General features: G+C 44.7%; 3 protein-coding genes and 1 pseudogene across 4 annotated transcripts in view; 3 read left to right on the top strand and 1 right to left on the bottom strand.

The window, feature by feature from the left end:
- Positions 1–5121: 5121 nt before the first annotated feature.
- Positions 5122–74305, top strand: LRRC74B (leucine rich repeat containing 74B). 2 transcript variants are annotated; one of them, XM_088465555.1, is made up of 14 exons: positions 5122–5135; positions 5247–5537; positions 19217–19400; positions 27098–27240; positions 34584–34716; positions 36421–36627; positions 40494–40603; positions 41395–41510; positions 55949–56027; positions 57304–57399; positions 63040–63156; positions 67247–67372; positions 71601–71686; positions 73965–74305. In XM_088465555.1, the coding sequence occupies exons 2-14, from the start codon at positions 5367–5369 to the stop codon at positions 73990–73992; spliced, it is 1596 nt and encodes a 531-aa protein (XP_088321681.1). In that variant the 5' UTR covers positions 5122–5135; positions 5247–5366; the 3' UTR covers positions 73993–74305. The 2 variants fall into 2 exon arrangements, with proteins under 2 accessions (XP_088321681.1, XP_088321678.1); XM_088465552.1 differs by lacking the exon at positions 5122–5135 and having other exon boundaries at positions 5162–5537.
- Positions 42654–45436, top strand: LOC148534898 (lamina-associated polypeptide 2, isoforms alpha/zeta-like). The gene is made up of 2 exons (XM_088465363.1): positions 42654–42677; positions 44423–45436. The coding sequence occupies exons 1-2, from the start codon at positions 42654–42656 to the stop codon at positions 45434–45436; spliced, it is 1038 nt and encodes a 345-aa protein (XP_088321489.1).
- On the top strand, positions 46211–55749 carry LOC148534897 (uncharacterized; annotated as a pseudogene).
- Positions 74306–97019: 22714 nt separating the features above from the next.
- The window catches only part of SLC7A4 (solute carrier family 7 member 4), a 31209-nt gene continuing 17478 nt past the window's right edge, over positions 97020–110750 (bottom strand). Inside the window, exons 2-5 of the mRNA XM_088465540.1 lie at positions 108581–109641; positions 103635–104329; positions 101889–101997; positions 97020–99259 (exon numbers count right to left, since the gene is read on the bottom strand). Coding sequence (XP_088321666.1) covers positions 99063–99259; positions 101889–101997; positions 103635–104329; positions 108581–109562 — 1983 coding nt within the window. The 5' untranslated portion in view covers positions 109563–109641 and the 3' untranslated portion in view covers positions 97020–99062. The remainder of the gene's footprint in view (positions 99260–101888; positions 101998–103634; positions 104330–108580; positions 109642–110750) is intronic.

The raw sequence follows: 110750 nt of genomic DNA, 5'->3' as shown, positions 1-110750 counted from the left end.
ATAGGTGATGCCAATGCATCAATGTTTCTATAGGCCCGTCCAAGCGCATTTCATCACAAATAGTCTGTCAGTGGGTGTGTCTTGGTCATGCACTTATGTTGTTTATGTTGTCAATTAGCATGATTGGCTAATTCATGCATTCAATTCTGAAAAGAATAATAGGATTTTAAATATGGCATAATTCCTATACTATTTACCGATTATTACATTTAAGTTGCAGAACAAAAAAAAACAACAATATAGTGTTATCTTTCATAACTTTGTATAGATAAAAAAACACTGGGAGGGTAAACTTTTTATTATTCTTTTAATACAAACAAGATATCTGCTACTATTTGAAAAGAAAAGGTCATATCCAGCACAAGAGAAACACGCACAAACCTGCCTCTTTAACCCCTTGGGACTTTTTGGGAAGTCCCTTATTCTCCTAGACTGCAGGACACTACTCCCAGCCCTTTTATATTTATTTATTGTATTCAGTATGATTTGGGTGGCACCAGTCAGAACATTTGTCTATACATGCCACAGGTCATACCTGGATATGACAATGTTGCACACATGACAGGATCACCGTTTGCGCATGCACAGTGTACTACTCTCAATGGAACACTATCTTGTATATTTGCCCATTATGACTGGTCACCATTATGTATTGTTTCATCTATGATGACAGTATCTCTATACTTTACCTGCTAACATTTTGACCGTGTTAACCTTTTATCCAGTCTAGACTATGCCAATGTCTACGTTATGGCCATTGACATTTTGATTGTCTACATCTTGATTGTCAACATATAGTCCATATCAACATTTTGGGTGTCTACATAATGTACCTATTGACATGTTGTCTATATTTTGATTATCTACATTTTGACACTCTAAATAATAAACCACACCCACTTATCAGGCAGTGTGTCTACCTCTGCCTCCTGCTCCCTCGCAGACTACAGGCAACAGTCCCAGGTGGGATCCCTTTATACTCCTAGCAGTGAGCACACTTTCCTTCGTGCTCTGAGCTTTGGCTTTTGCCCTCCAGCCATTTTCATGACTACTCTCTGTCCTCTTACAGTATTATTAATCTACCTAGCAACAGCCTAGGGTTGCTGCCTTACTATCCATATTATTGAAGGGGTTAATACTAGCTTAGTTATCCTGCATCCGCAGGACATACCACAATAGAGTATACCCCATATTTTTCAGGGAATCGCACCAGACACATGCCCCTTTAACAGATTTCTGCAGATGCTCCATTTATGACTTCAGATTGTTCCACATGCCCCTTTATGCCACCAGACAACCCTGCCCCCTCCTTAAGTTGGCTTTAAAATAATGAATACAGTTCCTGACAGTGGTTGTATCTTTGCATTCATTCATTAACCTATAATTAAGTCAATCCAGTGGTAAGAGCATAGATAGTAGATTTTTTTCCTACAATGGCATGTACTGTATTTCACCTTTTTTAGACCTAGTGCAGCGCTCATTGAGGTTTATACACTGACTGGAGTCCCTATCACATGTACAATGCATTAATGTAGTATATATAAGCAGGATCACCATCATCTGCTTAATTATTATACATGTGTTACATTATATAGACTCATATGATGTCGTCCGGTTTGATGTGCTGCACATCAAACCTGACGAAATCCCTAGCAGCTCCATGCATGTTAATGAAGGATGGAACGCGGGATTGTTCCGACATTCATTACATCGCTCTAATGTGTACCAGTGGGACAATACGACGGCCCCACATATCGTCCGGGTACACGTCGTCCAGTGTGTACCCAACTTAACTGTCACATTTTTAAACATGTGGTGCATTCATTTCTGACACATTCTATAGATCCACAGGGGGTCTGCAAAACATGAACTGTTAGGGGTCCTTGAGGACCGGTTTGGCCACCCCTGCTCTAATGGTCAGCCAAGCCTCTGTGGTGGCTGGCCACACCCCTCAAACATGGACCGCTACCACTGCATTCCGCTGGAGGGCTCTTCATGCCTCAATCCGACACTGTGTATGTAACAGTCACAAAGACAACTGAGCTTCACCTACCCAATTGAGTCCCCTGACTGCTCTTATGTGACTTTACTGGCGCAGTGATCCTCCAAGATCTACTACCAGGCACAGGTTTATTCTGCAGCTGCAGTGTTTGTCATCATCCATAACCACATATGACTTGTGAGGTGACAAGTCATCGTGCTGACCTCCTGCTGCTGTGTGAAATATCTGATGCCTGCTGGCCACCTCCTACTAGCTCCTGCGCTGTATGATGGCCTGGGATTCAGGAGAAGTGTTGCAGAAAGCAGGGCATCACGAATAATGAGGGCATTACATCGCACTCGGTGGGCATGCCTACAGAAGTTTCTCAAAGCACTTCTGACTGCCCGCTTGTTAAATTGCTCCCGCTGACTCCTCAGTAAAGCAAGCTACACACTATACATCTATTGGGTAGAATTGCCAATAATCTGGTAATTGACCTAATTTATTGAATAGTGTGTATGAATGATCGTTATAGCGTTTCACCATAAAAACGGTTAGAAAACATTCACATATGCATTCCTTCGATAATCCGATCTGTTGGTCAAGACCGATAATCTCGGCCTCAATTTCCCGGTATTGTGCAGTGTGTCTGCATTCTCGATAATCTCATATTTCTTATGATTTTTCTTGATTAACTCATCATCCTTGTGGGCGTACATATGCAAATGAACTGTGAAATTTGCCAGGTGTTTAATTTAAATTGTATATTGTGTAGCACATATATTAGAACCGTGATTTTGCGGAAAAATCATCCCAATTATCGGTTTAATCAAAAAAATTGCACGTAGCCAGCTTTAGACATCAGAGACTTGCAGTTTGCTGCGACCTGTCCTTCCCTAAATCTGCCACTGGGTGGCACCCACCTATGTTTGGCTCTCCAAGCAGCCACAGGGCCAGTCTATGCCTAAACGGCACTGGCTGTATAGTACCACCTAGACTTGCAGGATGTACAATAGGTTGAGAACCCGGGTGAGGAATTCATGTAGGTAAGGCATGGAGCTAGATTGTCTAAGTGGTTGCTTTTGCAAGCCAACGCTTTTTTGTGGGTTTGACCAGCACTAACATAAAATAAATATATATTCAAATGTTAATAAATATTAAGTGTAATACATGCCGCAAACTTATTGTGCTATATACTTACAGACCCATAGATAAGGCAGTGCAATATGTGCCACCACCAACGATGACTACTATACTTTACCAAAAAGAAAGGGGTTGGGGAGCCAATGTTTTATCTAACCGTCTAGTTACAGCTCTGGGGTGGGATGCATGACTCATCACATTTTGCATAAGATGCATCCTGCCACTCATCGCATGTATACTGGTGTAAATAACGCTGGTAATCATGAGTAAAATTTCAAAGGACAGGTCTCCCAGTAAGAGCTGTCCTTTGCGATACAACTTCCAGGTTTATGACCCAGAAGTCCTTCTGCGCATGTGTCGAGTGATGTATGCACTCTGGGTGTGCTGGAAGGGATCTGATTGGATTCCTCTCAGGGGAGTTGCGAATGGGAGCCCATAGACTTCTATTGGGAAACCCCATCCAAAGATGGTTGGTGCATATGCCGTAAGCAACCAAACCTCTGAGAATGTCATTTTCTGAGGTTTGACCGCAAAATCCGCATTGATGTCTATCGCCACTGGAGTTACTATAGTGGTGAAGGGGAAATCTGTTACAGCATACCAACCTGCTATTCTGATTTTAGCAGAGGAGAGCAAAACGTGTTAATACAGAATGGAGAAGGTAATGTTATTACAGATGGTGGGACGATAGGTGTTACTGGAGAGGAGACTATTATCTTTTATTTGTAAAGCACCACAAGGTGTATGTAGGATGTCTTATTGCAGAATTGAAGAATCAAATGTCTTACAGGGTGGTGCATGGTTCTCTTACTTTTATGTTGAAATGTTGACCATCGTCTATCGATTGTTTGCCAAGGATGTTCGATGGGCATACGATTGATGGTGAGGGGCCCGGTTACCAATTTGTATTCTTTTCTTTTTTGCGCATACGTGGCAGCTACCCCTTTCCTCTGCGCAGGTGTGGTTGTGAACCACGTTAGTTTAGGAACCCCATATTTAATTACAATATTTATTTAATTGAAAAAGAATTGTTTTTCTTTTAATCATTTTTTTTGCAATTTTTTCAAGGTGCCCTCAAATTACCCCCAAATCACTTTTTTTTTCATTTCTCGTTTCATTTGTTTGAGATTAAACGAAAAAAGTTAGTTTTATCATTTTCTTGCATTAAAAAAACCCAACACAAATCAGCCCTTTGACATAATTTAAAAACCTACAGTACCTTCCTAATGCCCACAAACAGCCTTCTATAGGGTCCGGCTAACAAAATTATCCTTTTTGGGTGGTCCAGGATGAGCTCCCCACTTTTCATGCACTTCTCTCAAATCTCATTTGGCAGTCAATTCGCACCCCTCCGCTGCAAGTAGTGCAAATAGGGATTTTTAATTGGATTGGAGAATTCCTGGGAGCGCACTTCAATGCGAAGTCTGAGAGTTTCAAGAAACAAACAAGCTACACACAATTTGCACCTAATTGGATTGACCCCATAGTATCACTGCAGGTCCTCTAGTAAATGATTCTACATATTTTACATGTTTAAGCAACTTACATTTAATTGTGAAAAGAGTATTGTCTCTAAAGGTGGCCAAGGGACCAAAATTCATACTTATTATTAAGGGGGAGGGTTCAAATGTAGTTTTGCTAACACCGAAAGGATAGTTCTAATACCGAGTTAATAAATATAATTGAGTAAATCCTTTAAATTGGCTCTTCTCTAAAGGAAAACATACATTCTTCAAGAGCACAGTGTTTTCCATTGCAAAATTTTACAGTAGCACAAACTGCTGAGTGCACTGTGTGTGTATTTATATACACAGCTGAGAATCACTGCTAAGCACTAAATGAGGCTGTGAGTTACTATTTCTATGACAACGGTACAACAAGCCCTGATGCATCCTGCATGAACGTTAAGTCCCGCCCGTCATTGTTATTGGCTGAAACCAATACTCAGCTATTTTAATTGGTCTACAGTGATGTCGCTCACAATGAAAAAAAAAAGAAGCTTATCCAGCAGGTTAGCGTATTCACAGCACAATTAACACAAACTTGAAGTTGTAATTAGTTTCTCTTGTATTTTAGCCACTGTTAAAATAGTATAAACTGTATATATTTGTTTGTTTTGTAGGTAAAGAAATGTTTTTACTAGAGAAGCTGTAGTGCATGCAGTGAGTTCAGTGTCAGCCAGATTACGTTTTTCCCACCATAGACATAACTCGTGTAGTGACAACTCAGAGATCACTTTAATATGGTGTTAAGCAAGAGGTTTTCCATGGACGTCAACTCAATGCTTCCTTCAGTGGAGGAAGCAAAGGATGCTGAGGAGGAGGAGGTCACTCAGTACAGCTTAGGGGGGATCACAAGCAGACCCCCTAGCCGACCACTGCCTAGCCTGAGCAGAGGAAGTGTTGACGAAAAAGTAAGTCATGTATAGGCGATGTTAAGTTTTAGATGATGTTATTGGAATATTTCCTTTACATATATCATGTTTTATTATGAATACATCCTCAAAGGCACAATATTATCAACATAACTTGTTTATTGTGGTTATTGATAACATTAAATATTTAGAAAGTTGTCACATTTTCGTTGTGCAAGTAGTAGGATAAACAAGTCAGAATAGCAGCATGTCATAAAGCTAACATGCAAATATGAAGTTTAACCCACATAAATACACACAAAGGGTTCCATCCTATTAGCCGCGAGGATCTCGCCGATACGAGCCACTTTACGGCAGCCTGGATTAGCAGAATTTTAGTTCGCAGCCCCATAGGGCTGCGGGCAAAATGCTGCGAATTCGGGCTCAGAGCGGGCCACGAATGGTGCAAGGTGCCGGTCCGTTGCCAGCGTTTAACGCCGTTACCACGGCAACACACACCCTTCGCGGGTAATTGGATTGACCCCAAAGCATAGCTTATTATGAAGATTTGGACAAAACACTATTTGGGACATTGTATTATTATTATTATTATTATCCTTTATTTATATGGCGCCACAAGGGTTCCGCAGCGCCTTACACAGTACAGAAACAAATGAGCACACAAGACAACAGTTATTAACAGTACAGACAATGCAGGACAAGTACATGATTTATAAACAATGCTGCATAACACCTAAATAAGCAGCAGGGTTTCAGTAACCAAGTTTTAGGTTCCATTGTAAATGAAAGTAAAAGTAAGGCAAGAAGAATCACGTGAGGGAAAAGGGCCCTGCTCGCGAGAGCTTACACTCTAAAGGGGAGGGTCAGACAAACAGGGGTGACACAGATGGGCGAGATAGTGAGGAAGGAGCATAGAGTAGTGGGTTAGGATGAGCGCTGGAAAGCAATATAATACTCAAGTGATACATCATTTATTATTAATTATTTAGGCTTATTGGCAGGGTTGGATTTAAGACTGCCATCTATGGTGGGCCACCGATACCACATCATTGGCGGAGGTAGCCTGATACTGAGGAACATTGGCACTGGTGACCCAATGGTCTAGGTATGCGCATGTGCAGCATTCAACCATCGATGGTTTTCTGCAGGTGGTTTGAGCCATCGATTGCCATCACTTCCCAAAATCCATTGGGCAATGTTGCAATTGTTTACAAAAGTCATAGTAGAAGTGTAAAAGTGACTCATCGTGACTGATTAACATCCTTATCATCCACTATTCCACCCTGCGCCCCTTCTTTGCATTTCCCTGTTATCTGATGGATTTTCTTTTCTTTCTCCCGATCTGTTCTAAGATTCCCAACTACAAATTACTCTTCTACAAATTACTCATTCTACAAATTGCTCATCGTACTTCAAAGTAGCCTATGAAGAGCGCCCAAGATAGCTGCCTCACCTAGTTACACTCGTGCGTAGGATGAACAAGACATGGTTCTGATGATTTTGTAAGGATCGTGTATCTTGCTTTTGTATTCTGTAGCTCTCCCATTAAGGGCCAGATTCAATTAGGTGCGAAATCGGACGATTTTATCACCAGCAATAAAATCGGGCGATTTCCCCTGCAAAATCGGCCTATTTTCATCAAAAAACAGGCTAAAACGGGTAGGTGTGAAAAAATCATGGCTGACCTACATCGGAAATTAATTTAGAAGTATATTATTGGCCGTAATAAAAGTATTTAGGGTACTTAAATTGCGTAGCTTGGTGGTATTTGCATATCTGAAAACGTGTTAAAAAATTCTAGAAAGCAATTTTTTTTCCAGGTAATTACTGTTCCACGTAAATTGCGGGTATGTTAAAATGGGTGCCAGTATATTTTCGTGTCGTAAAAGCGCACTTTTAAAAACTGTTAAAAAAGCACCTGCTGCAGCCACGTGCAATGTTTAAAACACTTTTTTTTCACCCAAAATTTGACCGGTCGTTTTTTGCCAAATTACGAAAAACTTTTGGGATAATTTATCATTAGGGGGTGGTGTCCAAATGGTTCTGAAAGAAATCCCCACATTTTTAGGCAAAAATAGGGATTTTGTATTTTTTTTTTTCATCTGGTCTGAGATGGTGAAAACTTTTTGCCTGTTTGTCACTAATTATAGTGGGTGCGATAATTTGTTGCAAAATCGTCCGATATCACCGGTGAAATCGGCCAATTATATCGCCAGCGATAAAATTGTTCGATTTCGCACCTAATTGAATCCGGCCTAGTGTCATCTCTTCTAGCCATTGCCTTTTTCTCCCAGTGTAACATATGTCATGTGCCCAAGATGGCTACCTCGTCTGGTACCTTCGTGGGTAGGAAGAATAATTTTTGGAACTGATGCCCAAAAAGGCTGCCTCACTTCTGTATTATGGGCCTGATTCAGAGCCGCTCGCAAGCGGCTCGATGTTTATAATTGCGCATGCGCCGCGTCCGGCGTGCACATGCGCGAGCCCCGTCGAGCTACTGAAGTTCAGTCGCTACGGGACTCGCTACAAGACGAGGCGGCTGTCGATGGTGAATGACAGCTCACCCCGTTGTGTAGGGGGGGTGGTTGGCCAAACGCAGGCGTTCCCTTATGAACACCTGGCGTTTCAGGGAGGACCTACTGACATCACAACTGATGTCAGTAATGGACTTCCTGCTCTAGTAGAGCAGGAAGTCCACTCGGCCTTCAGGCAGCCGAGACCCTACCACAGGGTCTCATTGCAAGGCCAGTGGTTGCGATTATCACGACAGGCTCCAGGCCGCTCGCACAGGCTGTGGGTGGTCTCCCACAGCTTTGCGAGCGGCCGGAGAAAAAAAAAACACGCCCACAGACCTCGCAAGCGGCTGCGAGCTGGTCTGAATCAGGTACTATGTTCATGGTTTCTGTATTTTCTGCAAATCTAAACCTTGTATTATGTTAATGATTTCTGTAAAGCGCCTTGAGTCCTTTTGGAGAAATTAGCTATATGAATAATATAATTATTATTATGCCAGGAATTACCTTACATATATGTCAGGCAAACAATGTCATTATCATATTGTTAATCACCCACCCTAAGTAGCAGTAGCAGTGTTCATACACCTACTTGCCGACACGGAGGGCCGCCATCAGGGGGGGACTGCTGGGACTGCAGTCCTGGGCTGGGAGAGAGAAGGGGCCTAGGTGGCAGGCTGGCCGCGGAGCAGAATGCACCAGGCGGCAGCCAGGGAGAAGAAAGAGCTTCGGTCGCGAGCCAATCATGCCGCCGATGCTTATTCTGCTCCTTGGCGTTCCGCACCGCTACCACCTGGGCCCGTAAATACTGCGGGCAGAAGAAACCAGGTATGCAGACCCTGTCCTGCGCCCCCCCTCTTTTCTAGGCTGCCTTCCCTGCACTGTCCCTCCTCCAGTTCAGCCAGCCTTCTCTCCGCCCCCCACCCAGGCAGCCAGCCTGCCTTCAACGCCCTGCCACCCCCCGTCTAGCCAGCCTTTCTGCGCCCCCCCCATTCCATCCAGCAAGACTCCCTTCCCTGCCCTGCCAACCGTAGTCCAGCCAGCCTTCCCTGCCGCTCCCTAGTCCAGCTAGTCAGCCTGCCTTAGCTGCCCTGCCCTCCCCCCAGTCCAGCCGGCATTCCCTGCCCTTTGCCTCTAGACCAACCACTGACCTCTGCCCCATACCCCCGGGGGCCTTGCCTATTTTGTCTGTACTGGGTCCCACAATTTCTGATGGCAGCCCTGCTGACACCGGCGTGGACATGGATCAGCACTAGTCAAGCTGCACTGCAATCCCTATAGAGTAGAATGTAGAATGCTGCAGCACACACTGGGTGTGGATCGACAGCAGAGGCTGATGGGAAATGTAGTCCAGTGGACTGCATGGAGGCTGCGACCCTCTGCTGTGCTTACTGTTTGCCGATAAGATGCAGCAGCTGGTGGCTCGCTCCAATGCAAACTCTGGCTGGACCTGAGGAAAAGGTTCCCTAAGTGTGCTCTTCCAACTACTTGTGCTCTCCTGCTTACTAATGATGGTAGGAGCCCTAGGCTGCATCCTACTCAGCCTACCCTTAAATACGGCCCTGCTTATTGGAGGATTACCAACCCAGGGCAAAATTTCTTAGTGACATGTTATAGAAAATATAGACAATTTTTAAAGACACAATTGTTTTTATTATGTTAAAACGTATTTGAAAAATCAGTTGAATCAACGCAACAATGGTATAGACCTGGAAATGATGATAATGGGCTGATGTTTTTAGTGAAGAGTATAAGCCAGGGCTATTCAACATGCAACTCTCCAGTTGCCCTGCCAGAGCTTTGTTATTAGGGCATGCTAAACCTGTAGCAGGGCATACTGAGGATGTGTAGTTCCACAGCAGTTGGAGGGTCTCGTCTCAGCACTTTAGGATATTTTTATCCTTAATACAAAAACAAGAAGTTTGTTTCTTTGTTGGCGAACATCTTCCACAGCTCTCAAGATAAAGCTTCCAAATCTTACATAGTTATTTTGTATCAAAACAGTAAGCTATTAGACCACATAACGAAAATGCGACAAAGCGACAGAGTGGCAAATCACATATATAAAATTAAATGGTTTATTTGTTTGTCTGTCCAGTTATGCATTCAGACATCCCTTGCACCATTTGGGATAAAACCAATGCGAAGTGGTCCAGTTGGATCCTGGCCAGGTTTTTGGAGGGTTAGTGTACCGGTCGGACCTTCTGTTGGTGCATGCTGGGCAGAACTTTGACCCAGAGAACCTGTTCTGTGCCTTCCATTAGATGGATTTGGAGGAAAACTTCACAGAGGGGTAGCAATTGGTCTGGAGTGGAGTGGTCCCGGTCGGATCTCACGGTGGAGTGCGCCGGGAGGAACTTTGACACAGGGAGCCTGTTCTTGGCCTTCCACGGGATCGATTTGGACGCATCACATAATAATACTTAATAACTTCAAGATTTAAACCTGGGCAACGCCGAGTACTTCAGCTAATATATAAATTTCTACTTCAGGGTCTATAGGGTATCCACAGGATACCTTGGGGTATAGGTGTGATGTCAGTCATCGGGCACCATAGAGTTAAGCTTTCAGCCTCCCAGGATGCACTAGGGTCCCCCTCCTATACCCCGCCCCCGAGCCAAGGCATCTCAGTTTAGTTCGGTGCCCGGCCGGAGTCGGAGGCACCTGTTAGAGGGGGGCATGAAGAGCCCCTGAAGTTTTCGTTTTGCAGCTGTGGCTGCACATCTGGAAGTACAGCATGGACAGTCAGTTTTGACGTCCATGCTGTCTTCCCTACACCCCCGCCGGTACCAGAACGCCGGTACCGATCCGGGGATGCTGGTGAGCATCTGGGGTCACAGCTAGCGGTGACCCCAGATGTTTAGGACCATGGCCGGATTCAAGGGGGGCAGCAAGGTAAGCAGTGGGGTCCCGCGGTGGGTCCCCGCTGACCAATGGTCCAAAAGTCCCCAGGCAGGGGGCTCCCTGGGGACTGGCAGCAGCGTGGAGCCAGGTACTAACCTGCGCTTCCACTACCCCCCTGGGACTGCAGGACCGCGGGAGAGCGGTAGCGCTGCGGTGTCCCAGGGGTTAAATGCATGCCAGGGGAGCGCGCCTTCCCTGTCTCACAGCCGGCGCTTCCCCCGCTGCACACAGCCCTCTCTGCAACACGCCAACTGGCCCTGTGGCAGCGCTCCTCCCCCTGGCCAGCCTCCTCTCTGCTCCTCGGCGGCCATCTTCAAGAACGCATGGTGAATGCTGCTGGAAGTCTGGACGGAGGCATCGTGGTCTGGGTCCCCCCGCATACCTCTCCTCCGCTGTGGTCAGGTCTGTGTATGCAGCGCTGTGTCCTACCAGACTCTGTGTCTGTGTAGTTGATTTATCAGCGCTGTTAGTGCAGGAATTGAGTTTCTTTGCATTGTATGTGACTGTGCTAGCGCTGCTGCCTGTACTTTCCATTTCTGACTGTCAGCCTTATTACTGTCCCTGTTCTTTCTGCTAAAGCCCTTCCGGTGCGGTGCTGCAGGGTGGTCTCTCGCCTTTTTAAAAAAATTGGTGATGGGTCACATACTTTCTACCATCATGTCTGAAAGTGACTTTCCTCTCCGGCTGCAGTGTACTACGTGTAAAGTACCTTTAGCGGAGGGGGAGGGTAGCGCGGAGGGCCTCTGCCGGCAGTGTTTGTCGTTGGCGCGGCCTATTACGGTTACAGCACCGGTACAGGAGCCGCCCTGGGCTTGTTTCGCTCAGGCGCTTACAACCTTAGTGGGCCAGTTAGCTCCGCAGCCCGCATTTACGCAGATGGGTTTGTCCCAGCAATCAGTGGTGTCGTCAGCCATGCAGGGTTTCCCAAGACAATTGGTGGTACCCCACAGTCTCCCTATTTCCCCTCTCCCGGTTTCTCAGGAGCCGGCGTGGGTTAACTCCCTGACGAGTTCTGTACAGCACTTGTCGGATGTGTTGCAAGGAGAGTCTGTGATGCGGCCACATAAACGGCCGGTGGCGTCTCTGTCCGCTCCTTATGAGGATGACGAAGGGACGTCTGATGATGGGGAGATTCTGGATCCTTACGATCAGGAACCTCTCCGTACTCAGGAAGCGGACGCTAGGTCCAAGGTGTATATTCCTGGACTTATTCGAGCGGTCTGCACAGCCTTGGTGATTGAGGACGAAGTTCCCCCAGCGGCTAAATCCAAGTATGCCTTTTTTAAGGATGTGAAGGGTGACGCCACAGTCTTTCCTCTTTCGGGTCAGTTGGTGGACCATTTAGAGGAGGCGTGGAAACAGCCTGGCCAGCGATACCAGCCGCAGAGGCGTCTGGCGGTGGCTTATCCGTTCACGGATAATTATTCTGCTAAGTGGGAATCCCCTTCACAGGTGGTTCTCATGTGACACGTCTTGTCCGTAGTGCCACATTACCAATGCCATTCATGTCCTCCCTTAAGGATGCTACGGACCGCAAGGTGGAGATCTGCCTGAAGTCCGCTTATTCACTTGCGGGGGGGGCAGCACGGCCGGCTATGGCCATTTGCTGGGTTGCCAGAGCTATGGAGCGCTGGGCGGATACGTTGGAGGCGTCCTTCGATTCCGACTGTCCGGCTGAGCAGGCGGAGTTGGTAATCTCCGTGATTCGGCCACTTATATCAACGAGGCGGCCTTAGACATTAGTACCCTGGTGTCTCGGATTTCTTCGGCAGCGGTGGCTGCTCGTCGCACCTTGTGGTTGCGATCCTGGAAGGCGGACGCTGATTCCAAAAAGGTTTTGGAGGCGTTGCCCTTTAACGGAGAAGTTCTCTTCGGTCCAGATCTGGACAAGATTGTAGCCACACTGGCGGCAGCTAAATCGGCATGTCTCCCGTTGGCTGCTGTCCCTTCAGGTTCAGGGCCATCGTCCTTTCGGTCTTATAGGGCCCAGGGTAGGCCCCTAAGCCAGATGACAAGCCTGCGGCCTGACGGTTCGGGCCTCCCTTTGGGGGATCCCAAGGTGGGAGGCCGCCTGCTGCAGTTCGCCCGGTGTTGGTCGGTCACCACGACAGACACTTGGGTTCTCGAGGTGGTCTCCCACGGGTATGCCCTCTCCTTCCGGCACAGACCCCCGGCTCGATTTTTCACCATGGGTCTACCATCAGACCGGAACAAGGCCACGGAGCTGCGGAAGGTCTTGCACACTATGCTCCAGGCTGGAGTTATAGTGCCTGTTCCATTCTCCCAGAGAGGCCAGGGTTTCTATTCCAATCTCTTTTTGGTGCAGAAACCCAGTGGGTCGTATCGTCCGATTCTCAACCTCAAAGCTCTCAACAAGTCTTTGCGGGTGCCGAAGTTTCGGATGGAGACCCTACGGTCCATCATTCTGGCGCTGGAACCTGGGGACTACATGGTGTCATTGGACATACAGGACGCTTACCTGCATGTCCCTATTCTTTTGCGCCATCAACAGTTCCTCAGGTTTTCAATCCGCAGCGACCACTTTCAGTTTCGGGCGTTACCTTTTGGCCTGGCGACAGCACCGCGCGTGTTCACCAAGGTGATGGCGGTTATGGCGGCTTCTCTGCGGCTGCAGGGAGTCCGCATGTTGCCGTACTTGGACGACCTTCTCTTAGTGGCAGTATCGCCGGAGCTCCTTCTGCGTCACCTCGACCTGACCATTGCCTTACTGCACAGGCATGGCTGGTTGATAAACTGGCAGAAGTCCACTCTAATCCCGTCTCAGCGGATTCTGCACCTCGGAGCCTTATTGGACTCGGGACAGCAAAGGATCTTTGTTACGGGGGAAAAGATCTCTGCCTTACAGTCGAGGGTGCGCAGTTGTCTGCACAGCCGCCGGGTGTCTCTACACTCGGCGATGAGGTTACTGGGCTCCATGGTGTCGGTGTTCGACATGGTGGAATATGCCCAGTTTCACTCCAGACCTCTGCAGCACCTAATCCTGTCCAAATGGAATGGACTGCCTCAGTCTTTAAAATCCCAGACGATAGTGCTCACCCCAGAGATTCGTCTGTCCCTTGCCTGGTGGTTGCAGACGACCCATCTCAACAAGGGTCATTCGTTCTGGGTACCGAATTGGGTCCTGTTGACAACGGACGCCAGTCTTCGGGGCTGGGGAGCAGTTTCGGGTCCACACTTGTTCCAGGGCAGGTGGACTCCGACAGAAGCAGAGCTTCCAATAAATATCTTGGAACTCCGAGCGGTCTTCAATGCTCTCCAGCAGGCACATCGGGTTCTCCAGGGTCGCCCAGTGCAGGTCCAGTCGGACAACGCTACCACCGTGGCCTACATAAACCGGCAAGGAGGAACCCGAAGTCGGGCGGCTCTCGTAGAGGTGTCTCGGATCCTGGTATGGGCGGAGCGCAATCTTCCGGCCATATCAGCTGTCTTCATCCCGGGAGTGCTAAATTGGGAGGCGGACTTTCTCAGTCGCTAGGACGTTCATCCAGGGGAATGGTCCCTTCACCCGGACGTTTTTCAACTGCTGGTGGACAAGTGGGGTCTTCCAGAGATCGACCTCATGGCGTCCCGGCACAACAACAAGTTGCCGGTGTACGGGTCTCGCACAAGAGACGAAAAGGCGTCTCTGGTGGATGCTCTGTCCGTCCAGTGGACGTTCCGGTTCGCTTACCTGTTTCCTCTGGTTTCCCTTCTTCCACGGGTAATCCGGAAATTCAAACAGGAAGGAGGGACGCTCCTGTTGATAGCTCCCGCGTGGCCCAGACCGCACTGGTTCTCAGACCTTCAGGGTCTGTCCGTGGACAGTCCTCTGCGGTTGCCGCTACGACCGGACCTTCTGTCGCAGGGTCCTTGTCTTCACCCGGACCTGACTCGGCTGTCTTTGACGGCGTGGCTGTTGAGACAGCCATGTTAAGGTCCAGGGGGTTTTCCAGCTCTGTAGTGCGTACCATGTTACGAGCTCGGAAACCGTCTTCCGCGAGGATATACCATCGCGTGTGGCATACGTTCTTCCAGTGGTGTCGACCGAGAGGTTATGCACCGCGGGAGTTTCGTCTCCTCGTTTCCTACAAGCGGGACTAGATCATGGGCTTCGCCTTGCTTCTTTGAAGGTACAGGTTTCGGCCCTGTCTGTCTGGTTTCACCGTAGGATTGCTACAATCCTGGATGTGCGCACCTTTATGCAAGGTGTTCTACGCATTCAGCCACCCTTTGTTCCACCTGTGGCGCCTTGGGATTTGGCTGTGGTCCTGAGGGCTCTCCAGGGACCGCCGTTTGAACCACTGGGCTCAGTGGATCTTAAATGGCTAACAGCTAAGACTGTTTTCCTTCTGGCCATAGCTTCGGCCAGACGTGTTTCTGATTTAGGGGCTCTTTCTTGTAGACCCCCTTTCTTGATTTTTCATGGGAACAGGGCAGTGCTACGCACTCGTCCTGAATTTCTTCCCAAAGTTGTTTCCCAGTTTCATGTTAACGAGGAAATAGTTGTTCCGGCCTTTAACTTACCTGGCCTTTCAGTGGGTGAGGCCACTTTGGATGTTGTGCAGGCCTTAAGGACTTATGTTGACCGCACTTCTTCGTTTAGGAAGTCGGACGCCTTGTTTGTCCTCTATGGCTTCCGTAAAAAGGGTTGGCCTGCTTCAAAGCAAACTTTGGCAGCCTGGATCAGTATGGCTATTTCTGAAGCTTATCTTCATGAAGGTCTGCCGGTTCCTCCTTCTCTGAAGGCTCATTCCACTAGGTCTGTGGGTCCTTCTTGGGCAGCTCAACGTGGTGCCTCTGCAGTCCAGATCTGCAAGGCTGCTACGTGGTCCTCTGTCCATACCTTTGTGAGGTATTACAGGTTTGACACCTTCGCCTCTCAGGATGCTTCCTTCGGGTGGCGGATTCTCCTTTCAGCACAGGAGCGTCCCCACCCTTAAAGGATACTGCTTTGGGACATCCCCAAGGTATCCTGTGGATACCCTATGGACCCTGAAGTAGAAAATATGAGATATGGTAAGAACTTACCTTTGTTATCTCTATTTCTACGAAGTCCATAGGGTTCCACAGGACTCCCGCCCTGTCGCACCTGTGCTGCAGATGGGCTTTACTCTGGTCACCGGTTTTTCCGTCTCCCTCTGGTGAGAATGTGATTCTTGTGTGTATCCAGATCTTTTTTCTCTCTCTTCCTTCTCCTCCTCCGGCCTATGGCTTGGTACAAAACTGAGATGCTTTGGCTCGGGGGCGAGGTATAGGAGGGGGACCCTAGTGCATCCTGGGAGGCTGAAAGCTTAACTCTATGGTGCCCGATGACTGACATCACACCTATACCCCAAGGTATCCTGTGGAACCCTATGGACTTCGTAGAAATAGAGATAACAAAGGTAAGTTCTTACCATATCTCATATTATATATATATATATATATATATCAGTGTTCTCCCCAGGCTGTTTTCTGCAGGCGCATCGCCCGGCTGAAACAGTCTACCGCCTGGCACTTTACCCCGCCGACCCCTGCTGTGGAACGCTGGCCTCTGAAGTGACCAGAGGCTAAAGAAGCCTCCGATTGCTTTAGAGGCAATCGTTCCCAGTGATGCAGTGCGCAAGTGACGTCATGACGTCACCCGCGACGTGAGGAGCCTGCCCCGTGCGCCTGCTGGATCTACTTAGATCCAGTCAGAGCGAGGCAGCGAGAGTGGGAGCGCGAGCGGCAAGCAAGTTAAGTTGTGGGCTGGGACCAGGAACAGTCTGGGGGCACTGCCTAAGGGGCACTATTTAAGCCTGGGGTCACTGCATAAGGGACACTATTTAAGCCTAGGGGCACTGCATAAGGGGCAGTCTGGGGGCTCTATTTAAGCCTGGGGGCACTACATAAGGGACCAGTCTGGGGGCACTACATAGGGGGACTACTTCAGTCTGGGGGCACTGCATAAGGACAAGGCAAAACTACAGGGGGTAATGCATAAAGGGGAAAACTACAGGGGGCACTGTATAAAGGGGAAAACTACAGGGGAAATGTATAAAGGGCACAAATACAGGGGGCACTGCATAATGGGCACTTTTGACTGAGAGCCTGTGGGGGAGCAGCCTGAGACCTGTCGGGCTGGAATGATTGCAAAGGCCCCCACCTGGCTACTTCTTGATGCCACCCGGCTGGAAAAAATTTCTGGGGACAACACTGTATATAATATATATTGTAACAAGATCGGGGTAGGAGGTCCCTCACCTTGGGTAGTTGGACACCTATTTACACACAGCAGCCAGGAAACAGCACACCAGACCAGGGTTTTCATACAAGCTAGCCGGAGCTAGTTTTTATTGTGCAATATAAAAACTAAATAATAAAAATAAATCCTAGCCCATGTGGGCACTAACTATACAAACAGGTTCCTTCTCTCAACGTGGCAGGGCCTACTGCCCTCACCACAACATAAGCATATACTTACAAAGGGTACATTACAGTGTCTCTTCAAAAAGCCTGACTGCTTGATCTCCCCATGTAATGAGACTTCGCTGTAGCCCTTACACAGCTTATATGAGCCTCTTCTAGGTGCCATCACTAGTCAGCCTGCGCCCGGGCTGAAAGGCTCAAACACCTGAAACGGCCCTGTGGATGGAGCCCTCCCTTCTCTCTCACATCCACACCCGCCGGGCCCATCATTCGGCTTTTACTCAAAGCCCAAATCTCACAAGCACAGACATTTCCTGGGAGTTTTAAAACACATATGTCAGAAATCTGGGACACACATAATATATGCCATCCAGCACTTTTCCATTGATTCTATCACAATATACAGAATATATACATTGTGAACTGGAGTGCTGTATCAGTACACCCAGAGTAGGAGATCTTACTGGGGCACAGTGAATAGTAATAAATCAAAGCTGAGATTAAGAACTGTGGAACACTGAGGCAGGACAAAACCGCCAGTAAGTAAAACACAAAGACAATATACTTATTAATTCCAGTTTATTTAAAAGATACAAAGATGTAATTTTAACATCAAGCTATTTCATCTCTGCATTTGTCTTGGTCGCTGGAGTACACTGATGGCCTGTAGCAGTGGTGTACGCTTAGTGCAAGCAATGCCGATGGTTACGTAGGGGAGCGATTATTTGCTAATGCACATGCACCTTTTGACTTTACAGAGAATATTTGTCCATTCACATCAATCCCTGCCCCAGTGGAGCTTACCATCTATGTTCAATATCACATACACACTAGGGTTCATTTAGTTGGGAGCCAATTCACCTACCAGTATATTGTTGGAGTAGTCACATTGCAGTAATTAAATGCAAAGCTTTCATACATGTTGATCTTCTCCCGCAGTGACACATAAAAGAAAATTGGATACACTGCTCCCCTGTCATATAACAGCATTTCAGGACTGATGATGTTGCTTTTCATATGTGGACATGTGAGAGGGTTTCATAAATGTGTACCTCTAAACAACATAGACTTAAAAGATTTTGGGTTAGAAGATGGTCACTATTGACCTGTATGTACTGCACCAACATGCTGCACTGAAGTGGGAAGTGATCTGGCCCATCGATCTCAGGGCCTAATTCAGCCGTGCACGCTAATGCACTGCCAAACGCAGATTCCCTATGTTTGGGAATCTGCGCAGGCGCCATACCCGTTCTGTGCATGTGCAGAACGGGTCTGCGAGCCCGTACGTAAACTGGCAGCAGACTGTCAGGTCAGGGATTGACAGTCTGCTGCCGTTTGGGGGCGGGGAGGGGGCGGCGATGCCCTCCATTTCCGGAAATGGAGGCATGTCGCCGCCATTGCGGGTGAGGGAAGAAGCCAGGATCTCCATTTGCTGATGAAGATTTCCTGGCCTCCTCCTCTAAACTGCGGTGGCCGGCTGAGGGACCCCATGGGTCACCGCAACCGGCTGATGATACGCAGATTGTCCGATGCTGCGTTGGACAACGCAGCTTGGATAAGTAATGCACAGGAGCCATGATGCCTCCTGCTGTATTGCCATATCTGCAAGGGTCGCAATGACAAAGCTACCTGCATGCACTACACTCTACAGTATATGCCTGCACGCAGCTTTGCAATTACGATCTTTGCAGAATCAGGCCCTCAGACATGTGTGCCCAAGTCATACGCACTTGCCTACTCTCCCTGAATTGGGATTCTGCAGCACCAAGGATTGCTATGCAAATGTTTTTTTCAAATACAGCAATGGAGAGGCTTATTAGCACTTTATGCATTGAGGACAATAATAAGGAAACAGGTATTACAAATCAGGAATTAAATCAGGAATTAAATCATAACTTTTTTTTCTTTTAGGTTGTACCAAGGTCAGCTAGAACAAAGCATGTGGTTGAAAAAGATGGGCATCATGAACCTGCTGATGTTTTAGAGTCAGACTCAATAGAAGAAAAAGAGGATGTGACCCCAGATAAGCCCCCTCAGGAAATTGTCAGTTCGAAGGAAAATCTGGACAGCTGGGATACAGATTTAGAAATAGAAGGTTTGTCATTGATACAGGGCCTGATTCTGCTTGGATCGCAGTTGCTAATATGTACGCAATCGGGCAATTTTTGCGTACTGTGCATGCGTATGCATCACAGTGCGCATGCGCAAACCGGCCACTGCGATCGGGACTGCGATTGCAGTGACCACGCAGACCAATCACAGAGTGATTGATAGGAAGTGCTGTTTGTGGGTGGTGACGGGGTGGTGGGGAAACGCAGGTGTGCCAGTGCGTTGGAACGCCATTGCAGGCGTGCATTAATTATCCACTGCAATGCATTCAGCCTGAGGACACACAGCGTACGCTGAATTAGCAATTTGTGAGTAAGGTCAGAGCTTGTGCAAGTGGGCGTGAGGCTGCCATGGTACTCGATTGTACCGATGTTTTCGCAGTCTTGATAAACATTACGGATGTGTGTAAGTTAAAGTGAGCTTCCTTATGTAATACTGTGGTGGCATAGCGATCGCTATGAGTTAGCATACTATCGCAGTTGGACTGCGTTTATAATTAATCGATTTTGCAATCACAGTTGCGATCGGTAGTGAATCAAGCCCATAGACTTCTCTGTGAGATATCAACCATATGGAAACTTTACAAAACTTTGGAGAACTTTTTGAAAGCTACATCTTACAAAAAAAAAATCCCCTCCAGTTTAATCTGTTTGGTTATTTGTAATACCTGAGAGGATTCACTTTCACATCCACAAAGGCCTATGAATTCAGTCATTAAAATATGCAGAAAATGGCTGGACCTACACCTGTTGCCCATTTCAAACTATTTCGCCGTACAAATGCCCAGCTAGGTTCAAACCTGAAAGTTTAATAATAATGTTACCAATCACTTTGTGAATGGCCGTTGATCAATTACCCTGAAAACATATTCCACATCAAAAACAACCAATATAACAGTATTTTGTTAAAGATGCTTCACTGAGTTTGGTTGTCCATATAGACACGGATAGCATGGCTAAGGACTGACTCTATCTAGACTGCATGAGTTGCATATAGGCACCTATTTGTGGAAAGGCCATGTAAACCCTTGCCTGGGGCACCAGGAGTACACCAGGGCACCAGGAGTCTGCTCACTTTTTCTTTTAATGTATATAATTTGTTATGCTGTACATTAATAATTGACCTTTTCCAGATTATCAGTTTTGTTGTAAGGCATATTGTATATCTGCACTCATCTATAAAAAATAATTTCTACTTCAGGGTCCATAGGGTATCCACAGGATACCTTGGGGTATAGGCGATGGCGGCAGACATCGGGCACCTCTTAATTTTTCTGCCTCCCAGGATGCACTGGGGTCCCTCTCCTATACCCCACCCCCGAGCCAAGACAAATCAGTTTCGTAGGTGCCCGGCTCGGAGTCGGATCATCTCTTCAAAGGGGGGCTGTTGGACAGCCCCTGAAGTTTCTTCCAGCAGCTTTTGCTGCGATGATATGAGTGGGCAGCATGGACAAGCTAATTAGAGGTCCATGCTGCCGCTCATTCGCCCCGCCGGGCCAGAACGCCGGTACTGATCCAGGGATGCTGGCGGGTACCAGGGTTTCAGCTAGCGGGGACCCCGGTATTCCAGACTGTGGCCGGATTCACGCGGATTCAGGTAAGCGGCAGGAACCCGCGGTGGGTTACCGCTGATTCACAGTCTTATTTGTCCCTAGGCAGGGGGCTCCCTGGGGACAGGCTGCGGGTGGAGCAAGGTACTGATCCTCCGCTTCCACTAGACCACCAGGGACAGCGGGCTGCAGCAGTATGGAAAATGCTCCAGCATCCCAGGGGTTAATAGCATGCCAGGGGTGTGTGCTTTCCCGTCTCACAGGCAGCGCCTCCCCCACTGCACAGTGCCTTTCCACAGCGGTCTGGCGGGCTGTGGCGGCGTTCTTCCCCCGGCCTGTCTCCTATCAGCTCCTCGGCGGCCATTTTATAAAAGGGGCGAACGCTGCTGGATTCTGATGACAGGGGTCATCGCGGTCCGGGTCCCCCGCATACCTCTCCTCCGCTGAGGTTAGTGTATGCAGCACTGTTTCCTACCAGGCTCTATGTCTGCGTAATTGATCATGGTGCTTGTAGTGCAGGTGATTTATTTCTGCATTGTATGTGACTATATGCTAGCGCTGTCTGACTGTAATTAACTTCTGACTGTCAGCCATTTTACTATCCCTGACTTTCTCTCCCTTGCGGTGCGGTGCTGCAGGGTGCTTATTGCCTCACAGTTTAAATGAAAAGTGTTTTTCTGTGTGGTGCATCACATACTGTACACATGGTTTACACTCATCCTGTCGGAGAGTGAACGTGATTTTTCTCCTCAGCTAAAACCTACCACATGCTCAGTACTGTTAGCGGAGCGTGATGTGAACACTGTGGGTTTCTCACATTTATATAAAATATGTATTTGTGAGACTTGGTATTGCACTCTGCCATATATATGCAGTAAGTTCCTGCGGCTTGACAAGCATCAGACAGGACTAGTATTTTGCTTTACTACTATAATGTGAATATATGTATGTATATGCTATGTGGTCGCATTATACCCAGTGCATGCTGTGTGCTATTACCATGCGGTTGTGCCTGCAGGTATGACATACACCCTGCTGCTCCACTCTACCTGTTACGAGACAGGTACATGAGGAGAAACAGCTAATTCTCCCTCCCTGGTAGTTCACGCAGTGTTCACAGTAGTGTTTCTCTCTCTACTTTTGTACAGAGACTGGCTACTACCTCCAGTCCATGTTGCAGGGATTTCCCTTAAGCCAACATGGGGCACGCTTTAGGCGGAATCCGCATATTGCGCCCTTTCGCCTACTCTTTGCTTCGGCGATGAAGTTTTGCGTGTATGCCACGCTAGGTAGGCAGTCTTGGATTATCCTGTGCAATTCTTTTTCGCCTGTGCAATACTTTTTCGCCAAAGTGAGACCTTTTCGCAAATGCGAGGTTTCGCGGGCGCAAAACTTTTAGGTGTAAAGTGTATTCTGCAGAATTCCCTTCGTCAGTGATATCACAGGAATGTTAACTGCAGGTTATCCATTTCCTATAGTTCATTACATGCCTAGCGAGTACTGCAACCTTGCCTATGTTCTCTCGAATGCTACGTATTGCAAAGTGGGACTTTGTTGGAAGTCCATTTACTCCCTTACAGGGGGGGCTTCCAGACCAGCTATGACTAAGCTGGGTAGCCAGAGAATGGAACAGGGGGCAGATGCCTTGGATCCATATATGTTAATGAGGCAGCCTTGGTTATAGGTCTCCTCACTTCTAGAATTTCCTTGGCAGCAGTGGCGGTGCGCCGCTCCCTGTGGTGGCGCTCATGGAGAGCTGATGCAGACTCCAAGAAAGGGTTGGAATGCTTACCCTTTACTGGATAGGTCCTCTTTGGCCCTGATCTGGGAAAAAAATAAATTGTAAGCACTTTGGCAGCAGCTAAATCCACATGTCTGCCATCGGCCCAAGTTCCTTGAGGGTCTTGGATGTCCTTTTGGCCCTGTTGGGCCCAGGGTAAGTCCAGAGAACAGTCCTGATGGGACGGGCCTCCCCCTGGGGGACCCCAAGGTGGGAGGCCGACTTCTTCAGTTCGCCCAGTGCTGGTATCAGACTACTACAGACACTTGGGTAGGAGAAGTGGTCTCTCACGGGTATGCCCTCTCCTTACGCAGAAGGTCTAACAGACGGTTTTTCACCAAAGGCCTTCAGTCAGTTCAAGACATGGCCCTGGAATTCCAGAAAGTAGGGCACTCTATGCTCCAAGCAGGGGTTATAGTGCCTGTTTCGTTGCCTCTAAGAGGAACAGGGTTTTACATCCATCCCCTTTCTGGTTCTGACACCCAATGGGTCTTAACGGCCTATTCTCAACCTCAAGTCCCTCAACAAGTCTTTGAGGGTGCCCTGGTTCAGGATGGAGACCCTGCGTTCCATCATATTGGCTATGGAGACTGGGGATTTTATGATTGTCCTTAGACATTCAGAATGTCTACCTGCATGTCCCAGTTGCTTTAGCTCACCAGTGGTTTCTCAGGTTTGCAGTGGTCAATCAACATTTCCAGTTTCAGGTACAGCCCTTTGGCCTTTCCACGGCACCTTGGGTGATTACCAAGGTCATGGCAGTTATGGCAGCCCACCTGCGGATGCAGGGAGTCCGCCTGTTACCCTATCTGGACGACCTTCTGCTATTAGCAGGGTATATGGGGGTACTTCAGGGCCATCTGCAACGGTCAATATCTGTGCTGCAGAATCACAGCTGGCTGATAAACTGGAAGTGGTTCCTCACAGACAACGAGGGGTCTTTGTGACAGAGGAAAAGATCTCTGCGTTACAGGCAAAGATTCATATTTGTCTTCAGAGTCGCCGAGTGTCCCTTTACTCGGCAATGAGGTTACTGGGATCCATAGTGTCGAAGTTCACCATGGTAGAATATGCCCAGTTTTCACTCCAGACCTCTGCAGAAGTTGATCTTCTCCAGATGGAATGGGTTGCCCCATCAGATAAAGACACTGACAATGGTGCTTTCTCCAGAGGTACGGCTGTCTCTGGCCTGGTGGCTACAGACGTCCCACCTCAACAAGGGACGCCCCTTTTGGATTTTGGACTGGGTCCTCCTGACAACGGACGCCAGTCTCCAAGGTTGGGGGGCTGTGACAGGTCCACACCTCTTTAAGGAAGGTGACCGACAGCAGAATCTGCTCTTCCAATCAACATATTGGTACTTTGAGCGGTATTCAGAGCTCTTCAGCAAGCTAGACTAGTTCTCCACGGAAATCCTGTGCAAGTCCAGTCAGACTACGCCACTACAGTGGCTTACATACACCGCCAAGGAGGAACCAGAAGTCAGGTTACCCTGACACAGGTGACCCGCATTCTGGCTTGGGCGTAAGGGAATCTCCCAGCCGTCTCGGCAGTGTTCATACCAGGAGTCCTCAACTGGGAAGCAGACTTCCTCACCCATCAGGACGTGCATCCAGGGGAATGGTCTCTTCACCAGAAGGTGTTTTAATTCCTAGTGAACAAGTGGGGCCTTCCAGAGATAAACCTCATGGTCTCCTGACTGTGTACGGGTCAACAACAAGAGATGAGGAGGCTCTTCTAGTAGACGCTCTGTCAGTCCGGTGAACCTTCCAGTTTGAGTACCTCTTCCCTCCGTTCTCCCTTCTTCCTCGAGTACTTCGGAAGTTCAAGCAAGAATGAGACACGCTCCAGTGTGGCCCAGACATCACTGGTACTCAGATCTTCGGATTCTCTCCATAGACACTCCGATGCTGTTGCCTCAACATCCTGACCTATTATCTCAAGGGCCTTGCCTTTACCCGAACCTGGGTCATCTGTCTCTGACGGTGTGGCTGTTGAGACAGCCCTTTTAAGGTTCAGGGGTTTTTCTAGCTCTGTAGTTAACACCATGCTCAGAGCTCGGAAGCCTGCTTCTGCAAGAATTTACCACCGAGTGTGGCATACTTTCTTTGAATGATGTCGTCCTAGAGGCTATGATCCTCAGGTGTTTGGGATATCCAGGGTTTTGGCTTTCCTACAGGCGGGTTTAGATCACGGTCTTCGTCTTGCTTCCATGAATGTGCAAGTTTCTGCCCTATCAGTGTGGTTTCAGCGTAGGATTGCTACTCTTCCCGATGTCCGCACCTTTATGCAAGGTGTACTTCATATTCAGCCTCCCTTTGTTCCACCAGTGGCTCCTTGGGATTGGCTGTGGTCAAGAGGGCTCTCCAAGGACCGCCATTTGAACCACTGGGCTCAGTGGATTTCAGATGGCTTACAGCTAAGACTGTGTTTCTTCTGACCATTGCTTCGGCCAGAAGGGTGTCAGATTTGAGGGCGCTCTCATGTCACCCTACCTTTCTAATTTTTCATAGGGACAGGGCGGTGCTTCGCACTTGTCCTGGTTTCCTACCTAAGGTGGTATCTAGTTTCCACATTAATGAGGAAATTACAGTGCCGGCCTTTAATTCCCCAGACCTCTCAGCTGGTGAGGCCTCCTTGGATGTGGTACATGCTCTAAGGATTTATGTTGACTGTACCAAATCATTTCGGGGGTCAGACTCTTTGTTTGTCCTCTATGGTTTCCGTAAGAAGGGTTGCCCTGCCACTATGCAGACTTTGGCAGGGTGGATTCGCATGGCGATTTCTGAGGCTTACATTCATGATGGCCTTCCTGTACCATCCTGTTTAAAGCTCATTCTACTCGGTCTGTGGGTCCTTCGTGGGCAGCTCGTCGTGGTGCCTCTGCTGTTCAGCTCTGCAAGCCAGCCACATGGTCTTCTGTCCATACCTTTTTGAGGTATTATGCATTTGATACCTTCGCCTCTCAGGATGCTCAGATTCTCTTTTCAGCACAGGAGCGTCCCCACCCTTAAAGGATACTGCTTTGAGACATCCCCAAGGTATCCTGTGGATACCCTATGGACCCTGAAGTAGAAAATATGAGATATGGTAAGAACTTACCCTTGTTATCTCTATTTCTACAAAGTCCATAGTGTTCCACAGTACTCCCACCCTGTCGCACCTGTACTGTAGTTGGGCTTTGTTCTGATCACCGGTTCTTCTGTCTCCTTCTGGTGAGAATGTGATTCTTGTGTGTTCCAGATTTTCTTCTCTCTCTTTCTTCTCCTCCTCTGGCCTATGGCTTGTTACGTAACTGATTTGCCTTGGCTCGGGGGCGGGGTATAGGAGAGGGACCCAAGTGCATCCTGGGAGACTGAAAAATGAACTCTGAGTTGCCCGATGCCTGCCGCCATCGCCTTTACCCCAAGGTATTCTGTGGAACCCTATGGACTTCGTAGAACTAGAGATAACAAGGGTAAGTTCTTACCATATCTCATATTTTCCAATTCTATGTGTTAAAACCAAAAAATTAATGTTTCATTTCAATTACAAAAGTCACAGGAGAAGATACCACAAATCATAAAATTCCCTGTTATAGTGATTGGTCCACAGTCATCATAAAAGTGTAGTGGGAGGCAACACAACTATACACCAAAGTGACATAACTCTGTTCTGTCATGCCACTGTATATTTTCTTTACAGTTAATCTCATGCTGCTTAGTTAGAGGTCAGTACAATTATCTTTCGCCATATCGCTAGCAGTTGTGACCCCACCCCCACCCCCCAACCCATTCTTTCTCTCTATCCCCACCAACTGTTCTTCTCTCTCTCTCTGTCTCTCTCTCTCTCTCTCTCTCTCCCTCCCCCCCCCCCTCCCCATGATGGCAGCCCCAATTACATCCAATGAGAAAGAGCTGCTGGGCTCCAAGCAACATACACGACCGTCTGTCTGCCTCCCTGCCCCCTAGCTGTCACTGCGAATCCGACAGACACTTAGAAGCGTTATATAATAGATGCTAGTTCGGAAGGACTGCACACAACTCTGAGTCTGGGCACCTAAAACTAATCTTCCTTCTGTATTTTATACATATATGAAACAAAATGCTCTAGCTTATAGTATTATATTTGTGAAATAATTTGCCAGTAAGAAATACACTGAGTACTGCCACCACCTTTTTTTTCAGCTAAGTTCTGGATATATCATATATACTAGTCTGCAGTTTAAAGACAAAGGCATTAAGCAATATACAGTAATTATAAACATGTTTATAGAGCTGACTATGACATGTCATAAATATTAATGTTATGTATTCATACTATACATTTATATCACACATGCATACTTTTAATTAATCAAGTCATCTATTTGCAGAGGTCAAGCCATCTTATGATCCTTCTGGCAAAGCCAGATACCTTTCAGCATGCCAGTTATTCGGTGTAGTGCCAGTTTCATACTTCTTGCGACACATGGGAGACTCTGAACTCATCATGAGGCATCATGGGCTTGGTGCACAGGTGAGTATATATATATAAACCTTTCAAAGGCATGGCTAGGTGCAACTACTGGACTAATCTCACTATTTAAGTGTATCTACACACAGGGTTGCATTTTCAGTTTCTTCTAAATCAAGATATAATCATCTGTTTGCTTGTGTTTGGGACCTCATCACTTGTACATTGACCAATTTGTCCCAGATAACGCATGAAATAAAGATTGGTGTATGGTGTCATCTTTCAGAACCTCGTACCAGGTAGAGTATGCTTGATTGTCTGTGTTGGTGGTTTATTGACAAAATATAATGGTTTCGGAAATGGAAATGGCGGTTTCTTCCCTAATGATGTTCTCCTAAGTTTTTTCTTCAATATTGTTCAATTACATCCAATGAAAGAACAAATATACATAGTGCAACACAATCAATATGTCAAAAAGTACCTTGTTAGGCAAAATCAACCAGAAGTGAAGTGACTAGAGATATCCCTATATATCCAGACAAACATCTCTACCACCATAGAATCCTCTTTGCGTATCTGCTTACATCAATGATAATGAATGATTGCCTTGTATCAGATCTGTGTACTAGGTGTTTTCTTCTTATTCAACGGCACATATACCAATAACAGAAAGAAGATCATAGTATTTCTTTGCTAGACACCATTTGACATAACAATGGACACTTACAATAGAACTATTAAAATGGCACATAAATCATAAAAAACTCTTATGGATAATGTGGAACTCCTACCAGAGGTATGTTGTACAATGGCACATCATATAAATCTAAAGTGAGTCTCGGGTTTAAGTCTCAACCGTTACGTTGACAAAGGGGATGGTAAGCCACACATCTAGATCAGCTCCCACAGCCCATATAAGTCCAGCAAAAGCAACACATTGCGTTTCGAGGTTCTCCTCTTTATCAAGTGCATGTCCTTTTGCCGTGCTAGTTCTCCTATTTATACCAACAACAATCCGACCATGGTGGTTTAATTACAGGAAATAGATACAACTTCTGCCAGAAGTGATGTCATCTAAGAAAGCCATGCATTCCACCATGTGTTCCAATCATACACAATATTGTGGAACATGGCCATGCTTTCCAACTATAGAGAACAATGTGGAAACATGGCTGTGTGCTCCACTGGGCGTTCTAGCCTCATGAACTGGCGTTTATCATACAAATAGAAGGAATGGAACTTGTTAAAACCACATAACAATATTATATTACAAAATATATATATAAAACCACTAATTGCAATTCTTACACAAAGCAAAATATTATAAGCATAAAATTATTAACCACAAACAAACACCAGACATTAATGGGTATTAACTATCAAGGAACCATTTGAATCGATGGTTTATCGATGGTGGTTTTAAGCAGTTTCCTTTTTCTTGAATATATATAAACCCAAGATAAAGAAATAGCCACACATACATCAGTATATAATATGCATACTTTTAATACTTATAAACGATTGCTTAACTCCTTTTGTGCTCTTTGGTATTCTAGCCTGCTCTGAAATTGGAGTGCGCATGGGTAATAGTGTAAAGTGATCGAAATCAATAGACCCAACGCGTTTCTTCCTTTAAGGACTTTATCAGATGGAGATTCTCCATCACAATTTTAGGAGCAGGTTTGAAAACAATAGAGTACTAAAGCAGGTAAGCAATAATTTTTCTTAGATTAAATGTATGCATATTAAACCCTTTGTTTAGTAATATTGCTCTGAAGTAACATGAATTTTGTATTATGATTATGCTGCAGCATTTACTGTACATTTGTATTCTTTCTGTTGCAGCGATACTCTCAAGCAACATCTAAATGTCTGCTCGTATAGCAATTAGCTGTTACAGAAGATCCAGAATTCACAATTAGGTGAAAATATATATAAATAAAGGAAGACAAAAAAACAATGTTGGCCGTTAAAAAATGGTATCACACTATTAGGGAGAGATTTATCAATGCTTGGAGAGAGATAAAGTGGAGAGACATAAAGTACTAACCAATCAGCTTCTTACTGTCATTTTACAGGCAGTGTTTGAAAAATGACAGTAAGAAGCTGATTGGTTGATACTTTATCTCTCTCCAAGCTTTGATAAATCTCTCCCTATGTACAGTATGAATGTATTTTTACTTAACTTGGGTTTATATTCATTTGTGAAAGAGCAAATTTCTTAAAAATGCCATTGATAAACCATTAGTACAGACATGAAAGCGTACGCTATCTGGTATGAGGTCAGTTTTTTTTTAAACATAATGGCTAATTAAATATTTTTTCTGAAAGATGATTGGCAGCCACCAGGACTGATTTTACCTATCACATTGACCACAAATAATTTGATTTAATCCTGGACCACCAATCTGTGGCACCCCTGCAAGTGCTCCGTGGCACCTCAGGCTGCCACAGCACCCCTGCCATACACCAATCTTTTCAATTCATGTATTATCTGATGAGCATATCTTGATTTATTCTCTGGTTGAAGGCCGCTTGTTTTCTCAATGTGTAATTGAACTGTCACATTTACAGCAACGGAGGGTGCCATCTTTTCACCGCTATGTTCATTAAACGTGGAGTACAGTCAGGTTCTTCCGAGAGACTGGCAGTCACTGAAGCACTGAACTCATTATAAAAAAGTTTTCACTGTTGTTTTATATTGAAAAATTATGTATTGAATACATTTTATATGTATATGCAATGATCGCTGGATCACACAGTAAGAAACATGCTGACAGCGTTTTTAATATGCTCCAACGTTTCAAAACCTTTGTTCTTTTTCCATGGATAGTCTCCTTGAAAAAAGAACATAAAGGTTCTGAAATGTCGGAGCACTGTCAGTGTGTTTTTTACTGCAGTGATTAGGGGATGCAGTCAGGATACCGGCGGGCGCTATCCCGCCCGACGATATCCAGACACTGACATGCCGACATGGGACTAAAGATAGGCGTTGAAATCCCGACATGGGACTAAAGATAGGCGTTGAAATCCTGACATGGGACTAAAGATAGGTGTTGAAATCCCAAAGCCATTCAGTAGCCCCACTACCAAATCCCGACATCCGGCTTACCGAACTAAGGTAAGCAGGGTGTCTTAGCGTTTAACCGTGAGGGTAGGGGGGAGGGTTTGGTTTAGGGACTCCCAGGGGGAACTTAGGGTTAGGCACCCCACCCAGGAGTGTTAGGGTGGGCAAAGGGGGGGATTAGGGTTGGGTACCCCCCGGGAGGGTTAGGGTGCGGGTAAGGGGGGTTAGGTTTAGGCACTAACTGGCAGAGCTTAGGGTTAGGCACTAGGGGGGGAGGTTAGGGTTAGGCACCACTGAGGGAAGGTAGGGAGATGAGAGGGTTAGGATAATTACCTGCTGCAGTCGGGATTTTGATCCGTTGGGCTGCCGCTGTCGGTATATGATCCGGCGGCTATTTTACATTCCGATTCCTTGATAAGACCTACAGTATGAGTGCCACCAGTATTATTGGATATTGAACTTGTTTGCAAGTGTGGAGGGCACCTGGGCACTGTATTATTCAATTTGGAGAGTGCCAGTCAGTATGGTTTATTATTATTATTTTGGTGTGCCCAATGTATTAGGTACTTCTTCACAAAATGATATTCATTACTGTAATTGTTACACTAGATGGCACTTTTTTCTTACATCTCATCTTATTCTTTCTGGTGTTCTTTTACCAGACATTGTACAATACAAGATAATCTTCGGCACTGGCTTTAGTGTATATAAATGTAACTTTGAGTAAATGTGGATAAATAATACCCTGTATGACCAGTACTTTGTCTGTCCAATGAACAACCTCCTCCTTTACTCACTTTACATGAGCTGTGTGCACAAGAAAAGGAGAATTGTCCACTACAATAGTTTAGGTGTGAAAGAAATGTATTTTATTTACAGTATATAATACAGTGAAACTCAGGGCCTGATTCAGCAAGGAATGCAAGTGCACAGACGCACGCACCCGGCCGATGTTTGCGTTCTGTGCATGCGTATAAGTCGCAGTGCGCAAGCGCGAAAAAACGCAATGAGTACTCAGTCTTCCCAGAAAGAGATTGACAGAAAGTGGCGTTTGTGGGTGGTGAGGGGGGGGTTGTTAGAGAAACACAGGCGTGCCTGTGCGTTTGAACGCCGTTACAGGGGCGTCCATAATTAAGCTCCTGCGTCGGAAGACGCAGCTTGAGTACTAGATGCACACAGGAGGCGGCCAAAATCCAGAGTGAGATCAGGTCAACCACTATTATGCTAATTGTTAGATGGTTCTCGATGTTACCGATGTTTATGTAGTATAGCGTGGTATTGTGGATGTGAGTAAAGGTAAGGAGGCGGCATTATGTAGTGCTGGGCGTCTGCATATTGTGCAGTGGCAGCATTGTGATTGCATTCATTAGCATATTTTCTCAGTGGCCGGGTGCGTGCGTATGCAGACTTGTGTTCCGTGCTGAATCAGGCCCCCAGTTCCTAGAACAGACAATGACTAATTTAATAAAACAACATTTAACTTGGCTGTTGGCATTAAAAAGCCAGATGATAAATACACACCTTAAAATGTGAATAAATTAAAAGACAAAAGAAAACATAAAATAATAAAAACAGAATGAGTCTCACTTATTTGGAATCTTCGACATGTTTCACGGCTCAGCCGTTTCCGTAATGTAATTAATAAAGCAAAAGCGTAATTTTATCTCTTCAAAGGACTTACTAAGACCTATGATAATTCCCCTTTCTAGTCTCATTCTGCCTTGTGTGCATTCTCAATAAATCAAAAGATTTCTCTACACAAATATCTACCTGTCTGCCTTGGCAGAATATGCGCACTGCTACTGCTACAGTGGTGGCCAAAATTGCGGACACTTTTTGAAATATGAATGTTTTTCAACTTTGAATGCTTATAAAAACTGTTACACTTCATGCAGTGCAATGATTCATATATCAAATGAAAGGAAATGAAATGCTGAATTCAACACACTAAACAGAGGTCAAACATTTGCATTACAAGGGAAGTTATGCAGTGAAAACAACACTTAGGGTGAATATTCAGGTGTACTTTTGATGTTACTGTCCTATCAGTATTTCGTTGGGTATCCTTTATTTTTCAAGACAGCAGCACAGCGATGTGGCATTGAGCCAACCAATGTTTGAAGCTCTTCCTTTTTTATTATGTGGTGCCATGAGACAATTATAGCCTCTATTAAGTGTCTTTTATTGGATGGACGCCTCAGATGTACCAGTTTTTTCAAACGGAACCATAAAAGTTCTATAGGGTCAGGTCTGGGCGGTTTCCTGGCCATCCCAGCACCTGTATGTCATTCTCCGTGAACCACTGTTTGCATGTCCGTGCAGTGTGGCAAGGAGCTGAATCCTGCTGGAAAAAAATGGGGCATTATCTGAAAAAAGATCCCTGATAGAAGGTAGAAGTTTTGGTTGTAGGATGGTGTCAGAGTACGTTCTGATGTTCAGTGTGCCATTTATGACATAAAGGCGGCCTACAGCATCTGCTGTCATACATGCCAAGATCATAACACTTGTAGGATTCTTTGTTGTCGCTTGAATGCAATCTGGACGCACCTCTTCCCCGATGCGACGTCTCACATGTTTTCTCCCATCACTACCAAATATCAATATCTTAGTTTCGTCACTCCATATCACTTGTTTCCACTGACCTTCTGTCCATGCAATGTGTTCTTTTGCCCACTGTATTCATTTCTGCTGCTACTTTTATTCAGCAATGGCTTTTTTTCGGGGAACCCTACCTTTTAGGCCAACCTCCGTTAGTCTTCTCTGTACCGTTCTTGCACTGACAAAAACACCAGTTGCACTCAGCTTACTCCTAATGGCCGCATATTACATCCATCTGTCCCTGACGCAAATTAGTTTTATTCTACTATCATCAACAGCTGTTGTGCACTTTTTCCGGCCTTTTCCTTCTTTGTTTTGTATAGATAGTTTTGTTTACGTGATCAGGAAACACATTCGTAGTCCTGATGTTGTCACATGCCCACCAACTTCTCTCGCAATTGCTGCATACGAAAGACCATTTTCACGTAACACCACAATCCTGGATCTCTTCCTGGATGACCAGTCACCACTTTGCCTGGACGACATTGTTGTATTTATTTTTTACACCGTCATTAGCACTAACAATACACACAAACATCCAACCGTAATTGCACTTCAGTAACCAACTTTATTCTGCCAAATGAAACAGCCAAACTGACCTTTCCCACCTTTCAACATGACCTTGCACCTGCTCATAAACGACAGCTGATTGGTCCTCAGAATGACGATTCCAATTGGCTGGTAGTAGCTGTTACTACAATCCGCTTCTTGAATCTCACGCGTTTGTGCTTCTTTGTCTGCATTACAAGGGAAGTTATGCTACTTTCAGTCACATATTTGACCTCTGTTTATTATGTTGAATTCAGCATTAAATTTCCTTTCATTTGATATATGAATCATTGCACTGCGTGAAGTGAAACAGTTTTTATAAGCATTCAAAGTTGAAAAACATTCAAATTTCAAAATGTGTCCGCAATTTTGGCCACCAGGGTATAAGGAATTGTACAGTTACGGCACACACAGCAATTTGATGGCACTAAGAGAAAAATATTCAATTCATCCAATCTGAATACTATACGATCTGAATATATACTGTTGATTGGATGTGATTATATGCCGCCCACATGCTGAAAGATTTTTATACAATGCAATCAAAATAAATTAAACAATATTACTAATACTGGGTACACAGTAGACGATGTGCAAACGATGCGATGGTCATTCCGATCTCCCTTCATCACCAGTACAAACGATATGGTGCGTACACACTATGCAATCCTCCAAATGACGGAACAATATATCTTGCATTGTTCGGTCGTTAGACTGATAACAATATATTGTTTGTTTTTTTAAACACTATACGACCATCTTAATGATTTCATGTGATGAGACGACTGTAGGACGAGAAAATGGAGGATACGGGAGTGGCTGCGGTGATGTCTTCAGATCCCAGATTGGAGCGGCAAATTGCCTTGCCGTCCGGTTGGGCATACACTGTCCAGTGTGCTCAACATCGTTAAAGATATCTTCCCATCTGCCTTGCAGTATAGCAGATGAGAAGATGCGATGAACGGCGCACGGGAGCAGCAAAAGTACGTACACACTAGACGATGTAAATGATGTCATTACAAATCGTCTCAAAATGACAAATCGTCCAATATATCGCCTAGTATGTACCCATCTTAAATCCTTAATCTCTGACCTTGACTTGACTTAAAACTGTTATTATTTTAACTGCAATATATACTTCTATTCAATTTGGCAGCACTTTAATAAACGTTCATCTGTCGCTTTATTTTAGGCTGTAAGAGCCATTGCTTTCTCTTTGGTGACCAACACTTCAATTGTCAATTTAAATCTCAGCGATAACTGGATGGAAGGAGATGGGGCCGCAGCAATTGCAGATATGCTGAAAGAAAACTGCTACATTGCAGGTGTGCCTGTAGAGCATCATTTCCATTGACATTACACTTTATATATTATACTTCTGCTATGTGCTGAAAATAATTAAAAGATAGTGTTTAAAGTTTTAATATGTGCACGATAAATACATCAAAATAAACTAGTATTTATTGAATACATTAGGGGTCATTTACAAACTGTAAATATTGCGAAGCCACACTCCTTTTTATGTACAAGTTCGTCTACATGTACTATTAGCCTATGTAGTTGCACCTAACTCTCCGGGGTAAATGTACTAAGAATCATGTTTTGGTGAGATTAAACATGACCTGTTTTGCATGAACACACTCGAGTTTGTCCAGAGCAAACTTGCACATTTACCAATCGTGTTTCACTAAATTGTGTTTTCCGATGGTGTATGCATTCGTGTTTTTCGTGTGAGTTTTGTCCAAAACACGGGAGAGACAAAACACGCATGAACATGAAGCCTGCACAGATCAGTGAGATCCGTGCAGTTCTTCGGTGTGTGTTTGTGTAAAATATGTTAAAAATAGCAAAAAAAAAAACAGTGTGTGGTACCCCTAAACATAACCAGCACCTGGGTTTTTGAACTGGTGCTGGGTCAGGAAATACGTGGGGGAAAATGGCGTTGTGGTCCCTCGTATTTCCTCCAGCCAGCACCAGGCTCTTGAGCCGGTCCTGGTTGTAAAAATGAGGAAAAAAGACGTAGGGATCCCCCAGATTTTACTCAACCAGCACCGGGCTCTTTCTACTGGGGGTATAATCCTGCAGCCAGGGGACCCGCTTCACGGGGTTCCCCTGCCGAAGCATTCTCACTCCACATTAATCATACCAGGCTGGGGATCCCTGGGGAGATGAGGACCCCCAACAATCTGGGCCTGGGCTTAAACCCGGGGCTATCCCTCGCATAACAGGGTGGTGGATGCGGGGTTGATAGTGTTAATTTATTGTATAAAAGCAATGTTGTCTTTTACGGGGAGACTAGAGGTCCCAGCAAGCCTCCCCCGCATACCGGTACTTGTGTAACTACAAGTACCAGCATACATCCCCTATAAAAGAAATATTAAAATAAACACAGTACGCACACACTGTAGAGAGTAAAAGTTTATTACATACACTCTCACTATACTCACTTTGCCCCCAGTGTTCGGTCCTCTTCTCCAGTTGAACCCCGCTGTTTGGATAAAAAATTTATTAAAAAATACTCACCTAACCCTTGCGCAGGTCGGCCCTCTTGTCCATTAGCATCCCAGCCATAAAAAACAAAAAAACTCCATCTACAAAGCCATAACGGATATTGAAGGGCTGTATTTGTATACACATAAAGCTCTTCCCTGCAAGTGACAGGATTCACAAGGTTTTCTGCACTTGTAGGACTGCCAGCCAGTCAGTGGTCGCTACTATAGTAAACGGCAGCTGATTGGCTAATAAACAGGTCAATCAGCGGCATGACTGTTGATTGACAGCCAGGGCACTCACAGCCAATCAGCAGCTGCTTACTATCCTAGTGCCCGCTGTTTGGCTGGCAGCCCTGGTTTCTGTATTTGCCACAATAAGCATTACAAAATCAATCATCCTTTTTGAAACATTTTATGGGACTGACGTGAATATGTAAATATTCTTTTCAAAACACTGCATAGTGCCATATAATTAGAGGATCATAAAGAAAGTTGTTGGCGATGACTTTGAGACGGATTCCTGGCTCTTTTTTTTAGAGCTACACTTGTGTGATAACAAACTTGGACTGAAAGGTGCGAAAGCCCTGTCACTCATGCTCAAGGAGAACATAACACTTCAGAAGGTGAACCTGTCAGGTAATGAGCTTGGCGACCAGGCATCTCACTGCTTTTCTGATGCCATAATGAACAACCAGAAGGTGGAATTAATGAATCTCAGCCATAACATGTTTGGAGATGGATCAGGTATTGTCATATTTTAATTGTTGATGAAAGTAATAATTATGTTTACTTACCTTCATTCTTTTTACTGTTTGCGTATATACTAATGTAGGAAGCGTACAGTCAAGGTGTCTTCGCGCAGTTACATACAGATACAGACTGACACATATAGAACTGGCTGTAATGTCTCCTGGTACATACCGCAGTTTATTACCACGGTATGTACCTAGAATATCGCAAAGGACAGCTCTCCCGATAAATGCTGTCCTTTGTGATGGCTCCGGACAGAGGGACTTCCAGGTTTAACACCCACAAGTCCCTCTGGCGTCCTTCTGTGCATGCGGACAAGGCCGCCGGCCTCGGCTAGTGATGGGAGGGATCCAACTAGATCACTCCCAAGGGGGAGTGTCCCAATAAGAAGTCCATAGGCTTCTATTGGGTAACGCCACCTGAAGATGGCGTTACCCATTGGGATGAAGCATTCCAGTGCTTTGTACATATGAAGAATGCATTTTCCCCTTTAGTATAACCCGTCCATAGTCAGGGCAGGTTCTAGACTAAGCCGAACCCAGGGCTAAAATTTCCTTTGGACCTCTGACCTTTACCTTTTTTTACCCAGATTGTGTACTTTTTCCTGTACTTTGCATCTGAATTGAATAATAGTGTACTAAGGGCCTGATTCAGAGGAGGATGCCGTCCGGGTGACTCTGTGTCTTTGGTAGCAGTGGCTCTGAGAACTTATGCTAATGCTGCGTCTTCTGTAACAAGAAGCCCACTGCCGGCTTCTCAGATCCGCTGCCTGCATCTGAAGACGCAGCATGGATCACTATCACCATCATGTGGACCATCAGACATCTCAGCAACCCATAGGCATACTTCACTGGATTATTTTGTTCATTAATGCCTAACAGCAAATGGATATTTTGCAAGCAAAACAAATATAAAAACATGGGCAAAAATATATATACTGTATGCCTGGCATTGATCGGCCACTTATGCCACTGGTGCCAACCTGCGGCATCTAATTTGCAACCCTCTCTGCACCTGCCATATGTATTTATGCTGGTCTTCTGTGCAAAAAAACAAATATAGCATAAAGTATGCATAAAGACACTCCTCAATTTATGAGTGGCAGCTCTCTACAGTGAAATGTGTATAGGTGAAACACACATATAAAAATTGGTAAACAAAGGTAAAAGAGTGCCTACTGGTGTAAAACAATCATAAAGTGCCAAATAAAGTGCATAAGAATACGAGGGGATCCAAAACTTATCTTTAAAACAGGAGTAATCTTCAGTCACCTGACCATCAAGTAAGCACAGTATATTTAAAGATCGTTGTGGTTTTTTTTTTATATATATATATATATATATATATATATATATATATATATATATATATACTGAACTAAAAGTTGTTATTATCTTTTTTTTTTTTTTTATTTGTTATCTACCTTTTGAAAATTAAAGAGATTAAAAAAAAAAGATAAGTTTAGGGTCCTCTGGTATTCTTATGTACTTTATTTGGCACTTTATGAGCAGACACTCTTTTACCTTTATTTACTGTATGTATGTGTGTATATGTGTATATACAGTCAGGTCCATAAATATTGGGACATTGACAGAATTTTCAGATTTTGGCCTCTATTCACCACCACAATGGTTTTGAAATGAAACAAACAAGATGTGCTTTAACTGCAGACTTTCAGATTTAATTTGAGGGTAATTACATCCAAATCGGGTGAACGGTGTAGGAATTACAACAGTTTCAATATGTGCCTCCCACTTTTTAAGGGGCCAAAAGTAATGGGACTATCAACTCAAAAGCTATTTCATGGACAGGTGTGGGCTATTCCCTCGTTATTTCATTATCAATTAAGCAGGTAAAAGGTCTGGAGTTGATTCTAGGTGTGACATTTGCATTTGGAATCAGTTGCTGTCGACTCTCAATATGAGATCCAAAGAGCTGTCACTATCAGTGAAGCAAGCCATCATTAGGCTGAAAAATCAAAACAAACCCATCAGAGAGATAGCAAAAACATTAGGTGTGGCCAAATCAACTGTTTGGAACATTCTTAAAAAGAAAGAATGCACCGGAGAGGCTCAGCAACACCAGAAGACCCGGAAGACCACGGAAAACAAAAGAATTATTTCCCTGGTGAAGAAAAACACCTTCACAACAGTTGGCCAAATCAAGAACACTCTTCAGGAGGTAGATGTATATGTGTCAAAGTCAACAATCAAGAGAAGACTTCACAAGAGTGAATATAGAGGGTTCACCACAAGATGCAAACCATTGGTGAGCCACAAAAACAGGAAGACCAGATTACAGTTTGCCAAACAACATCTAAAAAAGCCATTACAGTTTTGGAACAACATCCTATGGACAGATGAGACAAAGATCAACTTGTACCAGAGTGATGGGAAGAGAAGAGAAGGAAAGGAACTGCTCATGATCCAAAACATACCACCTCATCAGTGAAGCATGGTGGTGGTAGTGTCATGGCGTGGGCATGTATGGCTGCCAATGGAACTGGTTCCCTTGTATTTATTGATGATGTGACTGTTGACAAAAGCAGCAGAATGAATTCTGAAGTGTTTTGGGCAGTATTATATGCTCATATTCAGTCAAATGCTTCAGAACTCATTGGACGGCGCTTCACAGTGCAGATGGACAATGACCCGAAGCATACTGCAAAAGCAACCAAAGAGTTTTTTAAGGCTAAAAAGTGGAATGTTATGCAATGGCCAAGTCAATCCCCTGACCTGAATCCGATTGAGCATGCATTTCACTTGATGAAGACAAAACTGAAGGGAAAATGCCCCAAGAACAAGCAGGAACTGAAGACATTTGCAGTAGAGGCCTGGCAGAGCATCACCAGGGATGAAACCCAGCGTCTGGAGATGTCTATGCGTTCCATACTTCAGGCTGTAATTGCCTGCAAAGGATTTGCAACAAAGTATTAAAAAGTGAAAGTTAGATTTAGGATTGTTTCGTTTGTCCCATTACTTTTGGCCCCTTAAAAAGTGGGAGGCACATATAGAAACCGTTGTAATTCCTACACCGTTCACCTGATTTAGATGTAATTGCCCTCAAATTAAATCTGAAAGTCTGTAGTTAAATCACATCTTGTTTGTTTCATTTCAAAGCCATTGTGGTGGTGAATAGAGGCCCAAATCTGAAAACTCTGTCAATGTCCCAATATTTATGGACCTGACTGTGTGTATATATATATATATATATATATATATATATATATACAGGGCCGTAACTAGGGTAGTGCGGCCGGTGCCATCGCACAGGGCACCACAGGTCGGGACGCTGTTAGGGCCTGTCAAATTTCTGTTTATTATCATTCTTGCTTGTGGGTTCCTCTTATTTCATTCCCAGGATCTCCTGACTTCTCCTATCTCTTCCCTGGCCCTTCCCCATGAAGCCATGGCCCCTTTTTTGGTTTCATTTTGTCCCTTTGAAAAATGAGGGGGGCGCCAATGCTATTTCTGGCACAGGGCACCAAAAAGGCTAGTTACGGCTCTGTGTGTGTGTGTGTGTATATATATATATCTATATATAGATATATATATACATATATATATATATATATATATATATATATATATATATATACAGTAGAAATTGTCCAGCACTCAGGACAATAAAGTCACCAGACGGGTGCCATCTAACAGGTAAGTATGTAGAGGAAGCTCCTTTTGGCTTGGGTATGCACCTAGCACGATAAAAGGAAAAGCGGCACTCCAATATGTGAATAAAGTCACACTTTATGATTGTTTTACAATAGCAGACACTCTTTTACCTTTATTTACTGTGTGTATGTATGTATATATATATATATATAAATATAATTTCATACCTGCTCCTTTCTTAATTAGGTGAGATTTTTGGAGCTGCAATTGCTGAAAACACAGGGATGTTGGAGCTGAATCTCAGCTGGAACTATTTCCGTGGAAAAGGAACTATCGCTATTGCCAAAGGCTTAGGGGTGAGTATCCAATTAATGGTTTTTAAAACTAGCAATTGCAGGAATACTGAGAACATTTCACATGTCCAATGGGTGGTTATCAATTATGTTCTTTTCAAGTAATCTAATAATACCATTTTATGTCCTCATTAGCTCTACTGAAATGAACCCAGTTAGCACATACAATGTGCTTTCATTCATCATAAGATCGGCTAGCTGTGTGCCCACTTGTGGAGATAAGACACCTAACGTATTATAAATCCAGCCTGCATCTGGAGGTCATGAAACATTCACATTAGGCATCACTGCCACAGTACTATGTGCTCATTATCCAGTTTAGTGTAATCTCTGTATTATTGCGGGAATGTGGCCTGACATATCCTTATCTCTGTGTGAATAGCTAGTGTAGGCTCAGTAATGACAGCAGGGATAGGAGAAAGCTGTAGATATGGCAGACTGAGAGGCTGTAGCAATGTTGTGGTTGCTCAGATACAGGCGACTTCTACCAAAGTGCCTGTATTTCGGTCTAACTTATTGGGCAGGTTCTTCTTGCTTGTGCAGTTATGTATATTAGCTTTCACATGATATCTATGTGTAAATATCTCCTTTAGTTTTATACTTCTTACATAGATCATACAAATATGAACCTATGAATTGAGCTCATCCATTTTTAAAATACTCTACCATAAAAGCACAGCAGCAATGGGAACAGAAGACCATATTGTTGTTTATCAGGCAATAGGCGCAAAAGTTAAAGTGAAACATAATAATAGAATGAATCATTTACATACTGTACCATTATTTCCCTGTAGGCTAATATATTTCTGAGAGTGCTGGACCTGTCATACAACGGATTTGGCAATGACGGAGCAGCTGCTTTAGGGGAAGCTCTGAAGGTTAATAACGTATTAGAAGAACTAAATGTAAGGTAAACACATATATTTTACTCCAGGGATATAATTCAAGCAACTTATAGTAATTCTTTTACCCCTAATATGATGCTAGTTTGAGCGCTATTTATGTCATAAAAAACTGATGTAAGTAATAGTCAATGATGTTATTATTACTTCAATGAAACAAATTTATATTTTGATTCTGTACATTGTGTAAATTATACTTGGGTGGAACAAAGACCATTGTAAATAGTTTGAGAAGCTCAGTTGCTGGCACCTCGGATGTGATGTAAAGATCTGTCCATGAATCATGACTAAACAGGCTCTGTGTATACCTGCGAAAATGTAGTTATTTATTGTTAGGACTGTACGTTCTAGTGGGTTCTTTTAAATGACCCAGGCAGATTGTTGCAACCAAAACACAGTTTATTCTGTAGATGGCAATACAGATATGTTGATATACTTTCACCAGAGGGATGAGATTCTTTGCAGGTACAACATACACAAGTGCAGTACAGCGCAGGAAACGCAGTTTCTAGTCACCAATCCACGAACACACCAATACAGTTAAAAACACAGGTTATATCCCTTTCATTATTCCCACAGTGTTGGAGCTAGTGGTGGTCGGAATAGGGGCTGTATCCATGTCATGATAATGGGAAAATTATAAGACTTAACTCTGTGGGGATGATTCAGTTGTTTTGTGCGCCCTCTGCTGGGCGTCTATATGAAAATGCACCCAACAGAGCAATTCAATTGTTTCTCCGTTCAGGCGCCCATTAGTATTTAACGCGCCTAAAAGCACCGGGTTTAGTCGCGCAAAGTGGCTAAATCAGTCTAAAGAAGTGGTTAGGGCACTCAAACAGCCGTTTGGGCACCCAAACCCCCATTAGGGGGCCCAAACTGCGAGAAGAAATGTGTCCCCCCTTGGGCTTTAGCAATCCGAATGGAGCAACAATTGAATTGCTCTGTGGGGCGCCTATGCGTATAGAAAAAACAATCGAATCGCCCACTGAGTGTCCTCCCCCATGGCGGTTGGTGACTGTTGGCTCCCTGTGGAGAAGGTGCCTTTATGCTTCAATTGCACCATGTGGTTTATATTATATAGCACAGAAAATATATCGAATACATCACAAATTTACATATACAGTACCTGTGGATTATAAACATAATACAACATGGGTATACACATTTTCAGTAAGGTGACATCAGGGATAAAAAGTAATTTTATCAGACTATTATGACGTGGGAAACATGGCATAACTATATTCATAGTCCACATACCTCTTGTTTCCTCACATTTATTAACAAGTTTTATATAGCACCTACATATTAGTCACTGTCCCATGGAGCTTACAATCTATACTACCCTACACTCAGAAACATAAACTAGGGTTCATTTCATGAAAGGCCAATTACCTAGCAGTGTATTTGGAGTATCCAAGACTGGGTATTAACAAATCGACAAATAAATAACTGGGCCCTACTTGCAAGTTTACAATCTATAGGATAATATGCATTTAATACATGAGGTTAAGTGCTATAAAATGCATAGTTTAATTGCAAGTGGAAAAAGTTAATAGCGGGCTATAAGATCCAGTTACACAGCAATGCTAATCTGGGTGAAGTTTTTTTGAGTATAGAAAGGGAGCCAGGGCTGTAACTAGGGCAGTGCGACCAGTGCCATAGCACAGGCCCCCGCATGGCAGGGGGCGCTGTTTGGGTCTGTCAATTTTCATGATTAATATCATTCATACTTTCTCCTTCATCCACTAGGAGACACTGGAGCCTCAGTACAATGGGGTATAGAAGTGGGTTAGCCGGGAGCTGGCACCTTTAATAAAAAAAACTTGAATGGTGGTTAGCTCCTCCCCCTCTATCCCCCCCCAGGTCAGTCTAAAGTTTGTGCCCTGGGAGCTGGACCTATGCTCTATTAAGGCACACTAAGAGCACTTTTAAAGAAATTATTTTGAGGATACAGACAGGCAGCCCACTGCCCCTGCCTGTCTGCACCGCTGGAGCTGCCGGGGAGACCTCACCGCCACTGCCTGCGGTCCGCGCTGAGGTCTCCAGCTGCAGAGGCCTCAGTCTCTGGGGAGCCCTAGACACGCTGCATGCGGCGCTCGTCGCGGGCTTCCCCCAGCATAAACCCCGCCGCCGGCAGCCATGGCAGGTTCAAGGTCAGTGCGTCCTGGCTTCCCGACTAGCGGGAGAGACAGGACTTCATTCAGGCGGGCAAACAAGCAGCAGTGCTACCGCGGTGAAGGCTCTATAGTGGAGGGGGCGGAGCTTAAGTCCGTCTTCTGCTCCTGCCTCCCAGCATCCCCAGTGCTTCTGCAGTAGACGCTGGGGGCCATTTTAGAAGAAGGGCTGCTACTGGAGACTGGACAAAAAAATCAGATTAAGGCCAGTAAAGAGGTTTTCTTTTAAAGGCTGTTTATAGCTCTATTATAGAGCTGCTAAGGGGGCATAGCAATCTCCCTCTCTGCCCCCCCTTGGTTAATGTGTAGTCTATATATCTGTCTTCTCACCTACTGTGTGTGTGTGTGGTGTGTGTGTGACAGAGTGCTGCAGCATGGCTTCTAAGGGATCTAAAGCTTTAGTCCTTCTCATGCAAAAAATGTGCAGAGAAGTTCACACAAGAACAATCTAGCTCCTCTCTGCTGTGTGACAAGTCTATGTCTCAACCGCAGGCTGCCGACACTCCATCCCAACTGTTATGGTCTGATCAAATAACTTCGGTTATGACTAGACTGATGAGCTTGAAGCAGCTCGCAGAGACAGGGAGGTGATCACACAGAGATCACCTGAACCACATTGGGCACGTTCTTTAGCCAAATCTGTGGAGGGACTTACTAAAGTTATGTCCCAGGCCCCTCCTGCTGCCTCGTTATATAATGTCCCTAATAAGAGACTTATCCAGAATCCTTTACATTGGGATGATTAGGATGATGAGGAAGCGCAGGAACCTGAGGAGGGCGAGGTTCAAGAAGAGGTTCAGTTTCCTGATGAATCGAAACCTATATCACAGGGCGTAGATGCATTAATCACTGCAGTATGCCAGGCTTTACACATAGAGGACTCAGAGGTGACTTCTAAACCGTCTATTTTTGGTAAGAGATTTAGACAGGCTGTCACTTTCCCAGCTTCAGAGGAGTTGGATGATATCCTAACCTCAGCGTGGAAACACCCTGATAAGAGGTTTCAAATCTCTAAGAAACTTTTATCCTATTATCCATTTCCGCCAGATAGTAGGAAATTATGCGAAACTCCCCCAGCTGTAGATCCCTCAGTATCCCGCCTTTCTGAAAAGACGGTGCTTCCCGTTCCGGGAGCTGTTTCCTTAAAGGAGTCCTCCGACAGAAATCTGGAAAACACGCTAAAATCCATTTATACAGTGGCAGGAGTGTCACAGCGTCCAGCACTGGTTAGCTGTTGGGTTAATAAAGCTGTCGAAGCCTGGGCTACACAGCTTGCAGAAGATCTCAGGTCAGGATCGCAGACTGAAGATCTCATTCAGCTGGCTGAGCAGATTGCAGAATCGTCCGCTTTCCTTGGGGAAGCTTCTAAGGACATATGTGGTCTTTCCGTTAGATCTTCGGCTTTAGGTATATCAGCCAGAAGAGCCCTTTGGCTGCGTCAATGGCACGCAGATGCAGAGTCCAAGAGAGCTGTAGAAGCTCTTCCTTTTACCGGAGAAGTTCTTTTCGGGACGGAGTTGGATAAGTGGATCTCACAAGCTACCGGTGGGAAATCCACTTACCTACCATATGCGGCTCCCCCTCCTAGAAAACCTTCTGCAGGACCTTCTTTTCAGTCCTTTCGTCCCCCCGGCAGGTTTAGAGGACGCTCCAGGGGAGCTCCGGCTTTCTCCCGAGGGTCTAGAGGCCGTGGTAGAACTGCGACATCAGCTTCATCCGGGTCCCAGCAGGACAAGACAACAGCAAAGCCCTCCGCATGACTCTCTCCTTTCTCAGTGGGAGATCAGAGGGTGGGAGCTCGTCTTTTACACTTCAGGGAAGTGTGGCTCAAGTCTTGCCAGGACGCCTGGGTCAGGGACATCATTACACACGGTCTGAAGTTGGACTTCAGAATAGATCTGCCTTCTCGTTTTTTCACAACCGGTTTACCACTGGCATCAGAAAAAAGAGAGGTTATTCTAGAAGCAATACAGAAGCTGCTATTGTCCCAGGTGGTAGTGGAAGTTCCGACTCATCAGAGAGGTCAGGGTTTTTATTCCAGCTTGTTTGTGGTGCCCGAGCCGGACGGCTCTATGAGACCCATTCTCAATCTCAGGAATCTAAACCCTTATCTTTGAGCCTTCAGGTTCAAGATGGAGTCTCTCCACTCTGTTATAGCAGGACTCGAGAACGACAAGTTTCTTGTGTCCCTAGACGTAAAAGATGCCTACCTCCACATCCCTATCTGGCCTCCTCATCAAGCATTTCTTCGATTTGCGGTCCTAGACTCGCATTGGCAATTTCAGGCCCTACCTTTCGGTCTTTTGTCGGCACCAAGAGTGTTCACAAAGGTCATGGCCGTCATGATGGCTCTGCTGCGATATCAGGGGGTAGTCATTGTCCCATATTTAGACGACCTACTGATCAAGGCTCCGTCAGTAACTCGATTGTTAATAGACATTCAATTAACCCAGAATCTTCTCTTGCAACACGGGTGGATCTTAAATTTCAAAAAATCCTCCTTGACTCCGACACAACGTCTGCTGTTCCTGGGCATGATATTGGACACAGCGGAACAGAAGGTATTTCTGCCCCAGGACAAGGTCTCCTCCATTCAAAGCATGGTGCGTCTGATTTTGCGGCATCACAGAGTATCAGTACATCTCTGTATCCGCCTGCTGGGAAAGATGGTGGCGACCTTCGAGGCAATTCAATATGCAAGATTTCATGCCCACCCCTTTCAGTTGGATCTTCTTTCCCAGTGGTCAGGATCCCACCTATTTCTCCACCAGCGAGTCCTCTTGTCTCCCCAGACGAGAACATCTCTAATTTGGTGGTTGAATCCTTCGCACTTGCTGACAGGACGACGGTTCGCAGTATGGGATTGGATTCTCCTCACCACAGACGCAAGTCTAAGAGGATGGGGAGCAGTGACCCGGGGAAGACATTTTCAGGGGCACTGGACTCAAAGGGAGGCAGGTCTACCCATAAATATTCTAGAGTTAAGAGCAATATTTTATGCTCTCCAACTGGCACAGCCTCTGTTGCAGGGTCAGGCAGTCCGAGTACAGTCGGACAATGCCACAGCGGTCGCCTATATCAACAGACAGGGCAGCACCAAGAGCAGAGCCGCCATGAAGGAAGTAGGCAGAATCCTGCGTTGGGCAGAGGAATTTGCAGTAGCAATCTCTGCCATCTTCATTCCAGGAGTGGAAAACTGGGAGGCCGATTATCTCAGTCGGCAAGATATTCATCCAGGGGAATGGTCGCTCAATCCTCAGGTATTTCACCAACTAACTCTCAGGTGGGGTCATCCACAGGCCGATCTCATGGCATCGAGGTTGAACCACAAATTACCAATTTCTACTTCAGGGTCCATAGGGGGTCCACAGGGTTGACCTTGGGGTATAGCTGGATCTGGATCCACGGGCACCACGCAATTAAAGCTTTGCTGCTCCCAGGATGCACTTGGGTCCGTCCTCCTCTATACCCCGCCCCCGAGCCACAGGCACCTCAGTTTTAGTTGGTGCCCAGCCGGAGTCGGGTCACCCTGCTCAGTGGGACTGCATAAGCAGCCCCTAAGCTTTATTTTTATTTTATTTTATTTTTTTTTTTTAAAAAGATTTTATTATTTTTTACTATCTTCAGAGCGGCAGCAATGGACTGTCCTTCTGGACGTCCATGCTGCCGCTCCAACAGCCCCGCTGGCGCTGCGACGCCGGTACTGATCTGGGGATCGCAGCGGGACCCCGGAGTCAGTGCTAGCGTGGCTCCGGGAGCTCCCACTGACTGCTGCCGGACACAAGGTGCCAGGTAAGCCGAAGCGCTGCGCGCGGGGGAAATGCAGTCTTTTAGCCGCCGGTCTCTGGGGACAGACCGGCGGCGCTAGTAGCGGCGGCGGGCTCCCCCCCTCTGTGGCATACCCCGCGTGTCTGCTGGCCTCCAGGGTGTAAGTACCGGCGGGGAACCGGCTTCCCTGGGGGTTTAATACTAGCAGGGGAGGCAGCCTTCCCTGCTTTAGCGCCCCTCCCCTCAGCCCAGCGCGCCTTCTCTCATGTGCGAAGGCGTCGCTGGGCTGTTATCTCCTGGCCACTGCTCCTCAGTGCTCTCTGGCGGCCATCTTCAGGCAGCATCGCAGAGCTCCCAGGCAGGCTTCCAGTGGACTGGTCCCCCTGCGTACCTCTCCCCTGATCAGGACAGTTGATTGTAGCTGAAGGTGCAGTGAGTATAACTTCTCTGCATGGTATGTGACTTTTGCTAGTACTGCTGTCTGTGCTTTTCTACTTACTGTCAGCTTTTTACCTATCCCTTTCCTTCTCCTACGGCCCGCAGGTGCGTGGGGGAGGGGTGTTCTTTCTTTGTAACCTCACTTATATAAATCTACGTATTTGTGAGGTCCGTCACATACTGCGGTGTGCTACTCAGTACCATATTGTGGGCTGTTTGTGTTGCATGCTTGGGAGTGCGTAGGTGTTATACGCCTTACCTCGTTTCGGTGATACACTTTTATTGCGAAAAGTTTGTGTCATGTCTGATGAGGAGAATGAGCGCTCTGTGGCTCCTGTGTTGTTTTCCTGCCGACGCTGTTCGGCAGGAGTTGACGGGGCGGATTTGTCTCTGGACGGTCTGTGCGGGCGGTGCCAGCTGGTACTTGGACCCTCTAAACCCCCGGTGGCGCAGGATCCTCCGTGGGCGATGTTTACGCAAGTGCTGGCGTCGATCACGGACAGGCTTGCGGTCCCGACTGCGGCCCCTTCTAGGGCGTTGCCCCAGCCTACCATTGCCCGTTCCCCAGGTGTGACGCATCTGGTGCAGTCTCTTCCCGGGTCTCAGACTGTGGATCCTTATGCGGGTTTGCCTGTATTTGTGCAATCCCCCACGGTACCGCAGCAGTCGATGGTACCTTTTCAGGGGTATCCTCAGGCGGTACCCCCTCCCTGGGTGGATGTCCTCTCCAGTTCTGTTCAGAGCCTGGCGGCTTCGTCATCGGCCTTTCAATCTATGTTGCACAGTGATTTGCCCCCTCGGGCGTCCAAGCGACCCGTTCTGGCTTCACTGGCAGCTCAGGACACGGACGTGTCTTCGGATGACGGGGAGATCCATGAGGACTCTGACTCGGATGCCGGGCCCAGGAGGTGGAGGCTAAGTCTTCCATTAATGTGCCGGCATTGGTTAGGGCGGTGCGGGCCATCCTTCACATTGAGTAGGATGTGCCGGCCCCCAGGTCAAAGTACCCAAATTTTAAGAAGGCCAAAGTAGCTTTGACGGTTTTTCCCCAGTCCGATCAGTTAACGGATCATATGGCAGGGACCTGGCAGTTGCCCAGCAAGAGGTTCCAACCGCAGAAGCGGTTGGCTTCAAACTATCCGTTTCCTGAGGCTCTTTGCAGGAAGTGGGAAACTCCGCCTGCGGTGGATTCCCACGTTACCCGCTTAATTAAAAGCGCTATGCTGCCTTTGCCGTCTATCTCCTCCCTGAAAGATCCCACGGACAGGAAAGTGGAGACTTGTTTAAAGTCTATCTACTCTCTCTCGGGGGCGGTGGCCCGTCCGTCCATGGCCATCTCTTGGGTGGCTAAGGGCATCGAGAGCTGGGCCAACGCTTTGGAGGATACCTTTCCGGAAGATGCTCCGGAGATCTAGAGAGCGTTGATAGGACAAATGAGGGATGCGGCTTCCTACATTGGGGAAGCATCGTTAGATGCAAGCCTGCTGACCTCTCGGGTGTCGGCTGCAGCTGTGTCGGCGCGTCGGTCCTTGTGGCTGAGGTCTTGGAGAGCTGACGCTGACTCCAAAAAGGGCCTAGAGGCCTTACCTTTTAATGGGGAGTTGCTTTTCGGTCCAGACTTGGACAAAATTGTGGATACTCTGGCTAAGTCTAAATCAGCCTTCCTCCCTTCGGCTTCTGCACCTACCAAGGTACGGAGCTCTGATTTTCGGTCCTTTCGGGTTCAGGGCAAGGCCAAAGGTCAGTCCTTCCCGAGGCAGTCGGCGACCAAGGCCGCTTCTAAGCCCAAGAAGCAGGCCTGGAGTGCCAGGCACCCTTCTTCCAAGCAGGAAGATAAACCTTCTGCCTGATGGGACAGGCCTCCCTCTGGGGGACCCCAGAGTGGGAGGCCAACTTCTTCTATTTGCCCAGTGCTGGCACAATACCACCACGGATGCCTGGGTTCGAGAAGTGGTCTCCCAGGGGTACGCCCTGTCTTTTCAGCACAGACCGCCCCACCAGTTTTTCTGCACGAGTCCTTCTCAGGATACGACCAAGACTTTACAGATTCAGGAAGCTATAGAGTCCTTGCTGAAAGCAGGGGTCATTGTTCCCGTTCCTCAATTACAACGAGGGACGGGGTACTATTCTTCTCTGTTTCTGGTGCAGAAACCCAATGGTTCTCATCGCCCTATCCTCAACTTGAAGTCTCTGAACAAATTTCTCAGAGTTCCCAAGTTCAGGATGGAAACGTTACGTTCCATCATTCTGGCGATGGAACCGGGGGATTACATGGTGTCCCTGGATATCCAGGACGCCTACCTCCATGTTCCGATAGCACCTTCGCACCAGCGGTATCTGAGGTTTGCTATCCGTCAACATCATTTTCAGTTCCGGGCGCTACCCTTTGGCCTCTCCACGGCACCGAGTGTGTTCATGAAGATTATGGCGGTCATGGCCGCACATCTTTGGAACCAGAATGTACGGCTGCTGCCGTATCTGGACGACCTCCTGTTGCTGGCGAGCTCCCCGGAGGTACTGCTTCAACATCTTCACCTGACGATCGCTTGCTTGCAAGCGCACGGGTGGCTGATAGTCCTCCCTGATTCCATCACAGCGGATGGTTCATTTGGGAGCCCTGCTGGATTCTCGTCAGCAACGGATCTTCCTGACTCCAGAGAAGGTCTCTTCCCTGCAGCTGCGGATACGCAGTTGCCTGAGCAGTTGCCGCCTGTCGGTCCATTCGGCTATGAGAGTTCAGGGGTCCATGGTGTCGACATTCGACATGGTGGAATTTGCCCAGTTCCATTCCCGGCCCCTGCAGAGGCTGATTCTGTCGGAATGGAACGGGTTACCTCACCGGATCCGCTCTCAGATGCTGGTGTTGTCCCCGGAGGTTCGGCAGTCTTTGGCTTGGTGGCTTCAGACAGCACATCTGGTCGAGGGGCGCCCCTTTTGGATCCCGGACAGGGTCCTACTCATGACGCATGCCAGTCTCCGGGGTTGGGGGGCAGTGTCTGGCTCATAATCGCTTCAGGGTCATTGGTCCGCGGAAGAAGCACTTCTCCCCATCAACATCCTGGAACGGCGGGCAGTATACAGGGCCCTGCAGTCGTCCGGCCCCGCTCTTCACGGAAGGGCGGTTCAGGTGCAGTCCGACAACGCCACCACGGTGGTGTACATCAACCACCAAGGAGGAGCTCGCAGTCGGGCAGCGATGTCGGAGGTGTCTCGCATTCTTGCTTGGGCGGAGTGTCACATTCCAGCGATCTCGGCAGTCTTCATTCCCGGAGTCCTCAATTGGGAGGCGGACTTCCTCAGCCGTCACGACGTGCATCCCGGGGAATGGTCACTTCACCCAGAGGTGTTTCAGCTACTCGTGGACAGGTGGGGGCTGCCGGAGCTGGACTTGATGGCCTCCCGTCACAATCACAAGTTGCCCATTTACGGGTCAAGGACAAGAGACGCAGGCGCCTGTCTGGTAGATGCGCTATTGGTGAAATGAACGTTTCACCTGGCGTATCTGTTTCCTCCGATATCCCTGCTTCCTCCGGTTCTGCGGAAATTCAAGCAGGATGGCGGCACGCTCGTGCTGGTAGCTCCGGCGTGGCCCAGACGTCCTTGGTACTCCGATCTGCAGGGCCTCTCCATCGACGCTCCGTACCTTCTCCCTCAGCGTCGGGACCTGTTGTCTCAAGGGCCCTGCCTTTACCCGGATCTGGTCGGCTGTCTTTGATGGCGTGGCTCTTGAGACAGCCGTCTTGAGGTCTAGGGGTTTCGCCAGTTCGGTCATTGGTACCATGCTTAGGGCACGCAAGCCTGCTTCCGCACGGATTTACCACAGGGTGTGGCACACTTATTTTCAGTGGTGTGAATCCAGAAACTATGACCCTCAGGTGTTCCGGGTTTCCAGAATCTTGGAGTTCCTTCAATCGGGTTTGGACCTCGGCTTACGCCTGGCCTCTCTGAAGGTTCATGTGTCTGCTTTGTCCGTGTGGTTTCCGCGACGGATTGCTACACTACCGGATGTTCACACCTTTTTCCAGGGTGTTCTCAGGATCCAGCCTCCCTTCGTGCCTCCTTGGGACTTGGCGGTGGTGCTACGGGTCTTGCAGGGTCCTCCTTTTGAGCCTCATGAGTCGGTGGACCTCAAGTGGCTGACGTTCAAGACCGTTTTTCTCCTGGCGATTGCTTCTGCCAGGAGGGTGTCCGAGTTGGGGGCGCTTTCCTGTCGCCCCCCTTTTCTGATTTTTCACCAGGACAGAGCGGTGCTCCGCACTCGTCCTGAATTTTTGCCCAAAGTGGTCTCAAAGTTCCACATTAATCAGGAGCTTGTCGTGCCAGCTTTTCAGTCACCTGATCTTTCAGCTGGTGAGGCTTCCTTAGATGTAGTCCGGGCACTTAGAATCTACGTGGACTGGACTACTTCGGTTAGGAAGTCGGATTCATTGTTTGTCCTCTTCGGTTTTAACAATAGGCGTTGGCCTGCCAACAAGCAAACGTTAGCCCGTTGGCTTCGTTCAGTTATTTGTGAGGCTTATGCACAGGAGGGTTTACCTGTGCCAGCCTCTGTTAAGGCTCATTCCACTCGTTCTGTGGGTCCCTCTTGGGCTGCTAGACGTAGCGCCTCCGCTGTTCAGCTGCCACTTGGTCTTCAATTCAAACGTTTTTGAGGTTCTATGCGTTTGACACCTTCGCCTCTCAGGATGCATCCTTCGGGCGCCGGGTGCTCCTTTCAGCACAGGAGCGTCCCCGCCCTTAGTTGAACTGCTTTGGGACATCCCCAAGGTCAACCCTGTGGTCCCCCTATGGACCCTGAAGTAGAAAACAGGAGATATGGTAAGAACTTACCTTTGTTATCTCTGTTTCTATGAAGTCCATAGGGTCCACAGGGCGCCCGCCCTGACGCACCTGGCTTCATATGGGCTGTGTGGCTGGTCACCGGTTTTCCGTCTCCCATTTCTGTGAGTATGGTTTCTTGTGTGTTCCAGTCTTCCTTCTCTCTGTTTAGTCTCCTCCTCCGGCCTTGGCTGCTTACCAACTGAGGTGCCTGTGGCTCGGGGGCGGGGTATAGAGGAGGACGGACCCAAGTGCATCCTGGGAGCAGCAAAGCTTTAACTGCGTGGTGCCCGTGGATCCAGATCCAGCTATACCCCAAGGTCAACCCTGTGGACCCTATGGACTTCGTAGAAACAGAGATAACAAAGGTAAGTTCTTACCATGTCTCCTGTTTTACTGTTCCCAGACCAGAGACCCACAGGCAGCAGCAGTGGATGCCCTGACAACACAGTGGAGGTTCCACTACGTATACTTATTCCCTCCTTTCCCGCTAATTCCTTGCTTACTTCAGAGAATCAAACGCGAGAATGTCAGAGTGCTGTTCATAGCACCAGATTGGCCCAGAAGAGCGTGGTACTCGCAGATAAGGAATCTGTTGGTAGACGAGCCGTGGCCACTTCCTCTTCAAGACGACCTTCTGCTTTAGGGGCCGTTTATTTATCAAGACTTAACGCGGCTTCGTTTGACGGCATGGCTACTGAAAGGGCTGTTCTTAGACAGAAGGGAATCCCATCAAGTGTAATTCCTACCATGATTAGGGCTCGCAAGGAGGTTACGTCTCAGCATTACTATCGCATATGGAAAGCTTATCTCACTTGGTGTGAGAGACGCAATTCTCCTCCATCAGTTTTTAAGGTATCACGTCTACTTCTTTTCCTTCAGGCTGGCTTAACGGCAGGTCTTCGTCTGGGCTCCATAAAGGTACAAATATCCGCGTTATCCATTTTCTTCCAGAGAAAATTGGCCTTATTACCGGATGTCCAGACTTTTCTCCAGAGAGTGGTCAGGCTTCAGCCTCCTTTTGTGCCTTCTACGGCACCATGGGACTTAGATTTGGTATTGGTTTTTGTCCAGTCTGAAACCTTCGAGCCGCTACAGAGGGTGGAGTTAAAGTACTTAACTTGGAAGGTGGTTCTCCTTTTGGCACTCGCCTCAGCGAGGCGGGTCTCTGAACTGGGGGCCTTATCATGCCGTCCTCCTTATCTCATTTTCCATGAAAATAGGGCAGAATTACGCACACACAAATCCTTTCTTCCAGAAGTAGTCTCTGCTTTTCATATAAATCAACCAATTGTGGTCCCTGTGTTTAAGGATGACTCTCCAGCTTCTAGATCCTTAGATGTAGTCAGAGCACTCTGGATTTATGTCGACAGGACTGCTTCGCTCCGTAAATCGGATGTTTTGTTTGTTCGGTTTGATTTGGCCCGACCAGGTTGGCCAGCTTCCAAACAAACTATTTCCAGATGGATTCGTCTGACTATTAAATAGGCTTATGTGGTGGCTTCCAGGCAACCACCGGCTTCTATTACAGCGCATTCTACGCGCTCGGTAGGACCTTCATGGGCGGCTGCTCGTGGGGTTTCTTTAAACCAGCTTTGTCGAGCAGCCACTTGGTCCGGCAAGCACACGTTTCTTAGATTCTACCGTTTTGATACTTTTGCGGCCTCCGCTTCAGAGTTTGGCCGTGCAGTTTTGCAGGTTTCTCAGCGCTCTGCCACCCGGGATGTGAGCTCTGGGACGTCCCCATTGTATTGAGGCTCCAGTGTCCCCTAGTGGATGAAGGAGAAAATAGGATTTTGGTACTTACCGATAAATCCCTTTCTCCGATTCCACAGGGGATACTGGACGCCCACCCTGCGCTGCTCTACCTGCATTTGTTACTTTTTCCACATTCCGACGGTTGTTTATGTTACTGTTGTCTGATTGGAATGTTGGTTTGTCTTTTCTTAACCTTCTTTATATATGAATGCTGTGGTTTCTCTGTTTCCTTCTCCTTCTTTTCCAGCTCCCCTCGGGCACAGTTGTTTAGACTGACCTGGGGGGGTATAGAGGGGGAGGAGCTAGCCACCATTCAAGTTTTTTTTATTAAAGATGCCAGCTCCCGGCTAACCCACTTCTATACCCCATTGTACTGAGGCTCCAGTGTCCCCTGTGGAATCGGAGAAAGGGATTTATCGGTAAGTACCAAAATCCTATTTGTAGCTTCCTAACCTTTTATACCTAGCATCCCCTGGCTGCCCCAGGAGTACCCCTATCTCTTCCCTGGCCCTTCCCCATGAAGCCATGGCCCTTTTTCAGGTGCATTATTTTATGTCCCTATTTAAAAAATGGAGGGGGGGGGGGGGGGCGCCAATGCTCTCTCTGGCACAGGACACCAAAAAGTCTAGTTACGGCTCTGAAGGGAGCACTTGTAGATTTTGTGTGAACTGTGTAGATGACGGGGGGGGGGTAATTTGTTAGAATAGAGGGTGTGAGGTAGAATAGGTTTAGTGGGAAGAGATATGATAATCTTGCCTGTGGAGGTGATTCTTTTTTGGAAATGCTGGAAAGTTTTGAGTTGAAAGTCTTCATGTTTGAGCACAGCCTGAAAAAAGTTCTGTAACAGGAAATAAGAGCAGCTAATGAGTCTGAATGTAAAACGTAGGTCTTGTGCAGGGGGATTGAGTTGGGAGACATTTTGTGACAACTGAAGAGTGAAGAGATATATGTTGGTATACTGTAGATTTTTTTGATGGCCTTGTATTATTTCACACAGGTGAAATAGAACCAATGTCCCCAGTGTAGAAAAACAGTAATGCAAACCACTGTACCACTGTGCTACCAAAATAAATCCACAAATGCGCACTTTCTGCTCCTTGACATTTATTTTTTCATTCTCTCCACGCAAATAGAAATCTGGTTTCTTCCATTTCTGCACAGAATTGTTGCCAAATAGGCACATACCAGACAGGAAGGAACAGCCTTGGTGCTATAAAATACCCCCTGTCTGAATGTATGACCATTGCATTAAAATGATGTAATAGTATTCTTATCCCCCAGATTAGTGTGAGCCACTAGTCCTTATTTCTTATCAGGGGCAAACACAATATTCCATAGTGAGTGGATCATCTGGGGTTTTCACCTTCGAATTTCATTTAGATTATCAGAGTTTCATATGTCAAACAAGTAATTTACTAGTCTGTAGAGTGATCTAGACATCTGTGTAATAAATGTTTAATAAAACATATTTTGTGCATTGTATTTTTAAGCAATAACCGTATTGCCTTACAAGGGGTGGTGCGTGTTGCGTTGTGTCTTAAAGAAAACAAGACATTGAGAGTACTAAAGGTAAGCAGTGTACGTATGTATGGGGAATCTCAGGGCTGAATGTACAAGAATGTAAATTTAGTTTATTTTGGTATTTTGCCAATATTTATTACCAGTCTATATGCAAGTAAAACAGCCTGTATACATGGAGCATATAAGAAAACATCAGAGCATACATATACTGAGCAACACAGTTCTAGCTATATCCATGCTCCGCCATATAGGTCAGCCTCTTAGCGCAGAGTTCATTGATCAGCATACAAGCCACACAATCCATTTCTGAAGAGCGACTCTCTCTGTATGCCAGTCATATATGAAAGTGCAAAGCATGCTGGTATGCAGATCTATTTTATTTGCACAAAATCGTCTACCTTGTGCTGTCATAGGTGACGCTCACATTTTAGGTTTTAGAACTGCCCTTGGAAAATCAATCTGCCCCTACTTGTGCTGAGTTGTTAAGAAGAAGGAAATTCACTTAGCCTACTACAATTTTATTCCACCCCCTTCATTCACAGCAACATTTCATTATTATACTTTAATTCTGTTTGGCTTAGCCTCATTTAGTTCATATTACTCATGAGAGTAATGGGACATAAGGACTGTCTTACATGTTGTAGCCTTTTCCATTGCACTGGATGAAAGATCCAGGTTAATACCACCTACTGCATACCTGAGAAACAAGGACCACATCCATAAATCATGTACCTTCTCCGATTATCTAGTCCCACAAAACAATCACGTTTGCATGCGTGTACTTTAATATGCTCCCAGCATGCACTCAGCACAGTGCACCCATGTTCCGCCCAGCTCCTCCCTTTATAAGATGCTACATTTTGCACACCTGCAAACATCATCATTTTGACCCCCATAGCCTTATGTTTCTCCATAACAATGGGTGAATTTGTCCATACATAGGCACGTGACATAACAGCATTAGTGTTTCAGTTTTGCATTTTAATAAATGATGCTTATTGACTCCCTGTTCAGCTGGCAGCCAGTAGCAGAGGCTGGCAGAGAGAATGGTGGGCATATTTAGTTAAGTAGCAACAACATTATTTCAGGTATTATTCAGCTCAGTAATAAACAGACTTTGATGTCCCGTGATGTTAGTTACTGGCTTAACTTGCTTTTTAAGTAATATTGCATAAAGCTAGATCACGGAAATTCTACATTTTTATATTTTGTTTACACAGTTGTGTTATTTAATTGTATTTTTTCCTTTTAAATGTACATATCATATGCAGTATTTAAGTGAAATAATCAGATCAATGTTTAATATTATTTCAACTGTTTGCAGGTGGCCAGAAATCCAATACAAAGTGAAGGCTGCTTTGCTCTGCTAAAGGCAATCCAAGCAAACTGCGAGTCCGCTATAGAGCTACTGGATTTCTCTGTAAGTGGTAAACAAAGAAACCAAGTTCATCAACCTTAGAAAATAAAATCTAGCAGTTTTATAAACACTGATGGCTACAATATTTACTGACACATAGTACTTTCTACTAACTCTTACTAACTGCTCAGTGATTGCAAGTGCTTTACAGTCCAGCTCAATCTGAAACTCATTGGTATGTGTGTACTCCTGTAGTGTTATGGTGCATACACACGGCCCAACTTGCTCAATCATCGATATCGTTGAACGATTTTTTTCTACTTTAAAAATGAACGATATCGTTGAACAATTTCATCAACGATCATGAACGATATATGACAGTATTTAAATGATGATATCGACCAAGTTGGCCTGAATGTATGGTCGACCTCAGATATCGTTATTGTCCATACGGCCACGCACATCGTTGGTCGTTCAATGCAAAAAAGTAAACGATATAATGATTGTTCATATCGTCCTGCAAAGTTGGACCGTGTGTATGCACCATTAGGATGATGACTGACTGTTACTGACCTCTAGTTTTTCTTATTGATAGGTGTGGATGTAAGCAACACCCCTGGTTATTTTATCTCTTTTGTTGTAGAGCCCTGTGTTTTTTTGTAAGTTTATTTAAATAAATATACTGTTTACTGGTTTGTAATTAATTCTTCCCTACTTGTGGTACTCTTGCTGTAAAATAATATGTCCTAGCATTGCTGCTCAGATTTCCAATCCCCATTCACAAAGTGTATCTCTTTGTTCTTGGATTGTTGTTAATTTGAATAACACTCGCCACTTGCATATCACGAAAGGGGGAATTCAGTTAACCACGATAACCAAAATTTGCGTGTAAATGTGACCTTTTTTATGGGTGAAATGAATTTCGAGCTATTCAATTAGCCTGCAAGTAAACGTGCATTAATTCTGAATAGGGTTTAACGCAACTTGTTTTTTGCATCCTCCTGAGCAGGTGAAAAGTTTGTGAAAATTCCTATTTTAAGGTACAAATCTGGGGACTTGGGGCCTGATTCAGACCAGCTCGCGAGCGCTTAACGCTCGCAAGCGGGTCAATGGTCGGCCAGTGCATGCGCAAGCCCCGGAGCGAGTGAGAACTTCACTCACTCCGGGGCTCGCTACAAAACGGGGCGGCTGTCGATGTTGATCGACAGCTCGCCCCTTTTTGTAGGTGGGGAGGGGGGGTGGCTGGACAAACAGAGGCGTTCCCGAAGGAACGCCTGCCGTTTGTGGGCGGCCCTACTGACATCATTCGTGATGTCAGTAGTGAACTTCCTGCTCTATTAGAGCAGGAAGTTCACTCGGGCTTGCGGGAACAGAGACCCAACCACAAGGGTCTTGTCGCAAGCCCGATGGTTGCAATAATTGCGACCATCGCCAGGCTGCTCACAAAAGCTGTGGGTGGTCACCCACAGCTATGCGAGCGCCCTGGAGGCGGATTTTGTTTTCAGAGCGAGCGCTCGCAAATAGCAAGTGCCTCTGATCAGGCCCTTGGTTCAGACCCGCTGGGACACCCTCTCTAATCATTAATTAGGCACTTATACAATTTTAATTAGCTTCATTTAGCCAAAAACATGTAATTTTTGGGGTGAAATTTTGCGAAATGCAGGATAATGGGTTACAAGATGTAGTACAGGTATAAGGGGTTGCTATATGAATGGGACAGGTGTTTTTAGGCTTGCAGATGGGAGTTACAGGTGTTTTTTTTAACACATTTTTAAAAGTGTCTTAAAATGACAAAAATATCTTACAGGCATTTTTATGCACCCCAAAGTTATCTAGAGAATATATTTTGCAGAAAAACACTAGCTTTCTATAATTTTTTCGCTGCTTTTGAAAAATGCATATAACAGTCATTTGACACATGTTAAGAATCCCAAATACTTTGCTTTTGGCCACTAACAGACTTGTATACTGTTATCCAATATTACTTTGCATTTTTTGGGGTATAGGCTGATTTCCCCATTTTCACCCACACTTAATGCGAGTATTACCAGCAAGACTTAACAAGCAAACATTAGAATAAGCCTATTCAAATTGAATTGCACGTTAATCGGGAGCGCGCATACACACGTTAATTGAAATTAACAGGCATTATGCACATTAATTTAACACTTTCTTTTTTTTTTTTATCACGGTTAATTAAATCCCATCCCCAATACTCTTATTATGATGTCATACCCCAATTTCTCTATAAGCTTTCTTCGTGTATGATCCTTGTAAGAATATTATTATAAATGTTTGCTAAATACAGTATAACACCACTATCATGTTTGTTTACACAAGCAAAATAAATTGAAAAGTAAACAGCCTTAAGGGGCCTATCCATTACCCGACCAGAATAGGCAGCAGGGTGGCAGAATCCAAAGGTTGGGTGCTGTTGTAGGCAGTGGGGAGTATATGGTGGTAGAAGCAAGGGAAGGGAAAGTATATGAGGGAAGAGGGCCCTGCTCGTGAGAGCTTACAGTCTTAAAGGCAGGGGGCAGATAGACAGGTAATAATAGTCAACAATGTGAGGAGCAATTCAGATTTTTGACCTGTGTAAATAGATGATTCATGTTGCTGAAGGGATCAAAGCTGTTTTATTTTCAGTATGGTTTCCTTAGGTGCTTACTACACAGTTTGTATACAGTAAAGGGAAATGTGTCAGTATGCTTCTGTAAAAGAGCTATAAAGCAAGTCAAAAGTGATCAGAAATATGTCTTTCTAACAAAAAAACATATGTATTATATAAAAAAATCTCTCAGGAAGGGCCGGTGCAAGGTTTCAAGGCACCCTAGTCTAAGCTACACAACACCACCCTTGTGATAATCCGTTACTTACAGAATACCTGACTGTGCTGTCTTGGTGCGGGTTGGGTACGGGTTCCCGGCGGTCGGGATGCCGCCGGTCAAGATATCCCGACAGCAGCATCCCGACAGTCAGAATACCGGCATGCGAAGGTAAGTATACTATCACTTACCCCTACCCTAATCCTCTCTCCCCGGTGCCTAAACCTAACCTCCCCTTCCCTGCACCCTAAACCTAACCCTCCCCCTAGTGCCTAACCCTAAACATAACCCTCCCTTAACCCCCTATACTTACCTTCGGGATGGCGGCGGTTGGGATACTGGAGCTGGGATCCTGACGCTAGTATTTAGACCGTCGGCAACCCGCACGCCGAGATGCTGACTACATCCATTTGGTGCATACACCTAATGCTGCCTTCTAGATAGGGGTTCCTTCTTTAGATAAGTTACCACCATAAAATACAGACATCATTGCAGTGACCGCCATACAGCAAATTCAGCATCCCAATAACCTTCATACTGCACAGACAGCAACCTACTAGTGACACTCATACTACACAGAAAGCATCAAGCATCCCAGTGCACACTGACTGCCATACCACAGAGACAGTATCCAAGTACTCTGGGAACATATTATATATATATATATATATATATATATATATATATTCACCAACTCATGACATGCCAGGAACTCTCAAGCTGACAAGGTATGCTGGGACTTGTAGTACCACTAATGGTGGACAGGCAAAAGTAGTTGACAACCCAGACTTGCAGATCCACAGCCTGCTCACCTCTGGATGTTGATTTTATGGAGCAGTGCTCTGTCCATGGGCCTTGTCCTGCCGAATTTATGGAGATCCACAATGGAGGCTTCACGACGCTGCGCTGGAGACCGTGTCTGCGGTCTGTGATACTTTGTGCCCCCCTCCGTGCTGGACGGTCATGGTCACATCAGTTACATTCAGTCCTACAGTGCTCACATAACATGTGGCATTGGCCACCCTGGTTAAATGTTGTAACATGTTGCCTGTCATCAGGGGAATATGAGGGATCCACACAGTTGGGGATAGGACTTGAATCCACTATGTTGATCCGCAGCATACAGAGAGTTCGCCAATGCCAGCAGTTTGTAAGAAAAACAAAAATTGCCACCAAATTGAAAGGGGTGGGAGGATCCGCCACTGATCAGGAAAGGAATAAGAGACTACTAGAGTTGGGGAGCAGAGAGCGGGTGGTGGGCGCCGCACTGGCTACCTACGTCATAGTGCACATCAGTCATGTGCCTGGGGTATCAGTGCTGCTGTTGTGGCCACCACTCGCTAGCACTGGGACCTGCACTAAGACCTTGGCTGGCAGTGTAGTGTGCTATGAGGGGTGACAGGGATAGCAACGCCTGCTAAATTCTGCAGGCTGCGGCCACCATCAGCACCAGGGGCCAGTCCTTAGGCAGTTGTCCAAAGCTGTCTAATGGTAGCACCTGCCCCCTTCTCAGGTTCTGGTGGAGAATATAAAATATTATAACTTTATATAGTTTTGTCGCACTTTTATAATAGAATAACCTTTTATTTTAGCAAAGATATTCTTTTATCATTGATTTCTGCAGCTAAAGAAACTAGTGTCTGCAGGATTACATTTAACCCACCATATAGTTGTGACTAAATCCAAATAATTCTAACTTTTAAAAAATGTGTCTTTTTAACTTAGAAATCATCATCATCATCATCATCATAATTGGATATTTGTTATAATCTACAATAATAAATCAGTGATTTGGGATGAAATATCACAGGATAAAATGGCAGTATGCAACTTCTTAATTATTTTCTAAGTAAACAAATGAGTTTTAATATTCTAGACAAGGGGCATCGAGCCATATGCAATTAGAGATGAAAAGACTTTTTCGCCTGTTTTTTTGCAAAAATTTCACCTAAAAGAAATTCGCCAAATTCATTTCCAGGACAATTTTGGAAAAAAAAGCGGAAACAATTCTCCAAAAAAGATTCTCCAATCAATAGCAGGTGAAAATAAGTGCAAAAAAACCCTTGGGACAGCGCCCCCCAAAGGACAAATCTGAAAAAAACAAAACCTAAGAACACCCCAAAACGACATGTCATTTTTGGGGTGAAAATTTAAAAAGTGGGAGGAGAAATATAAGAAGTAGCGAAATAGACTTCTTGGGGGTCCCCAAGTATGGGTCAGGTGTTTTTGGGATAGCAGGTGGATTTTTCATGTTTTTAAAAAGTTCACTTTAGAGACATAAAAACATGCTAGCACCCATTTTCAAATACCCCAAATTTGACAGGACTACTTATTTTCACCAAAATATACAGCTTTATGCCATTCTTCACCACTTTTACAAAGACGCTAATAGCAAGCAATTTACACAACTTAAGTACCCAAAATAGTCTTATTAGGGCTATTAGTACACATCTATATTGATTCCCTATGTTAATGTATCTTTTTCTGGGGTACAGACTGATTTCCCCAATTCTTTCAGTACTTTTCGCCTGTTCCGCATTCGCCTATTTCTGTTTTCCCCTGTTTTGCAATTGAATTAGGCGAAAAGCGGGGACGAGCACGGAATGAATTTGCCTCTGAAACAGGCGAATGAAGCGAAAAGTCGGACAGGCGAAAACTTTGCCTCTAATTGAATTCCCCTCATCATGTCACACTCTTTTACAACAGATCAAACTGGCGTTAACAAAAGTCCAGTAATTAGATGTTGAATGGTGGATGACACCAGTTTAATGATCAGTCTTAAACAGTGACACTATTATCACTACATAATGCTTCATTTAGTCATGCTGTATACATGCGCATACCATAGTCTTTTTTTTTTAATCTTGTATTCTTTTAGGATATTGTAGTAAATAAACAGTTTGATGATCTGTACAACACTATGAAAGCATCTATGCCAAATTTGTCTATCAAACTTGGAGGAAATTCTGAGATGTTCAAAAGACCCTTTCCAAAGGTAAGACCAGTTCCAATTGCCTCCAAGGTCTCATTATACAGTATGAACATCTCGTAGTCATTATAATTGATATACAGGTTGAGTCTCCCATATCCAAATATTCCAAAATACAGAATTTTTTTGGCATGACTGAGATAGTGAAACCTTTGCTTTTTGATGGTTCAATGTACACAAACTCTGTTTAAGGTACAAAATTATTACAACTATTGTATAAAATTACTTTCAGGCTTTATGTATAAGGTGTATATGAAACATAAATGAATGTCATATGTACACAAACTTTGTTTGAGCCACAAAAGTATTGAAATTTGTGTATAAGGTGTATATAAAACATACAGTGCATCCGGAAAGTATTCACAGCGCTTCACTTTTTCCACATTTTGTTATGTTACAGCCTTATTCCAAAATGGAATAAATACATTTTTATCCTCAAAATTCTACACACAATACCCCATAATGACAACCTGTAAAAAGTTTTTTTTTTTTACGATTTTTGCAAATTTAATTAAAAAACAACCCGAAGAAATCACACGTACATAAGTATTCACAGCCTTTGTTCAATACTTTGTTGATGCACCTTTGGCAGCAATTACAGCCTCAAGTCTTTTTGAAAATGATGCCACAAGCTTGGCACACCTATCTTTGAGCAGTTTCGCCCATTCGTTTTTGCAGCACGTCTCAAGCTCCATCAGGTTGGATGGGAAGTGTCAGTGCACAGCCATTTTCAGATCTCTCCAGAGATGTTCAATCGGATTCAAGTCTGGGCTCTGGCTGGGCCACTCAAGGACATTCACAGAGTTGTCCTGAAGCCACTCCTTTTATATCTTATCTGTGTGCTTAGGGTCGTTGTCCTGCTGAAAGATGAACCGTCGCCCCAGTCTGAGGTCAAGAGCGCTCTAGAGCAGGTTTTCATCCAGGATGTCTCTGTATATTGCTGCATTCATCTTTTCCTCTATCCTGACTAGTCTCCCAGTTCCTGCCGCTGAAAAACATCCCCACAGCATGATGCTGCCACCACCATGCTTCACTGTAGGGATGGTATTGGCCTGGTGATGAGTGGTGCCTGGTTTCCTCCAAACATAACATCTGGCAATGACGCCAAAGAGTTCAATCTTTGTCTCATCAGACCAGAGAATTTTGTTTCTCATGGTCTGAGAGTCCTTCAGGTGCATTTTGGCAAACTCCGGCAGGCTGCCACGTGCTTTTTACTAAGGAGTGGCTTCCATCTGGCCACTCTACCATACAGGCCTGATTGGTGGATTGCTGCAGAGATGCTTGTCCTTCTGGAAGGTTCTCCTCTCTCCACAGAGGAATGCTGTAGCGCTGACAGAGTGACCATCGGGTTCTTGGTCACCTCCCTGACTAGGGTCCTTCGCCCCCGATCGCTCAGTTTAGACGGACGTCCAACTCTAGGAAGAGTCCTGGTGGTTCCGAACGTCTTCCATTTACAGATGATGGAGGCCACTGTGGTCATTGGGACCTTCAAAGCAGCAGATATTTTTCTGTACCCTTCCTCAGATTTGTGCCTCGAGACAATCCTGTCTCAGAGGTCAACATACAATTCCTTGGACTTCATGCTTGTTTTGTGTTCTGACATACACTGTCAAGTGTGGGACCTTATATAGATAGGTGTATGCCTTTCAAAATCATGTCCAAACAACTGAATTTACCACAGGTAAGGTGCAGGAACATTCTCAAGGATGATCAGTGGAAACAGGATGCACCTGAGCTCAATTTTGAGCGTCACAGCAAGGGCTGTGAATACTTATGTACATGTGTTTTCTTAGTTGTTTTTTTTTATTAAATTTGCAAAAATCTCAAAAAAACTTTTTACACGTTGTCATTATGGGGTATTGTGTGTAGAATTTTGAGGGCAAAAATTAATTTATTCCATTTTGGAATAAGGCTGTAAAATAACAAAATGTGGAAAAAGTGAAGCGCTGTGAGTACTTTCCGGATACAGTGTAAATGCATTCTGTGTTTAGATTTGGGTCAAATTCCCAAGATATTTCATTATGGTATGCACATATTGCAAAATACAGAATATTCCGATATCCAAAATACTCCTGGTCCCAAGTATTTTGAATATGGGAGACTCAACCTGTACAATCTGCTACAAAAATTATTATTCTTTTTTTTTAAGGAGACAGATTTAGCACACTTTATACAGATGGTCCCCAATTTGAAATAAAAGAATAAACAAATTATTTGAATCTATTGGCTCCATATTGCACAGTGTTCTCGTTATTCAGTGGTTATGCTAAATGTTCAGATTATAAGGTGTTTAAGCACTAAATCTAGAAGATAAAAACTGCAATTGGCCAGCAAAAGAGACTGGCATCCTACATAATAATAAAATGCAACATGTAATTCATGGCAAGGCGTCTCTGCTCTGGTGGTCCTACACTATATGATAATAGCACCACTTTGGATTATACATTTATGTATTTGTAAACTGAGAGCTAACTTACCTGGATGCTCCCCAGGATCCTACAATATGACACTACAAAGATCAGCATACCCTCCATCTACTGATTCCATACATGCCTCAGAAAAGTGATACACACTATAGAAGTTGCTCAATCCATTTATTGGCCAACCACAGGTGCGTGTAAGGGAGGGGATAATCTAGACAAGGAAAAAAAAAGAAAAATTCACCCAGCACACTGTAATGGGTCAACAAAAGAGGTTGGCATCCTACATAATAATAAAATGCAAAAGACCTGCTCGCAAGCGCTATGCGCTCGCAAGCTGGTCGATGTTTGTGCATTGCGCACTCGCGGCGTGCGGAAGCCCAGTAGGGAGTGAAAGATTCACTTGCACTGGGGCTCACTACAAACGGGGCGGCTGTCGATGTTGATCGACAGCTCACCCCGTTTTGTAAGTGGGGTGGGGTGGGTGGCTGGACAAATGGAGGTGTTCCTGAAGGAACGCCTGCCGTTTGTGGGTTGCCCTATTGCCATCACCAGTGATGTCAGTAGTGAGCTTCCGGCTCTATTAGAGCCGAAAGCTCACTGGGGCTTGCGGCAGATGAGACCCTACCACAAGGGTCTCGTCGCAAGCCCGATGGTCGCAACCATCACGTGGCCACTCGCAAAAGCTGTGGGTGGTCACCCACAGCTTAGTAAGCGGCCAGGAGGCTGGCCTTTAAAAAAAAAAAAAGCGTCCACCCTCATTCAGAACGAGCGCTCGCTTTTTGCGAGCGGCTCTGAATGAGGTCCTCAGTTACATACAGTACATCTACCAACATAGGGTAGGCCACCATCTTGTCTAGATTAACCCCTCCCTTAAGCTGCATACACACACGATTTTGTTACCAACAATTTTCTGAACGATTTTTTGTCAGATTATCTGTCAGATTTTTTAAAGTGTAATGAACGATTTTTTTGAACTACATACGATTTTTGCATATTTCCTTAGTGAAAATCTTGAACGCGCATGAACGATTATCTTTCATCGTTTGACTCAGAAAGTGAACGATTTTGTTAAACGATATCGTTTAACGATAATCATTAAAAAAAATCGTTGTGTGTGTATGCAGCTTTACATGCACATGTGATGGGCCAATACATTGATTGAGCAACTTACATTCTGTGTATCAGAGGTCAAAATTGTACTGTGATTTTACATTTGATAATACACAATACACAATAATAATTAGGTCTTTTCACCTGCTATTTCTATTGGTGCATACACACACGATTTTTTGAATTATAAAGCGATAACGATATCGCTTATCGTTCAATCGTTGAAGAAATCGTTCACTTTCTGAGTTAAAACGAACGATTATTGTTCATGCGCATTCACGTTTGTAGTTTATAGTTCAGTCAGACTGACCAACTCAACGATTTTCAGTAAGGAATATGCAAAAATCGTTTGTAGTTCAAAAACATCGTTCATTACATTTAGAAAAAATGAACGAAGATCGTTTACTAAAATCGTTCATTTACTAAATCGTTGTGTGTGTATGCACCTTATGAAATAATGAACAGACTGAATAACAGGCAGTGGTAATCAGTAGACTCAGCAGCTTATCTGGCAGTTGTGCTCTGACTTTATTATTTATCACCTGTGTGCTTACTTGTTTCAGGCAGACCCAATGCATAAAGTTAAACAATACGAAAAGGAAAATAACCTGCAGCTGGCTGAATTGTTTGGGGGAAAGTATGATCCAAGTGCACTGATGACGCATGAAGACTTTGAGCGGGATTTAATGGCAAGTTCACAGTTATTTGTTCTACAGGTTACAATAGAACAATGAGATAGAGTTTTGCCTAAAGCTGTTTCTTGTAGGTTATAAAATGAAAACACCAATTGTATAACCTGTGATGGAACAAAAAACTATTAAATTCCTATTTACACATCTTCTAAACAAGTAAATATACCATATTAACATCAAGATCCACTACAAAATTGGCATTATAGGGCCTTATTTCTGAAGCACTCTGGATGCACACTACAAAACTCCTTGGTTCTGCATCAGTGTGTCTAGATGGGTTATTACCATGATGCAGTGGCGTAACTAGGGCGGGGCGAGCGGGGCACGTGCCCTGGGCCACGGTACCGGCCCGCCCTAGTTAGCCAGTGTGTGCGGTCAGCACTACACATTTACACCGGACCGGCGCTAGGCTTCCCAGCGCTGGTCCTGTGCTGCACAGCTGAGACCCTTCCCTCCCCCTGAGCGCTTGCCCAATAGTGCCAGGAGGAGAGTGGCAGGCTGGCGGGCTCAGGCTGTGCTGACACACACATCGCCGCCAGCGCTGGCGGCGATGTGTGTGTTAACCAGCAGCCAATGAGAGTCAGACGACTCTCATTGGCTGCTGCTCCTACTGCACACACATCACCACCGAGCGGCAGCGATGTGTGTGTGTGAATCAGCAGCCAATGAGGTCAGACAGACTCTCATTGGCTGCTGCTGCACACACATCACCGCCAGCGCTGGCGGCGATGTGTGTGTTACAAACAGCAGTCAATGAGCGTCAGATAGACGCTCATTGACTGCTGCAGCCGCAGCGCCCACTGCAAGAGCCGGCTCCTTCCGGCTCAGGCAGTGGGTAATGGGAGAGACGTCATGACATCATGACGTCTCTCCTATAATGCAGAGCGCGCCAGCCCGGGAGGACTGAAGTGCGGACGGCAGCTTGGATTCAGGTAAGAATTTTTACTCATTTATTGTGTCATTTCAGTGTGTATTTATCGGGGGGGAGGCTAAGGAGGGGACTACTACTGGGGGCACTGCTACAGGGGGGGGTTCCACTACTGGGGACTACTACTGGGGGAGATACTACTGGGGGCACTGCTTCGGGGGGGGGACCACTGCTGGGGTCTACTACAGGGGGAGGGACTATTACTAAAGAGGGGACTACTACTGGGGGCACTGCTTCAAGGGAGGGCACGGGACCACTACTGGGGGCTACTACTTGGGGGGGATACTACTGGGGGCACTGCATTGGGGGGGGACCACTACTGGGGTCTACTACAGGGGGCTCTGCATTAAGGGGGACTCCTGCTGGGACCACTATAAAGGGCACTGTGTAGGGGGGACTACTACTGGGGGCACTGCATTGGGAGGGACCACTACTGGGGACTACTACTGGGGGGACCACTACTATTGGGGGCACTGCATCAAGGGGGACTACTACTGGGGCACTATATAAGGGGCTTATTACTGGGGGCACTGCACAGGGGGGACCACTACAGGGGGCCCTGAAAAGGGAGAACCACTACAGGGGGCACTGCATAGGGGGAACGACTACTTGGGGACAACTACTGGGGGCACTGTATAAGGGGCACTACTAGGGGGCTGCATATGGGGGATCACTACTGGGGGCACTGTATAAGGGGAACTAATGGCAGGCTGCATAAGGGGGACTACTACAGGGGGAACTGTGTAAGGGGCACTGCATATGGGGGATCACTACTGGGGGCCTGTATAAGGTGAACTAATCGGGGGCTGCATAAGGGGACCACTACTGAGGGTACTGTATAAGGAGCATTACTGGGGGCCTGCATAAGAGGGACCACTACTGGGGGCATTGTATACTGGGGGTACTATATAAGGGGGACCACTACTAGGGTCACTGCATAGGGGGGACTGTATAAGGGGCACTGCATTAAGGTGCAAATGGAAAAATGTTCCCAGTGACAAGAAAGGGGTGTGTCATGTTGACACGCCCCATTTTTCAGTGGCCACGCACCATGTGACCACACCCATTTTTCGACGCGCGCGCACATAGTGGTGAGCGGGGGGGGGGGGAGGTTTCCATTTTCAAATTTGCCCTGGGCTCCAAATACCCTAGTTACGCCACTGCCATGATGGTGCACGTTCTCAGTCTGCCTAGGTGTGTGGAAGGTAGAAAATGCTCAAACATAACTTTCCATCTTATGTAAGAAAAACAATGTTCAGAGATGGACTGCGCTCAATTGCAGACTGTGTAAGTGTAAATGCAGGCTCAGTGCCAGTGGCCAGTATGCCTTAGGCGTGCCCTTCAGGCACAGTGCCTATCACCATCACCCTGCTTCTTATCTATGAGGGAGGAAAGGCAGCACCAGTGCTTCTTTGTCATGCAGACAGGAGGGCACATCGGCCCCCTTTTTGTTAAAATGCCCCTTCTGTTACACTGGTATGGGAAGATTGTGGTGTCAAATGCACTTCTATCTGAAATAAAATACATAAATCCATCAAAAAAAATTTTTATTTTTGCAATTTGTGGTGCACAATTGACATGAAAACACAGAGAAAACGGCTTAAGCTTTGTGCAGAGCCGATATAAATAACCCCTTATTTGTCTTCTTTTTACACTAACATTGGTTGTCAGTAACGTCAGAACACATCTATAATAAAACGCAGACAGGCAGCAACGAGCTAAAAGTGTTTTTTTTTACATTTCACTTATCTTCAAATTAAAATCTCGACAAAGAGATGTCTGAAAATAAGTTTCAGTACTTAGGGGTTTATTTACCAGCATAGTGCATATAGCAAATATTTGGTGTACCCTTTAGCAACTGATCAGGTGTCAGCTCCCAATAGTACTACATTAGCTTATCGTATTAGTAACTACAGTATTGGTTACAGCAGAACATTGCTCTGTGCACAATGGTATTAAAAGCCCATAGAGTTGTCAATGGTTGTATATCTTATTTTCAAGTTCTGTTCATATTAGAGACACAAATATCAATGTACCAGCAGAGCCTCACTAACACTATAAGAACAATAAAAAAAGCATTTGAAGCAAACCACTATCAACAAATCTTAAACCAAACCACTTTCTTTCTTACTGGAAAGCATTAAATAGTAACTTCAAATTCAGGTATCTATTTACTAAGCCTTGGATGGAGATAAAGTGGACGAAGATAAAGTACTAGCCAATCATCTAATAACTGTCATTTTTCAAACACAGCCTGTAACACGGCAGTTAGGAGCTGATTGGCTGGTACTTTATCTCCGTTTTCTTTATGTCCATCAAAGGCTTATTAAATAGACCCCTCAGTCATTTAAGATTCATTTCAATTATAATCTGGTGGGTTGTAACAAGAATAAACAGCATGCCTCTAAAGCTGGGTATACACACTGTTAGCAGACATTGCAGCCTCACACGGGATACAGTCAGGAAGCCGACGTTCGAAATGCCGAACGCGGGCTTCCCGACTGTCAAATCCAGGCAGGGGTCTAATGATAGGTGTCAAAATCCCGATGCCTATCATTATCCCTACGCCGGGAGCCTGGCACCCGGCATAACGAACAAAAGTAAGACGGGCGGCTGACGCGGATAGGGAAGGGAGGGTTAGGGGCTCCCGGGGGGGACTTAGGGCTAGGCACCCCCCCCAGGAGGGTTAGGCTAGCAGAAGGGGGGGTTAGGGTTAGGCACCCCCCGGTGGGAGGTTAGGGTTAGGCACCCCCTGGGAGGGTTAGGCTAGCGGAAGGGGAGGTTAGGGTTAGGCACCCCCCCGGTAGACTTAGGTTTAGGCTGCTGGGACAGGGGGGTTAGGCTTAGGCACTTAGAGGGGTTTAGGGTTAGGCACTAGGGGGAGGTTAGGGTTAGGCACCCCTAACAGCGGGTTAGGTTTAGGGGGGAGTAGGGTTAGTTTTACTTAGCTTAATCCCCGTCGGGATCTTCAGTCCTGCTGGTCTTCCGGAGTCGGGATTTGAACCGCCGGTCATAGGCGGTCATTCATACGGATTCCCCTCACACACAGGCTGGGAAGAGACCAGGTGAGGGGAGGGCACAGGGACTCTGGAAATTTTATTTTGTATGATAAATACTGTATATCCTGGTATTTAATTTCAAGCTTGAGAAACGATTTATTATGATTATTATTATGATTATTATTTTTATTACTAACATTTATAGTGTCAGCATACTCTATTACACTTTATTTATAACATTTTGTTTAGATTTAAGTCTTATTTATTTGCATCAAAATAATGTGTTTTACCCTTGTAGAGCACTGGTATCATGATGTCCAAGGAGGAAGTACAGGAACTAATAGATTTCCTGGACAAAGACAAAAGTGGCACGATTGATATCAGGTAACTAATGAACCTTTTCTCACTGGACAAAAGCCAGGGAATAAATGGATTCATCAATTGTTGTTTCTAAGAGGATTATAATTAGAGTTTATCAGAGAAGAGGCTTTTGTGGCATTTATTCAAAAAATACCTGAAATGTGATTCCTTAGTGCCCCAGTGAAGTGTGATGTAGGCTGTGGAGTTGGAGACCAGTGCAGGAATTGTACCATTCTGCTTCCCACATATCTCTTTGGTACTGGAAGTAGCATGGTGACGTTATTCTGAGATGAGAATCCTTCAAGTTTCACTGAGCAAAGCCGCAGTACTCTTGTAGTGGATATGCAAGCCTTCTATCTTTGGTACGTGGTCCATTAGACTTCCTTTCTCTTCTTGTCACCCACCCCCTCATTATCTAGCCCCTAGATCCCTCTCTTTCACCATCTGTTATGATTGCCATCACCCCAACTTTTTCAGGCAGTCTGACGTAACAGGAATGTATGTTAAAATCCCTTTCACAGTTGCTTGTATTCATCCTAATCTGTCTATTTAGAAGACCGTATGTGCAGCACTATATCTAGGGCAGAGTCGCAACTAGGGGCGGCTAAGAGGACACGTGACCTGGGTGCCGGACTTGAGGGGGTGCAAGGGAGAGGCTGCAGGGAGGCTAGATTGCTGCTCTTGTGGGTTTGGAGCCGCATCCCAGCCTTGAGAGACACAGAGACACCGTCAGTCTAATGTGGTGCCAGTCGCAAGCCAATCGGTGCTCGCGGACCGACAGCCAATCAGCAGAGGCTGCAGGTCTGTGAGCTCCAATTGGTTTGCGAGCGGCGCCACATTACAATGACTGCAGTACTGACAGTTCCCCAGCGTATGGCAGCCCCGTCCCGCGCCATCCTGAGCTCACCCACCACACGGCCCTGGCAGGTAAGAAAAGGCAGAAGGGGCCTTACTGTGGCTTAATGTAAAAGAGGCCTTACTGTGGCATAATGTGTAAGGAGCCTTACTGTTGCACAATGTAAAGGGGGCCTTACTGTGGCATAATGTGTAAGGGGCCTTACTGTGGCATAATGTATATGGGGCATTACTGTGGCATAATGTATATGGGGCATTACTGTGGCTTAATGTATAAGGGGCATTAGTGTGGCATAATTTGTTGTAAAGGGCATTACTGTGGCAGAATGTGTTGTAAGGGGCATTACTGTGTTGCATAATGTGTTGTAAGGGACATTACTGTGACATAATGTGTTAAAAGGGACATTACTGTGTGGCATAATGTGTTATAATGGCATTACTGTGTCACAAAACCACACACCTTTTTCGTCCTCTACAGATGTGCCCACATTTATCTATCCTTCGTGCGCTACAAGTCGCGCCACACATAACGCGGGAGCTTAGTGTGACTTGGTAGCGCTGAGAGTCTTTTCGTGCATCTTTTTACCTTCAAATGCATTTTATTTGCACAGAAATGTGACTAGATAGCACAAGCAGCTTCTGCTGATTAAAATGATATGCAGCCTATGTTCTGTGAGCGAGTGCGGGTGTATCTGCATGCTAAACACTACATTACAGTGTTACAGCACTGACACTGTAACTTAGCGTTTCGCATGCAGATACACCTGCACTTGCTCACAGAACATAGGCAATATGCTGCATATCATTTTAATCAGCAGAAGCTGCTTGTGCTATCTATTCGCATCGTTGTGTGAATAAGATGCATTTGAAGGTAAAACTACACACGAAAAGACGCTCAGCACTATAGAGTCACGCCATGGCGCGACTAGAAGGGCTGTTTAATGTGCAAGTAGGCTAGATGTATGTTGACCCATCTGTATGTTGTCGTTTTTTTTGGGGAGGCGCCAAATTATGGCCTTGCCCCGGGTGACAAAACTCCTAGATTCGGCCCTGTCTAGGGACACCTAAAAACACACTGACATAGCAATTATACAGTGATATAATTTTTTGTTTATCATAATTTCTCATACTAAGGCTCAGACATCAATCTTTATTGTGCAACTGGGTGAGATTTTATCCACAAATCAGTGAAACAATCAGTCGGGTGACTTGCTTTCTAAAATGTTACGTTACATACAGGAGACTTATAGCCCTCTATATGAGCACACAGCCTCAGTACCTGTTTGCCACAAAAGCATTATTATGGGCGCACAATCCCCTTAGGAAAGGAACACACCCTCACCTCGTCCTGTGCTATAACCGCTAGCTCCTTATATAGAGCGGAACATATCAATGTTTAATCCCAATATTTTCTTAACCCACTCCCATGTATTTTTATCTGTTACAGTGTATTTCAGAAAGTCTTATCTTCTTGATCTGGACAGTTATGAAGAAACAAAACTATTGTTCCAAACTACACAATATTCTTTGAGAGCCGCAATGTCTACTGTAATGTTTTAATTTTTAATGCATTGTTTTGATTTAGGTTAGGTGGAACCATTTGGACATTTAATTATGAATTGTTGTTTACAATATTGTTACATTTACATGACAAAGTTTTGTAGGAAATTTAAAACATTCTTCAGTGGTTCTACCAGCTGTAATGTGACAACTATTCCATACAGCAATATTTAAAATATGATATAAATGTAATGTTAATGCTGTTACTTTGTTAAAGACCATAAAACATCTTCCAGTTACTGTTTGAAAGGATTGTGAATACATTCTTTGTGTGATATGTGCAAGGCTGTATTTTAAATGGACACATGATTTTTAATGGAATGTCCAGCGTTCTCATGATGAACTATACACACGCAATGTTCTTCATTTTCATCAGCGAGAAAATACCTCTGCCTCTAATTGCAGTGCCCAATAATAATTAGTGTGCCTGTGAACACACGCTTGTATGTATGGACAGTTATTATTGTTAATATACTCAGGACCATTAAGAATAATCTTGGCCCCAGTGTATCCGCTTCTCGAGGCCTCCCCAGATTCTATATGTCTATGAGAATTGTTACTGCACGGTCCTACAGGGAGCTACAAAATGAGCAGCACATGTAATGTATGATCCTAATGGAGGTGGCGGTGGCAGTAGCTATAGTTAGCATTCCATTTTAACCTACAGTTGTCAGTTGCTACTAACTATTGAATAAGAAAACTGATCTGCATGGTAGCTGACATCTAGTAATATTGGCTATGGGAATTTAGTTTATGTGATTTTTTTTTTTTTTCATTGAAATTTTAGCTACCTATGACAGAAGAAATAGGTGTAGATTTTATGCTATTGGTGTACGTCTGTTAGATTCATGCCTTTTATACCAGTTTGAAAGCAGGTTTTTGACAGTGCCCAGATTTAAAATCACAATTTCTACTAAGACAAACCAACCTGATTTGGTTTAAATAAACATTGCCACTTTGACTACCAAAATGTACAAACCATGTTGTGATGCAATTTGGTACAAATACATTTAATTTGTTTGCATTTGGGGGTAATATAAAGCCACATGCTTTATATACCCCCATTGCAGTATAGGAGGCACCTAGTTACCAGTACCCACACATTCTCTAGCCATACTGTCAGGCCAGCACTGTGTAATTGGTGGGACCCTATGCTTTTTTTATCCAGCTACCTTTGCATCAGGGTGACAAATAGCAGCTAGTAATTAGTACAGGGGGGACAGACATTTTTCTTTGCGTCACTTCTAGAAAGCAGTTAGCCTAGCAGTGTGTAGTATGGGGGGCTGGTTAGTGTGAATGCTGATCCCCATAGTTATAGGTGATCCCAAATTAATCCCAGGTTGGTTGGATTAATGCCATTATGTTCTGGTGCATACACACGGTTAGACTTTGTAAGATGATATAAACGATAACGATATAATTTATCGTTATATCGTTCATATCGTCCGTTTTTTGGCCCCTTCCAACCCCCAAATGACGGACGATGCGCAGGCATGGATGGTCGATAACGACCATCGCCCGTGCATGCAGTCCAACATGGTCGATATCGACCAGGTTATTATAGGGACACGCGATCGTTGATCGCGGGTCCTTTAGTTGTTTGAGGGTTGGTAGTGTGCTGGATGATCGATATCGATCATCCAGCACATGCAGGACGATCAGACAACGATATCGTTATCGTTGTCTGATCTGACCGTGTGTATGCACCATAATGAGCCATTATGTAATGGGCTGTTTTTGCAGCTTTTGTCCACAATAAAAATGAGGGAGGGGATCCTTTCTGTTTCCCTAGCCATGCTGGTAACAAGGTGGCTAAGAATGGTCCATGTTTTTGGCAGTGCTGAGGGCTGGCAATACTTATTTAGGCAATTTCAGGTTGGTTTTGCCTTAGTAAAAATTGCCATTTTAAATCTGACTGCAGACTCAAAATCTGGCACTTTCAAAAACCTGCATTCAAACTAGTAAAAGTTAGAAATATAAACAGAAATACACCATTAGTATAAAAGCTTCACCTCTTTCTACTGTCAGTCTGTAGGTGACTAAAATTCCAATCCAAAATAGGTCTCAAAACTGATCACATAAAATAAATTGGTAGAAGAGTCCATCCTCTACTTTTTCTCTCCTATCTGATAAAAACAAGAAGCCCAGCTGTGATAGGGTCTGCCTAGTTTCATTAGAGGTACCGGGTATTGCAAACTGTTTACAGTCAGCACAGATTTATTTCCACATCTTCCCTTGTCAATCAGTTATGCTAGCCTCCATCAACTGCAGGGTAGCAATAAAGTTATAAAGAACCTCTGTGCTTTTAAGTAGGGGTGTGCATCGGCCACTTTTCGTGTTTTGGTTTTGGATCTGGATCTTTCTTCGTGTTTTGGATCTGGATTGGTTTTGCCAAAACCACCCTTCCGTGTTTTGGGTTCTGGGTTTTGTGTTTTGGATCTGTATTTTTTTGAAAAAAAGCATAAAAACAGCTAAAATCACAGAATTTGGAGGTTTTTCTGCTCCTAAGCTATTATTAACCTCAATAACCTTAATTTCCACTCATTTCCAGTCTATTCTGAACACCTCACAATAGTGTTTTTATGTCCAAAAGGTTGCACCGAGGTAGCTGGATGACTATGCTAAGCGACACGAGTGGGCGGCACAAACACGTGACCCATCTAGGCGTGATACTGCAGTGGCAGACAGGATGGCAGTTTGAAAAACTAGGCCCCAAACTGTACATAATGCAAAGAAAAAAAAAGAGGTGCAAGATGGAATTGTCCTTGGGCCCTCCCACCCACCCTTATGTTGTATAAACAGGACATGCACACTTTAACAAACCAATCATTTCAGCGCCAGGGTCTGCCACACGACTGTGGCTGAAATGATTGGTTCGTTTGGGCCCCCACAAAACAAGCTGGCAATTAATCTGTCCCTGCACAAACTGGCTCTACGGAGGCAAGATGTCATCCTCATCCTCCTCATCCACCGATTCCTCACCCTCTTCAGTGTGTACATCCTCATCCTCACAAAGTATTAACTCGTCCCCACTTGAATCCACCACCACAGGTCCCTCTGTACGTTCTGGAGGCTGGTCTCCCTGGAAGAGCTGATAATTCATTTTGATGAACATCATCTTCTCCACATTCTGTGGAAGCAACCTCCTACGCCTTTCGCTGACAAGGTTCCCGGCTGCACTAAACACTCTTTCGGAGTACACACTGGAGGGGGGGCAACTCAGGTAAAATAGAGCCAGTTTGTACAGGGGCCTCCAAATTGCCTCTTTTTCCTGCCAGTACAGGTATGGACTGTCTGACATGCCTACTTGGATGCTGTCACCGATGTAATCCTCCACCATTCTGTCAATGGTGACAGTATCATATGCAGTGACAGTAGACATGTCAGAAATTGTTGCCAGGTCCTTCAGTCCGGACCAGATGTCCAAACTTGGTCCTGCCTGCCCTGCATCACCGCCAGCGGGTTGCTTAGGATACCTAAGTTTTTTCCTGGCAGCCCCAATTGCGGGAGAAAATGAAGAAGGAGCTGTTGACGTGTCACGTGTCACGTTCCGCTTCAGCTGACAGTGTGTTCACCAGCAGGTCTTTGCTTGTGTCGGCCGGAAAGAGAGACACCACATAGGCTTTTAATCTAGGATCGAGCACGGTGGCCAAAATGTAGTGGTCTGATTTCAACAGATTGACCACCCTGGAATCCTGGCAAAGCGAATGAAGGGCTTCATCCACAAGTCCCACATGCCGAGCGGAATCGCTCCGTCTTAGCTCCTCCTTCACTTTCTCCAGCTGCTTCTGCAAAAGCCTGATGAGGGGAATGACCTGACTCAAGCTGGCAGTGTCTGAACTGACTTCACGTGTGGCAAGTTCGAAGGGCTGGAGAACCTTGCACAACACGGAAATCATTCTCCACTGCGCTTGAGTCAGGTGCATACCCCCTCCTTTGCCTATGTCATAGGTGGATGTATAGGCTTGAATGGCCTTTTGCTGCTCCTCCATCCTCTGAAGCATATAGAGGGTTGAGTTCCACCGCGTCACAACCTCTTGCTTCAGGTGATGGCGGGGCAGGTGTTTGCTGGCGCTCCAGTCTTCGGCACGCAGTCGCTGAATGGCGAAAGTGGGCAGAAATTTTTCGGGCCACCCAAAGCGTCTCCTGCACGCCCCTGTCGCTTTTCAGAAAATTCTGCACCACCAAGTTTATTGTGTGAGCAAAACATGGGACGTGCTGGAATTTGCCCAGATGTAATGCCCGCACAATATTGGTGGCGTTGTCAGATATCACAAATCCCCAGGAGAGTCTAAGTGGGGTAAGCCACTGGGCGATGATTTCCCTCAGTTTCTCTAAGGTTGTCGGCGGTGTGCCTCTTACTGAAACCGGTGATACACAGCGTAGCCTGCCTTGGAACGAGCTGGCGTTTCTGAGATGCTGCGACTGGTGACGCTGCTGCTGTTGCTGCGTAAGGTGATACATCTACCCAGTGGGCTGTCACAGTCATATAGTCCTTAGTCTGCCCTGTTCCACTTGTCCACATGTCCGTGGTTAAGTGGACATTGGGTACAACGGCATTTTTCAGGACACTGAGGACACTTTTTCTGACGTTTCTGTACAGTCTCGGTATCGCCTGCCTAGTGAAGTGGAATCTAGACGGGATTTGGAACCGGGGACACACTACCTCCATCAATTGTCTAAATCCCACTGCACTAATGGCAGATACCGGACGCACGTCTAACACCAACATAGCAGTCAAGGCCTCAGTTATATGTTTTGCTTCAGGATGACTGCTGTCGTACTTCATCCTCCTCGCTAAGGACTGTTGGAGGGTCAATTGTTTAGTAAAAGTAGTGGTGTTCCTACTTCCTCTCTGGGATGATGAACGACTCCCAGCAGCAGCAACAGCAGCAGGAGGCGTAGCAATGCAGGATCCTCCGAAGGAATCCCCGATAGGAGAGTCAGTCATGCCAGTGACATGGCCTGCAGGACTACTTCCGATCCTGACTAAGGAGGAAATTGACGAGGAGGGAGTTGACGGTGTGGTTTGCAGGCGCTTGGATACAACAGGACAACGGGATTTAGGTGTCCCTGGACTGCTTACGGTCTTAGCCAAAGTTTCTGAACTTGACAGTAACTTATTATGAACGCGCTGCAGGTGCCTTATAAGGGAGGATGTTCCTAGGTGGTTAACGTCCCTACCCCTACTTATTCCACCTTTACATAAGGTACATATGGCAAGACAGTTGTTGTCCGGATTTGGATAGAAATATCGCCAGACCAAAGAGGTGGAATGTTTGGTCTTCTGCCCAGGCATGACCGTGATGGGCTTTTTCATCCCACGGACAACAACTGTCTCCCCCGGAGCCTGATTTAAACCATCCACATCACCATCAGAATCCTCCTCGCCAACTTCCTCCTCAGCGCCAGCTACACCAGTATCCTCATCCTGTTGTACTTCAACAGTGACATCTTCAATTTGCATATCAGCAAGTGGACTGTGGGTGCTCCTTTCAGCACTTACAGGGGGCGTGCAAACGGTGGAAAGAGCCACCTCTTCCCGTCCAGTGCTGGGAAGGTCAGGCATCGCAACCACTACCACACTTGGACTCTCCTTGGGGATTTGTGATATCTTCTTAGAAAGCACAGTTCTTCGCTGTGCTTTTGCCAGCTTAACTCTTTTGATTTTTTTAGTGGGAGGAGGGCTTCCATCGTCATGTGAAGCTGAACCACTAGTCATGAACATACTAGGGATCGACCTTAGCCGTTCCTTGCCACTCCGTGTCGTAAATGGCATATTGGCAAGTTTACGTTTCTCTTCAGCTGATTTAAATGTTTTTTTCAAGGTAATTTTCCTGAACTTTGTCATTTGGGATTGTATGTGCCCTCTATTATGACATTGGGCATCGGCCTTGGTAGACGACGTTGATGGCATGTTATCGTCTATGTCATGACTAGTGGCAGCAGCTTCAGCACTAGGAGGAAGTGGTTCTTGATCTTTCTCTATTTTATTTTTATCGGAGAAAGTTTGGTCCTCCATTTATGTTATATCGATTTGATATATACGTGCGGCTAAACACAGAAAATATTTTTTTATTTTTGCTGGAGAGTAGTGCACTTTGTGGGTTACACCAGCCTTTAAGAAATGAGCCAGCCGGCTCTTTACTTATGGGACACAGGCGCACGCTTGGCGCTGCTCCTTTGTTGATGCACGTGCGGCTACTGCGCACACAATTCACAAACACAGAAAATAATTTTTTTTTTGGTTTGGACTGGAGTGTACTTTGGGGGTTACAGCACCCTTTAACGGTCAAGCCAGCCGGCCCTTTACTTATGACACAGGCGCACGCTTGGCACTACTTTGTTGATGCACGTGCGGCTACTGCGCACACAATTCACAAACACAGAAAATATAATTTTTTTTGGTTTGGACTGGAGTGTACTTTGGGGGTTACAGCACCCTTTAACGGTCAAGCCAGCCGGCCCTTTACTTATGACACAGGCGCACGCTTGGCACTACTTTGTTGATGCACGTGCGGCTACTGCGCACACAATTCACAAACACACAAAAAATCTTATTTTTTTAGCACTTGGGGGGAGCACCCCTGACCGACAGAGCACCCCCTGGACAACACTACAGCACCCCTTTAGGACTGGGACACTGCACAGGACTTTGGAGCCCCTATGGAGAACTGACTGCACAACACAGTCCAGCCAGCCCCTATGGACTTTGAAGTAGTGGACACAGCCCCTATTAACAACAGCAGCACAGCACAACACAGCCAGCCCCTATGGACTTTGAAGTAGTGGACAACAGCAGCACAGATCAGCACAGCACAACACTACTCTGCACTACACTACACTACACTACACTACAAAGCCCAGCCAGCCCTAACTCCCACCCTCCCTCTTCACTGTCCACAGCCGAGTGAGAAAATGGCGCCGACGCGGGTACCTTATATAGGATCCAAAACCCGCGAGACTCGGAAGGCGGGATGATGACGTTTTGCCTCGATTTCAGATCCGAGTCAGGCGGGAATAGTCGAGCCTGACTCGGATCTGCTTCGGATCGGGGGGGTTCGGATTTCAGAAATCCGAACCCGCTCACCCCTACTTTTAAGTGCCACAGACTGTTGCTTTAGTAGGGAGTGTTCGGGGATATTCTGGGCTTATTGCTACCCAATGACACACAGGGGAACTATGGAGCATGTACACTATAATTGCCACATCTTTGAGCCTCATTTGCCTTTGGTATTAAGGGAAACATGCATTCACAATCTAGTCAAGGATGGAACTCAATCAATCTTCTGCTTTGTCTTTATGTGCTTATAACATTTGTGGGTCTGTCCCGATAACATAGAATCGTGCAGTACAAAATACACACGATTAATGATGAGCTTAGCATATGAGACAATATAAACACACAGCTAGACAAAGTTATGAGATGTGGATCATGCTTTGCCAAAGCAGCTTCAGGGACTTTCATTAACTCATGCTCTCCTGGAAATAGTAAAATTAGTATCTAGTAGTTGGTTAATCACATTTACTTATTTAAAGTAATATATATATATATATATATATTACACACACACAATAATATACGAACCGAGTCATTCTGCCTGTTGCTCTGTGCCGTTCCATCCCCCATTCTGTTTGCTCTACGCTGTTCTGTCCATCCCCTGCACTGTCCCACTCCATCCCCTGTTCCATACCGTGGCTCCTTATACTTACTCATTCTTGGCGGGTCCTCCTCCTCACCGGATAATCTAGGGTCTGTCGTGCAGGTAGTGGGGGCAGTTGGAGTGGTGACATGTGCTCTGGCTCTCACTGCGCATGCATGTTGGAGATAGGACAGACCTTAGCTGATTATTATATAGATATACACAGACACATCACACACCTAGCTTATACATGTATGTAACATGCTGTAGCAAGCTACATTTTGAGTCAGCATGCTGTGAGGATTTCCTTAGGACTCCTGAGAGTCCTGCAAGATATTTGTATAATTAGCAAAATCTGTTAAATAGAAATGAAAATAGTACTCCATTTACCACATTTAAATACCGAGTCATTTTTTGTTCTGCGTTCCAGACCATCAATAATCTCAGAAACCAGTGTCAGTAAGGCCTTTCACCTCTTAGAACGTTTCCATGCCAACACCCTCTGTAGAGATGACTCATGGAAAGAAGGTCTATGTGTGTGCACAATTACACAGGTTATCTCAGAGATCGTCATACCTTGTGATGTGTCCTGTATGTTTAGATAAATAAACTATTTTATATCCATTTGTGCAGAGATTTAAAACAAAAGGTAACTGAAATACATAAAATATCAAATATATGATTTATTATAGATTGGAAAAGGTGAAATGTCTTGGTACTTATTAAAACAATTTAATTTAATTAGCACTGCTTAAAAACTTTGCGTTTTTCGGATTGAATTCAAAGTTGCCATTCATTTCAATTGGGCTTTTTATGTGTGTGATACATGTACAAGCCCAAGTGAAATGTGTGGGAGCATTGAAATGAATGTAAAGAGCTTGGTATAAACTGTTGTCTTTTACAAATGTGAAACACATTTCCTGAATAGATTTAAGATTATGAAAAGTCTTATATATTTTGAGATTTGTTTATGTACAGATGTCTCTGGCTCACACAGATTTCCCCGTTTAAGCTATCTATAGTTTTATCTAATGGTCCATATAACGTATGGATACTCTCCTTTCAAATGAGAATAAAGGTTAATAGCATAATAGGTTACTGACAAGTATTACTAGTCTACATAACCCAGCAGATGTATTACAACAACAGTTTATGCTGTAATCAGTAGTTTAAAGGCAAAATCACAGCATTTCTAAATACGCCTGACAAACAAATAGTGTTTATATTCTAAAGGTGCATACACACTAGACGATATGCTCCCTGAGCGATATCGTCTAGTGTGTCCCCGGCAGGCTGTGCTCAATGTCGTTCATGACATTGAGCACAGCCGCTGAACGATATCATTAGCGATATCGTTCAGCGCCGGGCTCTCTCACCCATTCCCTGACATGCAGCAACCTGACGAGGTCGTCAGGTTAGCCTGCATGTCAGCCCGATGAACGAGGATGACGAACGACCCGCGGGAACGCGCGTCGTCATCGTTCATCTTTTTTGTGTTAAAAATGGACGATAAAGTGGACGACTGAACGATAACGTTATCGTTCAGTCGTCCACTTTAATCGCCCAGTGTGTACGCACCATAAATGTCCCAGGCTGGAGAACCTTCTGTTACGGACACTGTTTCTACTAGTTCATTTTGGAAGAACATAGCTGTTAAATGAGATGATGTTATAAGTATTTTTAGCTTTACTTCCACTAACAAAGAAACTTATTGAAGACATCCACACCCATATCTTGCAGTTGTGATTAAAATAAAAAATTTTGTTGAACCAAATGTCCCCCTCTTTCTAAGGGATGTACATGAATGCATTCATAGCTGCGATACCGCACGCAGCTGCAATATGCTAATGCTATAGCGGCACGAAAATGCATAGACACGCCCACCAGCGGCTTCGCAGTGCGTACAAATGCACAGACGCCATCACAGATCATTCGATAATCTCTCATCTGAGTAGCCCTATGGTCACGCAGAATGGGCGCCTGAACTGAGACATCGGAAACACTTTATCTGTGTATGGGATTGCTGACGCCGGCCCACGGCATGCCACGAAAATGGCCAGGACATGCCTGCATTTTTATTCCGTTACTTCCCCCAGACGGTTCCTGACTGTCAATTACTTTGCAAAGTAATCCTCACAGTGAGCGGCATCGCAAAGGTACCTAGGTGGGTGCGCAGTGAGACCATGACGCATTCGCAGTCATAATCCCCACCTGCGTAAATACCAGAATAGTGTACATCTCGGAATCAGGCCCCAAGTGTGTTCCAATTGATGTGATACATTAGCCTATCACTTCACTCATTATGGTATTTTATATATCCACCACCTATATGTCACACAATGAGTCTGCTGCCCTGTTTTATAAAAGATGAGCAGGATTCTTTTTTCTATAATGGTTATTTTGTGTTGGTTCCATCTGATTGCATGCTGTTGCCATGGTACCATCTGTCTAGGTGATACATGAAACAACTAGCACATATTATCCTAATTGTCTTTACATAGATGATATCCTAAGCTAAGCGTACAGCACGTGCGTGTAATTTACCGTATTGTGAGGTACTGGCTCATAATCATGCTGGTTTGGGTGCCAGTTATAGGTGGACAGTAATATAAATGGACAATGATTTTAGCTGTATGCATAAAACCACAGCCATTCCCCATTATAAAACACCAGGAGATAATCTCTGGGTCTTGCTCTCAGATCAGAAAAGTAATTGCTGTTAATGCTACGTGTATTCTATACTATACTGTACTTATGGGGACTATACTGCAAGGATGTAACTAGAAATAACAAACGCCCACCAAGATTTATATAATCCCAGAAAGTACACAAATTTAAAACAACAAAAGAGAAAGTTGTTTAGACTTTATAGAACATTGGACCTGATGCAGCAAGGATTGCAGATGGCCAATTGTTGTGTACTGTGCATGCATCACATTGTGCGAAGGCACCACTGCGCTCGCAGTGACCATGCAGACCCATCGCAGAGTGATTGACAGGAAGTGACCGTTTGGGGGTGTTGACGGGAGGGGGTCAGGGAAACACAGGTGTGTCAGTGCATGTGATTGCATGCCTCCCACACACTGAAATATTGTTATACAATGCAATCAAAACAAATCAAACAATATGACTAATACTGGGTACACACTAGACCAGTGGTTCTCAAACTTGGTCCTCAGGACCCCAAACAGATCGCATTTTCCAGGTCACCTAACAGGTGCACAGATATAGTCATTACTCACTGACACATTTTAAAATATCCACAGGTGGAGCTAATGATGTCATTTGTGATTCTATGAGAAGAGCTGGAAAACATGCACTGTTTTAGGTCCTGAGGACCGAGTTTGAGCACCAGTGAACTAGAATAATTGCCAAACATGCATTTTCAGGGTACAGAGTGCAACACGATAAAAATATTCAGATAAAGGTAGGTACACATTAACGGGCTACCAATCCTCTTTCTATACCAAAAGTTTTAAAGACGTTATATGAAGAGAGGTGGCTCTGAAATCCTGGCAGGATTGCAGCACTTTTCCGGCAGAACTGTGGGCCTGATTCAGACCCGCTCGCGAGCGCTAAGCGCTCGCAAGCAGGTCGATGGTGGCCCAGTGCGCATGCGCACGACGCACCCTGCTCCGTCGTGCGCATGCGCGAGACCCGGATAGCGACGGGCAAACTGTCGCTCTGGGTCTCGTACCAAAGGGGGCGTGCTGTCGATGTTGAGTGACAGCACGCCCCCTTTGGTGGGCGGGCCAGGGGCGTGGCTGCCCAGACTGAGGCGTTCCCATGGGAACGCCTACCGTCTGGGGCCGGCCCCACTGACATCACAAGTGATGTCAGTGGGAGTGCTTTCGGCTCTGTTTGCGACAAAAGCACTTGGGCTTGCGGCCACGAGACCCTACCACAAGGGTCTCGTCGCAAGCCCGATGGTCTTGACCATCGCGACCATCATCATGGCGGCTCGCTATAGCTGTTGGTGGTCACCCACAGCTATGCGAGCAGCCAGGAGGCCGTTCTGAAAAACCAGAGGGCCGGCCCTGATTCAGAGCGAGTGCTCTGTCAGAGCGTCCGGCTCTGAATCAGGCCCTATATCCCGACAATTTATCAAACTCACAAAATGCAGAAACCAAACTTTACAACAGAAAATGATGGTTACATTTCCTCCATTAAAAGAATGACAGATTTAGAACCCTCTGTTTGCAGAGAGCCCTGCACAGATCCCTGCCATAGGAATGAATGGAAGTGATGCGTGATCACAGAATGCTCCAGTTTATTCTGTCCACTATTATCTTGTCATTTGCAAGGGCCTCCCTGTGGGAGAAGTATTTCTATGTCTACATGTTTTTTTTTGCCAAGTACCAGGACTTATTTTGGATCAAAGGGGAACTTACCCAATGGAACTATAAGTAAGTAATTAGTGAAAGTGTGGTCTTGGGATGTTTTTATTTAATAAAATGTTTTGTTTTTCCCCTAGAGCACTACCAGTGCCAGCAGGCCTAGGTACAATGACATACTGGGACTTTTTCTCCGAATGCTGACATGCCCAGGCAGATATTTTAGACATCGGGCCATGCTGGTACCTTTTGTACACTGCTACATGAGTACAACATGAGCCCTAGTGTCTCAAGTCCAATTCCAATAGGGAACCTAGCCTTGGTGCCAATTGGCCTAGGGCTGGTTGGATTAATGGTAGGGGGACTCCCACAGTGCGGGTCTGCCCTCTTTGATTCCCTCAGCCCTAGTAAAGCCTAGTATTGGTAAATGGAAAATTTCTCCTACTAATATAATAAGAATGATGTGTCTGTTTGTTCTAAGTTGGTGCAAAAACTACTGAACCAATTTTCATGAAAACTGCATAATTTTGTAGTGGAAGTGCAGTGATCGTGAATCGTATTAGGATTGGTCTTTACAAACCTATGGGAATCAACTGTGGCTTCTTTTTAGAAGGTCAGAATTACCTTTAGTAAATACTGTATTTTGCACTTAGAACTTGCCATCAATCCGCGGCAATGCCCATCGGTTTGCAAGGCCCAGCAAACTCGTGCTTAATAAATACTCCCCATAGTATGTTGTGTTTTGTCAAGCGGACAGTGTAAGTTAACACATTTATATAAAAACACGGGATGTAGTCAGCATCCCAGCTGATGGGATGCTGACAGTCTAAATACCAGCGCCGCAATTCCGACAGCAGTCGGGATCTGAGCTTCAGAATACCAACCGTCGGCATCCCAAAAGGTATCAGGGGTTAGGGGAGTGTTAAGGATAGATTAGGGTTCGGGGAAAAGGTTACATTTAGGCACTAGGGGAGGAGGTTAGGCACCAGGGAGGGAGGGAGGGGGGGGGTTAGCATATCGACCAACAAGTGTCAGTATGTTAACCCTGTCGGGATTCCAGTGTCTGGATTCTGACTGCCAGGAACCAGACTGTCAGAAACCCATGCCCACCACAGAAACACAATGCATACAGACACAGTACAGAAGACAAGCTCACAAGTCAGACAGACAAACTGACAGTACTCACTCTCTCTTCCCTGCAGATCAAGAAGCTAAAGACTACTCTCTTCCCTGAGCTGGAAGCCTCCAGAAGACATAGAGGAGAGAACAAACAATTTGTCTGTTCTGCTGCTTCCTGAACTAGTCCCTCCCCTCTGCTCACCGTACAGTAGTGATGGCCATCGAAAGTGGTTTCATCCATGGTCGATAGTTTAAACCATTGGTAGAAAACCATTGATGGTTTAGCCATCGATGGTAGAGTGCTGCACATGCGTAGAACTCAGCCATTGGACTGGTACTACCGATTGTTAATTTTTTTTTCTCTCAATATCAGTCTCCCACCATTGATGGTTGCGCAGGGGAAAAACCTCACTTGCTATGACTATAGACCATTGATGGTTATCCCTACCGTGCAATGCCCAGAGTTCCTGCATTACAGGCAAGCTGTGCATTTATTTTCAGCACCCAGAGGGGGTTTTTGAGTAAAAGGAAATAAGGGCGCCCCTGTAAAAGACTAACTAGAACTGATTGAAAGCAATGTATTAGTGTTCTCAGATTACTCAAAACAATCCAGAACATCACAGTTCTCTAAAATATGGCATCATAGTAAAGGAAATTCGACAGCTTAAGTTTCTAAGCAGCATACAAATCTAAACCAATTTTATACCCTAAGCTATGCATTCAGTGATTCATTGAAAATACATTGGGTTTATTTACACTCCTATCGGTGTGATCACATTATAAAGTATATTCAGTTGATAGAAGGAACTCAGTAAATCTTTACACGAGTCTTCATTAAGGACAAGGGTTCATAATTTACACTATGAATAAAGATGTGTATTTGCATCTGTGGGGAGTTTTTAACTCTTACATTGGTGAATGATGAAATAAAGATGTTATATTGTCAACATAATCAACGACTAGGTTTTATTCAAAGTGCTGAAAACTGTACAATAGTTTCAGCGCTGCCTCATTCTTGATTTATACTTTTCTGATGTCAATAAACAATTTGTTTCATTCCATTTTTCTAAAATCATACAAACTTTATTTGCTGCACCCTGAAATTATATTTTTTTTAATATAATAAAAAAATTATGTATTTTGTGCAAACACCCTTGAATCTTATTTTAGCTGTAAATATATTCAACAATATAGGTAATAATTAAATTTGAATACACTTGACACCAGATTTTGCATTTCTAAACATTTATTAACTGTTTTAATCATTAAGTAAATACATCACTCTACAACAAAACCAAACAGGAAAAAAAAATCTAATTAATTGTAAAATAGCATTTATAGTAAGCACTTTTTTTTTCAGATAATGCTAAAGTACATGGATACAAAAATACAAGATTTTTTTTTTTTTAAAGTTGCCATAAGCACTGATAAAACAATTAAACAGCCACATGATTTTCTAAACGTTGGCTTAAAATCACATGATCAGGAGGTCACAAGTTCCTCGTAGTGTTTCAATACCAACAGTGCTGCATAAAGTACTGTACTGTACCAGTTACAATATGTTATATGTGCAGTAAAAAGCAAACAGCAAATTAAATAAAACAAAAACATAGTTGTGTGGGATGACTACTCAAAAAGAGATATGTAAACAGGATTGGTCCCACTTTTTTAGTAACAGAGCGTAGGTACTTGATGGAGAACCCTATAAACAACGTCTACCCTATTTCTTCTGTCACTATAGAGACTGAAATAAAGGCTTAGACATATTGTTAATAAAAATCTATTTAACTGCACCTTATAATGATATGTGCTATCTGATTGCATCCAGCCATAAGAGTTGACTTACTATAAGCCTCATTAAAGTAATTTACATCCAAATAAATATTCATAATATTTACAGAATTCCAACCGGCTGGAATGTAGTCAAAAAAAAAAATTGACATAGATATTACTATGCAATGGTGCTCAACAGTGTGCAGACAAAATAATAATATCTGCATAAAAAATACTTTTTCTTCTACCTTTTGATACATTAAGCAGAGTGGTTCTTATAGATCCAGATTTGTGGTCTGGCAACATAGTTTAAGAATTCCAGATGAGTTTGGCTGCTCCATGTTTCATCATATTTGTTTTCACATATGCGCTCCAATTTAGGGGCTTATTTACTAAGCGGTGGCGTGTAAAAGTCTCTGGTTGTCGGAGTGTTTAAGCTCAGAATCTAAAACATCGTATTTTGCTATTGAAAACATTGTCGTTCTAAATTTGGGGCTTAAACATGCAGACACGCTGCGGCTTATGCACTTAGGTAATAAACCCCTTGGTGTTATGTGATCGTAATTAAAAACTGACAAATACATTTTACTAATCTTTCTTTTATATAGTGGTTACAATGTAGATGTTATAGCAAAGGACCTCAATGGTAGAAAGGATGGAAGAAGGGAGAACAGCAGTTGCAGCCTAGGCATATACTGTAACTACAGGAACTTTATTGTGCATTAAGGGAACCAGCTATTGCATCGTACAGCAGATGATGCTACTTTCTCATTGTACTCAGAGTAACAGGCAGTGGAAGCCTAGAAAATTAGGGCACCTGGCTGCAGTAAGCCTGACAAGTGCTAAGATTCCTCATTCCTTCTACTATAGTTCCTTAAGCAATAATGTCCCAGGCCGTCATACCCTTCTTTCTATAAAGCTGCATTATCATGGATGCAGTAACTTGTTCACTCCCCTCTCTGCGCCCTATAGTATGTATTTCTGGGACTGGTTCATCTCAGAGCTGATGCTACCTGTGTGTGAATGAGACAACTAATAAGAAGCTGCATTTACAAATTGAGTATTCTGATCAGTCTTCCTGCAGCTTCCCCTCACCCTCCCCTTCACAACCAAAGGGGGGAATGCAATTGTTTTATGCTGCTGCAACTCCTGTCTAAAGTGACCTGGAGCTATACAATTGTTTGTGCTGCTCCGTGCCAATTATTTCTGCTCGCCCCTCCATTGGAGGTAAACAGAAATCTGCCCAAAGCCAGGCTTTTGGGCACCCTTATTGCGACATACACAATAAGTAACAGAAGCGAGCAACACAGGACGCAGTCGGCATCCCGATGCTCAGAATCCTGACAGCAGTCTGAATCCCGGTTCCAGGATCCCGACCGCGGACATCCCAACTGTGAGCATTAGGTTTAGGCACTAGGGGATCCCGTACCCAACCCCTGCGGCGCGTCCAGGGGCACATATAATTGAATATCGCCTATCATTTTAGACAGAAGCTGCGAGCGTGAGAAAACAATTGAATTCCCCCCATAAACTGACAAACAGAAATGTTCTGTACATAACAAAATGAAGAATCATGTTTCCAAATAAGGCAGGTTAATTATAATATATATTATTAAAGCTTTTAATATCCACTTGTAGGTGAACACCACTGCATAGATGTTCTAGTGAATATTTTTTTCCAGTATAAATATTACCTCAATTTGTTATAATACATATAATGTAACATAAATAGCATTGTATCTCCAGGGCCATTTATTCTAGCAATTGACACTCCAACAATACATAAATGTAACATTACAACTTCATAATGAAACTGTTAAATGAGGGAGTGAAAAGGATCGTTAGTACTATTTTTATCTGATGCATATTTTATATATATATATATAGAAAATGAATAGCCATTTTTACAAAATAAACCAATAAATAAAGTTTATTTTTCTGGTATGGGGTATATGTATCAAACCGTGGAGAGAGATAAAGTACCAACAAATCAGCTTCTGTCATTTTAAAGGCCGTGTTTGAAAAAAATATAGTTAGAAGCGATTGGTTGGCACTTTATCTCTCTCCAAGATTTTCACATCCAAATCACTTTAATCACTATTCAGTAATTTGACTGTGGAAGTTTCAAAACTCCCAAACCATTGGCAGGGTAATTATTTTATGGCATGGTGTTGCACCAGTCATAAATGATTCCACTATAATATCATTAGTAAATATTACCTCTTTAAAATAATCTTAAAATAATATTGAGCTATTAATAAAACCATGCATAATTTGTGAAACCGCAACTTGATAAATTTCACAATTTGCATTCTGGTCACAGACAAAATTATGCCGATTTCTAATGTGGTGCTTTGTAAAAAAAAATTCTCTGGCAGTTTAAGAGCTGTTTGGTCTTTAGTATAATGTTTGAAAACCATGTTAAAAATAAATAAATAAATAAAACAATTGGTAGGTTAGTCTGTTTGTGCAGATGCTTTATCAAAGGATTAGAGAATGGCAAATGCAGTAAAAGGGAGGGGATAATATGTCCTTTCAGTCTAACATAAATAGTAAAGACATTCATGAAATAATTTCTTTAAAAACAACTACTAATGCTGGGTACACATTAGCCGATGTGTACCCAGCGGGATATCGCCAACGACAGGACCCGGCAAGTGCATACACACTTGTCGTTGCCGGGACGTTAGCGCCATCCCACATCGGCCCTGCAGTAGGGACAATGTTGCTAACGACCCACGGGAGCGTGCATATCATAGGTACACATTAGACGATGTACCCGCTATGTCGCTCCGATCCACGGAATCGGACATGTCGTCTAGTTTGTACTCACCTTTAGAGTTCGACAGACTTGGGGACAAATTTCGGTGTTGATGTTTGCAACCTGCATTTCCTGCATTTTCCTTCTGTTCTCCCAGGACAAATTAGCTTTGCGCTCAATCTGTACATTTTCCTGTTTTTTTTTTATACATTACAAAATATATATGTAGCTCTAGGGGCGCACCACCAGAACTTGTATCCTTATATTTAACTTTTCTAGAATTTTTGAGTGATTCTGGTTCATATAAATTTGTCCAGTGCTAAGGGACTCTCCCCCTCTTCTTATCTTATTATACTCACTGAGGTCCCTGACAGCCTTCATAACAGGAAAGGCTCCACATTTATTAATAGCAGCAGTAACACAAGAATAATACATGATATCTTTATAAACAATTTAAAAATTATTGCAATCACCACTTTCTTGGAAGTTGTCATTATCTGCCATTGCTCATTGTGTTAGTTGCAGACACTAAGGTGTAAAAGCAGAGGCAGACTGAAAGTACATGATGGAAGCTAACTCAGGGCCTGATTCAGCAAGTATTGCAATTGCAAAGCTACACGCAGGTCGCGATGGTGGACGGCGCCGGGTAGCTTCAGCTTACTCAGGCTGGCTGGCTTGCAAGTCCAGCAGACTGCATACGTCCACGCAGTCCCTGGGCTGGCCACTCCCGGAAAAAGGGACGGACACGCCCAGTTTCTGGGAACGCCGGGCCGCCCGTTAAATGCCTCGGCCAGGCAATCAGGCAGAGGCATTCAAGGGCTTGCGTGTGTATTAGTAGGACCCATTCTGCACACCTGCAGAATGAGTCATGTGCACGCACAGATTCCCGATAATAAAGATTCCCGGGAATCTGCTTTGAGCAGGGCACTTGTGCACACTGAAGAATCAGGCCCTCAGAATGTTTTTTCTAGAGGAAAATTTAATTGCTCTTATTGTGCAATTCTGTTTCTTCTTCTTGGAATTGAATATATATGATATAAAACCTGTGTTATAGTTCACATTGCTAGCAAGTAAAAGCAGAATTCATTGGACCCCCAGCAAAGACTTTATTACACAATCCCTCATGTAGCAAACCCTGAACTAGCTCCAGTAGGCAGCTTATGAATTATTACAGGGAGACGTAGCAAAATGCTAAATCAAGGGATGCTTTATGGCCAGGGCTGGACGAATAGGTTCAGAATTGTTACACAGCCTGTGACCAGGGCTGCAAGGGCTGATGCAAGGTCAGTGGGAAACCAGATGAAAAGCAAGAGTCAGGTAAAATGACTAGGCCAAGAAACACTTCAACACAAAAACGTCAGGTAAAAAGCAAAAGTACATTTATGCCTAAAAACTAAACTGTAATATCATCATGAAGAAATACCTGAGTTAGCAAACAAATTACTTGTGCGCCAAGCCAGGCACTTCAATCAGACTGAAGAGAGCTACGTGTGAGTACCCAGTGAGTGGAGCACCACATTCAAATTGCTGGATGTAAATACTCTAGTAGGGTTAGGTTTAGTATTTTTCTTGTTTTGCTCCTGCTGATAAATAAAGCTGACTAGTATTAAATTACCTGGCAAGCCCACTGCAAAAACAACAAAGCACTTGGGGAGTGATGAGTTGAGTTACCACAGATTGCATAGCATATTTTACACAAATTCACTGTGTGTTTGACCACAAAGAGAATGCACACATACGTGCCAACGGAGACTTTCCAGTATCTGGCACTTGCACATCTTACAACTGGAAAGGTTGAATGGGGAAGGGGAGGGCTGTGCAAAAGCAAGATGAGTACAGTAAAGATGTGCTTATGCAGACCTGCAGAGTCATGCCTAAATGCCTGTTAGGTGGTGTATCTCTAGCACCTGCTACAGGGCAGGGGAAAATGATGAGGACTTGGGGCCTGATTCAGAGCCGGACGCTCTGACCAGAGTGCTCGTTCTGAATCAGGGCCCTCCTCCATTAAAATGGAGCGTCCTCCTGGACGCTCGTATAGCTGTGGGTCACCACCCACAGCATATACGAGCGTCCAAAAAGATGGTCGCGATGGTCTTGACCATCGCGACCATCGGACTTGCGACGGAGACCCTGCGGTAGGGTCTCCCTGCCACAAGCCCTGGAGTGATTTTGGCTCTATCAGTGGGGCCGGCTTCAGACGGTAGGCGTTCCCATGGGAACGCCTCCGTCTGGCAGGCACGCCCACCAAAGGGGGCGTGCTGTCAATCAACATCGACAGCACGCCCCCTTTGGTGCGAGACCCGGAGCGACAGCTTGGCTGTCGCAGTCCGGGTCTCGCGCATGCGCACGACGGAGCTCCCTCCGTCGTGCGCATGCGCAGTGGGGAACATCGACCCACTTGCGAGCGAGTGGGTCTGAATGACCCCCTTGGTGTATTATTATTATAATTATAATTTATTTATATGGCGCCACAAGTGTTCTGCAGCGCCTTACAAAGTACATAAACAGAAGTTGACCAGTGACTTACAGTACAGGACGAGGACAAGGATAATATATATTGCTAATTAGCGACCATAACACCCACATAAGCAGCAGAGCATAAGCAACCAAGTGTTAGGTGACCTAGTGGGGAGTAAGAAGTACCGTAGATTAAAGTAATATAAGGAGAAGCACAAGAGGGTAAGAGCTTACATTCTAAAAGGGAGGGGCAGACAAACAGGTGTGACACAGATAGGGGAGGAAGGAGCATGTAGCAGCAAGTTAGGATGAGAGCTGGAAGGCTTTGGTGTAAACCCGGTGCATATGCTGCCAATCTGTAACTGGACGCATCTAGAGTGTATGACTGCTTATTGTATGGGTGGAAATGTGCTACTTTGGTGTGTACTTTTTTTTAGAAATTTACACCCGTTCTGTGACTAAATCTGCATAAGCACCTTAGTCACATATGACATGACATAATTATAAAAAAAAATGTATTTAAAATTCATGTTAGACTCAACAAATCAATTACTAAGAAAGATATCTGTACAGTAAATGTTAGCCAAAGCTTGCAAAATATGTCACACTGTCTGTCTGTGAAGAATATATTTATGTGATTAGAACAGTGGCTCTCAAACTCAGGGCCTGATTCAGACCTGCTTGCGAGCGCTGAGCGCTCGCAAGCGGGTCGATGTTGCCCAAGTGCGCATGCGCACGAGGGAGCCGGCTCCGTCGTGCACATGTGCGAGAGCCGAATAACGACGGCCAAGCCGTCGTTATGGGTCTTGCAGCAAAGGGGGCGTGCTGTCGATGGTGATTGACAATACGCCCCCTTTGGTGGGCGTGGCTGCCCAGACGGAGGCGTTCCCATGGGAACGCCTACCGTCTGGGGCCGGCCCCACTGACATCACTAGTGATGTCAGTGGGAGTGCCTTTGGCTCTGATAGAGCCAAAAGCACTCCAGGGCTTGTGGCAGCGAGACCCTACCGCAGGGTCTTGTCGCAAGCCCGATGGTTGCGATGGTCTTGACCATCGCGACCATCATTTTGGCCGCTCGCTATAGCTGTGGGTGGTTACCCACAGCTATGCGAGCGGCCAGAAGGCTGTTCCAAAAAGGAGCAGTGACGGCCCTGATTCAGAGCGAGCGCTCTGTCAGAGCGTCCGGCTCTGAATCAGGGCCTCAGTCCTCAGGATCCCACACAGTTCACATCTTCCAGGTCTCCTGGCAGGTGCACAGGTGTATTCATTACTCACCTGACATTTTAAAAAATCCACAAGTGGAGCTAATTATTTCATTTGTGATTCTGTGAGGAGACCTGGAAAACATGCACTGTTTGGTGTCCTGAAGACAGAGTTTGAGAACCTGTGGATTAGAACAATATATATTGCACTATGTATTTATAGGTTGTATCATACTTGCAGACTTTTTATTTCTCCTCTCCGGTAGAAGCCCGCAAAGGAGATGCAGCTGGCCTCTTCAGGCCCTCTTCTATGTCATTAAGTCTCACCCCCATCATGGTAAACTGCCATAGAGTGTGGTACCGCGAGGAGGGGGAGTGGGTAACTGACGCGTCTTCGCACCATTTAGCCCTGCATCCTCTATACGGAGCCCTGATTCTCGCCAATTATCTCCTTATCCTACCCAGAGGAAGTGGGTGGGATGCTGGAGATCCGGACTCTCTACTGGGGGTGCCGGTGGCTACCCGAATATTTGAGAGCCTCCCTCAACTTCCGGGAGAGTAGGTAAGTATGGGTTGTATACCTCAGAAGCCCTGATTTTGTACAGTGTACAATTCTTCACAAGGAATTCTTATAACTATAACATTATCTTAGTACAGAACACATAAATTACATTAATTGACTAACCTAGTTTCAACAATGTGCTTAGATATGCCAAGCAGACACTAACAATAGTATTTCAGGAATTGGATATATTTAATAAACATCGCGATGGTAAATGTTTACCAAGAATCTCCGTAAGTGTTTTACTGTATACTAACTATCCCTAATGTGTGCATATTTATTAAAAATACCTTCAAATATGTGTAAGTTACAGCCACCCACTTCAAATTATGAATTTACACCTTCTTTTTTAATACCTTTAATAACTAATTCATTAAGAGTCAGATTTAAGAAAATGAATTAACACTTGTATCTATAAGGTACCCTTTGGGTCACACGTACCACAGGTTGACGACAACATAAATAATAATTTATTTAAGATAGGATTTTTCTCAAACATGACTTAAGCTTCAGAAAAAAGTGCAGTAAGCCACACTGAGAGTGAATACTGGGATGAGAACTAGAATCCCCAGCACATATTTTATTAAGGGTTATTTAGTAACCACAAAACACACTGTTGTGTGTGACAAAATAGCTGCAGCTATATTGGTTTGTTATTTATGCTTATATGTGCAACAGAAATCATTAGGAGGTGGATCTCAAATTTATCAGTGAAGTTTACTTGTATTGTTATAAACAGTTGTAACATTAAGGATATAGGGCCTGATTCAGAGCCGCTCGTAAGCGGCCGCTCGTTCGCTCCGAGCGATGTTTGCCCAACTGCGCATGCGTACGGATCGTTATACGCATGCGCGAACCAGTCAGTGTGGTCGAAATTCATGTGCTCGCAAAATAGCGAATGCCTGAAAATTTGAGTGACAGGAGGAGGCGTATGTGGGTGGTAACAGGGGAAGGTGCTTGAAAACGGGGAGTGGAGATCCGAACGCAGGCGTGCTTAAAGGACAAAACGGGCGTTTTATGGGTGTGCATAATTAATACAGCAGCGTCATTGACCACGTCACTGGGTTATTTTATAGCCAGAACTGCTCGCAAGATTGTGGTAGGAAAAACCAACCACAAGAATAGCGAGCAGTTCATACCCTGGTCGATGTACTCGATTAATCTAATAAACAGCGGACATGAAGTAGGATGCGAGCGGCCAAGGGGCGTATTTTTCCAAAAAACGACCGCAAGTTTTGTTCGCTCGTTCAGACCTAGAGGCGTGAACAGACCGCAAAGAGCGAATGGTTCATTTGAATAGCCACCCCTATTTTCTGAACGAGCGAGTGCTAATTGCGTCCGGCTCTGAATCAGGCCCATAGCTCAATAGATGGATTGAACAAGAACTGTAGAACATAAATAACCTAGAAATAAGAGAAGTACAGGTAATAGAAGTTCTAACACAAACATCATATAAAAATTAAATGCTTATGAAATCCACTAAATGTTGTGCTACAATAAATATCTTTATAATTGTGCTTTCAAACATGACCTCCTATATCTACAATATTCACGATTTACATTCAAACACCGGTGATCTTCTGAGCCTGCTTACAATACAGCAAATACTCCTATTACAAACTGAATGTTTTAATTTCAGAGCAAAGGGGAGATAAAATTACCCATTTTTTTGTTTCAAAAACATTTAGAAAAAAACAAACAAACAAACAAACCAAAAAAAAGATTAAATCATTATATTAGCACTATAGGAGTTATTTAGAGTCATGGTCAAGACACTTGTTTAAAACAGGCCTGGGCTAATCTTGGCACCCACTGGGCTAAGTGGTGGATTTGCTTCTGGCTTTACAATGGTCTTTTAGTCTGGCTGGATGATGATCATATGCACTGACCAGAAGCAGAGAACTGCAGTCATCTTCTGTCTGCATTCACCAAAATGCCCACAATGACCCAATCACATTTAATTGGATCACAGTCATTTTCAGGCCACAAAAGCTGTAATACTCAGCCAATTGCCAGATATCAGCATTATGCAATGGTATTACAGTGCATAATGCTGGCATTTGATCGACTGATCAACATTAAGAAGGTTGACACCAGAAGGTCAACACATACTGAATGTCGACACACAGTCACATAGTTGACAGGATCATTAGGTCGACCACCAATATGTAGACATTCAAAAGGTTGACATTTAACATGTTCTCACAAAAATTTCGGCATATCGTTTCTTTAAGATCTTCAGGGTTAGGTAAAACAATAAAAATAAAAAGTGTTCACAATTTTGTGTCCACATATTAAACATCGACCTTTTCAATGTGTCGACCATTTAAACATGTTGAACTAAATACATGTCTACATATTGGTGGTCAATCCAATGACCCTGTCGACCGATCGATCACATCACACCCATATTGCCAGCAATATGCTCCATTCTGAATCAGCAAGATAATACCCAGATATTTTGACAGCAAATATATTTGTCCTTAAATCTGTATATTTGTTTTATTACTTAGGCAATAGTAGGGAGGGATGACAGGTACTTAGAATGTCCTTCTAGGCCAAGAACTTTTGACTGGCTTCTTTTTGAGGATCCTTGAAATTGGTAGAGTTAGATATAGAATGCTTGCTAGATATATTATATGTTCAGTATATACAGTACATACAATATTAACAGTTCTATAAAAATCCTGCACTTGCCGGTTAACTACATAAATATTTTCTATATTATTCCACTGAAAAATATGTTTTTTCCATTGACAAAAATAATTAATAATATCTCTTATTTCTGGAGGTCCAGACATGCAATAGATTTGGAGGGGTTTGTTATCATATATAAATCACAGGTAGAACGTAATTAATGCACTATATAATTCAGTGATAACAACATTCTGTATAGATAAGATGTACGTACTGTATTTATCATTGTTCCAGATATCTGGAAAAAAAAACAGAACCTGGAATTTGTGTAGTGTTTTTGCTGCATATGCTTCTCCGTGTCTTTACACTTGTGATGTTCATGTGATTTTTGTAACATTTCAGGGCAAATGGCAAATCCTTCCAGCAAAGGTAGAAGTAGAACATAAGACCTTCCTAACATATAGGATTTAATGCACCTAAATGGACCCTGTTAACTATCATCTCTTGACGATTTCTTCATCCGTCATCTCAGCCCTTCCCATGGCATCCTGAATGTTGGGCTGGATCTGCTGCACAGTCTCTTCTAGACAGCTGTTAGGGAATACTACATAACGCGCAGTAACGCCGTGGTTCTTTGGTCCACGCAAGTTCTCTTTGCTGTGCCAGATGCCATAACCAAAATAAACCACGAGACCTGAAAAGGAAAGCAAATATAATAATAGGAAATTATTCTGGAGTTTTAGACAATATTAAAAATGTGATTGTTAAAATGAATTATTACAATATATATTGCAAGGCTTCTTGACTGGGGTGGCTATGGATCATTGCAACTATGCTTCCGCTACAATTTGGTACCAACAGTAACACTATGGTTACAAAATATTACATAAAAAAACTAACGCTTAAGTGAAGGAGTATTACATCCCTGTAAGAAAGAGTCCGGTGCTGGTTATGGAAAATACAGGGGACCCCTATTAATTTTGTCCCCAGTATTTCCAAAACCAGGACCATCTCGCTGAACCCAGTGCTGGTTGTGATAAATACAGGGGACCCCTATGTCTTTTGTCCCCCGTATTTAGACAACCAGGACTGGCTCTAAAAAGTCTGGGGCTGATTGTGCTTTCAGGTGGAGGGAGGGGGGGCACGCCTCACTGATCTGTGCATGCATCTGTGTCTCATAGTACAGCCCCCTATTTAAATTTAGCAAAAAACTTTAAGATGGTCGTCAAGTGTTTTGGCAAGCAAACGATATATCATTAACGATCTAACGATATATTGTTTGGTCTTTGGTAAAATTGCACACAGTGTGTATGCACTATATTGTTAGTCCAGGAGTTCCTGGGAGGTCAGGGGAAAATGTTGATGACATTGCATCATTTGCAAGTCGTTTAATGTATACCCAGCTTTATGATGCTATAGATCCCTCCTCTATGCTAACTTTGGGCCTGATTCAGACCCACTCGCGAGCGGTGGTCCGCTCGCAAGTGGGTCGATGTTCTGGACTGAGCATGCGCACGACGGAGGGAGCTCCGTCGTGCGCATGCGCCAGACGCGACGAGCGAAGGAAAGTCCTTCGCTCGTTGTGTCTGATCAAAGGGGGCGTGCTGTCGATGTTGATTGACAGCACGCCCCCTTTGGTAGGCGTGCCGGGGGCGTGCCTCCCTGACGGGGGCGTTCCCACGGGAACGCCTCCCGTCAGAAGCCGGCCCACTGACATCACTAGTGATGTCAGTGGGAGTGATTTTGGCTCTGATAGAGCCAAAATCACTCCGGAGCTTGCGGTTGAAAACCTCAACCGCAGGCTCCGGCTCGCAGTTTCGATGGTCGCGATGGTCAAGACCATCGCGGCCATCAAACTGCACGCTCGTATAGCCTGTGGGTGGTTACCCACAGCTATACGAGCGTCCAGGAGGACGCTCCATTTTCATGGAGGCCGGCCCTCATTCAGAGCGTGCGCTCTGCTCAGAGCGTACGGCTCTGAATGAGGGCCTTTATCCCATCCGTGGGTAAAACAAATGAATAGAACATTTTCTTATTACAGCTGCCACAACAACCCTTTTAGAGACACATTGATATATTCTAAAGTACATCTTATATTTAGCAATTAGACAAAGCTCCAAAATTGGGAATATGGAAACACTTATGGACCCTCTGCATCGCTCAAGGAAGCTTTGCTCCAGCATATATCTTGTTAAAAGGAAATTAATTCTGACTAGTTACTGATTATTTGCAACTCTGATCTTAAAAAGGACTTTGTGGTATTATCAAGTGACTAAAATATCTTTTGAACTAATCTCTAAAGCCACAAACTTCACATGAATCTACTCAAAACATTTTCGTAAAAATCACAATCTTATAACAGACTTTAGGTCCCATCATTAACTTCAAATCTTTTCACATAGCCATCGCTCCTGATGACTTTCCTGCTCTGCAAGTCTCTGCCAGCATGCACCAGCTAACGCTAAGCCAGCAAGACCATATATTTTTTCCATGATTACATACTTCTGCACTATTGTCTATATTCTACAGCATATAATACCATTAAAAAGCCCTTACAGTCATACAGCAGCCCCCCTTGCCTATTACAGCATGATTCCTGTTATTATTAAGGGTTGATTATTTATCTAAAACTTTCACTTATGAAGTGTATGTTCATCCATAAGGGTAACAAAATGTATTTTTGTAGGTGAAACAATGCATAGTAAATAAGAATCTACTTACCTCGCCTCCCCTATTCCCCCCTTTCATAGGTTCCCCTAATGGGACAATTGTGAAATTCACTGGGAGGGAACCTCACAACACTGCCAGGTATGTGAAAAATACCCACGCGAGCAAGAGAGGGGATATTAAGTTATTACCCAAATGAAGTATTGGAGTAGAGGAGAGAATTCGCACTGCAGTTATTTTTGCCATGTATGACTGTGCATACACAATGACAGACATTTATAAGAACTATTGGATGGAGCTTTCCATAGCAACCAGACTCGGTTTTCAAGTGCACTTCTGAGTTTTCTGTGGCACAGTTTTCATAAAATGTCCTTGTGTTTAACTAACTGATAAATGCATCTTTATACAGCCTACACATTTGTACATTTTACCATGCTTATATAGCAATATATACCATGCATATAGAACAATATTATACAAGCATGTATGAAGAATATTGTAGTTGTGTGGAACTGGGTCTGTCTAACACTTGGAAATGAGGCAGAAACATACATCTCACAAGGTATATATTGTAAATCCAAACAAGTGAACTGAAATATACAGTATTGGTTGATTGTTGAACACAAAGCCCAGAAGTATAATGCAGAAAGGCTTACCAACAGCAAGCCATATGGAAAACCGCACCCAGGTCATGTAGTTCAGCTTGAGCATGAGATATATGTTTAGCAGCATACTCAGAGAGGGAATCAGCGGCACCAACGGGACCTACATTTTAAACATTGACAGAAGTTTTAGCTGTTTAGCAAAGTCTAAACATCACATAGATAATACGCCCCAACATAACCCGTCCTGTACCAATACATCTATTTAGCATTATTTTAACTGAGTATAGTTTTTTTTAGGATTCCAATATTAAGAAATTATGAATCAAATGGGCAGCACAGACGGTGTAATGGATAGCATTACTGCCTCACAGCACTGAGTTCATGTGTTCAATTCCCACCACGGCCCTAACTGTGTGGAGTTTGTATATTCTCCCTGTGCTTGCGTGGGTTTCCTCCCGGTACTCCGGTTTCCTCCAAAAATATACTGATAGGTTAACTGGCTCCCAACAAAAAATTAACCGTAGTGTGTATGTGTGTGTGTGCATGTGATAGGGAATATATAGAGTGTAAGCTCCACTGGGGCAGGGACTGATGTGAATGGCCAACTATAAATCGCTACGTTATATGTGTGTGCTATATAAATAACTGGTAAAAAAAAAATAGCATGTTGACTATAGGAAACAGTAATGAGAATAAGTTATTTAATAAGACATGCACTATTTATTCTTACAGTACCACCTATAATACAATTGTTTTTTTTTAAAAACTGAATTATATAGAAAATATTGGAAATAAATTAAAGTGGTTGAGGTGAAATAATTTGATGAATACTTAATATTTTCCAATGCAGTTTTCAACATTATCAAACATTAAAACAATTCCTAAGGACACGGCTGTTGGGCAGGGACAAGATGCTTTTAAACAGAACTGTGATCTCCCTCTCTTTAATACTGCTCCTCTATGAATTTGCTGGGCTTGGGAACCACACTGATACCTGAATATCATCTATGCCACAAAGCCAAATATCAGTTCAGAAGTATTGGATGGATGCGATTCAAAGCTGCTGTGAATGTGAGAGGGGGAGGAGCAGGTACAAAGGGAACAACAGTGCAGGTGAGCCATACCCATGTCCCCCCAAAATGCTGCTGCCATGTCCCAAGGTAGCGTACACCTTAGCAAGACTGTATGTGACCAGATATAACCATACTGCATCCGGTGGCCACATTCCACAGGTACCAGTGACCGTTTGATGTCTCGGAGGCCCTGTACAACCAGGCAGATGTCTAAACATTCACTCCACAACGTAAAATTCTACAGCACTGGACTGGAGGCTTTGCAAACTGGAACTGTTTAGGGGTGTGTGGGACTGAACATAGTCTGTCCTAATTCAGAAATCCCTGTAGGACATTTCAGATTAGCCTTAATATCAAATATGACAGATACTGGGAAATGTATCCAGTATCCAAGATAAAAGTAGGTCTAAGCCACTAGCTAGTATTACATTCATGAAGCACACTATGGGGGGACGATTCAATTGTTTTGTGGGCTCCCAAACGTGATGGGCACCCATCGGAGAAATTCAATTTTTCCACCCATAGGGCAAGAATGCCGAGCATGCACACCCAGAAGCACCGGGTTCAGCCGCGCAAAGTCATTCAAGCCGCGGGCGCACACAATTGGATTCCCCCCTATGAACACAAAGTCCCAATGACAAATCTTGGCACCTATGCATTAGAACATGTTTATTGCTAAGGACACTGGTCACCAAAATGTGATGTAAAAGCTTTAGAGACTTACCTGAAATGTTGTGGTTTTCTTTTGTTGTTCATGAATCCAAATTAGGAACAGACTGACTAAATACCCAAGCAGAAAAATGACAACCAGTAGATAAAAGCTCCATTTGGGGAGATGTAATTGATTATTTCCAAACACCAGGATAGAACACAAGCATGAGGCAAAGACCATCATCATCACTACCGAAATTGTGACAACTTCACCGGGATAAAAGTCACTTAAGAACTTTAGGTATGGTTCAAAGGCAGCTTTCAAGTGTCCCGTTTCTCTGCGGTCTTTGACTTTTTTCTGAGTTTCAACCAATTGAAGCTTATCAGAAAAAGACTCATATTCCTTAAGTTCCTCTCCAACAATCCTCTCTGTACTGCCCCTGGGGTCACGGTGCTGAGGGCTTGGTTCCTGATCGGCTGCATTTGAGGGTTCTGTTTTTTCTTGCTGAAATCTCAACACAATGACACTGGCTGCAACAAATGTGTAGGCCAGGAGGGTGCCAATAGACAAAAACTGTACTAATGCTTCCAGGTCAAAGATGAGTGCCAGGAGGGCCATCAAAATGCCAAATACCACAATTCCTATGACAGGTACTTTGGTAGTCGGGTTCACTTTTGAGAAAAACTGAAAGAATAGCCCATCTTCGGCCATTGCATATACAATTCTTGGCAGGGAGAAGAGGTTGCTGAGCAGCACAGTATTCATAGCTTTAATGGAAGACAAAAATGTATTTAAATCATGTAAAATAAGAGAATATCAACAAACCAGTCATGCAAGTTATGTTACTTAATGTACAGTCATTTTAATAAAGGGATAAACATAGCAGTTAGATCCACCAGGAGTTGAGCCCACAATAACACTTCTTACTGATGGAGTCCAGGCAGTAGGTGGCATAGTGGAACGTTTACATTAGTCCCCTGGCATCTGAACAATACAAAATACCCTTGTTTCAAATTGGTCTTAAAGCAAACACAAATCATTGGAGTGTTTCATGTGCCCTGAGGATATATGCAATGCTCTGCAAATAATTGGTTGTCCCTAACATTTAAGGGGCACCTGTTAAGAGGATACATATCCCAAATGTCCTGAAATTAGGACAAAAGTCCTTATTGGCAAGACAGTTCAATAAAATTGGAACAGTAGGGAGATATTATGTTTGAATACGTGTGTGACCTTATGGAGCAAGGCTACAATGTGGCTTAATAACACAAAAATTTTGTCATACCGTATATACTCGAGTATAAGCCGACCCGAATATAAGCCGAGGTACCAACTTTTACCCCAAAAAACTAGGAAAACTTATTGACTCGAGTATAAGCCTAGTGTGGGAAATGGCAGCAGCTGGTAGTGCCCCCAGTAGTAATTCCCCCTGGTTGTGCCCCCAGTAGTAATCCCTCCTGGTAGTGCCCCCAGTGGTAATCCCCCCTTTCAGTGCCTCCAGTAGTAATCCCCCCCTGGTAGTACCCCCAGTGGTAATCCCCCCTTTTAGTGCCCCCTGTAGTAATCCCCCACTGGTAGTGCCCCCTGTAGTAATCCTCCCCTGGTAGTTCCCCCAGTGGTAATCCCCCCTTTTAGTGCCCCCTGTAGTAATCACCCCCTGTAGTAATCCCCCCCTGGTAGTGCCCCCTGTAGTAATCTCCCCCTGGTAGTTCCCCCAGTGGTAATCCCTCCTTTTAGTGCCCCCTGTAGTAATCGCCCCCTGGTAGTGCCTCCTGTAGTAATTGCCCCCTGGTAGTGCCCCCTGTAGTCCCCCCCCCCTAGTAGAGAGAGACGTGATAAGAATAAAAAAAAAATAAACACTTACCTGAAACTCCCGCTCCTGGTCCCGCCGCTGTCCGCTCCTCCGGCCGCTTTACATGGGAGAGACGTCGTCATGACGACGTGTCTCCCATCACCCACTGCGGGAGCCAGAAGATGGTTCCCGCAGTGGGAGCAGCAGCAGCCGCTGAGAGTCTGACAGACTCTCAGCGGCTGCTGATTACAGCAAACACACAGCTGCCGGCTCCGGCGGCTGTGTGTTTGGCAGTGTGTAGCGCTGACCGAACTCCGTCCGGTCAGCGCTACACTTCACTCGAGTATAAGCCGAGGGAGTACTTTTTCAGCACATTTTTTGTGCTGAAAAACTCGGCTTATACTCGAGTATATACGGTAATTTATTAAACTGTGCATGGAAGTTGCAGAATTCAGTTCTTGCAATACCATAATACAGTGTTTCCCAACTCCAGTCCCAGGGAACCCCAAAAGTGCATGATTTCCATACACAGGCGTATCCTTACAGTCTGACGGAATCGGTATGATTTACTGCATGGCCGGCGGTTCAAATCCCGGCAGCGGCAGCCCGACACAGGTGGAAATCCCGAACGTTGGAAGGTAAGTATAACCTAACCTATTCTACCCCCTAACCCTCCCTTAGGGGTGCCTAACCCTAACCTCCCCCCAAGTTCCTACCCCTAATCCTCCCTCTAAGTGCCTAAATCTAACCCCCCCTTCTCCGCCGCCTGAACCCAAGTCAGTGTAAGTACCTTACACTAACCTCCCCCCGAGGGTGCCTAACCCTAACCCCCCTTCCCCTAGCCTGACCCTAACCTCCCGGGGGGTGCCTAACCCTAAGTCCAACCCGGGAACCCTAAACCTAACCATCCCCCCCCCCCGCGGGATCGGGATGCTGGGCAGCGGTCTCCCGGCATAGGTAAAATGACAGGCGTCGAGATAAACCTTGCCCGGATTTAGCAGTCGGGAAGCCGGCGGTCGACATTGCATCCGCCGGCTTCTCGACTGTTTCCCTGTCTGACACATAGTAAAAGTTATACATAGAATTTCACTTGTTAATTAGTGAGAAGACCTGGAAAACATGCACTGTAAGGGTTCTTTGGGGACTGGAGTTGGGAAACACTGCCATAACTCATACCATCCAAAGCAGTGGTTGGAGCTTAGAAAATAATTAAATACTTGATGTAATTATTGTGGGAAAAAAAGCTCAGTGCAGCCAGGATCCCAGCACTGTATACATTCATAGTCAGTCCTCAGCCTACAGAACACAGCAATAAGTTCAATCAATTCTTCTACTTGTAATAAATGCTGCATAGTACGATATGGCCACCGACATTTCCCAGCTCAGCAATGGCAGTTCTCCAGAGAGGCGAGGCCATGAGTAGTGTAGCTCAATAAATATAATGAGAAGAAAACAAGCATTTAAACTACTGATAGCATTCTAGATTGATGAATATATTGATCTACAAACATTTTGCTTATCTGTATGAAACAATCTTTAAGGGAAGATACATAAAACATAGGGCATGATTCAGCAGTACACGTAAGTACACCGCTGAAAGCAAATTCCCGATAATCCTGAATCTGCGTGTGCACATTACCCGTTCTGCACATCCTATGAGATCGCACACCGGCCCCCATATTCCTCTACCTAACTGACAGGCAGAGGCGTTTGCAGGGCAGTGCGGGGGCGGCCTGCGTTCTAAGAAAAGGGGGCGTGTTGAGTCTGTTTTCCCAGAGTGGCAAGGCCAGGACAAGCAGAACATGCATAATCCTGGCCTTGCAAGTCTGCCAGCCTGCATAAGCTAAGGCTGAGGCCGGCACCGACCAAAATTGCGACCGATGGTCGTGATGGCGATCCCAGGCTGCGACATCAGTCGGAACGCAGGGATCGCATATACAGCAGGAAGTGTCAGACACCTCCTGCTGCATTTTAATTTTAGCAAGGACGGAATTGCAAAGCTTCTTGTGTGCGGCTTTGGAATTTCGTCCTCTGCTGAATCCCCCCCCATAGATAGAACAAGGGTAACACTGAGCTGCATTTTGACTTTAGAAACTGTCCTTTCTAAAACGCTTTTACAGAGAGAGCAAAACAGACTGTACTGTTGGACAGAAAGTCAGAGAGTGCAATAAGGATCACGTGCCATAAGCCAGCACTATAAAAACAAATGAGAAACCTGATAAAGCAATGCTACAGGACAGGTTTGTGAGATGGACATTTTAAGGAATTTTAGCACCATGTATCAAGAAACTGATATTCAGGATAAAGAGAGGTTATCTGACAAGTTCACTCTGTTCTGCAACATATAAACATATTCTGCTGAAGTTATTTTCACTACAGTATAACTTTAATTAAATTGTAAGAACTTCTGCATGGAATTAAGGTGCGTACACACGGTACGATTAAAATGGACGATATGAACAATAACTATATAGATCATGTCGTTATCGTTCATATCGTGCAGTTTTTGGTGCCCAGCGACCTGCGATGCGCAGGCACGTATGGACGATAACGATATCATCCATCGACCGTGCATGCAGGCCAACCTGGTCGATATCGACCAGGTTACTATAGGGACGTTATAGTCGTTGGTGAGTTGGTGGTGTGCTGGAACCTCGATATCGATCATCCAGCACATCCAGGAGATGGAACAACTATATCGTTATCGTTGTCGATCGTCCCGTGTGTACACATCATAAGTGTTCACACAAATAACAGTTGTTAAGTTTTATTTTCAATAATTTTCTGTAATTTGAATTGATTCAAACTAGGGGTGAGCGGATTCGGTTTTACTCGGATCTTTTTATTGGCTATCGCCGAACACGTGTTTTGGATAGCGAATAAAATCGAGCCGAATTTGCGGTAAAGTGGCGATAAGAACCGAGTAAAACCGAGTAAAACCGAACCCGCTCACCCCTAATTCAAACACGTTGTACCCTGTGCTGTATTACTAATCAACATTTTCAAAACATACAGCTTTATGGTTTGTTTTAATTCACAAGAGAATTTGCAAAGGAAAATAGTGTGTGGGTAAACAAACATTTTATAAAAAGGAAAAAAGGATTATTATTATTATAAAACAGTATCTGTAAAACATAAAGGGCATATCAGGGTAGTATGAGTAGTGGGTAGGTTGCTACAAAGTGGAAAAGCCAATCATGATGACAAGCTGTGAGGCTTTACTTACCGCAAATAGAGCCAGCAGCCACAATAAATCCTGCCCAAGAATAACCTCGCCGGAAAAATGCATCAGAGAGAGCAGAGTCTGGTACTAATGTGTTCCACGGCACCATTAGAGTCAGCACAGTGGACACCAGGATGTAGGCCGCTGTTGCGAGGCCTAGAGACACAGCTGTTGCAATGGGAACAGATTTTTGAGGATTCCTCGCCTCTTCACTTGATGCTGCAATCACATCAAAGCCAACAAAGGCATAAAAGCATGTGGCAGTGCCAGACATAATGCCAGACCAACCGTATGGAGCAAAACCTCCATATTCAGCAGACCAGTTCTTTGGTTCTGCAAGGATAAACCCAAATATTAAAATAAAAAGTATGATACCCATACTAATGGCAGCAAAAATGTGATTAAGCCAGGAGGATACTCTGACCCCAAAAGATATAAATGTTGTGGCAATCAATAATATACCAGCAGCCAAGAAATCAGGGTAGTGAGCCAAAAACTGTACATTCCAAGTTCCAATATGGGTTTCAGTAAAGTTTTTGATTTTGTGGTCAAACATGGAGTCTAAATATCCACTCCAAGCTCTGGCAACTGCTGCCCCACCGATCATATATTCCAGGATGACGTTCCAGCCAATGAGAAAGGCCCATATTTCACCGACTGAAACATAAGTAAACATGTATGCAGACCCCGTCTTTGGCACCCTAGCACCAAACTCAGCATAGCAGAGAGCTGCAAGCAAAGAGGCAAAACCGGCAATAATAAATGATACAAGGACAGCTGGACCTGCTATCTCCTTGGCCACTGTGCCAGTCAGTACATAAAGGCCAGAACCCACCATTCCACCAACACCTAAGAGTGTGAGGTCCAAGGTCGAAAGGCATCTTTTCAATGATGTCTCCATCAGATCATCTTCCAACGTTTTTATCCTGTTCAGTTTCTGGCAGAACCGAACAAAAGCCGCAGTAGTGGGTAGTTTGTTCCCCATCTTGCAAGTTTTTCCTTATCAATTGCCCCGGATAATTGATTACTGCAGTATTTCCTTCATGTCTATTAGTAGTAAATATCTAAAACAGCAAACAAAGAGAAATTATTTATTAATATATTTGTGGTAGACAGTAAAGGTGCCTAACACACTAGGCGATGTGCTCACGATGCGATATGTCCGATTTGCCTTGAACTCTCCCCGGCACTCCAGGACACGATATGGTGCTTAAAAGAGTCCAATCTGACTTAAGATCTATCGTGCACAAAATCTATCTTTTGCACAAAATCGTGTATGTGATTGGCAAATCTTGCCTGCAGCAGAAAAGATCTTCAGATGCGATGTACGACCAGTGGGAACACACATCGGCATCGTGATCGTGAGTGGACACTCACGATTTGGATATATTTTACACGATTTGTCATTCCGATGCGTCGAAATCAGGCGAATCGTTTAAAATATCGTCTAGTGTGTAGGCACCTTTATTCTTCTGCTCAAAATACATCACAGTCCCACATGTTTTTATATTCTTTATGATATTTCCAAGTATGTTTAAATATTTTTTTTTATTATATTGTATGCAAGTAAGGGTTGAAATAACATTACGTATAAAACCTTTTGTCTTGGTACCTCCTCTGGTTTCTATAATAATACATTGATGTACTGTATTAGTAATATCACTCCATGTTATCTGTACTTTATTTGTTTCAAAGTAAGCAGCCTTGACCATACATGGACATTCGTAAACCAAAAACAAGATGTATATTGCTCTTCTCCTCTTTTCTCAATTCTTTCTATACTGACAGATAGTTTATAGAACATGTAAAGCTTGATTGTATGTGGAGTTAACATTCTTATAATTTTAGAGGTACTGCTAAGACTTAACTTCAACCACAGTCAATCTGGTCACTTGTGACTGAACTAAAAAGGAAACACATAATACTGACTACTTCAAGTATTGCATGATGAAGCACGTCTTCCACACTGTTGTTTTTCCCCTGCCATGACGGTGCACGTCTTCCACATGGTTTTATTTCCCCTGCCATGATGATGCACAACAGTGTGGAAGACATGCACCATCATGGCAGGGGAAATACAACAGTGTGGAAGATGTGAACCGTCATAGCAGGGGAAATACAACAGTGTGGAAGATGTGAACAGCTTCTGCTGAATAAAATGATATGCAGCATG

Source organism: Taudactylus pleione, unplaced genomic scaffold, assembly GCF_031769625.1.
Source record: "Taudactylus pleione unplaced genomic scaffold, aTauple2 ptg000062l, whole genome shotgun sequence".
Lineage (NCBI taxonomy): Eukaryota > Metazoa > Chordata > Amphibia > Anura > Myobatrachidae > Taudactylus > Taudactylus pleione.
Note: the sequence above shows the minus strand (reverse complement) of the source record. Positions and strands in the feature narration are given on the sequence as shown.

Bases quoted from the DNA above. Each gene is read 5' to 3' on its own strand.
- LRRC74B (XM_088465555.1), top strand. From the start codon at position 5,367: ATGGTGTTAAGCAAGAGGTTTTCCATGGACGTCAACTCAATGCTTCCT. The intron at 40,604-41,394 runs GTGAGTATCCAA...ATTTCCCTGTAG, and splicing joins CTATTGCCAAAGGCTTAGGG to GCTAATATATTTCTGAGAGT. The intron at 57,400-63,039 runs GTAAGTGGTAAA...GTATTCTTTTAG, and splicing joins TAGAGCTACTGGATTTCTCT to GATATTGTAGTAAATAAACA.
- LOC148534898 (XM_088465363.1), top strand. From the start codon at position 42,654: ATGGGTATACACATTTTCAGTAAG. The intron at 42,678-44,422 runs GTGACATCAGGG...TGGGATGATTAG, and splicing joins GTATACACATTTTCAGTAAG to GATGATGAGGAAGCGCAGGA.